General features: G+C 42.3%; 2 protein-coding genes and 2 pseudogenes across 2 annotated transcripts; 3 read left to right on the top strand and 1 right to left on the bottom strand.

Moving 5' to 3' along the window:
* The first annotated feature begins 33,604 nt into the window (after positions 1 to 33,604).
* On the top strand, positions 33,605 to 63,660 carry ZNF131 (zinc finger protein 131). The gene is given in 8 exon segments (XM_043599076.1): positions 33,605 to 34,164; positions 35,203 to 35,304; positions 41,914 to 42,058; positions 53,084 to 53,138; positions 53,140 to 53,445; positions 53,548 to 53,770; positions 60,908 to 61,038; positions 61,751 to 63,660. Coding segments are annotated over 8 exon segments (1,773 nt in total). The 5' UTR covers positions 33,605 to 34,040; the 3' UTR covers positions 62,438 to 63,660.
* A 9,870-nt stretch (positions 63,661 to 73,530) lies between these two features.
* NIM1K (NIM1 serine/threonine protein kinase) lies at positions 73,531 to 139,722 on the top strand. Its single transcript, XM_043599056.1, has 4 exons — positions 73,531 to 73,758; positions 121,494 to 122,520; positions 136,615 to 136,883; positions 138,844 to 139,722. The coding sequence occupies exons 2-4, from the start codon at positions 122,229 to 122,231 to the stop codon at positions 139,591 to 139,593; spliced, it is 1,311 nt and encodes a 436-aa protein (XP_043454991.1). The 5' UTR covers positions 73,531 to 73,758; positions 121,494 to 122,228; the 3' UTR covers positions 139,594 to 139,722.
* LOC122494123 lies at positions 77,695 to 78,868 on the bottom strand (annotated as a pseudogene).
* LOC122496954 lies at positions 128,622 to 128,702 on the top strand (annotated as a pseudogene).
* Positions 139,723 to 141,999: the final 2,277 nt, after the last annotated feature.

Raw genomic sequence — 141,999 nt, 5'->3', positions numbered from 1 at the left:
TGTTGAAAATCTAGTTTGTCTTATATAAATATGGATATTTTGGCTTTCTTTGATATCCATTATACAAAATGATATAATGGATAATGATATCCATTATAATGGATATCCTTGATATCCATTAACATGATAGATGGTTCTCCATCTCCTCACTTCCAATCTGCAGGTGTCTGTATTTCTAAAATGAGTCTCTTGCAGGCAGCATACAGACAGATGTTGTTTTTTTATCCATTCTGATACCCTATGTCTTTTGATTGGAACATTTAGTTCATTTACATTCAGAGTAATTATTAAAAGATATGAATTTAGTGCCATTGTGTTACCTGTAGATTTGGTGCTTCTGGTGATGTTCTCTGTTCCTTTCTTGTCCTTATTGCTTTTGGTCTTTTTTTCTCCCCTCAAGGAGTCCTCTTAAGATTTCTTGCAGGGCTGGTTGAGTGGTCACTCACTCCTTCAGTTTTTGTTTGTCTGGAAAACTGTTTATCTCTTCTTCTATTCTGAATGACAGCCTTGCTGGATAAAGAATTCTTGGCTGCATATTTTTCCCATTCAGTACATTGAATATATCCTGCCACTCCTGTCTGGCCTGCCAAGTTTCTGTGGACAGATCTCCTGTAAACCTGATCTGTCTTCCCTTGTAGCTTAAGGACTTTTTTCCCTTGCTGCTTTCAAGATTCTTTCCTTGTCTGTGTATTTTGTGAATTTGACTATGATATGCCTTGGTGATGGTCAACTTTTATTGAATCTAATGGGAGTTCTCTGTGCTTTTTTTAATTTGATATCTGTGTCCTTCCCCAAATTAGGGAAGTTTTCAACTATACTTTGTTTGAATAAACCTTCTGCCCCTTTTTCTCTCTCATCTCTTCTGAGACTCCTATGATAGGAATGTTATTCCATTTTAATAAGTCACTTAGTTCCATAAGTCTGCCTTGGGGATTTATTACCTTTCTTTCTTTCTTTTTTTTTTTTCAGCTTCACCTCCCCGCCCCCCATAATTGTATCTTCTTTTTTACTGATTCTCTCCTATGCAAATCTTCTTATCTGTCCTCTTTTGTATGACCTCCATTTGGGTTTACATCTCAGTTTTAGTATTTTTAATTTCAACCTGACTAGATTTTAGTTCTTTTATCTCTGCATAAAGGGATTCTCTAGTGTCTTCTATGCTTTTTTCAAGCCCAGCTAGTATCTTCACAATCATTGTTTTCTATTCTAGTTCAGACCTCATACTTATATCTGTACTGATTAAATCCCTGGCTGTGAGATTAACTTCCTGTTCTTTCTTTTGAGGTGAATTTGTACGTCTCCTCATTTTGTCCAGAAAAGAAGAAGGGAAAAAAACAAAAAGGAAAAAAGAAAAATTTTTAAAAACCTGGATCTTGGATGTGTGTGGTCTGTGTGTTAAATGAATCTAGATCTGAAATAAAATAAAAATATATATATAAGAATTAAAAATAATAAAGAAAATAAAAAAGGGATTGAAAAAAGAAACGAAATAAAAAACCCATAATAAAAAATCACAGAATAAAAGTGAAAAGGAAGCTAGATCCTATTTACCCTAGAGCGAAGGTTTTGCAGCACTCTGTGATCAGTAGACTCGGTGCCAGCACGTTGTTTGTGCTGGTCTCTAGAGGAGGGGCCTGTTGCACTGATTCTCAGGTGGACTTGCCCTAGTGGAGATTCACCTGTGGGGTGGGGAGTTTGGTGTAAGCGGCTCTGGCCTCCACTAGGTGCCGCTCTTTTGCTTCCTGAAGGTTTCAGCGCCGAGGGGTGGGATGAACGTGGCGGACCGCTCTCTAGCCCCAGAGCTCAAAGTTTCCGCACCCCCAACGTTTCGGGGAACCCTCACAGAAGAGCAACCAATCACCCCTCTTGTGTCCCTGATTTCGGTCAGAACCCTGCATTCACCCTGCCTATGTTCTGAGCTTTTTTTTTATCTCAGGCGCGGGACTGGGTTTCAAAACACCCCATCTTAGGGACGGCCCAGCCTCGACCTGTGTGACCTGCGTTGTTCCCCTGGAGGACGGTATCACCCTGTTTTTGCTGCTTGCCGGGTGTGCAAGGAAGACGGTCCCACGACCAAGCAGCAGTTCGGAACTTACGGCAAAACAGAACAGAGAGCAGACACCCCAGCTCACTGCTCTCCCTGCTCCGATGCCTTGGAACAGTGCCGCACACTGGAGCCACCCTTTCTTCTTGCGACCCAGGGGATCCTCAGGCCATGCTGGCACTCCTGGGACTCCATGCCGCTTTGCCACCTGAGCACGTTTGAGCCAGGCATGTCCTCACGGGAACCGACTTCCCAAAGTTGAGATTTTGTGTTCCACTGCTTGTGATGGTTGGCGATGGCTTCCCTCCTTTCCTGCGGCCACACCCACTGCTCTGTCTCCACCAAGCAACCCTCTCCACCTCGTCCCTTCCAAACCAAGGACCCTTTTCTACTGGTAGACTTGCAGTTTTTGTTCTCTCAGACCTCTGGTTGGTTTCTTGGGTCTTCTGAATGATTTGATAACCATCCAGCTGTCTTCAAGGAAGGAGACAAGCTTAGGGTCCCCCTCCACCATCTTTTTTTTTTTTTTAATTTTTTTCAACGTTTATTTATTTTTGGGACAGAGAGAGACAGAGCATGAACGGGCGAGAGGCAGAGAGAGAGGGAGACACAGAATCGGAAACAGGCTCCAGGCTCTGAGCAGTCAGCACAGAGCCCGACGCAGGGCTCGAACTCACGGACCGTGAGATCATGACCTGAGCCGAAGTCGGACGCTCAACCGACAAGCCACCCAGGCGCCCCCCCCCCCCCACCTTAACTCCTCCAGCAGGCTTGTCTTTATAATTTCTTGCTTGTAAGAAGTAGAATTTCTGGGCCCAATTAATGCTCATTGAGATGTTTAATACAAATTTGCCAGATTGCCTTCCCAAAGAGCTTTTCAAATTCATTCCCAAAGTGAGTAACTGAGAATTACTTCTTTCTGTATGTTTACCAACATTGGATAAATTCTACACATTACTCAGTGCTCCTCGCTATAAATGAACTCAATCTCCTTCACCTATTTCACCCATTATCCCTCCTCCCCTCTGGTATTCATTGTTTTAATTTGCATTTCTTTGATTTTAATGAGCTCCCACCAGCCTTTCAGCCCCGAACCCACCACTCCCTTCCGGTCCTGACCACACCCGCCCAAAATTAAATCCACAGGCTGAGAATAAGGAGAAAAGGCTTTAATTGTCGTGTGGAACTCGAGTAAGATTAGAATTCGTGTCGATTCTCGATGGTTCTAGAAGAAGTTTTTCAAGATACTGATTCCATGAAGAATGTTTTCTAATGTAAAAACCTGTAGGTAATTGAGGACAGGTAAAGTAAATAAGGAAGGTTCTCCACCAGAGACCTCAAGGTTCATCTCGGTCCGGCCAGTCCAGCGAGGAGAAGTCCGCACAGACAGAATGAGGGCCCCATAGGGTGTCTCGGGCTCCTTCCAGCGCATCGGTTGAAGGGGCGCTGTGGGCCCCGGCGACGATGCTGGAATTCTTTCCCTCTCCGGCTTCCACCTTGCCTTGAGCCACGGTTTTCAGCAGCTTCCGGGGACGGCCTGGGCTCCTGGAGGCGGTCTGGCCGTGGGTCTGTACACCTCCGCTGGCGCTGGCATCTCCTGGCCGGTTCAGGGTCCATCGGGCAACACGGTCTGTCGCATGTGCCTCTCGTGGAGGTGACTGTAGCTCCATCGCGGTCTCAGCCGGGACGTGAGGGTCTCGACAGCGTTTCTGGCCCCTCTCAAGCCGGAGACCATCTCCGTGCCAAGAGCCAGCGTGGCGCAGCCTCCTGCACGCACCGGGGTTCCAGTCCCCGCACAACTGGGGGCGTTGGCAGGAGGGGCGGCTCAGCGCCGGGAAGTTATCCAGCGCCCAGGCCCAGGCCTGTTCTCGGTTCAGGCCCGGGGGCATGAGGGGCTCCGGACGTGCCCACCTGCAAGACGGCCCTTCCAGCGTGGGCAGATGGGGGTCCATGGCTTCAGCCTCTGACCGGGGCGAGACGTGCAGCCAGTCTGGGAGAAAGAAGATGCATCCAGCGCTGGGTGTGCCCTTTTATAGCGCTCGGTCGTGTGTAGGATCTCAGAAAGGACTGTCCTGATACTTGGGGCTGACCCTCATTAGCCTTGCAAATTACCTCGGAGCCGGATAAGATTAAGGAGAAAACTGCATCATTGTGGGCGGCGCTTTTGAGAGTTTGAAGGGTTTCAGTGATGGACTTAAGGGAGGAGCAGGGAGAAGGAAGGTCTTTGGGGAGAGAAGTCAAGTTCCTGGCTGTTTACCGTCGCTGTAGAAAGCCTCTCTCCTTGTCAGGCACACGTAGACAAATCACACTTCTCATGTCCCTTCTTTTAGAGTATCAGAGACGATTGCCTGGTGTTAGAGATGAGACCCTGAGCGTTAGATGAAAACAAGATCATAAACGTAGTTTATGCTGGAGCTGAACTGAGAGTATATGTAGGTCAACAAGTAAAGAAGTAATTCGTAGAGGTGGGAAAAGGAAAGTCCCATGCCTTCCTTAAAATTGTAATTTTTTAGTATTTTCCATTCACTTGCAAGTTTATAAAATTGTGACATGTACATTTCTGCCTTATTTTTTCTTTGTAAGTAGGCTTCACGCACAGAGCAGAGCCCAGTGCAGGGCTTGAAACCACACCGTCAAGATCTAGACCTGAGCCTAGATCAAGAGTTGGACACACGTAACCGACTGAGCCACCCAGGTGCCCTACATTTCTCTTTTTAAAAATGTTTTTAGGGGCACCTGAGTGGCTTAGTCGGTTAAGTGTCCGACTTCGGCTCAGGTCATGATCTCGTGGTTCACAAGTTCGATCCCCGTGTAGGGCTCTGTGCTGACAGCTCGGAGCCTGCTTCCGATTCTGTGTCTCCCTCTCTCTCTGACCCTCCCCCCATTCATGCTCTGTCTCTGTCTCAAAAATAAATAAACGTTAAAAAAATTTTTTAAATAAAAATGTTTTTAAGTTTATTTATTTATTTATTTATTTATTTTTAGTAATCTCTACACCCAGCATGGGGCTTGAACTCATTACCCCAGGATCAAGAGTCACATGCTCTTTGGACTGACCCAGCTAGACACCTCTGTTACATGTACATTTCATCTGTGGTTTCCATTGCTGACACACTAACCTCCCATGAGCCCCTGCCACATTTTACCTATCTGCTGCCCCACAGTAGACACTCAGAACGTCAATTACCCAACTTCACCACATATAATAGTCCTTGTGAGAGAATTTCTCTAAAATATATACCCAGGAACAGAGTTATGCCATGAAAAAGTTGAGTAACCTAAATTCGTTGAGTAATGTCATATTCTTCAGGAGACAGGCAACACGTACCCTCCAACAATAATGCCTGAGGATTACTCCATGCATACATTCCGCACAAACACTTGGAATGACCCAGTATGCTAACACTTGCCAGGGATTTGGTTATTCTGAACAGATCAACAGTGGTAGTAGTTGTGGATTCGTGTTTTCTGATTACTCTTTGGGACCCACTTTGCTCTGTGGTTCTAAAAGCCATTACTGTTGTTCAGTCTAAACTATGTCCTCATTGTTCCATTAAATTAAAAAAAAATTATCCCCTAATAAGTTATTTGATGCTTCAACTATTTGAGCATATTTCATTTCTGTTCCTAAAAAGCATAAAAAGAATACAACAGTGATACCACATTCAACATTATTTTTACTTATTATAATCTTTTCCTTTTAACCATCTTAGAAGAATGATTTAGACTTCCTTAATAACGTGTAAATATTGGAAGTTTTTCTTTCTGTTTTCAGGATATTTTAAGAATGTTTGTTTTATATTGATCGTGATTTTTTAGATGAAACCATAAACTTTAAAGAAGAAAAATTTCTCTCAATATTTCATCTTGAAACCTGACATCTTTCCTTTCTTACACATCCTTCCATCAAGAATGAAATAAGCCATTTCAGGGGTGCCTGGGTGGCTCAGTTGGTTAAGCATCCGACCTCACCTGAGGTGATGATCTCCTGGTTCGTGAGTTCGAGCCCCTCATTGGGATCTGCACTGACAGCTTGGAGCCTGCTTCAGAATGTGTCTCCCTCTCTCTCTCCCTCCCTCCCCAGCTTGTGCACGAACGCTCTCTCTCTCTTTCTCTCAAAAATAAATAAACATTAAAAAAAAAGAAATAAGTCATTTTAATCAAGAATTTGAATCCCTTCTTTATGTGTTAATTTTCTTAGCATAGGGGTCCTGGGACAGGAACAAGGAGCTTCTCCAATCCCCGTTGGCACAAAGTAGTCCAAAGATGGAATCATGCAGAGTCTGATGTGGTTAGGAGCTGAGACTGGTGCTGCTGGTAAGGGTGGAGGGTTGAGAGGACCCTGAAACTAAAGACCAAAGTGTAGCTCCCTAGCTAGAGCAAGCAAGAAAATTATCCAGGAGAAAGACTCCATGCTTAACCTGACTCCTGCCTCAGCCTGCTCACACAGCCTCTCCTGGACTTCTCTCTGGGGCTTGCTCTGCTGGGGCAGGATCTCTTGTGACCAGCTGACCTCTGCAGGAGCCCACTTGGCAAGGAACTCAGGGCAGTTTCCAGCCAATATCGCTCAGGGAACTTAAACTTCATCTCAAACAAGTAAAATTTAGTTCCTCGGTTTTGTTGAAAGCAAAATACCATTCATATTACATAATTTTCTTATTTTAAAAAAAGTTTATTAAACCAGGTTCAAACTCCTAAAAACAAAAAACACAGACATTGAAACAAGAGCACGTATCTTTTGCCTACCAAATTGAAAAGATATTTATTACCCATTGATATTACCAATGACTGTCACATTGTAGGGTAATACATATTTCTTACACTGCAGTTAGGACTGTATTTGGTAGAGTAACACAGTGATGAAATTTACAAAGCACATATTCTCACACATATTCTCGAAAAACAAAACTTAAGTGGCAGTCTGTTACACACAGTGCACGAACAAGCACACATCTCCCCCCAGCACACACACAATCCACCCACAAGATCGGCTTGTTTATAGTCAAAACTAAGAACTGGGAAAAGCAATAGGAAGTACGAATTAAGTCGTTGTAAACCGCCAAAGAAATGTATCTAGGGTAAATGAAATTGAGAAAGTTCATTTTGTAGGCAAAGCTGGCTACATAAAGGTATGTATATTATTGTTCAATTTCTGTGCTACATACTTACATACAGATATACTGTAACTAGAAAATTGACAGGTTCACAATAGCTTCTCAGAAACCTTGGGGGTGGGGCAGATGCGTGTTAGAATTCATCTAGTTGGGGAATTCTAAAGTGGCCGCACCTGCTGAGCCCGACACTCTTGCCTTATTGTTCGGTATTGTTCTCAAGGGAGAGTTCCCTCCCACCTCCAGGATGGAGTCCCTTCGGTGTTGGGAGTTAAGGCACCTTGAGAAAGTCACCTCGCAGAGATGCAGATTGCAAATGAGCACGTCCGCTCCACGACCTCAAACCCTCCGCGACCTCAAACCCTCCGCTCTCAGCAGGGGGGCCGGTTTCTCAGGTCACGTGTCCAGGTCACGACGTCCCTCACCTTGCACCTCATTGACCTTGAGGCAGGTCAGCTCGGGGGACGCTGGCAGGCGCTGGGCCAAAAGGCCGCAGAGAGTCGAGGGATAAGGGGCACTCGTTGGGCTCTGGCCGGCGCCTGAGGGTCCCTGAACTTCTGGGGGAGTTTGGAGAGGGGGGTGGGGGAGTGCGGTGGTGGCGGGGGCAGAGACACTTGCCGATGCCCCGAGGGCTTCTGAGACAGATCCCAGCTCGGAGCGGCCAGGGCCCTGCGGCGGGGGCGTTTCCCCGCCGAGCGGAGTCCTGGAGGCCGCCGGCCGCCAGTCTGCTGTTCCAGGAGCCATCGTCTGCTGGACCCACCAAGTGCCACGCTGTACTCCTGGCCGCCCCCACTGCACCCTAATGCACCGCAGACCCCACCGCCTTCCCCGCGCGCAGCAGAGCCCGCCGGCCGAGGGTCCGGCGCGGGAACCGTCACCGGCCACCCGCACCCCTGCGCCTCGTCGCTCCCTGGCAGACGAACCGGGGACACGCGGGAGAAATAAAGACTTTGGCGTTGTTCTTGGTCAGTGAGTAGCGGAAAGAAAATTGTCTGCGGACTCCGAAGACAAGACTGCTTCCGTGGTTATCCTGCAAACGCACAGGTGTCACCGTAACGCCTTCCGTGCGCGAAGGATGGTGAGCGGGGAAGGGTCTCGGCAGAAATCTCAGGGCTCCTTGGTGGCCAGGGGCGTCTGGGCCACAGCGCTTCGGATCCAGTGCCTTGGGACGTGCGGTGGTGGCTCCTGGGGTCAGGAACAGGGCGACCCTCTGAAGGGTCCCCACCGTCAGAGGCCTCGGGCTCCTCTCGTGGGTCCCGGAGAGAGGCGACCGCGCCGCGGGAGGCTGTGGGGGCGGGCGGCGGCCTGGCTCCTGGCTGGCGTCCGGCTGACGCGGGGCGCCTCTGGCTCCTAGGGGGTTTCCTGGTGGGGGGGCGGACGTCCTGGGTCATGTCTTCCAGGCTCTCCAAGTGTCGGTTACCGGAGCAGCGCCAGCGCAGAAGCCCACGGGGACTGGAAAGCGTTTTTCCCAGGGGAAGTCTTGGCGGTCCCATGAGAGCCCTCCCAGGTCCCGAGAGAAGGGAGCGGCTGAGCTCAGGGTGGTGGTGCACTCAGCTCACACCAGATAATTGCATCAAAAGACCTGATGATATTCATACAAAACCCAATCACCTTGGATGAAATTATCCAGGGTCAAATTCTCTTCATGATAGATTGAATTGGGTTTGACAATAAAAAGGACTAGTGCACCTGAGAAAAGAAAACTGGGGGGGACATTGGTTTGTAGTGTTGGAATGGACACAGAAACCTGGGTTTCCAGGCTGAACACTCTGAATGGGGGGAGCGACAAGGGAATTTGTGACGTGAAGGAGGTTGCAAGGGTGGTGAGCCAGTTCTTACATTGGACTTTCACTTCCCAGTGTTGCCTTCTCCTGGTGATTGCTCAATTCCAAGGACCTCAGACTGTGTTTGGACCAGTGTTTCTCCCAGAAGCTGCAGAAACTGGACGGCTTGGGTGAAGGGGAAGTTCTCCTCAGCAGATTATCTCACCTCTCTAGGCCTCCTTTTGTCATCTGTGAAATGGGGACAAATCACCTCTCCTTACAAGGTAGCTGGAGCAGTGCAAGCGTGCACGTCCATGAATTTAATTTGCTGAATTATTACTGTGATTATCATCATTCTCAATATTATCATGGGAAGAATTATAATCTTAATGAGAACAAATGTTAAATACTGCCTCTGGGGGAATTTTTTTCTCTAAATGGATTATGTTTTTCCTTAGTATATCATGTCTATGGTGTATTGCATTGTAATACATTCCTCTTCATCTGTGTCTAACAACCTGTTGACAAAAGCATCTGTGAATACATTATAGGTTTCCTCAACTAGATATTCATCTTACTGTAATAAAGTCTAGTTATCCCCAACACTTAGGAAGCAAATTTTGATATCCTTCTGTGCTGTAAGGGTGCTGTAAGGGGAGCCACCCAACACAAAGACAATTGGCTGTAGCTTTCAGACCCTACCTTCTAGGGAGAGAGCAAAGACACAGTCAAGAGAACACAGCCAATGCTGTGAGCATCGCCAGACGTATATTCCAAACATGATACCTCCCTTTAAAGTGAGACTTGTATTGTTTGTTTAATTGCAGGGGGAAAAAAATAGGCTACAGTAGAATAATAAATGAGAAATAACAAAACAGAAAAATCGAACAATAAACAGTGAAGATGGCAGATTGAAAGCTGTAGCTAGTTGAAAGGTTTATGGGAGCAATTTCGGATTCTCATAGCTGAGGTGAAGATCAGAACAAAGATACACAGAATAGGAGAGCTCAGCCTGGGTTCTTAGAAGGGGGAGGCCAAGTCAGAATTGTCTGAACCCAGTGACTGCTGAAATCCAAGGGAGAAGGAAGGCATAGCTGGCCCGTGTTACGGGTGCACCAGAAAGAAGTCACTACAGAGAGAACCAGCAATGGCGTCCGTCTGCTCTGCATCCATTACCAACAAGGTACAATGGCAAAATGCATGATAATATTTCAGGGCCGGAACAAAGAGGTATCTGGGCTCTCATACTGGGTTGTAAACATTGACCTCCCTTTCGAATTCAGATGAATAGTACGTGCATATCATGTTAGAGATTTGCTGAATCTGACATTGGGAGGTCAACCAATTTTTAAACATATTTGGAATGTATCTTTTACATACACACAGATAAACTGTGTCATCAAGTTTTGAATTACTTATATTTATATATCTTGGACACCTTTTGATATGGTTCTAAGTTTAAAAATTTCATTTCAAATGTTTATTATGGAGAAATCCAAATATACCCATGGAGAAAAATAGTTTAATGAACCTTAATGTATCCGTCAACCAAGTTTTAACTATTTTTCAACGTTTGGCAATCTTATTTCACCTGTCCCTCACATTTTTCCCCCAGAGTATTCTAAAGCAAATAATAGACATCATGTCATTCACTCTGTCACTACTACAGCATCTATCTAAAATACACCAGGACTTTCTTCATAATCGTGTTGCTGCTATTACATTTTATAGTTCTAACAATAATTTTAGTATTATATAATCAGTATGTGTTCAAATTGCCCCCAGTCTTAAAAATGTCCTTTTTTCACCTGATTTCTTTAAATCGGGATTCAAAGAAGATCCACACATTACAACACATGTAGTTGATTTGCCTCATAAATATTTTTTATTTGTGGCAATTTACCAAGGCCTTTTTTCTAGCCTTTTATCGTTGAAAATGTAGGTAATTTATCCTGTAGAATTTTCCACTTCCTGGATTTGACTGATCTCTTCCGGTGTTAATTGTTCTTTTATTATTCATAACTATAAGAACATAAGATCTTGATATTTGTTAGATTTAGTTTGAATTTTATAGGCAAAAATACTTCATAAGTGATGCCATTTACCTGTTAATGAAAAGGTACATAATATCTTACAGTGAGGTTAAGAATTATAGCTGGATTTAGGCGATATATGTTTGATGCCTCAGTTACATATTCTCCCATTAATGTGTTAATTAGTGGCATTAGCATCTGTTAATGATTATTACCTAGATCCATTATATCATGGGGGTTGGGGACGTGTTACAAAATGATGATTACTTCATCCTATCTTTCACCTTCATGTATTAATAGATGTCTACTATAAATATGTACTTTCTCTTACTAATTGTTTTCTTAGACTAAGATGCAATTCATATGGCAATGACTGAATAAATGCTTAATTCTTTTCCTTTATCAATTTGCAGAGAAAAGGTATGTCATAGCAACATCCAATGGTGATTAATAAATATTCTGTTAGTTTATATATAGTTTATATAGTTTATAGTTCTGTTAGTTTTTAATGTTTTTATTTATTTTTGAGACAGAGAAAGAGCATGAGCAGGGGAGAGGCAGAGAGAGAGGGAGACACAGAATCCGAAGCAGGTTCCAGGCTGTGAGCTGTCAGCACAGAGCCCGACACGGGGCTCGAACTCACGGAGTGTGAGATCATGACCTGAGTTAAAGTCGAATGCTTAACTGACTGAGCCACCAGGGCGCCCAGTTTGGTTAGTTTTAAGTATCAGTATGAACACTGGTTTTCTGGTATATTTGATGAGTTTGATACTTACTGTTCAGTTCTCCCCTGAATAAAAAGACTCGATGCCCAGCTGTGAGGAGCATAGCTATCTGACAAACCTCCAGCTCTCAGCTTCAGCAGAGACTGACTCAGCTTTTGAATCTACCCAGCTATATTTGGAAGAAAATCACCAGGTCCAGCCCACCTCAACAGAAGATGAAAAGACAGACATGAATACTAGCAGATAGTGATCATTAAGGCCTGGCTTAAAGGCTACCTGCCCACTGGGAGAGGTTCTGAGCTCAAGTGGTGTGAAAAGAACATCCATTCATGAAAGCAATCAGGGTGTGAAGGTGGGGGGGGGCGGGCGGGTAGGAACTGGGAGGGACTGGGAGTGCCATAGATTAGGCATTGATTATATGCAGAGGAACTCTAAAATTTTTCTTATTTTAACATATTGGGAATCAGGATATGTCGCACAAATAGTGCTGTTTCTAGTCTATGAGACATGTGGTGTCCAGATTGTGCAGAGCTGTTTTTAGGCTCCATATTATGTTCCATTGGTCTGTTGGTCATGTCTCTCCATTTACATCACTGTAAATGGCATTTATATCATGGAATCTATTCTTTTCCATAACAGTGGACTCAGGTGTATCTGTGAGGGGCAGAGAGAAATGATAAAGAGAACAGGGAAGAATATGGGCTCATTTTATTATTTTTTTAAAATATTTAAAGTTTATTTTGAGAGAGAGGAAGTGTGCATGCACAAGTGGGGCAGGAGCGAGCGAGCGAGAGAGAGAGAGAGAGAGAGAGAATCCTAAGCAGGTTTTGTGCTGTTAGCATGGAGCATGATGGGGGCGGGGGGGGGGGGGATGAGGGGGGGCTCCATAAGATAGATCATGACCTGAGCCAAAATCAAGAGTCAGACACTTAACTGACTGAGCCACCCAGGCGCCTCCATGGGCTCATCTTGAATACACCTGCATTTATGCCACAACCCTTCAAGGCTGCACGAGTCTTGGTTCTAGACTTGGAAAAGAAGATGACACCGAGGCTTAGAGCTATCAGAGCAGGTGAATCGAGGGAGAAAAATAAGGTGAAAAAAAAAATGGGAGAGAAGGAAACCGTAAGCGGGGTACAGGGGTGCAAGAGCACCTGGCTCGGGGGCCCCAAACAGACCAGGTTTGGCCACACTGACAAAATCCAAAGGCAGAGAGACCAGCGGTGGTGAAACAAGAAAGGAATGTATTTCAGTGAGGCCAGCACTGGGACAACAGTGGACTAATGTCACACAGCCTGTCCAAAGTGCTGGAAATACTTCTAGGTTTATATAAGGAAAATGTGAGACAAAGTTGCTGGGTATGTGCAGGTGGGCAGTAAAGGTCAGATCGGTCATCATCTTGGGATCGATCACAGGGTCTTGCTGGCACAGGGCAGTGCTTATTGCTTGAAGGGGTAATTTCGGTTCCCATCACAGGATGCTCTGTCCACAGGGTCTTTTGTCTAAGTTAAGAGATACGCTGGAAAGAAGAACTTAATCAATTAGAAAGTACAGACTGGGGTCAAAATGGGGGTAGTGGAAGTCCTCTTTCAAAACCTAGGGCTGGGAAGCAAAAACAAACAAACAACCCCAAACTAAAACAACCAAAACACCTGTAGAATTGAAAGGCGAACTAGAGTGTGACACAGTGTCACTTTTGATCCATTAGAGACACCCGCCCCCGCAAACCAACAGTCACCTGAATTCATTTGGAAAAAAAAGAAAAAGACCATTTGGCCCTGGGTCACTGCGAGCAGATGCGCTCCGTCCTCTTTCCGAGTCGTGTTCATTTTGCATACACACAAGTAGGGGAATGGCACCGACAGATCCTGCAGCTCCACCAAAGAACCACATCTCAGCCCTCTTCCCAGTGCAGGCCCTGACGATTCCTCCTGCCTGACTCCAACATCTCCCGAGGCTTGAAGGGAGGATGGTGGACTGTGGCTGGTTTCAATAGCCCAGCCAATTTCAACGTTTGCTAACTTTCTGCCTGGAAGTTTCGCATCCCCTCCAGCCTTAGAGAAAAGCTGTGAGGCCTGTGCCTGCTCACTCACCACTAGGGGGCAGCAGCACGCAGGGCTTCAAGCAGGACCTCCTGGTTCCCTGGAGAACCTGGGACTTGCAGGGGCCTGATGCTACGCAGTCCTGAAGATTGATCAATGTTGCCATTCTTGATACAGCCACTAGGAGGCGATGCTGCCTTTCCCCCCCAAAAAAGTGGAATTGAAAACTCATTTTGTTTTGGTTTTTCCAGCTTTACTGAGCTGTAATTGACATATAACATTGTGTCAGTTTAAGGTGTACAAGGTATTGATTTGACATACATTGCAAAATGATTATTACCATAGCCTCAATTAACAGTTCCATTACCTTGTATGATTACCATTTCTTTTTCGTGGTGAGAACATTTAAGATTTACTCTCTTAGCAACTTTCAATACACAATGTAGTGTTGTTAACTATAGTCACCATGCTGTAGATTAGATTCCCAGAACTTTTTCATGTCTAACTGGACACTTGTACCTTTTCACTGACATCTCTGTATTTCTCCCTGCACACCCCCCCTCCCCCCACCAGGCCCTAGCAACCACCATTCTACTCTGTGTCTATCTTTTTTAGATTCTACATGTAGAATCTACCAAACAATATTTATCTTCTCCACCTGACTTATTTCTCTTATATAATGTCCTCATGGGGCTCCTGAGTGGCTCAGTCGGTTAAGTGTCCAACTTTGGCTCAAGTCATGATCTCACGGTTCAGGAGTTTGGGCCCAGCATTGGGCTGTCTGCTTCCTGTTGACTGGGAACCTACTTCTCATATTCTCTCTCTCTCTCCCTCCCTCTCTCCCTTCCCTTCCCCCACTTGCGCCCTCTCTGTCTCAAAAATAAACATTAAAAAATACTTTAGAAATAATATAATGCCCTTAAGTTCCATCTATGTTGTTGCAAATGGCAGGATTTCCTTCTTTTTCATGGCTGATTCATATATGACACGCACACACCGTATCTTATCCACTCACCTTTTGAAGGACACTTAAGTTATTTCCATATGTTGGCTATTGTGAACAATGCTGCAATGAACATGGGAGTGCGGATATCTTTTTGAGGTCCTGATTTCATTTGCTTTGGATGTATACCCGGAAGTGAGATTGATAAATCATATGATAGTTCTAGTTCTAAGTTTTTTAGAAATCTCCATACCATTTTTTATAATGGCTGTTACTAATTTACATTCCCACCACGAGTGCACATCCACATCCTTAGTAACACTTATCTCTTGTTTTCTGATGACAGCCACTCTAAGAGCTGTAAGGCAGTATCTCATTGTGGTTTGGTTTGCATTTCCCTGACGATTAATAATGGAGTATCTTTTCGTGCACCTATTGGCCATTTGTATGTCTTGTTCAGTTCCTATGAACATTTTTTAATGAGTTTTTTTTTCCATTGTGTTGTAAGAGTTCTTTATATATTTGGATATTATCCCCTTATAAGACCTATAATTTGCTAATATTTTCTTAGATTCTGTAGGTTACCTTTCATTTTGTTGGTTGTTTCCTTGGCTATGCAGAAGCCTTTTATCAGATATACTCCTACTTACTAATTTTTGCTTTTGTTACTTGTGCTTCTGGTGCCATATCCAAAAAATCATTGACAAGACCAAAGTTAAGATTTTCCCCTATAGCTTTTCCTATTTTCTTCTGGAAGTTTTAAGGTTTCAGGTCTTATGTTTAAGTCTTTCATCCATTTCGAGTTAATTTTTGTGAGGGGTGTAAGATAGGGATCCCATTTCATTCTTCTGAACGTGCTTTTCTTTAGACATAACACATATATAATATTTATATATTTATTTTATATTATATATGTTTATAACATTACATATATATGTATATACACACACACACATATATATATAATCATCTGTAAACAAAGACAGTTTTATTCTTCCTTTCATATTTAGATGCCCTTTATTTCTTTCTCTTGCTGATTATTCTGGCTAGGACTTCCACTACTATGTTAATATGAGTGGTAGGAGTGAGCACCCTGTCTTCTCCCTGATCTTACAGTAAAAGGTTTCAAACTTTCACCATTATCATATTGGCATGGGCTTGTCATATGTGGCCTTTATTATGTTGAGGTATGTTCCTTCTACACCCAATTTGTTAGCAGTTTTTATCATGAAAGTATTTTTCTCACATGCTTTTTCTGAATCTACTAAGATTATCATAATTTTTACCTTCCATTCAATTAATGTGGTATATTACATTTATTAATTTGTGTATATTGAGCCATCCTTGTATCCCAGGGATAAATCCCACTTGATCATGGTGTATGATCCTCTTAATGTGCTGTTGAATTCCGTTTGCTAGAATTTTGTTGAGAATTTTTGCATCCGATTTATCAGGAATATTGGCCTGTAGTTTTCTCATATTGTTCTTATCTGGCTTTGGTGTCAGGGTAATACTGACCTCTTAAAGTGAGTTTGGGAATGTTCCCTCCTTTTCAAATTTTTTTTTTTTTTTTGAAAGAGTGAGAAAGATTTATGTTAAATCTTCTTAAACATTTGGTAGAATTCACCAGTGAACCATCTGGTCTTGGGCTTTTCTTTGTTGAGAGGTTTTTGATTACTGATTCCATTTCCCTACTCATTATTTGTTCAAATTTTTAACTTCCTAATTCAGTCTTGGTAAACTTTATGTGTCTAGGAATTTATCCATTTCTTCTAGTTTATCCACTATATTGGCGTACAACTCTTCACAGTAATTTTTTATGATCCTTTGTATTTCTGTGGTATTCATTATAATGTTTCCTTTTCATTTCTGGTTTTATTTATTTGAGTGTTCTTTTTTTCTTGGTTAATCTAGCTAAAAGTTTGTCAATTTTGTTTAACTTTAAAAACAAAATCTGCTCTCATCGGGCACCTGGGTGGCTCATTCGGTTGGGCATCCGACTTAGGCTCAGGTCATGATTCAGAGCTCGTGGGTTTGAGCCCAGTGTCAGGCTCTGTGCTGACAGTGCAGAGCCTGGAGTCTGCTTCAGGTTCTGTGTCTCCCTCTCTCTCTGCCCCTCTCCTATTCATGCTGTCTCTCAAAAATAAATAAAAAGTTAAAAACAAAATCTGCTCTCAATTTCGTTGATTCCTTTTGTTGTTTTTCTGGTCTCTATTTCATTCTTTCTGCTCTGTTTGTTACTTCCTTCCTTTGCTAGCATGGGCTTAGTTTGTTCTTTGAGTTCCTTAAGATATGAGTTAGATTGCTTATTTGATAGATTTATTTTTTCTTAATGTATAAGTTTATTTGTCACTGTAAACTTCCCCTAGTATGGGATGTCTGGGTGGCTCAGTTGGTTAACTGACTCTTGATTTCGGCTCAGGTGGTTCCTGGGATTGAGCCCCGCACCAGGCTCTGCACTGAGTATGGAGTCTGCTTAGGATTCTCTCTCTCCCTCCCTCTGCTCCTTCCCAGCTTGCACTCAGGCATGCGCAATCTCTCTCTCTCAGAATAAATAAATAAACTTAACAAAAAGAGAGAGTCTGTTTCTTGGTTTCCATCTCTTTATAAATTAAAAAAAAAAAAAAAAAGAAAAAAAACTTCCCTCAGAACTGCTTTTGCTGCATCCTACAAATTTTGGTGTGCTGTGTTTAATTTTTGTTTCAAGATTTTTTTTTAAATTTCCCTTTTAATATCTTCTTTGACGTGTTGGTTGTTTAGCTGTGGAATGTTTAATTTCCACATATTTGGTAAGTTTCCCGTTTTCATCCTGTTATTGATTTCTAGTTTCATAGCATGTGGTTGGGAAAGATATTTAGTATGACTTCAATCTTCTTAAATTTGCTAAGACTTGTTTTGTAACCTATCATATGGTCTATGCTTGGTATAGATCTTGTATTTTGGTGTATCCAAAATACATCACATGTGCTTGAGAAGAATGTGTTGGATTGAATATTCTGCATATGTCAATAAGGTCTATTTGGTCTACAATGTAGTTCAAGTCTAATGTTTCTGTAGTGATTTTCAGTATGGATGATCTATCCATTGTTAAAAATGGAGTATTTAAGTCCCCTACTCTCACTGAATTGCTGTCTATCTCTCTTCAGATCTGTTAGTACTTGATTAATATATTTAGGTGCTTGATGTTGGAGTTATATATATATATATATATATATATATAATACAATTGTTGTATCTTCCTGATGAATTGACCCTTTATGATTATATATTGACCCTCTTTGTCTCTTGTTACCACTTAGCTCAAAGTCTATTTCATCTGATGTAAGCATAGCTAGTCCTGCTCTCTTCTGGTTCCACTTGCATGGAGTATCTTTTTCTAGCCTGCACTTTGAGCTTATGTGTGTCTTTTTAAAAAATTTTTTTTTCAACATTTATTTATTTTTGGGACAGAGAGAGACAGAGCATGAACGGCGGAGGGGCAGAGAGAGAGGGAGACACAGAATCGGAAACAGGCTCCAGGCTCTGAGCCATCAGCCCAGAGCCCGACGCAGGGCTCGAACTCACGCACTGTGAGATCGTGACCTGGCTGAAGTCGGACGCTTAACCGACTGCGCCACCCAGGCACCCCTGTGTGTCTTTAAAGTTGAAGAGACTCTTTGGCAGGCAGTATAGAGTTAGGTCTTATATTTTTATTCATCCAACCTCTCTATACCTTTTTTTTTTTTAATGTATATTTATTTTTGAGAGAGAGTGAAAGCGCGTGCACACTAGTGGTGGAGGGTCAGAGAGAGGAGGAGACAGAAAATCTGAAGCAAGCTCTGTGCTGACAGCAAAGAGTCCCTATGTGGGGCTCAAACTCAGGAGCCTCGAGATGATTTGCTGAGCCGACATCAGATGCTTAACAGATTGAGCCACCCAGGTACCCCTCTATACCTTTTGATTGGAGAATTTAATCCATTTACATAAGTAATTATTGATAGGGAAGGACTTACTAAAGCAATCTTATTCATTGCTTTCTGGCTTTCTTGTATTTCCCTTGTTCCCATCTTTCTTGCTTGCTGCCTTCCTTCATGAATTGATGACCTTCTGTAGTGGTATGCTTTGATTCCTTTTTCTTCCTCTTTTGTGAAATCTACTATGGATTTTTGCTTTCTGGTTACCATGAGACTTATGTAAGACATCTTATAGCTATATCCGTATTTTATGCTGAGAACAAGTGAACTTTATTCACATACAAAAACCCTACCCACTTACTTCCCTGTTTTATGTTTTTGAGGTCACAACTTACCACTTTGTATGCTGTGTATTCATTAACAAATTACAGCCATGCCTCATTTTGTTGCACTTCACTTTACTGTACTTCACGGATACTGTGTTTTTTACAAATTGAAGATTTGTGGCAACCCTGCCTTGAGCGAGTCTAATTGGTGCCATTTTTCAAACAACATTTGCCCCTGTCATATTTTGGTAATCTTCACAATATTCCAAACTTTTTCATTATTATTTGTTATGGTGACCTATGATCAGTTATTATGACTTGCTGAAAGTTCAGATGATGGTTAGCATTTTTTAACAATGAAGTTTTTTTTTTTTTGTTTTTTTTAGTTTGAGATAGAGCACAAGTGGGGGAAGGACAGAGAGAGAGAGAGAGAGAGACAGACAGACAGACAGAATCCAAAGCAGGTTCCACACTGTCAGTGCAGAGCCCAACGCAGGGCTCTATCCCATGAACCAAGAGATCATAACCTGAGCTGAAATCAAGAGTCAGATGCTTAACTGACTGAGCCACCCAGGCACACTAATAAAGTATTTTTTAAGTCTATTTATTTATTTTGAGGGAAGGGGAGGGGCTGAGAGAGAGGGAGAGAGAGAATCCTAAACAGGCTCCTCACCACCAGGGTGGAGCCCAATGTGGAGCTTGAACTCAGGAACCATGAGATCATGACCTGAGCTTAAGTTGGACACTTAACCAACTGAGCCATCCTGGTTCCCCCTCCAATAAAGTATTTTTAAATTAAGATATATATATTAGAATGCTATTGCATAGTTTAAATAGACTACAGTATAGTGTAAACATAAGTTTATATATGCACTGGGAAACCAAAAAATTCATTTGAGTCACTTTGTGATATTTGCCTTATCAAGGTGGTCTGGACCTAAACCTGCAATATCTCTGAGGCACACCTGTATCGTAGCTATAGCTATTTTTAATATGCTTAGCCTTTATACTAGAGTAAGGGGTTAACATACCACCATATTACAGTTTTAGAGTATTCTGAATTTGACCATGTATTTGTGTATATTTTCATATTTTTCATTATTCATTAGTGCCCTTGCATTTCAGTTTACAGAACTCCTTTCAGCATTTCTTGTAAAGCAGGTCTTATGGCAATGAACTGCCATGAGTCTGGTCTCAGCTTTTGTTTATCTGGGAATATCTTTATCTCTCATTTCTGAAGGTTAACTTTACCAGATGGAGTATTCTTGATTGGCAGATTTTTCTTTCAGAACCTTGAATAGTATCATTCCACTCTCTCCTAACCTCTAACATTTCTGCTGGGAAATCTGCTGATAGCCTACCAGGCTTCTCTTGTAAGTGATGTTTTATTTCCCTTACTACTTTTATGATTCTCTCTTTGTCTTTGATTTTTGACATCTTTATTCAAATGCATCTTGGAGAAAAACTTTGTAGGTTGAATTTGTTTGGGGTCCTATGAACTTCCTGAACTTGGATGGACAAATCCCTCCTTCAGATTTGGGAGTCCAGTCATTATTTCTTTCAATTAACTTTCTTCCCCTTCTGATTCTCCAATAATTTGCAGATTGCTTCTCTTCTATCAAGAGAAAGCTTTCTTCACACCTTCATTCTTCCTTTGTTCTTTTTTGTTCTCCTCTGAATTTCTCCTCCTGTTTTCTACCTCACAGATTCTTTATTCTGCTTGATTCATTCTGCTGTTGGTGCTGCTCTCTGTTGCATTTTTTAAAATTTTATTCCCTGTACTCTTTACCTCCAGAATTTGTTTTGTTCCATTTTATGTTTTTTATCTCTTTATTAAACTTCTCATTTGATAACACACTGTTTTCCTGATTTCCTTGAATTGTCTATTTTCTTATAGCTCAGTGACCTTCCTTAAAATTTTGAGTTCTTAATCAGGTAAATCACAGATTTCCATGCCTATGGGATTTGTTACTGGAAGATTAGTGTGATCCTTTGGTGGTGTCATGTTTTCTTGATTTTTCATGTTCCTTGAAGTTTTGCATTGCTGTCTTCCCAATTGAAATGGCAATCACTTTCTCCAGTCTTTACTAACTGTTTTTGGGAGAGAAGTGCCTTGTCAGCTGTGCTAGAGATTCTTAATCTCTCTTAGACCTGCTAAAGGTACACCTGCTTCATGCTTTTTGCTCCCTATTGTGGCAGAATTCTTAAGTTAGTATGCCTTCTCTGGATCCTACAGTGAACCTCGCCTAGTGCTGACCTAGTGCTGAGAGTTTCTCTTTTGTTTTCCCAAAGGTGGCACTAAAGCTCAAGTTTATGGTCTCTGGCTTGCTGATTTGAACTGGCTTTCTGTGCATGCTCACTAGCCACCAGCCAAAACTTGTTCTTGCTGCCACAGTAGGGAGAGTGCCTCCTTCTGGGCATCCTGCATAGCTGGGGTGGTGTGGCAGGCAGGGCTCACTCACATGCGCATTCCCTGCCCCCACTCCAGAGAAATCACAGGCCAAGATCTTGGCCCCAAGCTGTGCTCGCTTAGGGGAGGGATGATGAAGATAAAATCAAGCTGTTTTCTTACTCTCTCCAATGCATCCAAACTTTTTTTTTTCTTCTCCAACGTCATGGTAGAACTTCTTCAGAAACCTAGATTTCCACAAAAGCTCTTTTTGTCTGTTGGTGATTGTGTAAGACAGTGTTCTCCAGGGTCTCCAGGACCACAGCTGAGAGGGGCTGGAGCTGGTTCATGGACCATTGCAGGGTCCACAGTCAGGACCAAGGTATGTATGCTTATTACCTCACATATAGGTGGGCAAGACTTCGCCTGGGTCCCTTGGTGTATGGTGCTGCCTTCCACAGCTCCCACAAACCACTTTTGTCTGTGGATGGATGTTGAATCAACGTTGTTGAGAGGGCAGCCAAAAAACAAAGGAAAATCTCTTATTCCACCATGATGCTAATGTCACTTCTCTGAAAACTCATTTTGGACCAATCTGCTTAGCAATGCCTGCAGAAGAACTTGAAAGGAAAGAATAGAGGGCAAATACTTGTAAGGTTGGGCAGAAAAAAAAAAAAAAAACAAAAACCAAGAGCCAGGAACCACTTCTGCAGGCATGGCCACTGCTGACCATTTCAGCCACAGGTGATCTAAAGGAAAGGATGAATAATTTATTAAAATAAGATACAATCCAAGAAGAGGATGAAATGGAATTTTAGTACATTTAATAATTTTCATATGACTTTTTACATGATAAAGATACATTCATTCGGGGCATCTGGGTGGCTCAGTCAGTTAAAGCATCTGACTTCGGCTCAGGTAATGATCTCGCGGTCTGTGAGTTCGATCCCCATGTCAGGCTCTGTGCTGACACTTCAGAGCCTGAGGTCTGCTTCAGATTCTGTCTCCCTTTCTCTCTGCTCCTCCCTGCTCACATTCTGTCTGTCTGTCTCTCTCAATAGCAATCATGAACACATAGACTGAGAAACATAAAAAAAAAAGATTCATTCATTCAACAAACATTTATTAAGCACCTGCCATATATAAGATACTGTTCCAGAACTTCAAATACGTAAGTGAACAAAAAAATTGTATCTGACTTCATGGGACTCACATTGAATAACACATACTTGGTGTAAAACATTTAGAAAATACTGAACCTTATAGAAAGAAAAATATTCTCTTATTCTACCATCAAAAGACAGCCAGTATTTTTTTTTCAATTTTTTTTTAACATTTATTTATTTTTGAGACAGAGAGAGAGAGAGCATGAACAAGGGAGGGTCAGAAAAAGAGGGAGACACAGAATCTGAAACAGGCTCCAGGCTCTGAGCTGTCAGCACAGAGCCCAACGCAGGGCTCAAACCCATGGACCGTGAGATCATGACCTGAGCCGAAGTCGGACGCTTAACTGACTGAGCCACCCAGGCGCCCCAAAAGACAGCCAGTATTGATATATTGTTGCATTTTCTTAATGCCCACTCTTGCCATGCCCATACTCACATCTATATACTTTAAAATTGGGGATTTTACTGTACCCTTGACTTACATAACACTGTACAAATTGTGGGGCACCTGGATGGCTCAGTCAGTTAAGCATCTGACTCTGGATTTTGACACAAGTCACGATCTCACAGGTTCGTGGATTGGAGCACTGCATTGGGCTCTGTGCTGACAATAGAGCCTACTTAGGATTCTCTCTCTCTCTCCCCACCTCTCCCATGTGCTCACAGGTGCTCTCTCTCTCAAAATAAATAAAATTTTAAAAAATATTATACAACTTGTGGAAGGATATGAAACTGTCAAACTTCCTCCATAAAAATGGCCACACATCTTTCCAGAAATACCGTTAATCAGTTGCCTGAGAGTTATTAAGGTTTAAAATAAACAGGACTGGGTAATATATCAATTAGATGTTTGTGTGGGAGAGAAGTAGGGAAAAAAAGAAAGTTTCAGGTTTCTGAATTATTCTACTAATGGGTAGATGTAGGTATCAATAACCAAGTATATAATTTTAATGAGGGTAATGAATCTTAATGTACATCAGATGTGGTTTTGAGGTACCCTAGGGGCATCCCAACAGAGCCACCAGCCTGGGGCTGAATATTAATGTCGAAGCTGGAGATATAGGTGTGGATTATATATTCAGCAAGACCAAGAATGAGCTTACCAGGCAAAAGTGTATGGAATAAGATGATAGAAGCTGAGTTTCAGGGAATTCCCACTGTCCCAAAGACTTGGTGTTGGTCTTCCTAGTCTGGGGGAGCCTGGGATGGCTAGGATGTATCTAGTACATTCCAGAGTCTTTATCTACCCTAACATACACATAAGATGGCTCTAGAGTTCCCTGATTCAGTCATCCCTTGGATTTATCCATAATAACATGGGCTCATGGGGTCAAAGGTTGAGGTAGAGATTTTCTGTGTTTATTTGTTCCCCTGCCCCTTTCTCATTACACATACAATCCTTGAATTCAGCTTAGATTTTTCCAAAGGAGAATTATGAATCATGCTAGGAAAGCCTGAGGGAAAGTCATGCACTGGAACTATAGTAAAAGCACTTCAAAGTCTCAAAATCATGTGTAAAATGGAATTTTAAGAGTCCTAATAGAAAACTCATATTCTGGTACCTTGACTTTCAGAAGTCAAATGAATTGAATCATTCTTGAAAGATTTGGTTTCAGAAAAAATGTCAACAAACATTTGTTAAATGTCTGCTATGAACCAACCACTATCCTAGGCTTGAGAGTTGGTGCCAGAGGAGGCGGGAGGCCCCTCTGAAGCAAGGCTTCATCTACCTGAAAGGCCTCAACCACAGAGCTGCAGTGACAAGAATGATATATGGTAATTCTACAACTTTACATTTTCGTGCCTGTTTGGCACTATGAATTAATATCTTCTTTCCGAAAATCCTGTCATTTATCTTTTGAAAAGCATAACTACATTGTATTATATTTTGATTTGTGAAAAAGTAGAAATCTGTTAAATATTTTAAACAGGTCACAGTTTTTAGAAAGTTGTTTTGAGATTTCTTAATTTTTTTAATATACCTGGAACCTCCAAAGGTGAAAGTGGTCATGCCCTGTTGACTTCTGAGAGACCACAGATCAGACATATTATCAATCCTCAAGAAAATTCCAATCTCGGGGACAGACATATCAATGGGTCATTTCGGTATTGTGTGAACCCTATGCACAAATACGGTTCCTTCTTAAGCCCTATGCACAAATCTTTCAAGAAAAACCAATAGCAACAACAATGATGAGTGGGTCAGAAACAGATCTTAAATTGCAGTGTTGAAGGCTGCTCACCAACTTCTACTGATCCTATCAATGCTACTGTGATATTACTATGCCCAAGATCCATTTCAAATCTTTTCCATTTTGTTCTGTGATAGGCAGCTTCAAAGATTGCTTACAATGATTGTATCTCCCAGAATGTGCCTTCCTTTGGCTATGGGCTGCACACAGTGACTTGCTTTTAACAAAAAAGATACAGCAACAGTCGTGGAATGCCACTTCTCAGATTAGGTTACAAAAAGACTTTGGCTTCTGTCTTGCTCACTTTCTCTTGCTCTTTGATGGAATCTAGCTGTCATTCCCTATGGTGAGCCCCACATGGAGGGAGGCCTTGCAAAGAAAACTGAAGTCTTCAGTCTAATAGCCCAGGAGAAACTGAATTCTGTCAATAACCACTTGTTGTTCCAAGTGACCTTGGAAGCAGATCCTCCCCTAGCCAACCCTTGGGGTCACAGCAGCTGACATCTTGACTGGAACCTTGTTAAGAGACCCTGAAAACCCACCTTAGTAACATCCACACTCCTGACTCACAGAAACTGTGAAATAATAATGTTTTAAGCCACTACATTTGGGGTCAATTTGTTACACAGTCTTAAATAACTAAAACATCTTCCAATCTCAAACTTCTTCTCCCCAGCACATGCGCACTAGTGTGCGTATGCGCGCACACACACACACACACACACACACACTCACACACACACACCTCCTAATCTTGGCTTTTAGTAGATAACAGCCACCTATTTCATGGAAAAAGTAAATGTTTTCAGTTATAGAGGAATCTCAATCTCTTGAAAGCAAATCTACACTCCTAAGAGCATTCACTCTATTAATCTTTTCAATGATAAAACATGTCCTTCCTTCTGTCTAAGGCTGATTCGTTCACATATCCTCTCAACATCACTTTCTCTAGTTTCTTCTTCTCTTACACAATTAGCCCTTTTCCTTATGTATTTTCATCATCTTCCTCTACTGGATCCTTTTCCATCAGCTTTTAAATTGCTTAAGTTTCTCCCATCCCCAAACACAAAACTAGCTTGACCCACATGTACCCCTCTCTGTCCTCCCTCATTTTTTAATGAGAATTCTATCATTATCCTTTCATTTTATTTTTCTAGTTATTCCTTAACCTACTTGGATACAGGCTTCTCACCACCACTACCACCTTCCAGAGAAGTTAACTAAAAACTGTTCTTGCTAAGGTCTTCTACCAAACACATCATGATACTAAATCTAATGGACCAACCCTTGCTAATCTTTATTTAGTTAGCTTGACCACTTGGCAGCATCTGGCACTGCTGACCACAACCTCTCTTTTGAAACATTGACCTGTTCTTCCTCCTTTCTCCAGCTGCCATATTATCCTTTGAAGTTCTTCTTTTGTACTCAACCCATAAACATCGATACTTAGCAAGGATAAAATTCTACACCCTCTTCCATTGTGATCGTGTGTACCAAGAGTCCAAACTCATATGCTCTAAAAACATAGCAAGTAAAAATGAATGATATGAACTAGATTTAAGACCTTAGAAAGTGATGAAGACTGTGAACTAGATAGTTCGAATCCCAAATAGAGAGAGTTTCTATTTATCCTAACCCAATTGTTGTATAGGAAAGTAGTCCTATAGACTAGAATTTTCAAAAGCCTATTTCTGTGTGCAGTTTCTTCGCCTTGAAAAACACCATGTGAATAATGATGATAATTTTAAACAACAGCCAAGAATACTCTTTCCAGCAAGGCTGTTATTCAGAATAGGAGAGATAAAGAGTTTTTCAGACAAACAAAAACTAAAGGAGTTCATGACCACTAAACTATCCCTGCAAGAAATATGAAAGACTCTGTGCTGGAAACTAAAGGCCATACTTTCCAGTAAGAAAAGAGAGTATATAAAAAAGGAAACACAAAAGCAGTAAAAATAAGTATTTCTGTAAAAACTCAAAGGATTCACAAAATAAAAGGATGTAAAATATGAAATACAAATACATAAAATATTGGGGAAAGAGTAGTAAAGAATGTGTTCAAACTTAAGCGACCATCAACTTAATATAGACTGCTATATGCAGAAGAGGTTATATACAAACTTAATGGTAACCACAAATCAAAAATCACTAACAGATATGCAAAGAATAAAGAGAAAGGAATCAAAGTATATCACTAAAGAAAAAGAGCAAACCAAAAGGATCAGAGAAAAACTACAAAACAACCACATAACAAGTAACAAAATAGCAATAAATACATATCTATCAATAATTACTTTGAATGTAAATAGACTAAATGTTCCAATCAAAAGACATAGGATAAAAAAAAAAAAAACAAGACCTATCTATATGCTGCCTACGAGAGACACATTTCACACCTAAAGACACCTGCAGATTGAAAGTGAGGCTATGGAAAAATATTTATAATGCAAATGGATGTCAAAAGAAAGCCCGAGTAGCAATACTTACATCAGACAAAATAGATTTTAAGACAAAAATTGCAAGAAGAGACAAAGAAGGACTATATAATAATAAAGGTGACAATCCAACAAGAAGATATAACAATTGTAAAAATTTATTCACCCAACATGGGAGCACCCAACATAAAACAGTTAATAACAAACATAATGAGACTAATTGATAGTAATACAATAATAGCAGGGGACTTTAACACCCCACTTACATTGATGCATAGATCATCCAAACAGAAGACCATCAAAGAAACTGGGGCTTTGAATGGCACACTCAAATGGATTTAACAGATATATTCAGAATGTTTGATCCTAAAACAGCAGAATACACATTCTTTTCAAGTGTACATGGAACGTTCTCCAGAACAGATCACATATTAGGCCACAAAACAAGCCACAACAGATTCAAAAAGATCAAAGTCATACCTGCATTTTTTCTGACCACAATGCTATGAAACTAGAAATCAACCACAAGAAAAAGTCTGGAAAGACCACAAATACATGGAGATTAAGTAACATGCTACTAAATAATGAATGGGTCAACCAATATATCAAAGAAATCAAAAAGTACATACAAATAAATGAAAATGAAAACACATGAAATGGTCCAAAATCTCTGGGATGCAGCAAAGGTGGTTCTGAGAGGGAAGTTCATAGCAATATAGGCCTACCTGAAGAAGCAAGAAAAATCTCAAATAAACACCTTAACTTTACACCTAAAGGAGCTAGAAAAAGAACAAAAAAAAAAACAAAACCAGCAGAAGAAAGGAAATAATAAAGATTAGAACAGAAATAAATGATATAGAAACTAAAAAAAACCATAGAACAGATCGATGAAACCAGGAGCTGTTTCTTTCAAAACATCAGCAAAACTGATAAACCTCTAGCCAGATTCAGAGAGAGAGAGAGAGAGAGAGAGAGAGAGAGAGAGAGAGAGGATTCAAACAAAATCACAAATGAGGGAGGAGAAGTAACAACCAACACCACAGGAATACAAACAATTGTAAGAAAATAGTATGAAAACCTATATGCCAACAAACTGGACAACCTAGAAGAAATGGATAAATTCCTAGAAATATATAACCTACTGAAAGTGAAGCAGGAACAAATAGAAAGTCTGAACAGACTGATTACCAGTAAGAATATTGAACCAGTAATCAAAAAACTCCCAACAAACAAAAGTCCAGGACCAGATGGCTTCACAGGCAAATTCTACCAAACACATTTAAAGAAGAGTTAATACCTATTCTCAAACTATTCCAAAAAATAGAAGGAAAACTTCTAAATTCATTCTATGAGGTCAGTATCATCTTGACACCCAAACCAGATAAAGATACCACAGGAAAAAATAACTACAGGCCAATATCTCTGATGAACATAGATGCAAAAATCCTCAACAAAATACTAGCAAACTGAATCCAACAATACATTAAAAAAAAAATCATTCACCATGATCAAGTGGGATTTATTCCCAGATTGCCAGGGTAGTTTAATATTCTCAAATCAATCAACATAATACATCATCTCAATAAGAAAAAAGGGTTAAAACCACATGATCATTTCAATAGACACAGAAAAAGCATTTGACAAAGTACAACATCCATTCATGATAAATGCCTTTAATAAGTAAGTTTAGAGGGAACATACCTCAACATAATAAAAGCCATCTGTGAAAAACCCACAACAAACATCATACTCAGTGGGGAAAAACTGAGAGCTCTTCCCTTACGGTTAGGAAGAAGACAAGGATGCCCACTGTCACCACTTTTATTCAATATAGTACTGGAAATCCTAGCCACAGCAATCAGACAAGAAAAACAGTACACATTCAAATTGGTAAGGAAGAAGTAAAACTGCTACTATTTGCAGATGGCATGATACTCTATATATAGAAAACCCAAAAGACTCCACCAAAAAACTACTAGAACTGATAAATGCATTCAGTAAAGTTTCAGGATACAAAATCACTGGACAGAAATCTGTTGAATTCTATACACCAATAATGAAGCAGCAGAAAGAGAGATTAAGAAAACAATCCCATTTACAACTGCACCAAAAATAATAACATACCTAGAAATAAACTTACGAAAGAGGTGAAAGACTTATACTTCGAAAACTACAAAATATTGATAAAAGATACTGAAGATAACACAAAGAAATGGAAAGACATTCCACGCTCATGGATTGGAAGAACAAGTATTGTTAAAATGTCTATACTACCCAGGGCACCTGGGTGGCTCAGTCGGTTGTGTCCAGCTCTTGGTTTCGGCTCAGGGCATGATCTCATGCTTTGTGAGTTCAAGCCCTGCATCAGGCTCTGTGCTGGCAGTGCGCAGCCAGCTTGGAATTCTCTCTCTGCCCCTCCCCACCTCACACACACACCTCTCTCTCAAATAAATAAATGAAAACTTAAAAAAAAAAAGTCTATACTACCCAAAGCAGTCTACAGATTTAATGTAATCTCTATCAAAATACCAACAGCATTCTTCACAGAAAGATAACAAACAATCCTAAAATTTATATGGAACCACAAAAGACCCCAATATTCAAAATAATTTTGAAAAAGAAAGTTGGAGATTTCATGATTCTGGACTTCAAGTTATATTACAAAGCTGTAGTAATCAAAACAGTATTGTACTGGCACAAAAATAGACATATAGACCAATGGAACAGAATAGGAAACCCAATTATATGGTCAATTAACCTTTGACAAAGCAGGGCAGAGTACCTAATGGGAAAAGGACAGTCTCTTCAACAAATGGTTTTGGGAAAACTGGTCAGATAAATGCAAAAGAATAACACAGGACCACTTTCACACATCATAGACAAAAATAAACTCAAAATGGATTAAAGACCTAAATGGGAGTCCTGAAACCATAAAAATCCTACAGAGAGCACAGGCAGTACTGTCTCTGACATTGGCCATAGTAACATTTTTCTAGATATGTCTCTTGAAACAAGGGAAATAAACGTAAAAATAAACTATTGGAACTACATCAAAATAAAAACTTCTGCACAGTGAAGGAAACATCAACAAAACTAAAAGGCAACTTACTGAATGGAAGAAGATATTTGCAAATGACATATCCCATAAAGGGTTAGTATCCAAAATATATAAAGAACTTACATAACTCAACACCAAAAAACCCCAAATAATCCAATTTAAAAATGGGCAGAAGACATGAAGAGACATTTCTTCAAAGAAGACACATAGATGGCCAACAGACACATGAAAATATGCTCAACATCACCCATCATCAGGGAAGTGCAAAGTAAAACCACAATGAATTATCACCTCACACCTGTCAGGATGGCTAAAATCAAAAACACAAGAAACAACAAATATTGGTGAGGATGTGGAGAAAAAGGAACCCTTCTGCACTGTTGGTAGGAGTGCAAACTGGTACAGCCACTATAGAAAATGATATGGAGATTCCTCAAAAAATTAAAAATAGAACTACCCTGCAATCCAGTCATTGCACTAGTGAGTACCCACAGAATACAAAAACACTAATTCAAAGGGATACATGCAGGACAACCGCATGGCTCAATCAGTTGAGTAACTTCAGCTCAAGTTATAATTTCATGGCTTCTTGAGTTGAAGCCCCACATTGGGCTCTTTGCTGTCAGTGCAGGGCCTGCTTCTGATCCTCTGTCCCGCCTCCCCCCGCCGTCCCTCCCCCACTTGTTTACTCATTCTCCCCAAAATAAAGAAACATTTTTTTAAAAAGGGATACAGGGGCGCCTGGGTGGCGCAGTCGGTTAAGCGTCCGACTTCAGCCAGGTCACGATCTCGCGGTCCGTGAGTTCGAGCCCCGCGTCAGGCTCTGGGCTGATGGCTCGGAGCCTGGAGCCTGTTTCCGATTCTGTGTCTCCCTCTCTCTCTGCCCCTCGCCCGTTCATGCTCTGTCTCTCTCTGTCCCAAAAATAAATAAACGTTGAAAAAAAAAATTAAAAAAAAATAAAATAAAATAAAAAGGGATACATACACCTCTAAGTTTATAGCAGCATTATTTACAATAGCCAAATTATGAAAGTGGCTCAAGTATCCATTGATAGATGAAAGGATAAAGAAGTGACACACACACACACTGGAATATTATTCAACCCTAAAAAGAATGAAATCTTGCCATTTGCAATGACATGGATAGAGCTACAGAGTATAATGCTAAGTGAAATAAGTGAGAGAAAGACAAACACCAGATGATTTCCCTCATGTAGAATTTAAGAAACAAAACAAATGAGCAAAGGAAAAGAGACAAACCAAAGAACAGCCTCTTAACTATAACTATACAGAACAAACTGATGGTTACCAGGGGTAGGTGGGTGGAGAATCAGGTGAAATAAGGGATGCGTATTAAGAAGTGCACTTGTCTGATGAGCACTGGGGGATGTATGGAATTATTGAATTACTATGTTGCACACCTGAAACTAATACACTGTGTGTTAACCATATTGGAACTAAAGAATGAATGAATGAATAAATAAACAAAGTTTGCATTAGGATAGATGAAAAAAAAAATCTTATGTTTCCATGGCTTTAATATCCACTTTATGCTAAAAATTTCCAAATCCCTATGGCTAGCTCTCTCCCCTAAATTCTATACAGGTCCATATATAAAATGCCTTGTTGACATCATCTGTATTTAGTTGTCTCCTTAAAATCATCTCTCCCCTTCCCATCCTTTCTCCCCATTTTTTCCAGTTATATTCTCTATTTTGGTAAATTGTACCAACAATCCATCCACTCAAGCCAGAAATCTAGGAGCCATCCTTGAGTGTTTTTTCTCTTACCATAAATATATCCAACATTATTTATTTAGTACCCATGACATGTTTCCAGTCAATGTTGATTCTATTTCTAGATTCCATCCAATTCTCTAATCCCACTTGCCACCATGATATAATCCAGATTACTAACAGCTTCCCTCTGGTCTCTACTTGCATCTTCACCTATTAGACTATTCTCCATATTGGGGCTGGAACTACCTCTTTAAAAAGTAAATTTTCGTATGTCACTATCCTGCTCAACCTTCAAGGTTTCCCTTTGTGATTATAATAAAATCTATCATCTTTAACACTGTTTACCAGGCCCCGGTGTGTCTGCCCCACCAACATTCTTTTTTAGTTCTTCGAATGCTATAATCTCGCTGTCTCTGAATGCGCTGTGTACCCTTGCGTAAAAACACTCAGACTTCATATTGCTTCTTACAGGTCACTAGTTTTCCTCAAGGAGCCTTACTCCCCGCCCCAGATTACCTTGTTCTTCACATCTCATATAACACTCAGAAAGCTGCATCCAGGCAATTAACTGTACAAAAGATCTATCTACTCCATCAGACTAAGATTAGAAAGGAACAAACTACATACGCCTTATTCACCACTTAATTTCTCAGTCCCTTAAACAGTGCCTAGCACAGCGCTGGCTCTCAATAAATGTCTGTTGAAACAATGATTACACTCACCCTTGCATACAGCCAGGTATTTTGAGTCTTTCCCTAATCCTCACTCTATTTTCTTCTGAGAGAAAAAAGTAAATCTCGACTGTTACCCTCCAAAAGCATTTTTTTCGGATGAATGAATGAATGACCCAGGGAAGAGAGGCTGATTGTAGGTCACTGGTCTCTTTAAGCGCAGGGGTTGGGAGTGGAGAGCTGTAGTAATAGCATCATGTGTAAATAATCCGAGCAGATCCAGGTCCCAAGCCTAGCAAGCACGTGCCGCCTGCAGAGCGCGGAGAGGGCGGGCACCGGGGAGGAAGGTCCCAGGCGGCCGGAACGTGCTCGCGCCCGTGGCCGCCGCCCGCGCCGCGGCCGCCCGGGTCTCGGAGCGAGCGCACGTGTGCCGGTCGGACCCAGCAGAGGCAGTGCCCGGGCAATCGTGAGGAAATGGAGGGCGAGGCGCTATTTAGGGGTAGGGAACAGTGTGGGTTGAGTTTCGCCCAGAGAGGTGAGAGCGGGGAAGATCCGAGGGCCAGAGAGGAGAGAGGGAGGATCAAGAGCTAGGTAAGGCGGGCCCACCCAAGGCTTGGGAGGGAAGGGGGCGGGGCGGGAGGAGCCGCGGAATAAAAGCGCACCGGGGACGAGTTGTGAGTTTATTCCGAGGTCCGGGTCGGAAGCGCTCACACCTGGAGTCCTGCGAAGGTGGGTGGAAGGGCGGGGTTTAGGATTTATGATTTAGGATCCCTGCCCCGGGTACAGCCTGGCCCACAACTGGCTCTACCCTAGCACAGCCCGACTTCCTCCTCCCAGCGTTGGCCGCCTCACCCTCGCCGAGCGCCAAATCCGCCACTAGCCGGGCGGTGGAGGTGTGGCCTCTTCGCTCCGTGGTCGGCGCTTGGTCGGCGTCCGCGTCAGCCGGAGCCCAGCGCGGTGACGCAGTACGTCGACGTAAGTGACGCGCAGGCCCGGGCCGCTCCTCCTTCGCTGAGTGAGTGCCGGCCCGGTCGGGGCGGGGGAGAAGAGGGAGGGCGGGGGAGGGAGAGGCGACCCGGGAGTCGTTGTGGGCCGCGGGCCGGACCGGGTCCGGGGCCGCAGGAGCCAGGGCCGGGCAGAGGGGCTTGGCGGGCCGTTAGGGCGCCGCCACGGCTGTCGGGTCCCTTCCCCTGCCGGACTTGCGCGCCCCAGCGCCCGGAGCCTCCGGCGCTCTGCCCACCCCGCTTCAGCTCGCGTCTCCCGACTCCAATTAGGTCAGGCTCGGAGTCCCGCGGCCGTGGCTCCGGCCCCCAACGCGCGGCGGCCACCCGGCTCGCCTTTCTTTCTTCCCTCGCCTTCCTCTCCTCTTGCCTCACCCTCCCCCCACCCTTCTTTTCACGTAGCTGGGGTTTTGGGTTTTGTTGTTTTATGCTTTAGGGGTTTTGTGCCTCGGCCCGAGCTCATGGGTGTACATTATCATGCTCCTCTTTTGTAGAGCAGCCCGACGGCCATGGAGGCCGAAGAGACGATGGAATGCCTTCAGGAGTTCCCGGAACATCATAAAATGATCCTGGACCGATTGAATGAACAGCGAGAGCAAGATCGGTTTACTGACATCACCCTGATTGTCGATGGTGGGTAGGGTGGTGGGCAGAGCAGTGAATTTGTGGCTACCGTTCTTCTCCCCCCTTCCCCCGCCCGCCTTTTATACCCAACCCTCTGTGGACTGTGCCTATTGAGTGTGCGCTGGGACGAGGGGGGACTTGTCAGTGGCCACTCACATAGACCGTGTTGCAGAAGGCTAGTTGGCTAGTCATGCTTTCAACATAATCATCACATCTTAACTTGTTGCAGCCTCTTGAAGTTTCCCTATTGCACACATTAGTGTAAGATGATGGCGTGGAGATAGAGAGGATGTCTCTAAATGTTTGGTTAATAGCTTTCTTCTCATAAACTTCTTTGAGGAGCCTTTCACAACAATCATTTGAGAAGTGTTGATTGTTTCTACCTTCCCAAATGGTCTTGGAGGGAGAACGTGAGACATACCTTTGCAGCATTTGTACCCTCTTTGGGTACAAATCAAATGGGGTCTTTACCAGTGTTAGGAGTTGTCATTATAATGGAGACAAACGTAGCTTGGGTATCTTTTCTATTTAGTGAAAATAGACTCCTCAAGGCAAGGTATTTATTATAGATCTGCTTACTGTAGATCTGCTGCTTCCAAATATTAGGCATATTAACATGTTTTCCGTAGCAGATACATCCAGCATTATGTTTATTCTGTTTTGGTTTTTTTTTTTTTTTTTTTTGTCTCTTTCCAAGTGATGTATAACTTTTTGGGTTGTGTTTATATTTAGCAGTTTAAACTGAATCCGATATGTCTTTCACTCTTTAGTAAGAAGCTTCTCTTATCTCTTTTAGTTTTATAAACTGCCTTTTATAAATTGACTTTATGAGGTCTTTGAGGTAAAGATTTGGGTTCATGTCTAATTGAAATTGAAATTTATCAAGATAGCTGCTTAGAATATTCTGACTTTAGTTTCGTAATTTATATAGTCTTATGATAGTATTATGAAGAAAGATCTTTATATAATTTACTACTTTGTTTTATGGTTTTACTTTTGATTTTTGAATACATATGATACTCTTTTTTTTTTTTTTTTTTAATCTAGGACACCATTTTAAGGCCCACAAAGCTGTTTTGGCTGCTTGCAGTAAGTTCTTCTACAAATTCTTTCAGGAGTTTACTCAGGAACCTTTGGTGGAGATTGAAGGTAAATGCTTGTTTTTGTTTGTTTGTTTTTTAATTAATTTACTTATTTGGAGAGAGGGCCCATGCGTGTGCACACATGCAAGTGGGGGAGGGAGAGGCAGAGAAAGGGGAGGGAGAGAATCCCTGGTAGCCTCCTTGCTGGCAATGCAAGCCCGACACAGGGGACAGGGGACACAGGGCTTGGGACTGGATCTCACAAACCCATGAGGTCATGACCTGAAGATGCTTAACCAACCGAGCTACCCAGGTGCCCTGGTAAATGCTTGTTATAAATACAATATTTAGCAAACATTATAATTAATGAAGAAGTGTTAATTTAGCAAGATACTGTAGGAAATAGGTATCAGTGGTTCCTATTACTTGACTGGATAAATTGTTCTTTTGACACTTGAGAATTCTTGCTTTCCGTAAAGTGCATGGTAAAATGATCCGCCAGGGAAAACCCTTACTTTAGATGGTAGATGTTGATCTCATAAAAGAGTCTTTTTTAACTTCTGAGACCAGTGCTCACTCTTTTGAAAACGTGTATTAGAAGTGAATTCCCATTTTTGTTCAGTGGGCTTATGTTTCAGATTGGTGGGGATGCCGCAGGTTATAGTAGAGCTGCTTTACTAGCAGAGGTACTTACGACATGCGCAAGATGAAGTGTGCTGCCACGATATGGAAAAGGCTAGGAAAGATGAACCGAAGCACCATTCAGAAGTTGTAGTGGATATAGAGTCTGGGATGGAAGGAATCATTCAGTAGATACACCCTTAAAGTAGAAAGTGATTTTTGTACTTGTTTGACTTTTGTGATAATAGCTTCCCAAGTGCTAGCTATAGTGCTATTTAGGTGCATTTTCTGAGGTTTAAAGCAATCCTTTGAAGTAAGTGGTATTATTTCCAATTTATACATCAGGGAACAGGCTCCAAATGGTTACTTGCTCAATGTTGCCCAGCTAGTAAGGGATTCACTTTGTGTATTAATTACCATGCTTTTGTCTTTTGATATGACATTACTTACCCCTCCCCACCATCCAAAACTGTAGGAAATACTTGTCTACATAAATACAGAACTTTAGCTTTTCCAGTGTTCTTGAGCTTTGGTTTTGTATCTTCTTCACTGTGTGTGTGTGTGTGTGTGTGTGTGTGTGTGTATTTGTTATGAATGGGTTGCCTAGAAACACTGTTCCCTTGGGAAAATTTGGTGCCCTGGGGAGTAAAGAAAATGTGAAAACTTAAACATATTCCTTTTGGGGAGGTGGCTTTACATTCCAGTTTACTGGCTGATACATCCATAGATAATCTTTTCATTATCTGTGATGGACAGCCACAGGCATAATGGAAATCCACAAAGCTTACTAAAGTGAGAATCTAGCTGCCTATACGGTCTGTTACAGGGCAAGATTTCATCCATTTATATACCTGAGGTACTTTGTGATGCCAGGCAGGTTACTTTACCTTAGTTGCATAGACAGCTCGCCTTGAGGCAGGGCTGAGAGGAATAAAATTTTCATCTGAAAATTCCTCATTTCTTTATAGGCTTGTCACAATTACTTGAAATAACATGTGCAGAGCGCTGAGCATAGTGTTTGGTACATTGTCAAAGTTTAATAAATTGGGACTGTTTGTCAGAATTAATACTTGTTATGTGTCATGTACTGTACTGGACCCAGGAAGTAAAAAAATTGATGAATGAGACAGACTCTTTAAAGAATTTGCAAATTTAATCACAGATGAGCGACAGATGCAGAAAAGAGAGCAAAGAGTGTTGCAGAGACTTTTATTGTGGAATGGTGTCGCCGAGGAGGGAGGACGAGTGGTTTAGTCTACCTTGGTGAGGTAAAGATTTCAAAGAGGAGCTGACTTCTGCTTTTTAAACAAATAAGTGGCCTAGTCTAGAATATGCATTGCTTTTGGAACAAGGAATATACCTGGAGAAGTAGGGTCTTTTCTTCTGGAGACTAATCACCTTGAGATTCTCTTGCACTTCTTAGCACCTCTGACCTACCGCCTTCATTATAGGATAGCACATACGAGCCTTCAGTACTTACTTAACATGACAAATGAGAAAGTGTAAGAGCATTTTCTGTTTTTGTTATTTGCCAGGTTCAGGTTTAAAGAATCAATTTGGCTCAGTGTGTTTTTGTTTTTCTTTTGGTATTTTTTTTTTATTAAAAAATTGTTTTTAATGTTTTTATTCATCTTTGAGAGAGAGCACATGCACACGCGCATGTGAGCAGGGGAGGGGCAGAGAGAAAAGCAGAGAGAGAATCTCAAGCATGCTCCACACTGTCAGTGAGGAGCCTGAAGTGGGGCTCAAACTCATGGGCCACAAGATCATGACCCAAGCCGAAATCAAGAGTTGGACGCTTAACTGAGCCACCCAGGAACCCCTTGGCTTAGTGTTTTCTTTCTTTTTTTTTTTTTATTTTTTTAACATTTATTTATTATTGAGAGACAGAGCATGAGCATGGGAGGGGCAGAGAGAGGAGACACAGAATACGAAGCAGGCTCCAGGTTCTGAGCTGTCAACACAGAACCCAAAGTGGGGCTTGAACTCATAAACTGCGAGATCATGACCTGAGTCGAAGTTGGACACTCAACTGACTGACCCACCCATGCACCCCTTGGCTCAATGTTTTCTTAAGCCCTTAACTTCAGGATCACTGTACAATCTGTCTAGGTCACTTGGCTATAAAGAAAGCCCTGGACATGTCATTAGACAACCTGCCTTGTAGTCCTGGCTTCACTGTTTTGTCAGTTATATAACCTTGGACATGTTGGCTTTTCTTTTTCTTATCTGCGAGATATGTCAAGTAAGTTTTCACTATGTCACGGACATTTTAATGTTATGACATGCTGTGCTGTTAAAATCCTCCGGAGAATGCTGCTGTTGTTGTTTTGATTTGGTTTTGTTTTTAGCAGGCAGTCAGCCTGGTTTAGGTTCAGTCTGGGCTTATGTGGGCTGTGGATGCAATGCCAGTTTATTTTTCAAAACCTTTGTTGTGCTGCTCGGGTGCCAGGTGTGCCAGCCTGGGTCCACATCATAGTGCAGGTCTCAGACCCTTTACTGTGCTGCCTCAGGTCAGTTCCACATGTGTACCTCAGTGGCTAGTGCTAGGCTGCATTCACAAGGACCTTTCTCTAGCTCCCTCTTCTGACTTCTGTACTTTAGCTCCTCGGGGCAACTTTTCCTGATCCTCTGGCTGGAAAACTGGGATTTTTAGCTTCCCTGTGCTGACATAGACTTCCCGTAGTGGGACCCATTTTCTAGACAAAGCGATGAAAGGGGGGAAAAAAATTCTCTCCATGTTCTTGGAGATCATTGCTAGTTTTCTGTCAGAAAGAAGAACCTTTTCTAAGAATTAGTGTCTGCTTGGCGGCCACCAGCCACAGGTGTGCAGCATCAGAACTGGGACTTGCCTTGAGGCAGGGCTGAGAGGAATAAATCCAAGTATCCCCTGCCCCCCCCCCCCCCCCCAATGTACTCTTTGTTCCCTTTCCTGATTCTCTAGCCAGAGTTTTCTTCTGTACCTGCTACACAGTTACAGGATTTGGGCTGTCTTCAAGTGTAAGCTGGGATATGTGAGAGGAAAAATAAAAACCAGGAAACTCACTGGTTTTTCTGTCCCCAGCCTGCTTGTTTCTATTTATGTTTCAGAGTCCTTATGTATTCTGCCCAGGATTTTTAATTGTAATCAGTGGACAAGATAGGGTGGAGTGTGCTTTCTCCATCTTAGTTATAATTTTAACCTCTCTCCGTAAAATATGAATAATGACCTCTATATGTCTAGAATGCTGCCCTGTTTTGCTTCTTCCTAAGGGAAAAAAAGAAGATTCAGGCTAAGGTGTTCATATTAACAGTTTCCTTAGATAACTCAGAAAGACTATATTCTCTTGCCCACTTCTGTTATGAAAGGAGCAAGGGATTAGTGAAGTAGACTGAGATTTGGAAGTTACCAAAGTAGTCCTGATAGAGAACCAAGTGTTTTCGCTGCTGTGCATCATCTGTCACCACATTACTTCCCTGGGCACATGTTAGCCGTTTGGTCCATGTTAGCTAATTAGGTCAGTAGTTTATTCCTAGGACTAGTGCTGGACTGGCGACTTAAGCACCTAAGGTGCTTATAAAAAAAAAAAGTTTCCTATCCCGGTTTTGATTCTAAGGATCGGAGACCCATGCTTTAAGTCTGCGATGATTCTAATTAACCAAAATTGGGAACTAAGTCTGTAATTCCTTATTCAAATCCTTGGAGGCCAGATGTTTCTTGAAATTACAAATTTTCTAAAGATAATGCAGTCTGTGTAGTACATTATACTCCCAGTGGGGTCTAGGGGGGTGACATTCTATAACCAAATAATACTTCAGCAGAGTAGCATATTAATATTTACTCTAAGTGGGATAAAGACTAAAAATAGCCTAATGTCCATTCAGATCAAATATTGCTGCCAAATTAATGGGAAAACTTCTGGTCTTAAGAGATTTGGGGGATTTTGGAATTGTGAATAAGAGATTGTGGGCCTGTAGTGAATTAAGCTGTGGATATTCAAACTCTTCCAAGCAGGAGTGTTTCCTGCCATCATCTTATTTAAAAATCTTATGTTGGGGGCGCGTGGGTGGCTCAGTTGGTTAAGCATCTGACTTCGGCTCAGGTCATGATGTCACGGTTTGTGAGTTTGAGCCCTGCGTGGGGCTCTGTGCTGACAGCTCAGAGCCTGGAGCCTGCTTCAGATTCTTTGTCTCCCTCTCTCTCTGCCTCTGCTTTCTCTCCCAAAAATAAATAAACATTATTTAAAAAAAAATCTTATGTTGGGCTTAAGAGTAGAGCCATCTGTGTTTGATTCTAGTTTCATCTCTTCAGTAACTTGCCAAAGTCACAGTTATTAACTTCTGTGTGCCTCAGTTTTCCTGTCTGTGAAATGGGGATTATTATAGTAAGTTCTCCATAGGATTGATATGAGGATGGAGTTAATACTTGTGACGTGTTTAGAGTCATGCCTGGTATTTGTAGTATTATATGTGTCATTCCATTTTGAGAAAAATACACATTTAAAAAAGTTTTTTTAATGTTTATTTTTGTGAAGGGGAGGGACAGAGAGAGAGGGAGACACAGAATCCAAAGCAGGTTCCAGGCTCTGACCTGTCAGCACATAGCCCAGCATGAGGCTCAAACTCATGAACAGTGAGATCATATCCTGAGCTGAGATCAAGAGTCAGACACTTAAACGACTGAGCTACCCAGGCACCCCAACAAAGGTGTTTTGTTATACTTTTAAACATTTGATCAAAACTCCGTAAATTTAGTTATCTGTACCTCAGGCTACTCTCATATAATAATGAATACCATGGTGAAAAGACAACAGGAAAACAAAGATTTAGGGGAGACCCAAATAAAAGCAACCTGAAAAGAATCCAGTCATTTTTAGATTGCTTATTCAGGTATATAAAGTGCATAGGAAGAAAATAAAAGTATTTTTGTATTTGCAGTTATGCAAATTGTGTGCAGTTTAGACTTGGGCATTTCTTAGTGTAAAAATTCAGTGTTGAAAGTAGCTTTCTCTTGGAGTGCCTGGCTGGCTCAGTCGGTTGAGCATGTGACTTTTGATCTTGGGGTTATAGGTTCAACCCCCCACTTTGAGTGTAGAGATTACTTAAAATCCTTAAATAAAAGTGGTTTTCTATTTGTTTCTTTCAATAGATTTTTGTAGTCTTGCATTAGCAGACTGAAACAATAATATATAGCATTGAAAAGAACAAAGAAATAGAGTATCCTTTTGGGCCAAAATCTAACCATAAAACTTGTAAAGAAAAGTTGGAATCATGGAAATTTAATTTTGGAAGTGACTTTAGCCCTTATTCACTCCTACTTTGTGTGTCTGCATTTTAGGGAGCATTGTTTTAGATACTGGGAGGTGAGTGTACAGAGACAAAAATCATTTCCCTCGTGTAACTTAGAGTCCAGAGATGCCCATGGGTTTTAATTACCAGAACAGGTACAGAGTTCAGCCTGGGGGAAGTATTAGAAAGTTTCATTAAGGGTGTGGCATTAGAATTGGGCCTTCAAGGGTGATAGGACTTATACAAATACAAACTGAGCATTCATTAAGGAAGGTGAGTGTTAAGGCAAGGAAACTTTTAGAAGTGAAGGGTTTGTTTAAAGATCAGTATAGTATGGGATTGATACAGTTTAAAATTTGGAAGGGAAAATAGTGGTAAATAGAAAAATAACGTGAAGTACCTTGAAATAAAGGCAGACTGGTTTGGAACTTTTTTGCTGAGCTGTGGAAAGCCCTTGAAGATTTGGAGCTGAGTTGATGTAGTGATCCCTGGCAAGAAACATAGCATGTCTGACATGTAATAGTTAGCCAATTCATGTATTTAAGTGATAGATTTTACTATTCATAAGAGTATTAGGAAACCTTTGGGAAAGATCTTAAAATAGTTTGGTAGGAACTTTGGCTATAGTATTACTGTACTGTTAATGAGAATTCCACCAGGAAATAATTTTCTGAAATTCAGATACTAATCAGGTTTTGAACACTGAGCTTTTTTTTTTTTTCTTTACTAAATGTTAGAAGTTTTGAATCAATGGGCAAACGTGCTAATGCACATCTTTGTTTTACAGGTGTTAGTAAAATGGCCTTCCGTCATTTAATTGAGTTCACATACACAGCAAAATTAATGATACAGGGAGAAGAAGAAGCCAATGATGTATGGAAAGCAGCAGAGTTTCTACAAATGCTAGAAGCTATCAAAGCCCTTGAAGTCAGGTAATTACTTATTTTCTTAGTGATGCACAGATAGTTCTGTTCAGTCATGTACATCCTATTAGTCAAGAATTTATTGTATGTGTTCTGCCATAAAGGATTGACATTTTGAAATTAAGAATATTTAAGGATCTATAAAATTCTGGATACTGATTGCTCTTTCTCTCACACTTGATTTCTTGTCCTTCTATAAAAACTGCTAAGGGTAATTAAAGTAGCATCTTTTGTATCTAATAAAATCGGGAAGACTAGGCAGCTTTTAAGGAGTTGTTTTGTTGGGTTTGAGTTGTTAATTGTACCAAGCTTTATTCTAAAAAGAATTTGGCTTACAAAGATTAACATAGTCCTGTTTAAAAATAGTGAGGAAATGGATGAAGATGAATAGGCCACATGAGGTGATAATCAGTGAAGTTAGAAATACAGTAGCCAATATGCATGGCATTCAAGTCTATATACTTGCTAGGTGGGCTAAATCTAGCTCTGAATTCTGAAGCACCTAATGGAAAGAAAAAGGAAAGAAAAACCTTAAGTTACATTACTCATGGCTATGAGAACAAATCAGTTGCTTCGGAGCCATTCCTGGCATTAAGACACAAAATTTCTCAGAAAGTATTAAGAAAACATTAAATGACATAACAAAGACTCAACATCTTGCATAACAAACAGTGGCAACATAACAGTGACCAGGGTGCCTGAGTGGCTTAGACGGTTATGCATCCGACTCTTGATACTGGTCAGGTTGTGATCTCGCATTTGTGAGATCAAACCCCTCTTGGGACTCCGTGCTGAGCGTGGAATCTGCTTAGGATGTTCTCTGCCCCACCCCTGCTCATGCACATGTGTACACACAGTCTCTTTTTAAAATAAAGATAATGCATATGTTAACAAAATAAAAATAAATACAGTGACTGAGAGCAAGAGTTCTGGAGTCAGGCTGCTTGGGTAATAGCCTAGCTCTCTACCACGTAATGAAGTTACTCAACTTGTCAGCACCTCAGTTTCCTCATCTGTCAAAGGGGGTAATAGTGGTACTTTCTACACAGGATTATTTATGGGCATTAAATGAATTAATGCATGTAAAATGCTCAGCACAGTGTCTGGTATAAGGTACTCCGAATGTGAACTGGCATTGTTATTAATATCTCCCGGCTGTGTTTCTTGTGATGTCATTGGCGTAACACTAAAGTGCAGTTTGGTAAAATCCATTTGCACGTGGGACAAAATAATTTAGTCCAACTTACTGGTATGGTTTAGTCAAAAGATGCAAATTAGAATAATTCTAAGAAATAATTGAATTATAATTATCCATAAGTACCATTTCTCCTAATGAACTTGTAATTAGTTTGATGACAGAGTTCAAGATTAAACCATGAGCTTGGTATGTATGTATTCTCTAATGCCTAGTGCCTGGCACATAGTATGTGTGTGCACATTTGTGAATGGATGGGTGGGTGCATACCGGTTAAAACCAGGTCAGTACTCCTGCAGAGAGAGCTGAGACCTGGGTAGCAAAATATAGGTATGTTGAAGATAGTACCTGATGTCATACCTTTTCAGAATGAAAGTAGAAAGGGAATATAATATGGATAGGGCAACATCAGATGTGGTTAAATCCTGGCTGAGAATCTACTGAAAAAGTGTTCTATCTGTGTAGTTCTCCTTGCTGCTCATACTAGTAAGTTAGTATCCAGCTGTGGGGAAAGTCCTTGGCAGCAGAACAGTGGAACACATTCTGACAGCCTGGGTTGGATTCGGGAGAGTTAGGACTTGAGTTCATTGTGTATAGTCACTGTGAGATGAAGGTAAGAACAACTGGGCATGGCTCTTTTCCCAGGCCTATTTAGAAACTTTGGGAAGATTTATTATTATAAGAGTGGGATCCTTATAAGTAATTACAACTATCAGTGAATGCTTTTCAATGTAAATACAGTAACATACTGAATTGTTTCTTGAAGCAGTTAGGCATGCAGCGTCCTCTGAAGAGTTCTTTAAAGACAAGACAGCAAGCAGCATTACATGTTGGCTGTTACGATAATGCAATTAAGGAATAAAAATTAATTTAGTTGTGGTTAAATTGACTGGTTAAGGCAATTCTATACTGAGAAGATTATTGTATAATTGTTTTGTGGATACAGAAGGTGAAATAAGTGCTCTTCTCACATTCGCATTATGCAAGTATTTTTGGCATACGGTGTTGGGGCGCCTGGGTGGCGCAGTCGGTTAAGCATCCGACTTCAGCCAGGTCACGATCTCGCGGTTCGTGAGTTCGAGCCCCGCGTCGGGCTCTGGGCTGATGGCTCAGAGCCTGGAGCCTGTTTCTGATTCTGTGTCTCCCTCTCTCTCTGCCCCTCCCCCGTTCATGCTCTGTCTCTCTCTGTCCCAAAAATAAATAAACGTTGAAAAAAAAAATTAAAAAAAAAAAAAAAGCTGTGTATGAGAAGCTTCCTGATACTTGTTAGGGAGCAGCAGTTGCCTTATAGGTTTTTCCTCGCCAGCCTATTGAAGTGTAATTTACATGTCAAACAATTCACCCAGTTAGGATAGAGTTTGAATTTTGGCGTTTGTATACAGTGGTGTAATCACCACCATAATCAAGACATAGGAACGTTTCCATCATTCTGAGTTTCTCATGACTCTCTAGTCAGCCCTAATCCCCAGCTTCAGTTATCCACTGCTTTTGATTTTTATCACTGTAGTTTTATCTGGGATGTCATATAAATGGATTCCTACAGTGTAGTTTCTGGTTGACTTTTTTCACTTAGCATTATGTTTTAGAGATTTGTCAGTGTTGTCGTGGGTATTACTATTTCATTACCTTTTATTGCTGAGTAGTGTTCCCTTGTATGGCTATACCACCTGTTGATGGACATTTAGGGTTCCACCTTTTACAAATAAAGTGGCTATGCTTTTATTTCTCAGTAAATACCTAGGAGTGGAATAGCTGGGTTGTATGATAGATGTTTTTAATTTTTTTTAAGAAACCGCTAAACTGCTTTCCAAATTGCTGTGCCATTTTGTATTCCAAATTGAAGTGTATGAGAGTTCCTGTTGCTCCACAGCCCTGCTGATACTTGACATGATCAGGCCTTTTCATTTTAGCTGTGCTGATGTAGGTGTGTAGTGGTTTTAGTTGGCATTTCCCTTACGACTAATGATGAACATTACTTCATGTGCTTACCTTCTTTGGCAAGGTGTCTGTTCAGATCTTTTGCCCATTTTTAAATTGGGTTTATTGTCAAGAACTGTGAAGGGTCTGGGATTTTATCCTATTTGCAAACTAATAAATTGTCCTGCCACTGTTTTTTGAATGCTGGCAGAAGACAGGAGACTCCTGAGTCAGAGAAAAAAGGACTTCATTTCTCTCACAGCATAAGGAGCAGCATGAACTCTCACGTTCACATCAATTTTTCTTATCCTCCTTAGCCCACCTGCAAGTCCCATGGGGGTGGCAGGGTGGCCTAGGTGTGTGCTGTACTCACAGTGGTTTGCATCACATTTGAGGAACACTGAGCTGTAGGAAACCCAAATCTTTTAAAATGAGCTATAGATGCACCTGTCCCCCACTTGGGAAGAGCAGTTCTCTCTTCTAAGGCTATTTGCTATACAGGCAGCATTGAAAAGATCCAGAACAAAAGGCTATCAGTGTCTGTTTACAAGACATGCAGAAACATGAGGGATCCATAACTATCTTCCAACAATATCCTTGTTTCTATATTATTTTAGCTTCTGGTAAATTGTTCCATGAGTACACTACTCTGACCACTCTGATTAATCTGACCAATAGGGACTGGGTCCTAATCCATTGAATTTTTTTCACACTGGATTTAATGAAGGCAACTATAAACAGAACTTGAAGCAGCAGGATGTGGCCACCCTGCACCACTGAGCCTACCCATCCACCCATTTTCCTAAGGTCCTAGACTCAGCCAGCTGAACAAATTCCTAGAAAGCCAGGTAGCTTTATTCTTTAGCCCTAAGTGAAAAGTGACCTTTTTCACTTAGCCCTAAGCATTAATCCAAGTATAGCAAGATCTTTTAGCACTTGCACAGTCCCTCATTGGCCCACAGGGAGGAGGTCTAGGGCAAGTCTATCCATAATAACCCTGGCCAGTGATTTGAAGCTGACATGAATGCCTTCCAGGGCCCAAGTGGTGTCCTTGATTACATAGGCTTACGTCAGGCACAAATTTTGTGTCACTTTTTTATTTAGATGGTTCGCGTTGTTGAGAAAACTATGCGTGGAGCACACATAAATAACAAGTCAGTTATTCCTCCAGGAAGCTCCCCCAAATAACCAAAAGTTGCCTCATTTTGGGGAGATCTGTGCAGTCATCTGAGAACTAAACTGATCTACTGGTGGTGTTTTGTTTAAACAGGATGATCTCTTCTACCCACTCCTAAAGTGCAGGTCATCATACTTTAGAGAGGGAAAGAAGTTAGTACCTGGCTTGCATATGAGAAGTATGGTCCTCATTATAGGGATTATAGGTAGGTTGGAAAGGGATTATAGGTAGGTTGGAAAGAAAGTGGTGTTTACAGTTGTTTGTGCCCAGTAGGACCTTCATCAGTTAGGGGCACAGGCCTCAAATGTGGCTTTCCCCTTTCCGTGATTGAATCTGGTCCTTGTTTTTAGAAGGGATTGTCTAAAGGTGGTCAACACCTGAGTTAATTACCTGAGTGGTAATTAATTATCCATCTCACGAACTGAGCCTTAGCTTTGGGAATGGTAGTGGGGCAAATACTTGTTTTTGCATGGAACATGCAGAAACTTGGCCATCCCCTGCTGTTTGCAGAAGACTTCTTGGTAAAGTTAAGAGAGATGATCGTCAAATCATGGTCCGAGTCATTTGGCAGGGGAGGGCAGATCTAGCAGTCAGTTTAAACGTTGGCTTGCAACAGATGGGGAGAACTGCATCAGAGGATTTTCCTACCCAAGGAAGGCTGTGGGGGCAGTTTGGAAGGATAAGAGAAGGACAAGTCTCCTCAGGTGCCAGGATTGTTGCTCTCTCTTCACCTCCACAGAATCATTGTGTTACATTCTGGTAGCTATAACCTCATTCTTTTCCAGTCATCCATTCCTCTTACCCAGACCTTTCATCCAGAAAGGTCAGGGACACAAGGGCATTTTCATAAAGCTTCTAGACCCATTGTGTCTTCCACTTTGGCTCACAAGGGCAGTCTTAAGTGTACTTGGCAACCGGTATATTCAGCCAAGTGGTCATTATTTTAGGATGTAAGATGATGTCGGGTCAAAAAGAGACTCTAGATGGCTGAACTAGAATTAAGTTTGAATCTCCTAAGCCCACTTTTGACTGGGCTGTCACCTGGAAGAGATACCAACCAGGCTGTGCCGGGGTTGCCATTGTGGTGGGAAAGAAAAGGATTGTGTCTAAGAATGGTCAGGGCAGAATTCAAATTTCCAATTAGGCTTCTATAACTTTCCACCCATTTTTGTCTTGATCATTACCCAGGAAGCAGATGAGAAGAGATAATCCCTTTCTGGAGACAGCTGAGTCTGGTCATCACAAAGTGCCTTACTCAGATTTTTGGACAAAGGATGGGAGGGAAGTAGAGTTAGAAATCTTCCTGAGTCAGTGTTTGAGGAGGCTTTGCAATGCTGTCTGTATTACAAGTGTCTGTGGATGGTGGGGAGCTTAAAGCGTTCCTCAATACCTTGACTGTTAGCCAATTATTGAGTAGGTTTTGGCACAAAATTATCAGACTGCAAATGATCTAGAAAGCTAAACAAGACACAGATTAGTCTCAGGGGCCACAGTGGGGTGGCCAGAACCAACAGATCAGTCTGGAACCGCAGCATTATGACCTTAAAAAGTGTCAACACTGGTGAGGCAGTACTGATGGCTCTAAAGTGGGGTCAGAGGTCCAGTGGCCTCCTTCACGGTGAGACAAACAGGCCAGCTTTCGGTGGGTGTCACAAGTCTGGCATCCAGTGGCAACTTCCACATTGGAAACATAGGCTACTTTATGCTTAAAATATGATGGTGGATATGTCACCATGTTCAGGATAATATTGGATCCTAGGAGTCCGTGATGGAAGTCTAGGCAGTGCAGCCTTGATCAGCCTCTTCCTTCTGGTTGGTATCTGGTTGGTAGAGAACGGGCCCTTACCATGGGCATGAATCAGTGATCCAGATAGTTTTGATCAGCAGCTGCTATTTGTTTCCACAGTTGTGGTCCTGAAGATAGAGGTCTTTAATCTGCCAAGATTTCTGTGTCTTCCAAACAGCTAGGCCACTGGCAGCAGCCCAGGAGTCAATACAGTATAACATGGTTCATTGTGGAGAATGTTGTCTAGAGCTATGAAGAAAGCTTTTGAGTTCTGCCCCCTCTGAGCACAGCAACCGCATCCACTTTTGGTTTTGTGTAGTTGGTGCTAAAGCTGAGCATTTGCAGCAGCCCAGGGAATACCATCAGTCGTGAGTTTAGCCAAACCATTAGTGAATCAAAAACCCCATTGATCTAGTGGCTTTCTTTGGGCATCAGAGTGAGGGAGCAACCTTTTTTTTCCCCCCCCATGTAGAGCCAAGAGGTCAATTGCTTTCTTGAGTATCTTATTTTGAGAAATGAGACTTAGTGGGCTTGTTTTACCTTGCTATTCGTTAAAGTCCTAGTTGACGTGCTCCCAAATGGCAATATCAGGCTAGAGAGAGCCTCAAAGCCTCACTGAATCAGGCATCAGTTTCAACAAGAGCCCAACAGCACACTGATCCTTTCTTTTCAAAGGGAGTGTGCCGTGCAGATGTGTCAGGGAATTGACCAGTACAAAACTACAAGGTCTACCTTGTGGGTGGAGCCTGCCTCCCTTGGTCAGAAGCTCTACTCTGCAAAAGCATCAGTGTCAGACTTGTAGTTCAGAGGGGTCATTAAGAGTTATAGGACGGGGCGCCTGGGTGGCTCAGTCGGTTAAGCGTCCGACTTCGGCTCAGGTCACGATCTCGCGGTCCGTGAGTTCGAGCCCCCGCATCAGGCTCTGGGCTGATGGCTCAGAGCCTGGAGCCTGTTTCTGATTCTGTGTCTCCCTCTCTCTCTGCCCCTTCCCCGTTCATGCTCTGTCTCTCTCTGTCTCAAAAATAAATAAAACGTTTAAAAAAAAAAAAGTTATAGGACCTCCGAAGTAGAGAATGTACCACAGCTTGATGGACAACTTCCAGTGCAGCCTTTTGATTAGAGCCTCACTTAGAAGATGCTGATTTGCAGATGAGCCGATACAAAGGAGTAGGATGCCCGAGTGAGGTACATGCTGTCTCCAGTAACCCCAAAAAGTACAATAAGATGCTGATCATAATTTTTAGTAGGGAAAGGAAGGAGGTGAAGGAACAGTTTTTCTTTTACTGCTGGAGGGATTGGGTGTTGTGAATCTACTCACTTAGTCCCAAGAAACGTCACTCGGTGAATAGGCCTCTGAATTTTGTTGGGGGTTTATCAGCAACACCTACTGATGGAGGTGTGCTAACACTGAAATCAGGGCCTTTGAGACAGACTTATAGCTTATAAGTCAACAGGACATCCGTATAGTGTAAACTTTAGGCATCACAAGATAGAGACACTTGTGCTAAACCTTGACCAGCTGTTGGTGGCATCTGTCAGGGGAGTTTCTTCCAATAGCTCCTCTCTACCTGTGGCTCTTTTCCGTTTGGGACAGTCTATCTCTGGTACTTACAGAATAGAGCAATGTAAATACCATACCAATTCCTGCTATACATTCAGATGTCAAGGTAACACCAGTATGTAGAATCGGCTCTACCCACAGGGTTAAGACAGCCTCCCTTTCCTGCTGTGAACTTTGCCTAAACCCCTAAACCTTGAATGTAAGTGCCTCCTCTCCCTGTGATAGGATGGTCAGTTGGACACCTGAATCTAATGGAGCCATTAAAGTTTGAATCTCTTCCATTCCTGAGTTTCCCTCAGCATACTTGGATACGTATATGGCGGTCTTCACTATACCCTTGGAAACAGGGAGACCTTGTTATCTTCCTCCAAGCTGGTGAAGTCAAGGCATCAGGCGAGGGGAGGTAGAAGAGAAAGAGATATGGAGGGAGAAAGTAACTCCATGCCAGTGAGCTTTAAAGTGTGTACGTTCAGGGTGCCTGGCTGGCTCAGTCGGTTGAGTGTTGGACTCTTGATTTTAGCTCAGGTCATGGGGCCAAGCCTCACATCAGGCTCTGTGCTGAGCATGGAGCCTGCTTAGGATTCTTTCCCTCCCCAACTCGTACTCTGTTTCTTAAAAAAAAAAAGTATACCTTAATCCTAGACATTTGCTGCCCTGTTGTTATAAAACATCTCTTATGTTTTTACCTGGTTTAACCTAAAAGTTGGGATTTTCAGGAGGCTTGACCACAGGAATTTATATTATTTTGGATTCTTATTCCCCAGTGACTCATCTTCATGAGCATTGTAAAATCCAGTTGGCAAGAAGGCTTACTAGACAGTGCTTCATCACGGGAGTTTGTCTCTGAGAAATCTCCCCAAGAGCACCATGGCACCTTTATGGCAGCCAGGACACACTGCAGGAAAAAACCCGAGACCTTTTACTGTCCTCTCCAAATGAATCTAAGGTAGATGTGACACTGCAGGAGAGAGAGCCCTGCCCAGGTGTTGCCATTCTTCCTTGGCAAGCATCGTGTTGCCCTTCGTCTCTCATGTGGACCAGCCAAAGTTCTAATGACTCAACTTGTTTTTGTTAGTAGCAGTTGCAAATTTCTCTCTTGTCACCCTTGGTTTAGATAACTTGTCTGTAAAGGGGTGGAACCTTCTGTCTCCACCCCTGGTCCCACCTGTGGATCTTAGTTGTTTTGATGGATTGCACTTATAACAGACCACTAGGTTGGCAGAGAGGTCCTCTTCCAATACTGGGAGAGTTTGCAACAACCAGGAACCGTTCTAGCAGCTGTCCTTGAACTTACTCTCTAGTATTCATCCTGCAACCACCCTCCTAGTTTTTCCTCATTAATAGATGTTTTAGTTTTCTGAGGCTGCCCTAACAAAGTACCACAAACTGGGTATAACAGAAATTTATTGTCTCACAGTTCTGAAGGCTAGAAATTTTAAACCATGGTATTGGCAGGGCCATGTTCCTTCAAAAGCCTATAGGGGAAGATCCTTCCTTGCCTGTTCTAGCTTCTGTGAGCCCCAGGTGTTCTTGGCTTGTGGCAGTATGACTGCAGTCTTTGCCCACATCTTCATTCACGTTGCTGTCTTCTGTCTCTTTGTATGGCTTTCTCGTGTGTGTGCCCAAATGAACCTCTACTTACAAGGACGGAGTTGTATTAGAGGAGGCCCACTCTAATGACCTCATCCTTGATTACATCTACAAAGACTGATTCCCAAATAAGGTTACATTCACAGGTATGAGGGGTCAGGACTTCAGTGTATCTTTTTGAGGGACACAGTTTAACTCAAAGCAGTCGGCAACTAAATGGAAGATGACGCATTGCCCACTTGATTGTGCAGTTTGGTCAACATGTTTATTGCCAGCTCCAATGCACTTCCTCAGATCCCATTAATTGCTCTGTGAGGCCTGATTCTTTGTCTTCTGGTAAACCTGCTCTTTTTCAGCATCTTGTCCTTGTTGAAGAACTGTGACAGATCTGAGATGTTACCCTGTTTGCAAGCCAACAGTTTATCCTGCACAGTTTTCATAGATACTGATAGAGGGTATGAGACTTTTAGGTTAGAAAGATTTTCTTTTTTGCACAGCAAGCAGCATGAGTTTTGTATTTGTGCCAGTTTTTCCTTCTCCCTCACAGGGGTGACATAGAGTGGCCCAGGTGAAAGCTGTGCATGTGGTTGGTTTACATCACAGCCGAAGAAACTCCAGCTTAAGAAGCCCAATCTTAGATAATGGGCTGCAAGCAAACCTGACTGACGTTGCCCAAAGGGGGATATTATTATATGGACAGTAAACACAGCTGCCCTCTGCTCTAGAGGGAGCCATACTCTCTGTCTTTCCAGATTGCTGGCTCTACTGCAGACATCTTTGAAAAGAGTCCAGAACAAAAGCTGTCAGTTCAGAAGATGTGCAGAAACATGAGACTCATGGATAATTGTCACCTAATAGTTATCTTCTTTGTGTTTATTGGATTGTGGCAGTTCTTTTTATACTGTCTATATAAGGCCTTTGGCAGATATACGTGTGCCCATGTTCTGGTCTGTGGTTTGCCATTTGTTTGGTTTGTGGCTTGCCTTTTTGTTAACTATTTCAAAGGGCAGAAGTTTTTAATTTTGATGAAATCTCTTTTGTTAATTTTTGCTATTAAGGTTTCTGTTTTTGTGTGCTATTTAAGAAATCTTTTTTTTTTTAATTTTTTTTTTTAAACATTTATTTATTTTTGAGACAGAGAGAGACAGAGCATGAACGAGGGAGGGGCAGAGAGAGAGGGAGACACAGAATCGGAAACAGGCTCCAGGCTCTGAGCCATCAGCCCAGAGCCCGATGCGGGGCTCGAACTCACGGACCGCGAGATCATGACCTGAGCTGAAGTCGGACGCCCAACCGACTGAGCCACCCAGGCGCCTCTAAGAAATCTTTTAGTAACCCAATGTTACAAAGATTTTCTCCTATTTTTTCTAGAAGTTTGTTTTAGTTCTTCCATTAAAGTCTGTGATCCATTTTAATTAATTTTGGGGGGTATGATTTGAAAGTGATGGTTGAGATTTATTTTCTCCATTTAAAGACCAGTTCCAGTACCACTGTTAAAACATTCTTTCCTCCATTAAATTACCTTGGAGCCTTTTTTTCAAAAATCAGTTAACTGAATAAGTGTGGGTCTATTGATGAACTTCATTCTGTCCCACGAATCTTCACGCCTTGTCTGTCCTTTCACCAGTGTCGCATCTTAACTCACTGCATTCTACATTAAGTCTTGAAATCAGGTAGTATAAGTCGTCCAAGCTGGTGTTTTGCCTTTCCATATAAATTTTACTTTGAGCTTACCAGTTCTTCCCAAAAGCGTGCTAGGAATTTGATTGACCTTACAGATTTTTAAATTCATACATTATGTATTTCAGGAACAAAGAAAACTCAGCTCCACTAGAGGAAAATACCACAGGAAAAAGCGAGGCAAAAAAAAAGAAAGATTGCAGAAACTTCAAATGTTATCACTGAGTCATTGCCATCTGCAGAGTCAGAACCTGTTGAGATTGAGGTGGAGATTGCCGAAGGCACCATCGAAGTGGAAGATGAAGGCATCGAAACGTTGGAGGAAGTGGCTTCTGCCAAACAGTCCATAAAGTACATTCAGAGCACAGGTTCTTCTGATGATTCCGCCCTGGCACTGTTGGCAGATATTACCAGCAAGTACCGTCAAGGTGATAGGAAAGGGCAGATTAAGGAAGAAGATGGTTGTGCATCTGACCCCACAAGCAAACAGGTAGAAGGTATTGAAATTGTGGAACTTCAGCTGTCACATGTGAAGGACTTGTTCCATTGTGAGAAATGTAACCGTTCATTTAAATTGTTTTACCATTTTAAGGAACATATGAAATCACACTCCACTGAGAGTTTCAAGTGTGAAATATGCAATAAAAGGTATCTTCGGGAGAGCGCATGGAAACAGCACCTCAACTGTTACCACCTCGAAGAAGGTGGAGTCAGTAAGAAGCAAAGAACTGGGAAAAAAATTCACATATGTCAATACTGTGAAAAACAGTTTGACCACTTTGGACATTTTAAAGAGCATCTTCGAAAACATACAGGTAATTAGCAAATACTTTATGTTAAAAGTATATTTTTCCACATTCACTTCAGGTCTCAATGTCTAAATCCTTTTTTTTTTTTTTTAATTTTTTTATTTTTTTTATTACCACAGAAACCATCTACTGTTTTTTCTAATATGCAGGTTGAGTTCACATTGTTCTTTTGGTATTAGTTTGTTGAAATATTGATACTTTAAAAGCAAAATCAGTATCAACTTTGAAAGTAGTTGTCACTCTTGCACCTTGCCAATTTTTATATATATATATATATATTTTTTTTTTTCCTGGTCCATTTTTATTTTTTTATTTTTTAAATACAATTTATTGTCAAATTGGCTTACATACAACACCCAGTGCTCATCCCAAAAGGTACCCACCTCGATGCCCATCACCCACTTTCCCCTCTTCCCCACCCCCCATCAACCCTGTTCTCTGTATTTGAGAGTCTCTTATGGTTTGCCTCCCTCCCTCTCTGTTTGTAACTATTTTTCCCCTCTTCCTTTCCCCCATGGTCTTCTGTTCAGTTTCTCAGGATCCACATATGAGTGAAAACATACAGTATCTGCACTCAGCAGACTGACTGCACTTAGCATAATACCCTCCGGTTCCATCCACGTTGCTGCAAATGGCCAGATTTCATTCTTTCGCACTGCCAAGTAGTAGTCCATTGTGTATATAAACCACATCTTCCTTATCCATTCGTCAGTTGATGGACATTTAGGCTCTTTCCATAATTCGGCTATTGTTGAAAGTGCTGCTATAAACACTGGGGTACAGGTGCCCCTATGCTTCAGCACTCCTGTATCCCTTGGGTAAATTCCTAGCAGTGCTATTGCTGGGTCATAGGGTAGGTCTATTTTTAATTTTTTGAGGAACCTCCACACTGTTTTCCAGACCAGCTGCACCAGTTTGCATTCCCACCAGCAGTGCAGGAGGGTTCCCGTTTCTCCACATCCTCTCCAGCATCTATAGTTTCCTGATTTGTTCATTTTAGCCACTCTAACCGGCATGAGGTGGTATCTCAGTGTGGTTTGGATTTGTATTTCCCTGATGAGGAGTGACATTGAGCATCTTTTCATGTGCCTGTTGGCCATCTGGATGTCTTCTTTGGAAAGTGTCTCTTCATGTCTTCTGCCCATTTCTTCACTGGATTATTTGTTTTACAGGACCAGTTTTTATATTTTTTAAAGAAATACATATAACACAGCTTGTGATTACTTACCAAGGATGATAAATTATGAAATCCTAATTATAGGGAAACTTCACTGTTCCTGTTTTTACATTTCCTATCTCATTTATATGTTACATAGATCAATATGTTTACAAAAATCCCTGGCATGTTTATCCATTTGTGTACACTTGGTCACCTGTTATGACCTGGTGGTGAAGTAGTCAGCATATGTTCATCTTCCCACCCCTCTCCGAGGGCACACAGTGTTGGCACTGATGGACAGCAAAGGGGATGAGAAAGGTAAAGTCTTTTACTGCCTTCCTCGTGGGAGCCATCTCAGGCATGCAGGAGTGATTCCAGGGAGTGTCCCACTCAGCCTCTGGTCCTTATAGCTCTGCATCCATCTCCTGTGCCTGTTTTTGTCCTGTCAGACACCCCGTCCTTCTGCCTGCCACACACAGGAGTTTCTGCCAATGCTTTGAATCTCGGGTGTGGGGAGAGCAGTGGATAAGATGTGCCAAGTGTCAGACTCTGGACACGCGTTCCCAAGTTCTCTGTGGTGGCTAATGCTGTCTAGATTGTTTAATACAGTGAAGACAACACAGGGGTTCCATACTATTCAAAATCTTTCTCTTTGCTGGAGTTTGGAGAATTTTGAAGGAATTTTTTCATAGATTTCCTTGCTGTCCTGAGTTGCTTGCTGTATACTACTTGAAATTGAGGAAGCGGATAGATTCAGATAAATGTGGCATCCCTCACTTAAATGTTTAGTATCCATACTCGGGGACTGAATAAATGCCTAAGATCAATACTTAGTGGTTACATGAGTAACAAGAGAATCTCATACTTTAATTTCATTTAGTATAGATGTAAAAAGCTTTAGGGTACTGGTTTGGGTAACTAATAGGTGTTTATGAAACCTTTTGGGAAAATGCTTTCTGATTTTCAAACATAGAGGTATATTGTATATTTAGAAACTGCCTATAGTAATAGTTTTTAATCCTTAAAACAAATATTCATCTGTTTTAATGTAGTTTTGCAAAAACGATCGCTATACCATTAAACTAGTAAATAAATGTTAATTGGTAACTAGTGTGTTTTAATAAGGGTTTCCTGTGTCCCAACAGATAATCAGTCACTTTCATATTATTTTCTAGCATTGTAAAAGTAGAAGCAATTGTCTCTTTTACCTAAAACATAACCTGATAACTTGCCTGTTGAAAACAGGTGACACAAACTATTTTGGAAGTTAAAATGTGCCTTTCAAGTCCTATACGTTGTGTTTTGGATTAAACACAGAATATAGAGCTAAAGTATATTATGTTGTATGTCTTTATCTTTAAAATTATGTGAGATAATTACATTGTTACAAATTATAGAACTAGATGTCAATTTGAAGAACAGTTTAACACATAAAGCAAACTGAACTTTTGTTGGCATTTAACCTCAATTAACTGTATTAGTAATTAGTAACAAGATAGTTGCAGATGTGATCAGTGACTTGGTGAATTCAAGAGGAGCATAAGTAAACAGCTTTAAATTGTGCTTATGTTAATGAAGGATGGATCGTTTTTTGCTTATAACAAACTAAGTGTAAAGATAAGGAACAATCCCATTCCTGTTTTCCTACCCTCAAAATATATATAAATTCCCCTCAGTTTCACATTTTGCATACTTTTATTAGTTTAGTGGTTTGATTTCTTCAGTGTTCTTAAAGCATGCGCTATAATCTATGACTTGAATTGCAAAATTTTGGCTGTTACTTGTCCTCTGAATTATTTTGTTTCCATTTGGAAAATAGTAATGGTAATGCCAACCTGCTAGGTCGTGGAGATAAGGAATTTTTAGAGTCTCTGCCTTCAAGGAGCTCACAGTTATGTTGGGAGAGACAAGCAGGCACAGTCACATGTGACGGGCTAAGTGCTAATAGAGGTAAGCACACAGTCTTATGGGAATGCCTGCCTGTACTGTTTGTTTATGATGGAAGAGACCAGGATGGTTTCCTGGAGTAGTCACCCTATAATGACACACAAAGGAAAAGGAGTTTGCCAGGAGATGGGCATTCCAGGCAAAAGAAATGAAGCATGCACAGGAATGAAGCATGCACAGGCATAGAGGAAAGAGCGTAAGCAACTTGTTTGGAATGCTGCTGGTAGGTTGAGGCTGGGGGATTGGGTCCAAGTTGAGGAATGCCAGCATGTGTAGCTGTTAGGAAGGGCTGCCCACATGGCATGCACTTAGGCATCATGGACGATCTACCAGTGGTTCAAGGGCAAGAGATGAGAAAGTGATGGGAGATAAAGCCAAGATCATATAGTTATTTTTCATAAGTGCTGTAAATGAATTCAGATTTTATTTTGGAAAACTGTGTCATTTTAAAGAAGTTTAAGCCAGGATCACATTTCTGTTTTAGAGTGATGACTGGCAGGATATAGTGGAGCGAGATGAAACCTACAAGGTCTAATTAAGAAGCTGTTGGAGCAATCTAAGCAAGAAGGAGGGGCTGAGTAAAGGCAGTAATAGTGGAAGAGGGTTGGAAATGTGAAGAACATTAAGGAGGCAGAGTCAACAGGATTTGGTGACCATTGAGATATGGGGGTAAATCCTAGCTCTTTGGTTTGGGTGGCTACATAGTTGGAGGTTTATTATTAATTTAGAAAAATATAGAAGGGTAAGCACTTTAGCGGTGGGAGGAGATACCAGAACTTTTGACAGATTTACCAGTGGGACACCTCATATGAAAGAGAACCTAAAGGTGACCTTTAATCATGTCTTTAAATGATAGTACCTCGTTTGCCAGAGAGGTAATGTGGAATTAATAGAAACAATGTGGGTCTGGAAATCCTGACCTGACCCGAAGTCAGACGCTTAACTGACTGAGCCACTCAGGGGCCCTGGGTGGGTCTGAAAATCAGATTGGATTGCAGCTCCAATTCCAACATTTGACAGTATGATGAACTTAAATGGTCGCTTTATCTCTGGGCCTCTTTCCTTGTTTGTGTAAATAAGGGCAATAACTTACTTTACAGGGAAAAGCACTTTGCAGGCTACTGTCCACACATCTAAAGTATAATTAATCTGTTGCTATTTCTAGACTTCATCGGACTTACTGTTTTTAAAATGCAAAAGCTCAAATGACATAAAAGCTGAAATGACAATGAAAAATGAATCTCTTTTCTACTTCAGTAGATCTCTCCAAAAGCAGTTACTGCCATCATTTTCTTACTTATCCTTCCATATCTATTCTTTGCGTTTTTGAGTAACCATACACAGGCATGCACACAGAGGTTTTTTTGGGAAAAAAAATAGAGGCATGTAGTAGTGTGATGCCATTTTACACTACTTAAATTTTTTTTTTTTAACATTTTTGAGAGAGAGGGACAGAGAAAGGAGAGAGAATCCCAAACAGGCTCCACACCCAGTACAGAGTCTGACATGGGCCTTGAACCCACAAACCGTGAGATTATGACCTGATCTAACCAACTGAACCACCCAGGTGCCCCTGAAGTCTTTTAATACATGAAAATTCAGGAATCTACTTTTTTTTTTTTTTTTCACTGTGGCTGCATGGTGTTTCAGTGTATGGGTGTACCATAATTTATTTATATTGATACACATTTAGGTTGTTACTAGTCTTTTACTGTTACAGGCTATGCCTCAGTAAACTTTTGCATATATCTTTGTGTACATGTTCAAGAGCAGAATTGCCAAGTCAAAGAATATGTACATTTTAAATCTTGGCATTGTTATGAAATTGCTATTTAAAGGAGCTATACCAATTTATATTTGTAGGTTTTATTTATTTTTTAAAAAAAAAATTTTTTTTTCAACGTTTTTATTTATTTTTGGGACAGAGAGAGACAGAGCATGAACGGGGGAGGGGCAGAGAGAGAGGGAGACACAGAATCAGAAACAGGCTCCAGGCTCCGAGCCATCAGCCCAGAGCCTGACGCGGGGCTCGAACTCCCGGACCGCGAGATCGTGACCTGGCTGAAGTCGGACGCCCAACCGACTGCGCCACCCAGGCGCCCCTGTAGGTTTTATTTATAGTGAAAAATTATGTACTACTGAAACCACAAAACGTAACCATTGTATTTAGCAGTATCTTGCAACATTGGGGGATATGATAAGGAATTTCTGTACCAGCACTAATTCTAGGTGATTAGGTCTTTCTCATTTTCCCATCTCATGAACATTACACAAAAAATAGAGGGTTTTTTTTGTCAGGGAAAAACTATAGCTCGAAGTAACTTGACTAGTATGAAGGTCACAACTAGGATCTCATCACTGGAGCCTGTTTCTCTGCAAGCGTCATGCTGTCCCTTGAATCCTCTCTCTTCTTGCCTTACTCCAGACTGCTGGAGTCTACCTGTTAGCCTGCCAGTCCTTTCATATTTCTTTCCATCTAGCTTATTGCCCTATTTCTGACTTCTCTATCTTACCTTGTCCTCCTTGTATACAACTTGAATCACTTTTTCTTGTACTCTAAGCACATTCCCTTAGCTTTTGAACCCACTTGCTCTAAAAAGGCCTCTAAAAAATCCTGGAATTATTGCAGTCAATTACCCCTACTCCCTGCTGAGCACTGTTGGAAAAAAATTCATATCAGACCTTAAATTAGGCCTTTTTGGTGTCTGATTTAAAGCTTTCTTTGCCAGATTGCTATTTTGGGCCTTCAGTCCGATACTCAAGACTCTGCCCACACCTCACCCCAGCAGATGACATACCTGTCATCTTTCAAAACCCTCCATCCCCTTTACTGTACTGTTTTCATGGGCTTGCCTCTCATCCCACTGTAGTCTGGCTTCTAACCCCACCATATTACTTACACTATTCCTACTAGAGTTAGTACAATCCCCTGTTGTTATTCTATCTGACATCTCTGTTCAGTTTAGCACTGTTTACTGCCCTCATCTTCCTGAAATTTCTTAATTTCCGCAGTGTTCTTTCCTTCTGCTTCTGGCTGTTCTGTTTCTGTTCTCTTTGCTGCTTCATTTACCTGGTGTTTTAACTTGGTGTTTCATTGAGTTCTGTCCTTGATTCTGTTATCACATAACATACTTAGAGTTTTCACCACATCAAAGGTTTTTATTACTATCTAAAGTAACTCCTGATCTGTATATCAGTCCACCCTCTATTTGACTTCAGAGGAGTCTGTTCAACTATTTACCAGACTTTTCCACCTTGAGTACCTTCAAATCAACAGATACAAAACTAAATCTATAATCTTTCTCAATACACTGCATTCCAAACCTACTTGGATTTCTGTGTTCTTGATTCTGATTGGCATTCTAAGCTAGAGGTCTGAGAATCATTATTGATACCTTCTCCCTCTTACTCCTCACCCATGTTGTTCTGTACCTCTGTGTCTCTGCCTAGAATACATTTCCTTCTTTCCTTCACTTATTCCATTCCAGGCAGAATTAATCCCTCTCCTTTTGTGCTGCTGCCTTACATTTTCCATTGCCCATTATTCTGAAACAGGTTTTCTACAGTACATTGCAGGTGTTTATTTGTATATATTTCACGTTCATAAGATACTGTGGCCTGTGATACGAAGTTTTTAAAGAAGGGCAATTTATCTTCATCACCTAGCACGTGGTCTGGCACATAGTAAGTGCTCAAAAAATACTTGTGGAATGGATAGTGATGCATTTCCCCAAAATAGAGACTGAGCTTGATTTTTACCTAAGGGAAAATGTGCACTTTTAAGACATGCTAAAACATAGAACTCAGATCCAATTTTTATTTCTTCCTCAGAGTACAGATTCAATTATAATAATCACTGGAAACTTATTATTTTCACCTCTAGAAGAGTCTTTTGGATGTGATAGAAAACATCTGAATTACAAATTCAGACCTTCCTCTCAAGAAAGTGCTATTAGAATTAACCAAAAAGAAAAAAATTTATTTGCTTTTTCTGTTTTTCTTGATTTGCCAATAGAATTTTTTTTCTATTCGAATAGGTGAAAAACCTTTTGAATGTCCAAATTGTCATGAAAGATTTGCTAGAAATAGCACCCTCAAATGTCACCTGACTGCGTGCCAAACTGGAGTGGGGGCAAAAAAGGGAAGAAAGAAGCTTTATGAATGTCAGGTACGTGTGGGTGTATTCTGTCCTTAGCAAAGGAGTTGGGTGTTTGAAATCATTAAAAGTGAAGGGTAGCAGAGTCTAGAGTAAAAGTATAGAGCTGGCAGTTTGGAAAGAATGAGTAAAGAACATCATCCATCGTTTTGATTTTATTTATTTATTTATTTATTTTCCCATCGTTTTGATTTTAGAAGGGAGATTAGAATAGGGTTTTTTGGGTTGTTGCCTTTTTTTTTTTTTTTTTTCCATCAATGTCAATAAAATTATGTCCTAAATAACAGGTAACCTGAAACTATTCTTCACCGTTGAGCAAACAATAGAATTAGGGAGTGGAGCAGTGGAAGGCTCACTGGCTGTGATCAGCTCTTTTTCCATGATTAGTGTATATGTATCCCAAATAATGTAATGGTTCTAAATGCTAATGATATTATGTAGGAAATTATAATATTGGTACTTTATATCCCTTGAATTTATATGACATTTAAGCAATGAAGGCAGTATTATGTTTCCTACATTTCATCTAAGTTGTTAGCTACATCAGCTAAAAGACCAAATAAACAACATAATTATGAACTCTCTTAGATCACATTATAAATGTCATATTCATAACATTTTTCAGAAAAATCTTCAAATTTTTCCTTAACAGAGAATAAATGCATTCATGCTTTCTTCGGCTTGAATATTAGTAGTGTTAAAACCATATGTTTGGTTATTTCAGGTCTGTAACAGTGTGTTTAACAGCTGGGACCAGTTCAAAGATCATTTGGTAATACACACTGGTGATAAACCCAACCATTGTACTTTATGTGACTTGTGGTTTATGCAAGGAAATGAATTAAGGAGGCATCTCAGTGATACTCACAATATTTCAGAGCGTCTAGTAACCGAAGAAGTTCTTTCAGTAGAAACACGTGTGCAAACTGAACCTGTGACATCAATGACTATTATAGAACAAGTTGGGAAAGTGCATGTGTTACCATTGCTTCAGGTTCAAGTGGATTCAGCACAAGTGACTGTGGAACAGGTCCATCCAGATCTGCTCCAGGACAGCCAAGTGCATGATTCACATATGAGCGAGCTTCCAGAGCAGGTTCAGGTGAGTTATCTAGAAGTGGGTCGGATTCAGACTGAAGAAGGTACTGAAGTACATGTGGAGGAGCTGCACGTTGAACGGGTAAATCAGATGCCAGTGGAAGTACAAACTGAACTTCTGGAAGCTGACTTGGAACAAGTGACCCCTGAAATCATGAACCAGGAGGAGAGCGAGACCACCCAAGCAGATGCTGCTGAAGCTGCCAGAGAAGATCATGAAGATGCTGAGGGTTTAGAGACCAAAACAACAGTGGATTCCCAAGCTGAAAGGGCAGGGAGTGAAAACAGAACACCTATGCCTGTTTTAGAGTGAAATAACAAATGAATATATTTTTAAATTAATGTGTTGGGTTTTTGAACTGATCATGGGCAGTGTGACTGTCCTTAAGCTAACAGACAAGTGGACCAAAGTTAAAGTCTTTCCTGTTGTGAACTGTTTCTATTGAAACAAACTGATTCCAATGCCCACCCCCCCCCCCCACACACTTAATGCCACACAGGAGGGATCTTTCCCGTAAGTAATGGGAAGCTTTGAGAAGTATTATTTCTGGAAACTTAAATGGATTATATTCTTATAATATAGTTGGGTACGAATGTATCTATTTTCATTGTGATAAGGGTTCTCCCTTCTCTCTTTCCCAGGTCACGTCCTTTCTCAGATTTTTTCCATGTTGTAAAATCAAAAGTAAAATCATTAGAATACAAATTCGTGTATTCTAATGCATGTTAGAAAATTGAATATATAGGAAACACAAGGCTGCATGAAGAAAAGTACATTGTTACTGTGCAGTTAAATTTTGGCTTCTGGCTTTCTTTAGTTTGAACAAACTTCTTGTCTATACTGATAGTCACAAATGTCATCTCTGCAACGGAAACAGTGGTGGTGGCAAAATTTGTAGAATGTAAAACAAAAAAAAAAAACAAAAAAAAACCCACACACACCCATGTGCCTTTTCAAAGCCAACTAAACTTCTATAAAACATCTCTGGTTCTTTCAAAGTTTGTGTTGTAAGGAGCGATGTAGGTGATGCTGTAGTACTTTGTTTTTGCTTATAATGGCAACTAGCAATTCTTTTTCTTGGTAACTTAAGGTAGGGTGAGAAATAGCATTTAATGGCAACTGAAGGGCCATTTCCGATTGGGAAAATTCATTTATATCTGTGGTAAACTTTTTTTTTTTTTTAATGAAAAGTTGCACTAATATTTTACCACCAGATGAAAAAAAGGAGCATCGTTTAAAAATTAATGTATTTAAAGTAAAGTACAGAGAAAAACATGTATATAATATATCAGGCTTTGTTTTGAATGAATCTTTTTCCCCGATCCTTAATGTAAAGATCTTGTGCTATAACTTTTAAAGCCATACAAATAAGAGTGCTAAACTGTGGACTTAAAAGTAGGTGTGTAAATATTTTTAATCAGTATTACTTGGAAAATAAAATATAACAACCACATAAAATAAACCAATATGCTATTTTCTTTACCTGTTAAATATTGGGAGATATTTACATTTTTAAAGTAAAGTTTAAAATTATGTGTTCATGACTCGTTTTTCTCTTTACTAATATAGAAGTGGTTTCATGGTCCAAGATCTTCACTCGTTTGTATTAACATGACTGATACGTGAATTAAGATATGCCGTTCTCAGTATGCACCTCTAATCCCCAAAAATCAGTTCAGAAGAACGGGAGGAGGAAGAGGTTGGCATTTGTGGTTCTTCCACGGTGGGGCACAACAGCCAATGGAATTTTTTAGGAAGAGCCTATTTTTAATACACTTTCTCCTCTTACCTAGTGTGTTTAGTTTAAAAGATCAGTTCGGCTTCTCCTTTGGTAATCCTAGTGGTTCAGTGGTATCACATTTATGACCTGTCTCAAAGGGAATGGCTTCCCACAAGTGGAGAGGTCACAGATTTAGAGAATGCAGGAAGAGGAGATTGAGTTTTTATTTTAAGGTTAAAAAAGTATATGAATATTTCCAAGTCTGTTCTGTTTGGCAATTGGACACTTACACAAAGCTTACATAGGTGTTTTCTTTCTTCAAAGTCAGAAAATGATAGAATTATATTACATGGAATTTTCAGTTTGCCTTAAGATATCCAGGTTCCTGAGTTAGTTGTAACTTAAAAAGAAAAAAAAAAATTCCTGACAGATAGTGGTTTCAGGTATGTAAGTTACTAGTTAGTATCTAGTGAATTTTGAATGCTGAAAATAGCTCATGATGTCCCCTTTAAGCCAAGATATGAAGCGAGGTTTATTTTTAAACATAATCTTAAAAAGGCTCTGACCACAACGTCGAGATCATGGACAAAGGCACAACAAAGTATTGAAAAGCACAACAAAATACTAAAAATTTAACATTTGAGCGTTCAGATTTGGCAAGGCCTTTCAAAACAGGTTTGAGGGTCAGATACAGTTCCTTTTACTTTTCCCAAAAGGTATATAGGCTTTATCAGTGTATCCTGAATGCCGGTAAATTTGATTGCAGAAGGAGAGGAAAACTACCCACTGGTGGTAAACCATATGTTGATTAGGCTTTGCAGTTTGCAAAGCATTTTACATATAATAAAACAACTATGAAAACCCATGATGTGTATTTAAGAACTGAACTGAATATTTTGTTCCTCTCATTTTACTCCTAGTGGGGTTTTTAGGTCTACAGTGGCAGCTGGTCCTTAGAGTGCCAGACACTGATCAGCAAAGGAATCCCACGTGCACGGCAGAATGATAGGTAGGAGAGCCTCTTCTGTCTCCCCTATTCCACCGATCTAACACACAGCAGTGCTCGGATTCTCTAACACCAACTGGGTGTCCAACAAGTCACTTTTGACAACAGCCAGAGTTAGCGTAGACTCCACAAGTTAAGTGATCAGTAGTAGTAGCACAAGACTGCCCTTGCTTCAGACGGTAGCCAAAAATGGGGTACCAAGGATACCTGCACTTCTGCCCTGCCGACTACAAATCAGGGGTCCCCGCCCCCTTGTCAGATTCAGTACACTAGAACAACTCAGTACTGAGGAAGGCACCACACTTCTGAGTATAGTTTTATCATAAAGGATACAACCCAGGGGCTCCTGGCTGGCTCAGCTGATTAAGAGTATGTGTGCGACTCTTGATCTCTGATTTGTAAGTTTGAGCCCCACGTTGGGTGTAGAGATTACTTAAAATCTCTTAAAAAAGAAAAAAGGAGGGGGGGGGGGGAATCCAGGAACAGCCAAATGGTTGCAAAGGGCAAAGGGGTTTGGGGGAGTGGAGTGGGTAGAGCTTCCAGGCCCTCCTGGTGCTCCACCCTCCCTGCACATGGATGTGTTCACCAACCTGGGAGCTCTCGTAACCCCTTAATCTTTTTCTTTTTCTTTACTAAGGTTTCATTACCTAGATGTGATTGATTAAATCATTAGCCCTTGATTACTGAATTCCCTGTCCAGCCCTTCCATCCTGGATATCTTGGGGTGTGGCTGGTAGTTCTAGCCCTCTAATCATGTGGTTAGTTCCTCTGGCGACCACTGCCAAGATCACCTCGTTAGCATAAACTCAGGGATGAGCGAAAGGGAGCTTATGATAAAAGACATCAGGAAATTCCAAGGGTTTTAAGAGCTCTGTGCCAAGAACCAGGGTCAAAGACTGGATACATATTTTTTATTATACCACACCTACCATCTGAGATTCAAAGGAACACTAAACAGAACTCTAATAATACATGTAAAACCCAGAAGTTTTTTGAATATGTACAAAAAGAGAAGGTTCTTATAGTCTTACTAGTTTAAAAATGCTACCATCCCCATACACTATTGAAAGTAGGAATATTTTCATGGAAATGTAAATGCTTCTGTTTCTGCTACATTCAACTTGGAATTAAAGATTTCAAGATTGAAAGGGTTTTTGAAGGTATAGACTACCCACTTGATAATTGGAATAAGCCAACAGTACTGAGGCCTAAATATAGATAAAAGTCTACACCAGAATATCAAGTGTGTCTTAATGAACATCTTCAATTTAGCATGGGTTGTTTTATTTTTTATTAAAAAATTTTTTAACATTTATTATTGAGAGAGAGAGAGACACAGAGCATGAGCAGGGGAGGGGTCGAGAGAGGGGGAGACATAGAATCTGAAGCAGGCTCCAGGCCCTGAGTTGTCAGCACAGAGCCCGACATGGGGCTCGAACCCACAAACTGAGATCATGACCTGAGCCGAAGTCGGTTGCCTAGCCAACTGAGCCACCCAGGCACTCCTAGCATGGGTTGTTTTAAACCCATGATCAGATGACCATTAAGGTGTTCACGTGGAAATAATGTTTTATAACTACATCATGCAAAATTAAAAGGAAATGCCTGACCCTAAAAGTTTAGCCTGATTCTGTTGGAGAAAATAGCTTTGCTTTCATTAGGTTAACACTGTTGGCTGCATCAGGAGAGGGGAGAACCTAAGCTCAATGTTTATCAGATATAATGTTCTGAGCTGTGCTATGGCTCTTACAGAATTTGTCATAAGAGATCTAAATGAGAAGCAGCAGGAATTAAAACTATTAAACCCTCACCACCAACAACAATCAATAGGATCCTCTGTAGTTAACTAGAGGCCCAGAAGTGTATTGCTTTAAAATGGTAAATGCAGAGGCTGTCATTATAAATGTATTCTGACCTTATGGGGATATCTTAAAACTACTCCGTGTTGTATAAACATTGCTTCGTTAATCCTGTTGACACGGTAAATAGGAAGGTAGGCCGTGAATGCAGTGTTTTCTTCTTCTCACCTTTCCTAAAACCTAATATCACACATAATTATTCACCCACCTTGTTGGGCATTGCACCAAAATATAGGCCAGGATAGAAAAATCTTGTAACCTATAAGCATCATTTATGAATCACTTACTATATGTCAAACACTTAATCATCTCAATGACTTCATGAGGTAAATATAAATGGAGGAAATTAAGAGAAGGAGGAGATGAGAAACAGCTGGTAAAGAATGGAGCCAGTATTTGAAACCAAGGAAATTGACTCCATAGGCACAGTCTTGATCACTAAAATACAGTTACCTTTGTATGAGATCTCTTTGTGGTTGACAACATGGGATTGCACAGAGCAAAAGCTAAATACCCATTTTCTTTTTGGAATCCACATCAGCCCTTGATAGGTTTTGGGGTGGAGGGAGCAGGAGATCAGAAAAGCTGGCAAGATACGTGCAGCAAGTTGTCTTTTTTTTTTTTTTTTTTTTTTTTTAATTTTTTTTTTTTTTTAACGTTTATTTATTTTTGGGACAGAGAGAGACAGAGCATGAATGGGGGAGGGGCAGAGAGAGAGGGAGACACAGAATTGGAAACAGGCTCCAGGCTCTGAGCCATCAGCCCAGAGCCCGACGCGGGGCTCGAACTCACGGACCGCGAGATCGTGACCTGGCTGAAGTCGGACGCTCAACCGACTGCGCCACCCAGGCGCCCCTACAAGTTGTCTTTTTTTTTAATATTTTTTTACATTTTATTTATTTTTGATAGAGACAGAGCACAAGTGGGGGAGGGGCAGAGAGAGAGGGAGACACAGAATCCGAAGCAGGCTCCAAGCTCTGAGCTGTCAGCACAGAGCCCGACGCAGGGCTCGAACTCACAAACCGCGAGATCATGACCTGAGCCGAAGTGGAATGCCCAACCGACTGAGCCACGCAGGCGCCCTGCGAATTGTCTTTTGACGTCTCATTGCTGACTCCTTGCCCTGAGACCATACTGTCTAGGTAATTGTTCTCCAACTTAGTGTGCGTCAGAATCTTGCTAAAACACACATTGATAGATCCCACACCCGGAGTTGCGGATTCATTTGGTCTGGGTTAGGGCCCAAGAAATTGCATGTGTAACAAGTTCCTGGGTGCTACTAATACCCTCAGTCCTGGAACCACTATCAGTTGAACAGCAGACATAGGACACTTCAAGAAAGCACAGATGAGTAGCCAGTGGAATGGACCTTTTTGACAGTCTTCTTTTTTTTATGGTGTAGTCAGGTGCTACTCTAAAAATATCCTGTTAACTATTGTTCATGTTTATCATTCATGTAATGGACTGGACTAAGGCAGTTGTCTTAGGTTTTATAATTTCAAGCAAGAACATTGTGCTTATTTTCAATAAATCATTGCTTTTCTGTTTCTAAAGTGAAAATGCCACAAAGACAAGAAATGTTAGAGAATAATAAGAAATTAAAAGCCAGAAAGTCAGAATAATGGACTAGGAATACTTTGCTTCTGGGTAACTCAAATACACTTTAGACACAAAATCTTAGCTAATATCTGTTGAGAAGTAAATGCCAATATATGAATTCACTTAAGAGAATAGCTGATCATTAGCTGTGGTTTTGCGGTCTGGTAAACTGCCTATATGAGGACAGAAACTGTCCTGTAAAATAATAGTTATCTATTAGACACAGCTAGGAAACACTATGGAGGGAATACTATGGGTTCAGAACCCTGGCCCAATTAAAATGGGGCTTATTTAAAACTAAAGACTCAAAGGTAATGGTTCAAATTTGATTTTTATAAATTTTCATAAAAAATAATTTTGCTCAAGTATCAATGGGCCCGGGGCTCTTAAACTATTCTTCCTTGCCCAATAGTAAGTAATACCCAAGTGCCAATTATAAGAACATATTACACTAATTGCTGTATGTGGTTACACGGTCAAGAAAAGTGTGGAGTAAAATTGCTACAACCGTGAGAATCTCAGCGACTCAAATTTCATGGTGAAAATTACATTTTAATGAAAATTTCTCAAGATCACAGGTTTTTTTTTCTTTCTTTTTCTTCTCTATTTGTTGTATTTTACCTATGGAAGAAAGTTCAATATTGAACATGAGACTAAATGACGAGGCAGGAAGATCTCAAGTGAATTAAATAAAGTACCAAGAATATCGATAGAATTTAAGCTGACTGGCAGAGGCAGGGGCAGTGGCCCCTCATTCAGCCACTGAAATTTGTGACCTCTTTCTTTTTTCATTTTGTTATTAATATTAAATTACACCTATACAAGTAATAGATTCACATATTTTAGGAAATAAGAAAGTAAAAAAATCTACTCTAAGACCCATTAACCAGAAATAACTGTTAACATTACATGAATATATTAATATCTATCTCTACACACACACACACACACACACACACACACACACACACACACACGTGAGAGCAAGAGAGAGAGAGAGAGAAGGAAAAGGAGAAGAAGAAGAAAAAGAAGGAAAAGGAAGAGGAGAGAGGGAGATGCAGAGAGGACTTTTTAAAGCAGGATTACCATGCTAGTTTTAATTCTTTCAGTTTTATTTTGCTTAATTTAACAAATAAGCAGAATAAAATGGCAAAGCTCAGAAAAATCTTTCTTTATTGCAAGAAATATTAGTTCCTTTTTTAAAAATTTTTTTTAACGTTTATTTTTGAGACAGAGAGAGACAGAGCATGAACGGGGGAGGGTCAGAGAGAGGGGGAGACACAGAATCTGAAACAGGCTCCAGGCTCTGAGCGGTCAGCACAGAGCCCAACATGGGGCTTGAGCTCACGGGCCGTGAGCTCATGACCTGAGCCAAAGTCGGCCACTTAACCGACTGCGCCACCCAGGCGCCCCAAGAAATATTAGTTCTTAAAAGATTCTTATAAAGTTAAGGACAAAGGATTTCAATAAATACTGATTGTGATTCATTTTTAAACTGTCAGTTGACCCCCTGCTGTGATATGATGAAACTGGCATTCTCATGCTTCCGCCTTGTGATCTTGTTGTATTTGCACTGACAAGGCTTATAAAATCAGTGTGCAGGTTCAACAGCTAATCAATTACAGCCAAGAGAGAATTCGTGAAATATCAGATCTGAAGAAATTACCAGAGTGTAAAAGAAGTTAAATAGAAGGTAAAAATCTGGAAAACATGAAAAAGGACATGAGATAGAATGAGCTCTGACATACATAATGTCCAACTCGAAATCCTAAAAGAAAGGTAAAACATGGGAGAGGAGTCATATTCAAAGAGATTGGGAATTTTTCTGAATTGTGGAAAGACATGAATTATCAGATTTAGGTAGCACACAGATCCTAAACAGGATAAAGACATTTTTTTTTTTTCTGGAACCACATATGCCTTTTGAGTTGCAGATCCAGCTCTACAGTGCGATGCAGTCTTAGAAAAGTTTTGTTTTATCTCCTCTCCCAAGATTTGTCAAATATCCCTATCAGAGGAAAGGAGGAAGGAGAGTAGGAATAGTCCAACCCCAGGAATAGCCCAAGTTCACATTCAGCAGGGATGCAGTGTACCAGGGAACAATATCCAGAAAATGAGTAGAATGTCCCCATACGCCCTAGAATAGTACCAAATGTGGAACGATCCCTCAGAACTTGAAATAGCAAAAGTAGCTACCACTTATTAAGCAGTTATTAGAAGAAGCGCTGACCTGGTTGGGGCCCCAACTACTTAGAGATTGTGATGAAAGGAACATACTTTAAACACTTTCAGTGGGGGATCCTCCCGCCAACCACTCCAAGCCCATGGACTCCAGGTTAAGACAACCTAGTTAAGCTGTTCGCCAGTAACTTTATCTCATTAATTCTCACAATTCCCAGAGGACAGATGAAAAAATTGAGGTTAGAAGATGCTTGCAACTAAAGAGTTCATACAGCCAATGAGTGGCAGAGCTGGGAGTCAAGGTGTAACTTTATGACTCAAAGGTCTAAACTTTTAGCCACTGCCAGGAGGCTCTCAAAGCACAGAACAAGTACCTCCTGGGTTAGAATCATGCAGGACTACTTTCTGCCAACACAATGGAGCAGGGTTTAGAAAACCGAGACTAAATGGACTTTATAGGTTTTTTCTTTTGGAAAGTAATATTTTTCTGACATTAAAATATTTTTTTCTGACATTAAAATATTTTTTTCTGACATATACGTCCATTGTAGAAAAAAGAAAAAAATGCTGAAAATATTAAGGTTATTTAAACCACCTGCAATTCCACCAGTTCACAAAAAACATTACCAATATCTAGTGTATTTCCTTCTGCTCAAACATATCACAAATTTGTATCATTCTGCTTTGTAACTTTTGCTTTCACTTAATATGTTGAAAATATTTCCCCATACTCTTCAAAACAACAATTTTTAACTTCTATATGCTGTTACATTGTAATCAACCTACTGAATGGCCCTTTCTAGGAGAAAACAACACTTCTTTCAAGTGGAGGGAAATGAATGAACAGTCAGTCCTATATGACTGGGGTCCCAGGACTTTCAAGGGAAAGGAAAGCGTGAAGGAACAGTTCTGATTTGAAAGGGAGTAGACCCCAGCAGAATAGCTGCAGGAGAAATAGGGGTGCAGGAGGCTTCTGGAATGGAATCTGGCCAATGGACTTTAGAAGTCGTCTCTGTTGCTGAAGTTTTCCTTTTCTGTGATAGCCTCAGGTCTTCAGTAACCTTCCAAGCCACTAGAATCTAGTATCTATGATACTCCATGGGGGCATGATGTAAGGGTCTATGAGAGAGTCCATGTTCGGTTGTGAGTTTGAAGTTCTTGGCTTCCAGGCAGTTTCCTTATGAACTCCTATCCTGTGTATTGTCCTGTTATAGGATTCAAGGAGTATTTTATATGACATTTTTAAACATGTAAACTCTTACCCTGCTTTAGAAAGAAAACAAGGGGCGCCTGGCTGGCTCATTCAGTGGAGCATGTGACTTTTGATCTCTGAGTTCTGGGTTCCAGACCACAGATTACTTAAAAATAAAATCTTTCAAAAAAGAAAAAGAAAACAAACTGATGGCATGTGCTATCTTAGAGACTGCTCTTTGATAAGTTTATTTTTGAGAGAGAACGAGAGTGTGAGTGCATATGAGTTGGGGAGGGGCAGAGAGAGAGGAAGAGAGAGAATCGCAAGCAGGCTCCACACTCAGCACGGAGCCCAATGCCGGGCTGGAACTCACAAATGGGGAGATCATGACCTGAGCCAAAATCAGGAGTTGGATGCTTAACCAACTAAGCCATCCAACTAAAGACTGCTCTTAAAAGAAAAAAAAAAAAAAATGCCTCTTATCTTTTAAGGAAAGGGCCTCCCTTTAAAGACAAACCTTTCTCACAGAGAACTTTTATCCTGTAAAGTAGATAACCACTCTCATCAAACAAGGAAGCAAACATTCCAGGTTGTTTTGGTTTCTCGCCAATCTCAGTGGCCAGTCCCTGGAGCTGTCCAAGGTTTTCTTTCTTCCTCTTCCTGTTCCTGGCCCCTTCAATCACACAAAGAGGCATCAGAGTGAGGAAGAAAAGCACTGACTCTGGAGTCAGACTGCCTAGGTTTGAATTCCAGCACCAGCATTGGACAGCTGAGCAGTCAAATAACCTTTCTGAGCTGTTTCCTCATCTGTCCAAAGAGATGGTAGTAATACCTAAAATAAGGTTATTGTGAGGATTTAATCAGTTACTCTTTTGAAAATATTTATAATAAGGCCTGGCAAATAGCAAAACAAGGAATCTTTGGCTTCCCTAATTTCTACCATAAATAGATTTAAAACTCACTCATCTACACTTTTGCTTTCGTAAATATTGCCCTGGCAATCAGGAAGACAGAATCTGGGAGCATGAGGAGGTGGAAAGAGTGCTTCCTGAGCTGGGACTTAGGGTGCTGGTCTTGGCTTTGCCATTAACCAAGCTGTGTGATCCTTGTTCACTGACCTCTCTGATCTCACTTTCCTCCTCTGTAAAATGAAGGACTTGAACTTCAGTGGATAACCTCTGGTTATCCTACGGGTTTTGCTAGTCTGTGAATCGCATTCTCCGCTCAACACTCAATTCAGTGACTTGGCTTCCTTGTTTGTAAACTGTAAAAATATTTGGCACCTACCATTAGCCGGAGGGTTATAGCTGGGGAGTAGGCAAGAGATTAGGGACTCACAGTCTAAATGACACCATAGGAACTGGATATATTGTATGGGAGGGATCCGGGCAGAGGGTGGCATTAGCACTTCTTTCTGCAGAGCCTAAACCCTGCCAGACTCACCCGAAGGAGCTGTCACGGTGGGTTTGCTGGAAACCCCGTTCTGTTGGTAAGCTTGCTGGGTCCCGGTCTACCAAAGACACGGGAAACCTTTGATCAAGAGGCTCGAGAGGCTCAGTACGAGGCGTGAGCAGACCAGAGCTGTGTCAACCCTCTTTTGGCTGTGTCGCCCGTTCTCATCCATCCCGTAGGAGGGACTCTCTCTGTGAGAGGGCCAACCCCCCCCCCCTCCTCCAGTGTCTGCGATGGGTGTCCCCGCGCCGCGCACCCCCCTCCCTCCTGCCCCTCCTTCCTGGCTGCCATAGAAACCGGCCTACGAGGTCCGGGCCCGAGTCCCGGAGCCTGACCGGCCCCTGGCCCCCTCCCCCGGGCCAGCCCCCCGCTCCCTATTGGTCCTCCGGGGAAACGCTGCGGGGCGCCTCTGTCCCCGCTGCAGAGCCCGGGCCGGGGCCAGCGGGCGGGGTTTGCCGGGGCCGCTGTCGGTCAGGTCCGCGGTCCCTGACAGCTCAGGGAGCCTCCCGCGCGGCCGCGGCGCCCGCCACCCACGCACCTCCCGCGCCGCGCCCGCTTCAGCTCCAACCGCCCCCAGCTTCTGGCCCCGCGCAGCCGAGTCCGTGAGCCGGGCTCGCCACGAAGGTAAGCGAGGGCCGCGGGGCTCGCAGCCAGCACCTCCACCCCTCCCGCCCCTCCTCCCCCAGGCTGCTGACCTGGTGGCGGGGGGCGGGGGGGTGGCTGCGAGCAGCGCCCGTCCCCGGCAAGCCGAGGGGGAAAAGGGGGCACGGCTCCCGGAGGGGCGAGGGCGTGAGCTGGGCGCGGGAGAAAGGCAGGCGCTCCCGGGGGCGAGCGCGAGCAGAGGGCGTTGTAGCCGGAGGCGCAGGCGAGCCGGTGCCCGTGCAGTGTGCGGCGCCCCTGGGTCTGCGCGCGCGTGTGTCCCCGCGTCCCGGCACCGTGCGGGACCCCGCGTCGGAGTGCGCGCCCGCACGGGAGCCCGGGAGGGCGGCTTCGCGCCCGCCCCGGCGCGCACCTGGCGCGGGGACCCGAGCCCCAGGACGTGAGCCCAGGTGGGGACCTGCGTGACCCGGACTGGCAGAGAGGGCGCTGACAGCGAACGGCTGTGGCCCACCACACCCCACACCACGACGCTCCCTAAAGAATCGTGCTTTCTTAAAGACTAAGGAGGAACCTCGTCTCTTCCCGGATGTCCCTTCGGGAGTATTAGGAGCTCCAGGATGACCAGGAAAGAATGGCAACGGGGTCTGTAAAATGACATTTCTGATCAGCTTTTGTGTTCCCGACACAACACCTGGGCAGATGGAGAGGTCAAAGTAACAGATAAAGGTGCTCTTGGGGCAGCAAAGATTCAGCCTTCCGCATTTTTTCCTTCCCTTCCTTCCCTCCCTCTTCTTTCCTCCCTCCTTGCCTCTCCTCCCCCTACCCCCTACCCCCGTTTCACCCCCCCCACCCGCGTTTTCGTCCTCCAGAGTTTAGTAGACAAGAGGTCTCTCTGTTAGACCCACCCTCCCCCACCCCACTTCTCATCCCGTTTCAAAATGGGAGCAAATGAACCACATTCTTAGCTCTTACCCGTGCAATTCAGACAAGTTTGGAAATTAAACAAATCGCGTTTGCACTCGAGTCCGCGGGAATCCAAAAGGGAAACAAACAAAACCAGACCGAAAAATCTATCCCAAGTTAAGTCAAGATTTCAACGCGGGATCTAAAAGGAGTATTTGTGTATGGCAATACGTTGTGTGTGTGTGTTTTAATGTTTGAAAAATATGTATCACTCAAGCTTGCATCATCAGTATTCAATGTGATTCACAGAAGCGCTTCAAAAGATGGTTTCTGTTAGTGTTGCAAAAAGCACTTCTAATTTTGGTTGCCATGGTAACCGAAGAAGTTGCCCCGCGCCGTTGATGCGCAGCCTGGCTGGAACCAGGAACTGTTCGTGAGATCTCCTCACGTCCCCTCATGTCACCATGGTAATAACAAAAGAGCTTATAAGATACTTGTTTCTTTTCCTTAAAATACTAGAGCCCAAGCATGTTGTTTTCAAATTTTATCTTTCCAGAGTTTGCAATTTGTGACACAGACCTTCCTTCTTAGACAACTGAGTGTAAACACTGCCCTCCAGCCAATCAGCCCCGCTGGCCCAGCTCTCTTCCCACAGCTGCTGCAATAAGGGGGGGGGGGGGGGGGGGTGGGGGGGGGAGAAGCATGAAGGAGGAGAGTGTCTGGTGTTAAAGGAATCCCGGTCTTGCACCACATCCCCCTCCCCATTTAGCGTTTTATAATTTGGAGTCCTAATCAGCTCTCTAATTAGGAGATGGGGAATGTGGGTGGGGGTCCCAGAAAGAGGTGAATGGAGGAAAAGCTAAGTCCTGCTCTCCATGGACTCCTGTTTTGTGCGCTGTTGAATTTGCCTCATGGGTTTATTTTTGGCTTGACCACTGTTAAGTGGTGAGCTTGGAAAAACCTTTAGAGAGGCCTTCTTCTGTGTTAGGAAAAAATGTGGATTGGATATTTAGTTTGAGGTGTGCGTTTTTTTCTAGTAACTACATTGCATTTAAAATAAAGGCAGGTTTGTATGAAATCTACATTTCCCAGTAATAACTACATGTAGGCCATAGAGCCCTCTATGCTCTTGATTTAGCCTGAGGTTTTCAATTAAGATGGATTAATTTGGGGGAAGCAGTAGCATCATTCAGATACTTTTCAGTAGCAAATGTTGGTGTCTTCAAAGAACTATAATCCTTTATACAGTACATCCACAATTTCTGAGCAGTGAATTCTATAAAATCAATTTTGTACATTGATGGCACATGATTGGGAAATTTGGAAGCCCCTAGACTTACAGTTTTAAAAGAAGAAAAAAAAATACTTCGTCTTAGTAGGTTAATGTTTATAGCCAAATACGTAGTTTCATTTTGAAGAATTTAAAAATTAAAATATAGCGTGAAATCCACCTTCATTTTTTGAGTCTCATTATGGTGTTTCTCTAAGGACTAAAAAAACCTCAATTCATTGGCTGATTTTCTTTCGGTTGCTGAAAGGACCAGCTGTTTACAAAACTAGTCTCATTCTATTGTTGCCATCTCCTATTATCATTCTTTAAAAAGTTTTTGTGGTGGGGGGCCTGGGTGGCGCAGTCGGTTAAGCGTCCGACTTCAGCCAGGTCACGATCTCGCGGTCCGTGAGTTTGAGCCCCGCGTCAGGCTCTGGGCTGATGGCTCGGAGCCTGGAGCCTGTTTCCAATTCTGTGTCTCCCTCTCTCTCTGCCTCTCCCCCGTTCATGCTCTGTCTCTTTCTGTCCCAAAAATAAATAAACGTTGAAAAAAAAATAAAATAAAAAAATAAAAAGTTTTTGTGGAGAAAATAATTGTTTTTTACTTGCTTAATTTTTAAGAACCTCTGGCTCTTTCTTATCAAATATTCTAATGGCTCTGTAAAACACCTCTCCTTGGTATTTTCTATACAACGAAATGCATCAGACAGTCCTTAGATCCTTCTAGGCCCCCCAACCCCCACCCAGCTCTTCAAAATGGAGCCCCAGTCTGAACCAGTTCTTTCCTAGTCCTGACATACACCAGCATTCTGAGATTTCCCTTCACGTCCTTTTTGTCCCCATTCTCTGTTCTCTGGTTTTCCTCTGTGTTAGTTTACTGCTTCATTTTCTGAAGCACCCACTTTGGTAGCTTCTTAAGAAAGAGTTATGGGCAATAAAATTTTGAGACCTTGCATGTCTGAAAATGTCCTTATTTTACCCTTGCACTTAATTGATGGTTTGCTTGGGTGTAGGATTGACTGGAAATTAATTCCTGCCAATTTTGGAAGGTATCAGTTAATTGTTTTCAGCTTTCAATGTGGCTGAAAGTTCAATGCTATTCTGATTCTTGATTCTTGTCATGATATCTATTTTTTTTCTGTCTGGAACCTTGTAGGATTCTCTCATTGTTTTGTGAAGTTTCACTAAATATGAACTTGCTTTCTACAGATTATGTTCATCTACCTACTGGTCCTGAGGAACTTGTATCCTGCTCTTCTGGGGAATTAATGATATAGACATACTTGGAAAACCATTCCATTTTATTGGTTACTTTTCATTGTCACATATTGATTATTCTTGATTGCATCAACTCAAGATATTTAGTTTTGAATACTTGGTTGCTGCTCTTTGGAATCATGCATGCTGCCAGACCATCCTGCATTCCATTTCTGTTTTCTTACCACTTTTTGTCTTTTAACAATGATCAGTGCTCTCATTCGTTAGGGTCCTACCCTTAGCTCTACAAATAGTTTTTATATTCTTTGTGTATTTGCTTTATGGGGCATGTTGGTTTTACAATTAAATTAGAGCACAGCGACAGTACATTTGCTGTGGACTAATCAATGCTGTGATGGCCAAGTCTAAAATAATGAGGCATCCTCCATGCCAGCCATTGGTGACCTGCAAGGTAAATATTTCTCTAGAACGTAGACTTGTTCACCCTCTTGTTTTGCATGTGAGGCAACAAATCCAGAGATATTACGTGTGCGGTCATTTCTCCGGAGTCCCTTTTATTTATTTATTTATTTTAGGGTCAACAATGCATTTTATTATACATCTTAGATTTGTACATTTCACATATGCTTTTAAAGCTTCAATTAACAGACAATATAAAACATATATATATATATATATATATATATATATATATATATATATATATATATATATGTAGCAGTGGTTCTCAGGCACAGAATGTAGGAGGAGACTGGAGCATGTTTTTCCCCTTAATACAGAGTGAATATTCTGAACCCAAATAGTGAAATGTTTCCATCTGACCTAGCTGCCTTTTTGATTGAATTTTATTACACTGAACTGCTTTAGTAGGCACGATGTTGCTAACAGGAAACAATGAGACTCAAATTTGTAACCTGTATTTTCTTGAAGTAAGACCTAAATGATTACTTTTCTCCCGATAGAGTTCCAGGATCATCCAGTGAAAATAATATTGCCCCTAACATATCTGGAACATCAGCCTCAGAACCACTGCCCATGGTTATTCAACGTCTTCAGGCCTCACAGGATGAGGTAATGGTATGATGGATTTCTTCTCAGTGTTTCTGGAAGGTGCTTTCCTCATATCATAAACGTCCTCATCACGTTCCCTGTTGCTGGCCAAATAGTACTCTATGACTGTCCCGTACACACTGTAGCCCGACTGCTTGCACATGTTGACTGCAACTTGGTTAGATACTCTTACAAAGAGATCAACAAAAAGTCCACCCTTTCTTTCTGAAGTCTCCTCTAATAACTCCATAAATTTAGCAGCCAAACCAAGGCGTCGAAATTCGGGGGGGGGGGGGGGGGGGACAGAGAGAGCCGTGACATGCCCGTGCCATTCTTCCTTCCCTAGCTTCGGAGCCTTCTGCTTTACCCATGATCTAACCCATTAACTCTCCACCAGGTGTCTCTGCAATGATGAAATACCCTGGCCAGTGGGCGAGGTGCTGTAAGTAAAAAGGAATCCGTTACATTTCTGTAGGTGGATCCAAGTTAATGTTGTCGAAGCGGAACAGGTCGTTGCACGTGAAGGCCCAGAGTGTGGTCATTGGCCGCCTCCTAGGCCAGCTCGCCGGGATCCCCACCTGCCCTGCCTGAAGTCGTTCTGCCCTGACTCCCTTTTAAACATTCTTTTACCCAGCCTCCTCTCTCTCCTTGGTTACTTTGTCATATATTCTTTTTTCATTTTTAAAGTTTACCTATATATCTTGAGAGAGAGAAAGAGGTAGAGGGAGGGAGGGGCAGAGAGAGAAGGAGAGAGAGAGAACCCCAAGCAGGCTGTGCACCGTGAGCACGGAGCCCTTATGTGGGTCTCAAACCTACCAACCATGAGATCATGACCTGAACCAAAATCAAGAGTCAGAGGCTTAGCTCATTGAGCAAACCAGGCTCTCCTCTGTTCCTTTCTTTAAACCTTTTTTCTTTATTATAAAGAAATAATCTACTTCTTTGTTAAAAACTATGTATTATAAAACAATATATATTCCACAGGTAGCAAGAAGTAGTGGTTAAGTCTTATTTAGTTTTAAAAATAAATTTTATAGTTAACATCCAGTGTAATATTAGTTTCAGGGGTACAGTATAGTGATTCAGTAATTCTGTGCGTTACCTAGTGCTCACCACAAGTGCTCTCTCTAATCTCCATCACCTATTTCACCCATCCCCCTGCCCACCTCCCCTCTGGTAACCATCAGTTTGTTCTCTATGCCAAGGCTGTTTCCTGGTTTCTCTCTCTCTCTTTTCTTTGCTCATTTGTTTCCTAAATTCTACATGAGTGAAATCATATGGTATTTGTCTTTCTCTGACTGACTTACTTCACTTAGCAGTATATTATCTAGCTCTATCCATGTCATTGCAAATGACAAGATTTCGTTCTTTTTATGGTTGAATAATATTCCATTGTATATACATATGCCATTTCTTTATCCATTCATCTATTGATGGACACTTGAGCTGCTTCCATAATTCGGCTATTGTAAATAATGCTGCTACAAACATACAGGAGCATGTATCCCTTTGAATTAATGTTTTTGTATTTTTGGCATAAACACCCAGTAGGGTGATTTCTGGACTGTAGAGTAGTTCTATTTTTAACTTCTTGAAGAACCTTCATACTGTTTTCCACAGTGGTTGTACTGGTTTGCATTCCCACCAACAGTACATGAGGGTTCCTTTTTCTCCACATCCTCACCCACACGTGTTGTTTCTTGTGTTTTACTTTAGCCATTCTGATAGGTGTGAGGTGATATCTCATTGTAGTTTTGATTTGCATTTCCCTGATGATGAGTGATGCTGAGCATCTTTTCATGTGTTTGTTGGCTATCTGGATGTCTTCTTTGGAGAAATGCCTATTCATGTCTTCTGTCCATTTTTTAATCAGATTATTTGTGTTTTTTTGAGTTGTATAAGTTCTTTATATATTTTGGGTATTAACCCCTTATTGAACGTGTCATATGCAAGTATCTTTTCCCATTCAGTGAGTTACCTTTTAGTTTTGTTGATTATTTCCTTCACTGTGTAGACGCTCTTTATTTTGATGTAGTCCTAATAGTTATACATTTGCATAGGGGTTAAGTCTTAATTCTGGAAATAGCTTTGCTGCATTTGAATCCTGGCTCTGTGACTTACTTACTATAAATGTGACCTTGGGCACATAGTTTGATCTCTTTGTGCCTCCCTTTTTTGGGCATAATAACAGCAGGTACCTTCTAGGATTGTTGTAAGACTTAAATGAGTTGGCTCATGTAAAGCTCTTAGAATGGTGCCCGGCACAAAATAAATGTCATTGTTGCTAGTATTTCATTGTCAAAAATACAGAAATAAATGTTAAAATGAAAGAAATAATCATGTATAAATCTCTCTCTAATCCTGTGTATAATCCCAGCTAGAGAGATTATCATGGTTAACATTTCAGAGGGTTGTTTTTGGTAGTTAAAAACAAAGAAAAAAAATTGAGATACCATACATACAATTTTATTTGTTGCTCTTTCCATTTATCTTTATGTTTTGAGCTTTTTTCCTTGTTGTTGGATAGTCAGTATTCTCTGTATGACATATTTGTTTTCTTTTCTGTATTGATGCTAACACAGAGCCTTACAAATTAGGCCCTCAATAAGTACTAATTGTCTGGGAAGCCAGCCCTTTCTTCTGGACCCTTTGGGTTTGGGGCAGGTGTAAAGAGAGTTCCTCCCATCATGAATTTGAGAAGTCCCCCTGCAACTAAGACAGGTCTTATCTTTTCCTACGCAATAAAAGCATTCTGGAGATGGCACCTGAAAAGTGTGGATTCAGCAGAATGAGGGAATACTCGTGTGAAAATATGATGGAGGAGTGGGGGGTGGCATGGACAAGAACCTGAATGGAAGTAGCGAGGCATGACTCAGTAGGGCCACGAAGCTGGGAGGTGTGGATCTTGGCACATGCACAGCAAAGGCCAAGAGAAATGGCCTGATGTTTTGGTTTTTCCTTGCAGCCTCAGTGATTAGTTGAGGCTAGGAAGCCAGTGAGAAAGCTTCTGTGTATAGACACTTCCAGAAGTCCGGCCTGCTTTGATCTCCCCCATCTCCTTCTGAGAGATCTGACCCAGTTTGGCTCTTCCACAGTACATGACAGTCGCCTGCCTGCTTTCCTCACACAGGACACGTGTGGCCAGAAACAGTCACTTAGCAACTCTTTCACGGTTTTGAAATTAAGCCTTGAGCAGCCCCAGTGAGGATTCGTGTCTCCTCAGAGCACTGCATGTAGCATGGAGGCAAATTTATGTTGGCGTTTTTGTGTTCTGTCATTTGCACATGCCAGAGAGTTACTATATCCCAGGAAGCAAAGATGTTATTCAGAAGAGTGTGGACTGGGTAGCTGGCTGTGGCCGGAGACATTTAATAGTTCATTTAGAGGAGTGCTTCTGTCTTGCTTAAACTCAGGCTTCCTTAAGAATCACCCTTTTTGGGGGCACCTGGGTGGCTCAGTCAGTTAAGTGTCGACTTCAGCTCAGGTCATGATCTCGCGGTTCGTGGGTTCGAGCCCCGCGTCGGGCTCTGTGCTGACAGCTCAGAGCCTGGAGCCTGCTTCAGATTCTGGGTGTCTGTCTCTCCCTCTCTCTGCCCTCCTCCACTTTCTCTCTCTCGCTCTCTCTCTAAAAAATAAATAATCATTAAAAAAATTAAAAAAAAAAAAGAATCACTCTGTGTAGCACATAACACCCATGTGAGAACCATTCTGTGTGGTCTGGTGGCTACTGTCTGGCAAGGAAGGTCAAAAAGATTTACTAAAGCTCTAAAACAATTGCATTGGTTAATATCTATAGAAAACAGGACATGACACTTTCAAAGGTTACTATACAGCAATGCTAAGTAAGGATGCTCTTGGCTTAAACCTGTTTGTCACACTGCTAGAATATTCAGTGAGTTGCAGATCAGTGACTTAAAATTCTTTTGTTCGAGATTTTGTGCAAAATGCTAGATTATTTTGCGAACATTGCCCACAGAGACAACGATTCAAATACAGACTATTAGTTCCATTCTTGGTTAACAAAATACACTCTGATCATATTTATTGAATCATGAGGATTTCTTTTAAAGCCTTTTAAACTTGGGGTGCCTAGATGGCTCAGCCGGTTAAGCATCTGACTCATGATTTCAGCTCAGGTCATGATCTCACGGTTTGTGAAATTGAGCTCCGCATCAGGCTCTGTGCTACAGTGTGGAGCCTGCTTGGGGTTCTCTCCCCCCTTCCCCCCCAGCTCATGCACTCACACACACTCTCTCTCAAAATAAATAAATATTTAAAAAATAATAAAGCCTTTTAAACTTTTCTGAGCTTTTTGTTTAGACAAATACTCTTTGGACATAATCAACACCACCAGTTCGTGAGCTGGTGTAGAAAGCGAAGAGGTACAGATTTGCTCACCCTTTATATAAATGCCTCAAATTCAACAAGACATTTTAATTTTTTTTAACATTTATTCAATTTTGAGAGAGACAGAGCACAAGCGGGGGAGGGGCAGAGAGACAGGGAGACACAGAATCTGAAACAGGCTCCAGGCTCTGAGCAGTCAGCACAGAGCCCGATGTGGGGCTCGAACCCACAAACCATGAGATCATGACCTGAGCCGAAGTCCGTTGGTTAACCGAGCCACCCAGGCGCCCCAACAATACATTTTTAGATGCCGCGTTTCCCTGTTTTCCTCACCTATGTTTCCTTACCTTAGTACTTGCTTGCCTTCAGGCCTCATCTGCTTCAGGAAGTTTTCCCTACACATTCACGACACGCTAGCTGTTCTCTGAGCACCCACTCTCCTGTGCGCATCTCTAGCCAACTGCTTGGTCCATTATATTTAACTGGTCTGTTTATGTATCTACTTTGTCCCGCCAGCGGATGACTTATTCACATCCACATGGCTCTTGGCGAGCACCTCAGACGGTTGGCATAAAGTAGGCAGGCACTTAAAAATAATGTTTGCTCAACTGAACATTTCATTGATGTTGACAGAATCTTCCATAATAGAGTGTGAAGGTAGCGACCTCACATTGCTTAGGGTGGCAAGAAGGTCAGGGAGAATCATCTCGCTTTCATCCTTCTTCTTTCTAGCAACATCTTTTCGGGGGATTGCCTGCGACACTCACGGCTCCTGCTCGTGAGACCAGGTAACGCAGCAGCATCTGTTGTGTGTGAGGCACAGGCTCTGAGGTCAGAGAGGCCTGAGCTGGAAATCCAACTGATATTTCTTGCCTGTACAACTTTGGACAAGTTATCAAGTCCTTCTTGCGTTCAGTTTCTTCATCGTAAAAATGAGGGTAAATTGCAGGCACCTTTCAGGGCGGTTGTAAGGATTAAAGAAAATCTGTATCAACTAATTGGAACCAAATAATAGTAGCTATTCTAAGTTAAGGATGCTTTTGGCTGCAAGGAATAAAAAGAGGTCTATTAGCTTGGCTAAAAGAGGTTTATTTTCACGTAGAAAAAGAGATCTAGATAGGTGTCTTGGTCTGCTCAGGCTGCCATAACAAAATACCATAAAATGGGAGCCTTGAACAACAGAAACTGATTTTCTCACAGTTCTGGAGGTAGGAAGTCCGATACCACGGTGCCAGCAAGCTCGGGTTCTGATGAGCACTGTCTCTGGCTTTCAGATGGCCACGTTCTTGCTGTGTCCTCACATGGCAGAGAGAGGGAACTCCCTGATCTCCTAAGGACACGAATCCCATCGTGGGGGCCCTACCCTTGTGGCCTTATCTAAACCTAAATCCTGTCTCCAAATACCAACACACCGGGGCTTCGGGCATCAACGTGTGAATTCTGGGGAAGACACAATTCATATATAGCAAGAAGCCATTGATAGCTTTGTTTTAGTTGCCATCAGAGACCTAGTTTATTGCTATCTTTCTGCTCGGCCATTCTTCCGAAGTCTTGCTGTCATGGTTATCATTTCAGTGTGCTTAGCTGGCCACGAAACCTCCAGACAAGGTCCACACAGGAAGAAAGGGAAAGGAGCTGGGCCACTTACAACTATGCCATTTTATCGGGAAGCATAAGATATCAAAAATCCCTTACTAAGGTCCCATTTGCCAGAACTGTGTCTCCGGGCCAGCCCTAGCTGTCGGGGAGAAAGAGCACGGGGGCCTTCCAGCTTCTATAGCAGAAGTCGAGAAAGGGAGAAAAGAGTTAGTAAAGATGTTGACTGAGCCAGCCAGCAGTGGCTCGTCACTTATTGATAGGGTGCTCATATGTCCCACTTTGCCAGCGACAGCCCTGGTTTGCACCTGTTGTCCCAGTGTGATTATTAATAGCAACCCCTTCTATGCTCAAAAGTGTCTTGGTTTGAATGACAAATGCTATGTTCATTCCACTTATTGAGGGCTTGCTATTTACTGTAGGCTCTTATTAAATGGTAGTTGGAGATAGAAGGCAACCATACGATAAATAATAAGGCAAGATTACATGTGGCGAATGCCTGTGATGCCACTTCATAATATGGGATACAATACTACGATATTGATTTGGCCTAGGAGTGTTTTGAGGACTGATGACACAGACTAGAAAGCCACTTACATATTAAGGGAGATATACTTTTCTGCCGTCACAAAATTTATCAGAGAAATTTTGCACATGAGAAGAAACGTTATTTTATCTTCTAGATTATTCTCTTGTGGAGAATGTAGTAGAGTGTGGCCTTGGGCTATTTAGTAATAAAGCCCTCCTTAATCAGGAGGAAATATTTGTATCTTCCAAATATTCTTTCGAGTTGATTTAAAATAAAACTATTTACTAAACTGTTTATTTTTTTCCCCTTAGCCCCGTTTTAAAATCCTAACAATTTGTTTTACAAATGCATATATTCTGTTGGGCTGACACAGTGGAAACAAACAAATTAAAGAAATTTGGTTCTTGTTTTGTCCCTGGCCACCAGTTAGTAAGTCTCTTTCCTCTCTGGATCTGTTTCTCATATACAAAGTGAGAGATGAAATAATCGTGGGGGGGTCCTCTACTTTGTGTTCCTAAGAGTCCATGAGTGTGTTTGGGTCATCAAGGGAAGGAAACCAGGAAACAGCCAATCTGCTTGTGGCCTCAGGTCACTTTGGTCTGAGGATGTGTTAAGAAGTAAGACTGCAGAGGAAAACTGACATGAGGTCACAAAGTGCATGCATATCCATCCAGCCAAGCAACTTGCCGTTCATTTTTGGCAGAAGGAAGGCATTTCCTAAACAGCATGGAAGGTCAGTGGTACTTGATGGGCTGGAGGGAAGAAAGACACGGGAGGAAAAGACTTGTTTTATTCCGGGTTCTGAATTCTTTACACGTTCAATGACCTAACATCTCTGGTCCAAGGAGCAGAGTGGCCGTGAAGCGTAACTCACCTGTCCCTGGGTTTGTGTTCTGAGAAATTCTAGCAGCACGTCACAGGTTAATAGTTTTGACACAGTGTGCTGTTGGTGGTTCAACTCCAGCCCTCCCACTCCCATTCTGCTCTTATAGGTATCCCCCGCTTTTGTAAGTTCACATTACACCATCCCGCTTTTACCAAAAAACCTACATCGGTACCTGTTTTCACTCACCGAGAGAAATCTGCAGAAGATTTTGGCTTTTATGAAAAAAGGCAAAAAGTGAACATGGATTCAGCATCGGCTTTGCCGTGAGCCTCTATGGGGGCAGTACACCCGGAACAGTGGCAGAGGCCACACCGAGCTCCTTCCTCGGGAACTACACTGGGCACACGAGCCTCACAGAGCTTTGAGCTGTTGTCTGTGAGCATCTGTGCTTTGTCGCAATTTATTTTGAGCATCTGCTAGCAAAACGTGTCCCAAAGGATTAGAAAAGCCCAAGAAGGGTATTTTGGGGGTCTGGGAATGCTAAAAAAAAAAGTCCCATAAAAATGAATGGTAATGGCTCCTTCACTTTTCTGCCATTTCAGCTTATGAAAGGTTTCATACGAACCCTCTACTTTTGGAAAGTGGGGGAAAGCTGTATCTCCATTCTAAATGACACCACCAATGTTCTACAACCTTAGTTCCTTATTACTTTTATTTTTGAAATGAAAGATTTAGAATCTAGATCATTTGCCTGCTCAGTCAACCCAACCAATTTTTGTTTAGATTTTCTCATGGGAAATAATGTTATCAAATAGCTGAAGAGCTTAAGCATTCCAATGTCTTTCTGCCACTTTTAGGAGTCACTGCACCCTGGATTTTGATATCTAGGTTGCTTGTTGAAACAGCGATGCCTGATTGATATCTTCAAAGTTCTAAGGACTGCTGTTCCAAGGTCATTCCACGCTCCCCATCCCTGACCACCTTCAGTGTGGTTGGCAATTATTTTCGAGTTTTTTTTCTCCTTATAAGACCTCATTGGCACTTCCTTTCCTACCTTATCTTCCCCCTTCCTAAAAGCTCATTTACTTTTATGAAATCTTCCTTAGGTATATTTTGATTTTCTCAACTTTTTTTTTCTTTAGTTTTTTTAAAATGTTTATTTATTCTGACAGAGAGACAGAGTGTGAGTGGGGGAAGGGTTGAGAAAGAGGCAGACACAGAATCTGAAGCAGGCTCCAGGCTCTGAGCTGTCAGCACAGAGCCCAGCATGGGGCTCAAACCCACAAACCGAGATCATGACCTGAGCCAAAGTCGGATGCTTAACTGACTGAGCCACCCAGACACCCCATCTCAACTTTTCAACTTGTCGGGTTTACAATCATCTGCTGAACATTTCCTGCTTTAGCTAATTCATGGAAATGCTGAAAAAGATTCCCCCCAGTTCCATGCCCAGTACAACTCATTGCCTTGTCCCAAATTGCTCAAAACTCTGGGTTTCTGCAGCTCTTCTGAACCACCCATATGTAATAGTTTTGCTCATACCTCTTTTAGAAGGTTTAGATGTTTGCAGTACCAGTCTGTGTTGTGAAATTCAAACAGGTCTGTTTGCACGTGGGTGCCATGGAACAAAAGACCAAATATACCGTTTTAAGCATACCACCACGCAAAAACAGAGAACAGTAGAGATTTCAGCTGAAATCCCTTAGGCTTATAGGTTCGTTTGGGGGAGAGTTTACATCTTTATGATGTTGAGCATTCCTTTACTAAACATGGTGTCTTTCCATTTATTAGAACTTCTTCTATGTTCTCCCATAAGCTTTCATAATTTTCCTAATTTATGTCTCTCTCAGCTCCTTTATTGGATTTATGCTTAGGTTTCTCAGGAATTTTATTGCTACTCTTGTCAATGGAATATATATTATTTCTTTATTGTTACCAGAGTATTAATGGTGAATACGAATGTTACTGGATTTACACTAATCTTGTGTCTAGAAACACTGTTAAACCTACTTATTAGTTCTAACGGTTTCTGAGTAGGGACTCTGGGATTTTCTATGTTTAAAATATGTGTCTGAAAATAAGAATAATTTTATTTCTTTCTTTTCAATATTTAGTTATCGTCTTCTTTCATTGGCTAGAGGTTCCAATAAACATTGAATAGAAGCAGTATTGGAAGGCATCCTTGTTTTCTTCCTGACTTTGTAGGAAGAGACAGCTTGTTGTTTTTTTTTTTTAAGTTTATTTATTTTGAGAGAGACAGAGATAGCACGAGTGGGGGAAGAGCAGAGAAAGAGAGGGAGAGAGAGAGATAGAATCCCAAGCAGGTTCCATGCCGCCAGAGCAGAGCCTGGTGTGGGGCTTGAGCCCACAAAGCCGTGAGATCATGACCTGAGCCAAAACCAAGAGTTGGACATTCAACTGACTGAGCCACCCAGGCACCCCAAGACTGCTTCTAATATTGAGCCACTTAAAAAGATATTTGCTATAGGTCTTTGGTAGATAGACTTAACTTGTTTGAGCAAGTTCCCCTCTGCACCTAGTTTGCTGATATTTTATTAATAATGAGTGTACAGTTTTAACAAATGCTTTTTCTGCACCTGCTGAGATACCCTTTTGCTTTTCTCCTTTGATTAATTTATGTGCTTAATAAAATTCGTACATCTTCTATTGTTAAGCAAGGCTTATATTCTTGGGAGACATTTTATTGAGAGATGCCTTTATAAATATATTGTTGGATTTGATTTAGCACTACTATTTTATTTTACATTTTTGATATCTATGGTTAGGGAGTGAAATTGGCTTATAATTTCACTTTCTTGTAGAGGCTGCCAAACTTTCAATCGGTATTCTATTCCAAAATGACCTGAGTTGTGGTTGTAGCTTAAAGTATAGCTTGTTTTTTCTATGGTGTGTACATGTATAGCAAGGATTGCTCTTATTTATTTATAACCTTTGAGGCATTTGGACTCATTTAGCAATAATGATAATAATCATGACCCATTTTGAACTTTCTCACTATAGGTTGTCATTCAAAAGCACAGAGTTATCTAGAGTTTCATCAAGTCAATTTGGCTACTTTGCAGTGGTGATAAGCCCATTACGAAGCTGGGAATGAAGAAAAAATTAATTTGTGTATTAACTGTTACTGATGTTGATCGGGCCCAGTGGTTTATCCAAAAACAAAGAATACGCCTTTCTGATTCTCCTGCCTGCCCTCGCTACTATGGCTGATTCATGTCATGCCCAAGTCTGGACTTCGTGGTGGTTGCTGGTTCCCTAGAGCATTAAGTTCCACAGTAATATACAGCAAAGAGAGGCAGCAAATGGAGTCAGGTAGGCTTGGGTCCCTTGTCCTCCCTGCTACTTGCCAGCTCTTTGAGTTTGGACAAATTCTTTCACCTCTCTAAAATGTTAGTTATTCATCAGTGCAATGGGAATTTTAATATCATCAAACAGAGTTTGTTATAATGATTAAATCCATAACAGAGTGCAGTATCTGGTATAGTGTAAACGCTTAAAAGAAGTACCTTTATTTTTTCACTGTTAGAATGAATAAAATGCTAACAATACTATGCTAACACCAACTGAAAGTGTGGCTTCTGTCAAATGTCCTTCAAAATGTGCTATTAGTTTGCAGTTTACAAGTTTCTGTTACAGTGCCTTTCATATATTATGTCTTAATCCTTTTTCTTTTAAAAAATAGTTATTTGGTGCCTCTCATATCCTAGGGTTAGATGCTGGGGAATATTGAAGATATGAGATAAATAAGCAGCAGAGATCAGTCTAGAGAGACAAAATACAATTAGAATATGAACTGATAGAACGTAAGATGTGGGATATCAAGATGACATAAGATATGGGAATATCAAGATTGAACTCAGTGGGACTGAGGAAGAAGCAACTAATTGTCTAGGTAAGTAGAGCAAAGAAAACATGAAGAAGGTCATATTTCAGTAGGGTCTTAAAGGCTGAAAGAGGTAAGGAGCAAATGTGTTCCAGTCCTAGCAAGCTAGGTAGGTAAAACTACCCTGGCAGGAAAAAGATATTTTATGATAGGAAAGATAAAACTTTAGGAATAAATTGCATAATTGATTCTGATCTCAGAACTTCCCTTCAGGGCTGGATATTTAACTGTGAGTCTGAGCCTGTGGGAAGGAGAGCAGGGATGCCTTGGAACCCTGGGTAAACACTGACCCTCTGGTGTCCTGGAGGTAAGATTTAATTCACTGCTAATTAGTGTTGGCTTTGGCTCCCCTGGGGAAGTATAAACATAAAGAAGGAAAGGAGTAGGGAGAAGGGCAAAAGGCAAGTGCATGGATGTGTATTTTGCAGAACTGCTCTGGAGGAATTGAGACGTGCAGAGAAGGTCTTGAAAATAGAGCAGGGATTATTTCGCATGCTTTAAAATAAAACAAAATCTGCTGGAGGCTGCTCACATATCACACCCTAAAAATAAAAACAAAGGAATATGGAGCCTTTTTTATTCTTACTGTGATCATTTTAACCTTCCAAAAGGAAGCCATAATTGGGCTGTTTTTATTGTCTGTGGGCTGGAGCAAATGCTGGTCTGTAAACATTCTGATGCTTCCAACTCAAATAGCCTTCTTAGGAATGTCTACCCACATTTGAGGTGTGCTTCACTGGGAACCTTAGAATGTTCTAGAAAAACAACAGGGCATCTCACCAAACCCACAATGTTTCAGAAATTTTCCAGCCAGAGTTATTCCGGCTGGGGGCACATGTAACAAATGTGCCCTTGTTTCAAGAGAAGATACTTCAAAGAGTTTTGGGATTTTGTTTGGTTGTTTTCAATTTTTTTTTTTTTGCCTTTATATTTTCTTTATCATAGAACAGTTGTTTTAGTGTTGTGGTTGCTGTTGCTGTTGTTTTTCCACCAGAGAAGTATATGAAAGAAATATCTATTTCTGTATCTTCTGGGATCCACACTACCCTTTAAAATAGCTGCACAACTCAGATCAATTCACGTGGCATTTATGAACTCCTCCTGGGTACTCGGTGTCCAGAATCCTGAAGTTAATAAGATTGAGGACTTGCCCCATAGAACCCCACATTCCAGTAGGGAGGACAAATATGTACACAAGTAGCACAAACACTAGACAGAATGTGAAGATGTTCAAGGAAAACACAGGGTTCGTGCGGGAAATACCAGAGGAAGAGCTGTGTTCTGCCTGAAGTATCGAGAAGAGAAGAGACGTTTGAATAATAAGTAGAATTTTAACCATTAGATGATTGAAATAAGAAAAAGGATGGAATTAATCTCTTGTAAAACAAGAATTTAAAATAATTGTTGTGCTTACCAACAAAATAACTCTGTTTTAATTTGTTTACTCATTCATCTATTCCATAAACAAGTATTGAGTACCCATGATGTGCCAGGCACTATTTAGAGAGAGAGGTGAATAGAACATCCTCCCTGCCCTCAGTACCCTTATTGTCTAGACAGATAGAGATGTTCACACAAGAGACAGATGTGCACAGACAGGCACATGAAATACTCTGAGAGTACCGTAGACTTAAAGGAGTCGAGGAAGACTGCACAGTGGGGTAGAGTTTGGAAGGTTCGAGGGGGAACAGGTTAAAGAAAACAGTCCCTGTAGAAGGAACGTCATGTACCAAGGCGTGGAGGCGTGAAGCAGCATGGGATGCTTGTGGGCCCTCAAGTATTTTGATGTTCTCAAATATAGGGCTGTAGGGGAGGAAAAGTGCTCCTGGACCGTCCTAGAGTCCTTGGCTGGGTCTGAAAAGTAAATTGACAAAGATTAACAGGAGAAGAATGTACACAAGTGTTTAACCTAAGTTTGATGCAACATGGGAGCCTTTACAAGGAAATGAAGACCTACAGAAACAGAGCTGAGTATTTTATGCTGGGTTTGATGAGGAGTGGAGAGTCGTGGAGGAACACTATGATAAGTCAAGGAGTACAGTGGTCCCCCCTTATCCGCGGGTTTGCTTTCCACGATTTCAGTTACCTGACGTCAAGTGGGGCCCCGAAGTAGAAGATTCTCCTTCTGTCTTATCTGCAGAAGGTCAAGGGTAGCCTAACGCTAGGTCACCACGCCTATGTCATTCACCTCATCTCACCACACAGGCGTTTTATCATTTCACATCTTCACAAGAAAGGTGAGTACAGTCCAAAAAGATATTTTGGCAGACCACATTCACATGGCTTTTATGACAGCATATTGTTGTAATTGTTCTATTTTATTATGAGCTATTGCTGTTAATCTCTTATAAGTTCCTAACTTATAAATTAAACCTTATCATAGATATATACATATAAGAAATATCATAGTATCCACAGAGCTCAGTAGTCTCTGTGGTTTCAGACATCCACTCAGGGTCTTGGGACACATCCCCCAAGGATAAGGAGGGACCACTGTATGAGGTAAGTGTATAAATTGGGGGAAGCTTAGCAAGGCCTAATTGTTAGGATTCTAACTGGTGCCCCTTGTCTTCAGAGATAAGGATGCTCCTTTTCTTCAGGTACAGGGAGGGCACCCCTCACCTGAAGATTTTATAGCATGTTTCAGGGGAGAAGGAAGTCAAACGGACTCTCCTGCTTAAAATACTCAATATATCAAGGTGCCATATTTGGGGTAGCATGCCCCTGAATCCTATCAGGGCATATGGAGTGGGGCAAGTGGGAGCAGGGGACATGAGAAATAAGACTAGAAATAAAATCAAAAGCCATATCTTGAAGAGCTTTCTAGACCATGCAATGGAGATTGAATTCCACCCAATATTCATTTTAAATTTTGTTTAAAAGTTTACTTATTTCTTTTGAGAAAGACAGAGTCAGCACGAGTAGGGGAGGGGCAGAGAGCAAGGGAAACAGAGAATCCCAAGCAGGATCCGCACTGCCAGCACAGATCCCAATGTGGGGCTCGAACCCACGAAGCCGTGAGATCATGACCTGATCCGAAACCAAGAGTTGGATGCTTAATCAACTGAGCCATCCAGGCACCCCTGTTCCATATTCATTTGAGTGAAGTTCGTTTAAGCAGAGCAGTAATACCTAAATTTTAGAAAGCTCCTGCAGATGGTTTCCTGGAGGATAGAGTGGAGCTGGGAAAGACAGCATGCAGGAAAGGCTGTCAGGAGGCTGTTTCAGTCAGCTAGGTCCAGGGCAGGATTTAGACCATTAGGGGGCAATTGCCCTCATCAGCCTAACATGCAATTTAGAATTTAGGCAAAGATAACCATAAAATGCCTAATAAAGTGCATGTTCTGATTTTTCTTATGATGATTGTTGAGATGCCTTGAAAAAGATAGATCAAATTTCAAAATATTTTAAGACTTTTATTGGCTCGTCCCTGCATGTGCCTCTCCGTCTGCTGTGGGATCCAGTCGTGCAGGAGTCAGGCTGATGGGTGAAAGGACTGGGGTGGTATTGAAGTGGGGGGGCTCACAGGACTAGGTGAAGGGAAGAGAGAAACCTGGGATGGCGCTTAGATTCTGACCCGGCCCACAGGGTACTGGCCAAGCTCTGCCTTTGGAGTGCTACTGCCCGAGGCAGGCACACCTCTCACATCTGTTCCCCCTGCAGAGTCCCTCCATGTTTTGCACTTCGTCCAGGCTCCAAAGAGTGTTTTAAAATGCCCTCCTCTGGGGACCCTCACAGACTTTAAAATCCTCAGGACCAGATTCAGCCTCCGACACGACCACCATTTCAGCACAGCTCTGTCATGAGGCTCCTGACTCAAGTTGGCTCAGGAGAGGAGGGCTCAGCAGGACCTCCCAATCCTCTCACCCATCGCTTGTCCTCCCCTGGCAAGTGCTCCTCCACGCAGAGGTAACCTGGTCCCCTTACTCTGGGACTCCTGCTCAGTGGCACAAAAGAGAAGATGCCGCCTGACAGAGACTCGTCTTTCTCCCAGCGTCATGCACCACCCACTCCCAGCCCCCAAATCTGTCTGGGAACAAAGTCCCAGGCAACAGCTAAATATATCTCTGGGATTGTTCCTGAATATTCCAAAGCATCAGGGACTGAGAAGAGAATTTTTCCCCATGATCCTGGGCCCAGGGCTCATTGCACTGTTTTCTTCAGGATTCCCAAAGCCCCAGCTTCAAGAGAAACAAACAACAAAATATTTACAGATGCCTTCTCGAAAAGAGGCTTAGCTCCCTCTCCATGGTCTTCCAGGCCCAGTGCAGGATACTGGCTCCCTAAGTGTCATGTATGTTCATCACCAATATTTGAGTGTCTACTTCTGTTTGGGAATCTATTCTGTATAAGCAATGTCACCATTTCAACCACTTGATTTAATGTGGTGCCAGGTTTCATTTCTTTCTAAGCCATCTTATTTCTGAATTGCAAACTTTTAAAAATCGCGACTTTGGAGTACTGGACTAGACCATCTCAGTCCGGGGTGGGGGGAGTGGTTTACCATATCGGGGAGGAGTCACTTTTACATCCATGGTCATCAGAGACAGGCCACAACCTCCAGATATTGGTGGAGATAAACGTATATTTTTAGCCCCTAGGCCAAGAAAATCTCTGTGGTGATCATAGTAAAAATGGCACACGCAGAAGTATACAGAGTAAAATATGATAGAGCTCCTCGGATTCTCCACCTTCAGCCCAATTTCATTTCACTGTCAACGGTTGGGAACTCGTGGGTCCAGAACTTTTCCTGCACTTGGCAGATATCTTTCCTTATGTAGGACTAGATCCCTGCTTCAGTGAATAGTGAGTGACTATTTTCATGAAGCTCTCAGAAATGTGCCCTTTCGTGGACCTTATGGCTGTTCGCCTATACACGCCTTATCTTTACAATTATAAATAATTCACAAAATTATTCCAACTAAGGTAGTACAGGGCCGGGAGAGCGGAGTGTGGGCTGAGAATCACAGTGGAAACCTTGATGCACCTACCGAATCATTTCGTGTTCAATCGGTGATCTTCTTGCCATTTGATGCACTGAAATAATATCTAGTCTCCAGAGCTCAAACTCTGCCTCTGAACTGCTCTGTGAGATGAGAGATCCTCATTATCTACTTTAACACCACTCCTTGGGGAAATTTTTTCATCCAGAAATACCGGGTCAATTAGCAAGCACTATGGAACAGTATGTCATTCTCAGAACTGGCTTCCAAAGCCTCCTGGCTCCCTGGTGGGCAGCACTTAACCTGCCTCTTCAGCATTGTGTAATCACTCCCTCAATCAGCCCCCAAACGGTGCCGCTCTAGGGAACAAAGTGTCTCTAATTACACTTGCCTTTCTCTTCCTCAATCGCGAAGGTCCTCTGTGCAGAAGCCTGTGCCAAGCAGTTCTTGGAGGAGGAGGGGCACAGTCAGACGTGGGAAGGCCCTGACTCTCCTTTTTCTTTTTTTAGTATTTAAATTTTTAATTATTTTTAATTTATTATTATTTTTTAATTTACATTCAAGTTAGTCCGCATATAGTGCAACAATGATTTCAGGAGTAGATTCCTTAGTGCCCCTTATTCATTTAGCCCACCCCCCCTCCCACAACCCCTCCAGTAACCTTTAGTTTGTTCTCCATATTTATGAGTCTCTTGTATTTTGTCCCCCTCCCTGTTTTTATATCATTTTTGCTTCCTTTCCCTTGTGTTCACCTGTTTTGTATCTTAAAGTCCTCATATGAGTGAAGTCATATGATATTTGTCTTTCTCTGACTGACTAATTTCGCTTAGCATAATACCCTCCGGTTCCATCCACATAGTTGCAAATGGCAAGATTTCATTCTTTTTGATTGGTGAGTAATCCTCCATTGTGTATATATACCACATCTTCTTTATCCATTCCTCCATCGATGGACATTCGGGCTCTTTCCATACTTTGGCTATTGTTGATAGTGCTGCTATGAACATTGGGGTGCATGTGCCCCTTCGAAACAGCATACCTGTGTCCCTTGGGTAAATACCTAGTAGTGCAATTGCTGGGTCATAGGGTAATTCTATTTTTAATTTTTTGAGGAACCTCCATACTGTTTTTCAGAGCAGTTTATTTTGCTTTTCCAAGCCAGGTAGGCCTGTGTGATTTTTGACTCCACAACTCATGTTCATTAATGGATTTACATCATTATATATCAGGCTCCCTTCAGATGAAAGGCCAGTGGGGTTTTGATGTATTTTCTCTTCATGTAAAGTCCAGAATGACTGCATGATTTATGAATTTCCTGCCCCCCTAGAAGCTTTTCTGTTTCCCATCAAGATGAATACTTATTTGTTTTTTAAAAAGCAACTTAGTCTTTGATCCTGGTATACTTCTAGGTATAAATGGATAAAGAAATGTAAATGCCCTTTGTTACCATTTTCTTTCCTGAGAGCATTTAAAAATGTAGAGATGCCATATTTTATATGCACTAAAGTGCTCTTTTATGAAGACCTTAGGAATGGTTCTCTGTGAGGTGAGTTGAGGGGGTGTCCTTTATGGAAACCAGGCAGGGAATTGATCCCTATGTCTTCTCCAGGCTGTCCAAGCCAGGAGTCAACTTGGAGCTCATAGGAGCCAGCCTCCCGTGAATTTTGAATTGTTCCTCGTAACAACAAATGAAAAGCTGCAGCAGCTGAGAGCAGATGTAGTGGCTACAGAGATCAAAGAATTGCTTTTATCCTCTGGTATGCAAGATTTGAGTTTAAATGTGAATGATGTCTTGTAATCAATGCATTTGATACCTGTGAGTAATGCGGTAAAGAAAAGTATCAGAGGTTGGGTAGAAAGATAAGGAAACATTTGCTTAATTAAAGAGGGCTTTTGGGGGAAGGAGAGCAAGGACAAAGTATTTTGGAGACCATGGAGAAGTCATATAACCTCTCTGGGCCTTTGTCCTCTCATCTCTGAAATGAAGAGGTGGGAGAGAAGAGCATGGAGATGTCTTCCATTTCTAACATTCCAGGATTGCATAATTCTTTATTCTATGCATTTAGACAGTCTGGGCAAAGACCTGTAGGCAAGAAAGGGGAGATAGCTATTAAGAATGTGAACAGGAATGGAAGTTACAGGTAGAGATATAAATGGCCGAAAAGAGAACATGAATCGTCTGGGAGCAGAAGGATATTTAATCCAAAACATGGTCGAGGTAGTTATGGAAAAAGATTTGGAGGCAGCTGGCTGGGTAGTCTGCATTAAGTGAATATTTTCTAGTGTAACATTTTAATTCCTCTCATTATTTTAAGTGTATTTTAGTAGCTTTATTGAGATATATTTTAAATTTTTTTTTCAACGTTTATTTATTTTTGGGACAGAGAGAGACAGAGCATGAACGGGGGAGGGGCAGAGAGAGAGGGAGACACAGAATCGGAAACAGGCTCCAGGCTCTGAGCCATCAGCCCAGAGCCTGACGCGGGGCTCGAACTCACGGACCGCGAGACGGTGACCTGGCTGAGGTCGGACGCTTAACCGACTGCGCCATCCAGGCGCCCCGAGATATATTTTAAATATACAATTTACTCATTTAAAGTATATGATTCAATGGCTTTTCATACATTCACAGAGTTGTGCATCCATCACCACAATCAATCTTAGGACATTTTCATTACCCTAAAAAGAAACACTGCTGTGCCTAACAGCATTCCCAACCCCTCCCGAAACCCCAGTCAACTACTAATCTGCTTTCTCTTTTTAAAGATTTGCCTATTTTGAACAGTTTATGTACATCGTATCATACAATATATAGTCCTTTGTGACTGGTTTCTTTCACTTAGCACGATGTTTTCAAGGTTTGTCTATGTCACAGCATATGTCAGTACTTCAATTCTTTTTATTGATGGCATAATAATATTCTATCATCTGGGTGTACCACATTTTATTGATCCCTTCATCAGCTGATGGATATTTGGGTGTTTCTACTTTTTAGCTATTATGAATTATGTTGCTAGGAACACTTGTATAAAAGTTTGTGTGTCAACATATGTTTTCATTTCTTACAGGTATATACAGAGGAGTGAAATTGCTGATAACTATATTCAGCTGTTTTTAAAAACTGACCAATTGTTTTTCAAAGGGCTGAACCATTTTACATTCCCCTCAGCAGGATACAAGGGTTCTAGTTTCTCCACATCCTTGCTAACACTTGTTAGTATGTCTTTTTGATTCTAGCCATCCTAGTGGGTGTGAAGAGGTCTTACTATGATTTTGCATTCCCTGGTGACTAATGATGTTGAGCATCTTTTCATATGTTTATTGACCATTTATGTATCTTCTTAGATAAATGTCTATTCAGGTCCTTTGCAGGTTTTTAATTGGATTATTTATCTTTTTATTATTGTGTTCTATTTCTAGACTCTAGATACAAGTCCCTTACCAGATACATGATTTGCAAAAAATTTTTTTCCTCCATTCTGCAGGTTGTATTTCACTTTCTCGATGGCATCCTTTGAAGCATTACAGTTTTTAATCAATGAGACCAGTTTCTATTTTTGTTTTTGTTGCTTGTGCTTTTGTCACAGGCTGACAAATGATTGCCTAACCCACAGTTGTGAAGATTTATGCCCATGCTTTCTTCTAAGAGCTTTATAGTGTTAGCTCTTAATTTGGGTCTTTGATGCATTTTGAGACAACTTTTGTTTACGGCGTGAGGTAGAGGTCTAACTTCATTCTTCTGCATATTCTTCTGCCTTTTAATGATTTTTAACTATATATTTCTAGTTATTTTCTGAAAGGTTACTCTAGGGCTTAAAATATATTTTTAACTTATCAGAACCTATTTTAAATTTATACTAACATAATTGCAGTGAGGTCTAGAAATTGTACTCCTTTAGAGCTCCATTCCCATCTCCCCTTTGTTTTGCTATTATTGTTATAATTGTTACATCTGTATGTGTTAAAAATGCAACATACTGTTGTAATTGTTACTTTATGTAATTTTATGTTCTTTAAGGAAACTGAAAGAATGAAGGATAGTTTTGAATGAATAGTCTTGGAGGTTATTATGAACCCCGTTAGTACAGAAGTGCTTTCCACGTTGCTCATTATCATATCCCCTACACCTAGAACAGTCTTTGTCACATAGTAGGTGCTCACCTAATACATAAATGAATGAATAATGATCTCCATGCAGGTACTAAGTGGAGAGAGAGAGAGAGAGTATCCCGAAAAGATGTGGAGATCAATAATGAAGAGATTAAGAGAATAAGATTACATGATTGTGGAGCTGTTGTGGGAGAGGTAGTGATCACAGTAAAAAGTAAGACAATGTCTTTCTCATTCAATGTCTTATGTGTCTGATGTGTCTGATGTCGGGCACAGTTGACATTTGGGAGAGGCTCAGTAAATGTTGGATAAATAAGTGAAGCATCCTATGGCTGGTGCAGATCTTGGGGGATGAGGCAAGAGAGTTTCAGTCTTAGAAGTCCCTGTGCTCCCCAAATGGACAATCTCTGCTTCTTCTCAGTGACCCTGGTGCTTCTTCTGGGCTGACAGACCCCCCTGGATTGTCAGCTGCCTTTGTGTGTTCTCAGCAGGATGTCCGATCACTGAAAGATGAGAAGTACAAGCCTGTTGGTTAGGACTTAGCAGAGGGAAGACAGGATAAATTTATCATTAACCAAGTTGGTAGGGTGGAGGGTGGGCAATAAGAAGAGGAAGAAGGAAACTATTGGTAATAGACAGTGAGGTAACTAAGAGGAAGCCTATGATAATTCTAAACTTAATTAACTCATTCATTCACCCACAACACCTATTGAAAGCCTGCTTTGTACTAGACTAGAGATGGATATAACAACGTATTCAACTTTCCTTATGCCAAATGTTAAACCCTAAACAAAAAAATGTACTTCACTGTTGTAAGAACATTCTGGAAATAACTATATAGCCCTTTATAGTGGTTAAGATGCCCAAGTTGAAGCCTCACTGACTGGGTTTGAATCCCAGATGGGTAGAGTTGCCTGATGACCTCCCTATGCTGATTAAACCTCTCTTTTCTGTAAAGTAGAGATATTAATACTTACCTCCCAGACTTCTAGATTAAATCGTTAGTACACATAAAGCACATAAGATATTGCCTACCATGTAATATGTAATATATAAGAGCTAGCTATTATTATTGCTGTAACAATTATTATTAAACAAAGGCCACAATAGTTAATTGAGATCATCTAGTAAATTTCAATGCAATTTTAAAGTTCCCATTATCCATAGTACCTAGCTACCTACCTAGAAATTTTCTTAGTAGCAGCCATTTATGTATATATGAATTGATTTTGAAGCTTGAGCTGTTAAGAAGAAACAACCCTCTTCTTATGTATTCATTTTGTTAAATGATTACTATGGCAAAGAGCTGTTTTCTACCTTTAAAAACCAACTCCATTCCAGAGGTTACCAGAACAGAGAGGAGCCCTCATAATTCAGAGGGCTGGAAAGCAGTTGATTTATTTTCAAATTAGGTTAATATGAATGGATTGCTGTCTGAGATTTCAAAGCTGTGGCAGATCAATTGGCTCAGGAATCAAAGACACCAAAGGTGATGCTGTTAATGTAAATGTATGAGCCATTCAAAATACTAATTAAAGACTGTAGTTGGTTTTATCATGTAAAAGAGCAGCATCATGAAACATTCTTTTTTAAATTTTATGTATTTATTTTAAGAGAGAGAAAGGGAGAGAGAGAGAGAGAGAGCTGCCAAGAGCCAGGGAGGGGGCAGAGAGAGAGGGAGAGAGAATCCCAAGTTCCATGCTCTTAGCGCAGAGCCTAATATGGGGCTCGAACTCACGAACTGTGAGACCATGACCTGAGCGGAAACCAAGAGTCAGATGTTTACCCGACTGAGCCACCCAGGTGCCCCTGAAGGATTCTTTTTGAGACTTACAAAAGATATTTAGATTAGAAAGATACAGTAGAAAGGTTGAATGTTATTTCCATCACTGGATGTAAGAACCTCTTCCCTCTGCCCATCAAAGTGCTCCATAACCCACTATTGCTTGAACCCTTAAAGTACAAATTGGGAGTACAAGTAAGATTTGTCTTACTGCAGGGGCACCGGGGTGGCTCAGTCGGCCAAGTGTCCAACTCTTGATCTCAGCTCAAGTCATGATCTCACAGTTCATGAGTTCAAGCCCTGCATTGGCTCTGCACTGATGGTGCGGAAACTGCTTGGGATTCCGTCTCTCCTTCTCTCTGCCCCTCACCTGCTTGTGCTCTCTCTCTCTCACTCTCTCCAAAATTAAATAAATAAACTTGAAAAAAAAAAGATTTGTTTTACTGTAAAACTGCAGGTTTTAAAAAAATTCTGGTCAATTTTTTTTTTTTTTAAGTAGAAGCATGGAACTTACTTCAAACATTGAACATTAGCACCTGACATTCTTTTCTCAGCAACAGATTGCCTATGTTAGACCATGCGTATGCAGTGACTATCCAGGACTTAGGGTCCTGAATAACGCATCGTGTGGAGAGGACATTGATGGCACATAATAGGTGTTTCATACGTGTTTGTTGAATGAATGATGGTGGTGAGGGTGAACTGAAAATAAATTGATCATAAATAGGAGTCTCATCTGATAATTTTACCCCAGATTATGATCCCAAACAAGTCATTTAACTAGATCATTCCATGCCTCAGTTTCCATGTCTTTAAAAGAGAGTCCCGATGAATAATATATTGTGGTTTAAATTAAATTGTGGGTTAAAATATTGATTAAAAAGTTGGTGCTTTTCGGAATAAAATAGAACTATATAATAACACTGAAGACTCCCCCTGCCCAGCTCACCTGTTTAGAGTAGGGAGCAAGGAAGCAATTTAAACACCAGCTTGTATAGTTGCTCAACCCAGTCTTACACTGGTCATCAGAATGAACACTCACTCTCATTTGGCCTGAGGTTCCTTCCAGAGAGTGATGCTAACAGGTAAAACAAATAATACAACCGATATGCAACTACATGATTATTCTTATCCTCAGTGACTACCCAAATAAGAGGAAGAAGAAAACAAACAAAGTAAGAGGAAGGAATGCCACATATAAGTAGGATGATCATATTATATATGGAAACAAGGACACTTTTGAGAGTGAAAAAGCAGCTACTGTTAATTGCATCAGGACACGCTTAGACAGTCTTATGCAAACCAGAATGTATGTTTAGCCTCGGTCTATGCCATGCCCAGAAGCAGTTTTTTAAGCATATAGGATCAATTTAACCCTTTTTACCCAATGAAATTTTTTTTCCTTCCTGACCCCTTGTTTTGTTGATAAAACTCCTCCCACTTCCTCTAGGTAGAACATTGGTAGCTTCACCATCATGTGCTAGTTTCAGTGTCTCTAGTTCTCATTATAACATCATTGGCATTACTGAGGCAATGAGGAAGGAGGTATATGCTTCCTGCTCCATTTGGTGAAATTCCACCTGTATTTTTAGCTAATTTACTCATGTGAATGTTCTGCAGTTACCGACTCCTTATTTTGTGTGATTCACTACAGGTCCTTGTAACCTGTAGACAAGCTCTTGAGTTTGCTGACTTGACACATTTTATCTCAACTGATAAATAGCCTTGATAACTTTTCTTTCCCTCCAGTAGGATAGATTTTCCCTCTAACCGGCACTGCCCACTCAACAGTCAGAGTGTTGACATCTCTTGCACCTGTCAGGATAGCTGTATGTTGTGACAAGAAGGAGCCAGGTCTTTTATACATGTGTTCAACAAATACTTAATTGAGCATGTATTGTGTGCCAGATGCTGTTTAGAGCCCTAGATTTTTAGTGTAGTCTGTGATTTCTCTATTGGTTTTCTTAATGGTGTCTTTCGATAACCCAGAAAATTTTAAGTCTGATGATGTCGAACTAACCAAATTTTTTCTTTTCTATGGTTTGTGCTTTTTGTATCTAGTCCAAAAAGCTTGCCCTGCTTCAGCGTCATGGATTTATTATCCTGTGTATGCTTCCGGAAACTTTTTGGTCCTAGGTTTTAAGTCAATGATCCATCTCAAATTCATTTTTGTGTATAGTATAGGATAAAAGTCAAGGTTCAACTTTTATTTACACAGACATCTAGTTGATTCAGCACCATTTGTTAAAAAAAGACTTCCTTCTCTCCATTAAATTGGCTTGGTGCCTTGGTGGAAAAACAACTGACCATGTATGTGTAGGTCAATTTCTGGACTCTTTATTGTGATCTATTGGTCTATCCTTACACACCATCTTGATTACTGTAGCTCTTATGAATATAGTTTAAATAAGTCAAACACAATTACTACCCTTAATGGGCTTACAATCTGATGAGATGAACAGTCTGATGTAGAAGTCATAATAGTACAAAAAGATGGAGAAAATCACAGTACTAGCCACAGATGTTGGAAGTACAAACGAGAACTCCACCAGGTTTAAGGTGGGCGGATGGGGAAGATTCCTGAAAGAGGTAATACTTAAAGTGATCCTTAAAGGGTAAGGAGGAGTTTGCAGAAGGTAGGAGCAGGCCTGATCCCCTCAAGGAAGAGCGAGAAGGCCAGTGTGGCTGCAGTGGAGTAGGTGAAAGGGAGACTGGAGATGATGCCGGAGGGAGGACCACCTTGGACAGAGCTTTGAAGGCCATTTTAAGGGTCTTGGCTTTTATTCTGAGGAAGAAGGGAAGCCACCAAAAGGGTTTGAATGGAGAAGTGATTGAGCATCCTTTATTTATTTACTTGTAAGTTGATTTATTTTGAGAAAGAGAGAGAGAGCATGTGCATGCCAGTGGGGAGCAAGGTAGAGAGAGAGGGAGAGAGAATCCCAAGCAGGCTCTGAGCTGTCAGCACAGAGCCCAACATGGGGCGGCTCAATCTCACGAACCATGAGGTCACGACTTGAGCTGAGATCAAGAGTCAGACGTTTAACTGACTGAGCCACCCAGGCGTCCCTGATCTGACATCTTTTAGAAGCATCTTCCCAGATGTTGTGTTCAAGACAGACCATGTTGGGGGTCGGCAGGGGGCAGGTAAAGACAGAAGCTCTGAAACCAGCTGTAAAGACCACAACTGTAATCCAATTAAACCCGGCTGTGGCTTGGACTCTGGTAATAATGGGATGACTGTGATTTGGGTAATAATGGGATAAAATGATCCCGTTCTGAATATATTTTGAAGGTAGAGCCAAGAAGATTTGCTGACAAATTGAACACAAGACATAAGGTAAAAAGAAGAATCAAGGGTTTTGGCTTCAGCTATAAAGATGTGTTGCAATTTATCAAGATGTGAAAGAAGCACATTTGGAGAAGAAAATCAGAAGCTTGATTTTTCTACTTTAGAGTAAATATGAGCGATTGCTACCCAAAGTACAAGCAATTTCCTCTACAGAGGAAGTAGTTGGAGGATGCAGTAGAGATAGTCATCTTGTGAGTCAAGCCCCATGCGAGCAGCACTGTTCTAGGTGATGGGGAATGGGAGAGGGTGGACGTGATGCCCTGCACATGGACCCTGCTCTCAAGGAGAGTTTGTGGGAAGGCTTGACTTCCACGAGATGGAAAAATCATGAAGTCAAGGACCAGATTATGAGATGCAGGTCTCAAGTGCTCCAGGATAGTAGTGGGGCCGTATGAAGTAGTCAAGAATGCTTCTAGAAGGAAATAAGAAAGGAACCATCTTCATAGGATGGGAAAGACTTAGAGGAAAAAGGGCATAATTGTGGGAATAATCAGGAGCTGCTCAGGACACAGATGTTCTTGGCTTGGCTGGAAGAATTGTTGGAAGGATTTTTTTAATCGGTTAAAAAATTGGTTTTTGGCACATAGTAGGCATTTGATAAAGATCAGCCAATACCACTTATTATATTGGGAGAAGAGATGGAGATAACTACTGTGTCCTGAGTCCACCCTCACCACCATATCAACACCTGCAGCTGCTTGCTCCTTTAATGCTTTTTGCCCTCTTTCCTGGCTCGTCTTCTATTACTTCTATTGGAAAATACTCAAACTGGGTTTTCTAAATTGTTTGTGAGGGGGAAGGAGTTGGACTAAAATATATTCAGCATCATCATGTAAGCTTATGGGTTTTTAATAATCTCATTCAGGTGAATGTTACAAAGGTCCAGAAGGGGGCAATGTGACACTTGGACTTCAGGAGGGCTTTTTTCCTATGTTAAAATCAAGAATCTCAGGACAGGGAAGGATTCTGTAGACATCATGGGGTCCATCACTCTCACTTGCCAGTAGAGAAACTGAAGCCCAGAGAGGGGAAGGGACTTGCTTAAGGTCACACAGGCATTTAGTGGGAAGGTCTAGACCCTAATCTCTTTCTAACCCTAAGTCTTTTTCCTTATAGCTTATATACAGCTGTGAAGCAAAACAAATTTTATCAAGTTAAATACAAACAAAACTTCAAGCCAATGAAATTTAGATTAACAATATTACTTGAAAAGTATAGATGGTATTGTTTTGTTGAAATTAATTTGTTACTCATAAGTAAATTAAGTAAATGTGGTGCTTTTAAAAACAGCAACATAGTTATTCATATAACCTTAGTTTCTTTCATATGACCAGTCCTCCATAAATATTTGTCAATTTTCTGTGTATGAAAGTATAAATAATTTGGAATATTTTGGGATACCAGAAAACCAGTATCTGACGTCTGCAGTTCTTATTCTCTCCTTGACCCAGGTACTTTCTATCTATAGATATGTACATTTCTAATTTTTAAAGTAATTATACATGTTCTAAAACATTCAAACAATACAGAAACCCAGGAAGTAAGAAATGAAACAAGTTCATTTTGTAAACATTATAAACATTATATAACATTAGGTTGTGTAAACATTAAGTTGCTTTAGCAAAGGTCAAAACAACGGAGACTTAAAGAAGGTAGAATCTTAATTCTCTCACAACCAAATCTACTAGTAAGCAATCCAGGGCTGATATGGTGGCTGTGTAGTGTTGCGGGCCCAGGTTCCTCCTGTCTTGTGGCTCTGCCATTCTCAATTCATGGCTTCCATCTTGGTCTAAGATGGCTATTTCCATTTACACTGTCATATCCATATTCCAACCTACAAGAAGAAGGGAAAAATGAAGAGGAGAATGACATGTTTCTTCCCTTTTAAAGGCACAACCTGGGGGCGCTTGAGTGGCTCAGTCAGTTAAATGTTCAAATCTTGATTATGGTCGCGAGTGTTGGGCTCCATGCCAGGCCTGCTTGGGATTCTCTCCCTCCCTCGCTCTCAGCCCCTCCCCTGCTTGCACTCTCTCAATAAATAGAGACGAAAGAAAGAAAGAAAGAAAGAAAGAAAGAAAGAAAGAAAGAGAGAGAAAGAGAGAAAGAAAGATGATAGATAGATAGAAACTTAAAGGCACAACCTGGTATTGCATTTATCACTTTTGCTCACAGCTCATGATCAGAACTCAGACACGTGGCCAAGCCAAACTAGAAGGGAGACTGGGAAATATATCAGTTGGATAGCAGTGTTCCTAGACAGAACTTTGTCATAGAATAGTGTTTTTCAAAGCTGGCTATGCAATAGAATCACCTGAGAAACTTAAAAACAGACAAAAAACCATGCCCTCTCTCAAGATCAATGAAGTCTGCATCTTTGGGAGCAGGGCTTGGGATTACCCATTTGAAAAAAGCTCTATGGTGACTTTGATGTGGGTCAGAGCTAAGAATCAGTGCCATAACAAAGAACCAATAGAGATGGGACAACTCACAGCCTCTACCATACCCTCCCTTCATTACTCTGCCCCTTAGGGTTGTCATCCACTAGTTCAGTCCAGATCTTTTACTGTGAATATGCAAATACTTTTTCTGTGGACACATACATACATACATACATATGTGCATGTCTAAACACCCAACAGTGACTTTAGAATTTCTATATGTATGGGTCTTAGGGTAGTAATATTACTGGAAAAGATGTGAGCCTCTGTGTTAGTCAGCATGGCACTTTATATTAATTTAAGAAAATATGAATATCAAAGAATGGAGACATCTGATGGAGAATTTTGGGTGTTGGATGAACTAACGCCTACCTGAGCCACCTTTTGGGTCAGTCTCCACAAGCATCATGTACTGAATCATTTATCTTTTGCCAGCGGTTTGGAATGCCATGTCAATTACATAGGAAATTTCCATGTCTATGAGATGGTTTTTTAATTCTCTATTCTGTTAGTGCAGATTGCTATTGTACACCATCCCAGGTCTTTTTTTTTTTTTTTTTAAGTTTTTAAAGTGTATTTATTTTGAGAGAGAGAGCAGGATTCGAGAAGAGGCAGATAGAGGTGGAGAGAGAGAATTCCAAGCAGGCTCCATGCTCTCAGTGCAGAGCCCAACACGGGGCTCAAACTCTCAAACCGTGAGATCGTGACCTGAGCCAAAATCAAAAATCTAACACTTAACCGACTGAGCCACCCAAGCACCCCCGGTTCACTTTTTTATATTCAATAACTTCTCTCCTGTTTACTGTCATCACTACCCCTCATTTACTTCCACTACTGGGTATATTTATGAATATTTAAGAATTTATTTATTTATTAAATATTTAAGAATTTATTTAAGAATTCCTTGTTTCGGATTCTGTCTCCCTCTCTCTCTGACCCTCCCCCGTTCATGCTCTGTCTCTCCCTGTCTCAAAAATAAATAAACATTAAAAAAAAAAAAAGAATTCTTGGATTTGTTGTTTATACTGTGTGAAGGGATCACTTATGAGGTATGGGAGGCTTGTGATAAAGGTTTCAAATCCACCTGAACTTTTTACATGGTAAAAGTAAGAGCTTTTCTTCTGGAACACTATTCTCTCCCTCCCTGACCATAGCCCTTCAGCCTCCTGTCATGACAGATCTTCTTGAGTTCTGCTCAGATAGAGAAGAACAATGTTTTCCTATCACCTCCTAAGGCCATCCTTCAAATGTTATTCCCTGCTTCTCAGTGAACATACTACATCAGAGTTGAAGGAAGTTCTAAGGCAGAAAAGAGCAATGTCTGCTTTGACTTGCAAATATTTTTAGACCCCTAAAAATAAACGATAAGCTGCAAATAGGCATGAATGTTCGCACACTGTTTCCTAAATTCATTATTTCTGAGGAAACGAAGACTACATTTTGTTTTTCTGGTGTGATTCAATCCATGATTCCATTCTGTACCTTAATGCTATGCCTTACTCAACCCTGTGCCTTAATGTCCTTCCTTATTTCTTTAGAGGCTGGCATATTCCCTCAGAGGAGATGGGAAGATTTGTGTTTTGGAAATGAATTATGTATGAGATTGAAGTCTTTATGGGGAAGGCCCTGGGTTTCTGCTATGTCCTGATTGGAGCATGACAATGTTCTCTTCCCTATGTGTTTGAAATTCCTGGTTCCACATGTTATAAGGTTTACTTACAGAGCCTCCACTCTTATGGAGTTAATAATCAGGACATCAAAGGCAACTTTCTTTCTCTCTCTCTCTCTTTTTACTTAAGTGCATATTTCCATTTTTTTAATCATTTTATTTTTTTCATCACAATAAGTGTACTCTTTAATCCTTTCCCTATTTCCCTCATCCACCCCACTCCTCCCCCTGGTTACCATGAGTTTGTTCTCTATAGATAACAATCTATTTCTTGGGTTTTTTTCCTCTCTTTTTTTCCCCTTTGTTTTATTTCTTAAATTCTACATATGAGTGAAATTATATGGCATTTGTCTTTCTCTGACTTATTTCACTTACCATTATACTCTCTAACTCTATCCATTTCATTGAAAATGGCAAGATTTCATTCTTTTTTATGGCTGAGTAATATTCCATTGTATTTATATACCATATCTTCTTCCTTATCCATTCATCTATTGATGGACACTTGGGCTGCTGCCGTAATTTGGCTGTTGTAAATTATGCTGCGACAAACATACAGGTGCATGTATCCCTTTGAATTAGTGTTTTTGTGTTTTGGGGGTAAATGCCCAGTAGTGTGATTCTTGGATTGTAGGGTAATTCTATTTTTAACTCTCTGAGGAACCTCCATACTGTTTTCTACACTGGCTGCCCCGCTCTACATTCCCACCAACAGTGTACAAGGGTTCCTTTTTCCCCACGTCCTCGCCAACATTCGTTGTTTCTTGTGCTTTTGATTTTAGCCATCCTGACAGATGTGAGGTGACATCTCATTGTACTTGTGGTTTGTGGTTCCCTGATGGGCGATGCTGAGCACCTTGTGATGTGTCTGTTTGCACAATTAGCTTTTTTAACTTTCCTAGGGCTTCGTTTTGTTTTTTGTTTTTGCTTCAATATATGAAAAGAGAATGACAACCCCCCACATCGTAGGACCCACATTGTAGGACTGTCGTGTTACGCATCCATCCATCCGTTTGGCACTGTCACCTGTTGTAAAATACCTAACGTTTTAAAACTACGAATGTATTTTTGACCTAGTGGATTGTAGCAATCTTCTTCTGAAGCGCATTATAGAAAAGTTTAAACAGATGCAGAAACGGTGCAAAGCATGTGGTAAGTCTCTGGGTGCTCGTCATGCAGCTTTGAAAGTGATCAATTCATGACCCGTCTTGTTTCATTTAAATTGCCATCATTCCCTTCACTCCTGATTATTTTGAAGGAAATTCCAGGCGTATCATTTCACCTAACAACGCTTTTTCCCAGAACTTTGATTTTTTTAAATTGACTTATAGCTGACACACAATGTTACGTTAGTTTCAGGTGTAGCACATAGGGATTCAACAAGTCTATACCTTATGTTATGTTCACCACAGATGTTGCAACCACCTGTCACCACACATTTTTACAACACTATTGGCTATATCCCCTATGCTGTACCTTTTATTCCTGTGACGTACTTGTTCTATAACTGGACACCGTATCTCCCACTGCCTTTCACCCATTTTGCCCATCCCTCTCACCACCTCGGTCTGGCAACCATCCATTTGTTCTCTGTATTTATGGATCTGTTTCTGCTTTTTGCTTGTCTACTTGTTTTGTTTTGTTAGATTCCCTATGTAAGTGAAATTATAAGGTATCTGTCTTTCTCTGTCAGACTGATTTCACTTCACATTCTACACTCTAGGTCCATCCATGTTGTTGCAAATGGTAAGATCTCATTCTTTTTTATGGCTTAGTAATTTTTATGGCTTATTGCTTGTATATATGTACCACATCTTCTTTATCCATTCATCTATCAATGGACACTTGGATTGCTTCCAATCTTGGCTAACATAAATAATGCTGCAATAAACATTGGGGGCGCATATATCCTTTTGAATCGATGTTTTTGTTCTCCTTACGTAAATACCCAATAGTAGAATCACTGGGTCATATGGTATTTCTGTTTTTGTAGGAACTCCATACTGTTTTCCACGGTGGCTGCACCAATTTACACTCCTACCCATAGTGTGTGAGAGTTCCTGTTTCTCCACATCCTCGCCAACACTTATTATTTTTGTCCTTTTGATTGTAGCCATTCTGACAGGTGTAAGGTGATACCTCATTGTGGTTTTCATTTGCATTTCCCTGATGATTAACAATGTTGGGCATCTTTTCATATGTCTGCTTTCCAGCTGTATGTCTTCTTTGGAAAAATGTCTGTTTAGGTCCTCTGCCCATTTTTTAAAAATTTTTTGAATGTGTATTTATTTCTGAGACAGAGACAGACAGAGCATGAGCGGCGAGGGGCAGAGAGAGAGAGGGAGACACAGAATCTGAAGCAGGCTCCAGGCTCTGAGCTGTCAGCACAGAGCCTGATGCAGGGCTCGAGCTCACAAACCGTGAGATCATGACCTGAGCCGAAGTTGGTCGCTCAACCGACTGAGCCACCCAGAAGCCCCGATTCTCTGCCCATTTTTAATGAGATTATTCGTGTTTTTATTGGTGTTGAATTGTATAAGTTCTTTATATATTTTGGATCTTAAACCCTTATCATTTATATCATTTGTGAGTACTTTCTCCCATTCAGTCGGTTGACTTTTTGTTTTGTTGGTGGTTTCCTATGCTGTGCAAAAGCTTTTTCTTTTGGTGTAGTCCCAACAGTTTATTTCTGCTTTTGTTTCCCTTGCCTCAGGAGTCATATTTAGAAAAATGTCGCTAAGGCCAATGTCAAAGAAATTACTCCTTATATTTTCTTCTAGGAGTTTTATGGTTTCTGGTCTCACATTTAGGCCTTTAATCCATTTTGAGTTTATTTCTGTGCAAGGTCTAAGAAAGTGGTCCAACTTCTCATCTAACAATTATTTTTAAAGATTTATGTTTGATCCCACTTAAAACTTTAAACCTTTTTTTAAACAAATTTTTTTAATGTTTCTTTATTTTTGAGAGAGACAGAGACAGAATGCGAGTAGGTTAGGGGCAGAGAGAGAGGGAGACACAGAATCCGAAGCAGGCTCCAGGCTCTGAGCTGTCAGCACAGAGCCTGATTGTGGGGCTTGAACTCACAAGCTGTGAGATCATGACCTGAGCCGAAGTCGGTCGCTCAACCGACTGAGCCACCCAGGCGCCCCTAAACCTTTTAAACATTTTAAACTGCATTTATAATTTATTTCATTTCCTTTTAAATAAAGCATTTTATATGATTAACAAAAAACTTCCAAAATACTAATAATTTTTTTAGTATAGATGACTTAAACATCTAAACAGGGTAAACCTTATGTTTTCTTAAGTACAGTCCAATGCTATTTATAAACAATAAAATTCCAACTCAAAACCACAAATCTAAACCAATTATTCAATTCTTCATTGAAAATTAGCATCACAAAACTTTTTTTACTTTATTCTGCTAAATTTTCTTCACAAGTACATAAAATACCAGTTTTATACATCATCAAAACGAAAGTACTAATACTATGGGATTGAGTCTCTTAAACATTTCTGTTTTTAATGATAAATCTTCCCAGAGTTAAAAGATACTCGATCACTGAGGAACTACTATGTCATTCTAGATGTCACAGAGACAGGCATTTCCCAAGCCAGTCTGCTATGTGGATTAAACTCAACAAATTTGTTTTCTGTTTTGTTCCATACTGAATAGTTTTACTAATCTTCTTGGGACCCAAATTCCTACAGATATTTTAACCGACAGTTGAGCATTTTATAGCTTTGTCTAACTCTGAGGTCAGAGTTATAAGAAAAATGCCCATGACAAAAAGATATTCTGGGAGAACAAATTACATGGCTAAATAAACTTCAAGGACATTGCATTAAACACACAAATAAATAAAAGACTGATTGTGTGTGTGTGTGTGTGTGTGTGTGTGTGTTAAATATTACAAGACTATGAGGTACTAATGCAGATATCTGTGCCACTCCCAGGTGACCTTGACTGTGGACCTCTGGATGACCCTCCCCTTTTCTTCTGGTGATGTCCCTAGAAAACCTAGAGCAGACTGCAAATTGGCAACCTGAATGCCAAATCTGGCCTGATGGTTCAGTTTCACTTGGCCACACAGTATTTTAAAAATATTTAATACACACACACACACACACACACACACACACAAACTCACACACTTAATCTACCATTTAAAAATTGAGAGAGTTCACCAAAGATTTCTTGATTTCCAGCTGCTTTTAACAAAAGACCAAGCAAAAGTAAGCCTGCATTCTAGCATGGCCTCTCTGGCTTAAACTGAGTATGGACTTCCTTGTCATGCCGAGATGGGCACTGTGGAAGGCATGGGCCTTGCGCTAAGCCCCATAGAACACCTGCATGGCCCTCTAGGTGTTTGAGTCTGTGACCTTGGTGGCTGAGGTTGACCTTGATGGCTGAGGGAACCTCAAGTGTGGTAGAATTCTGTGGGAGAAGAGCTGATGTCATAAGCTCGTCAGACTGGGTGGATTGGCCATGGACGGTGGGTGTCCGTGGAATGGAGGAGACCTGGGCTGAGTGGCTGGCAAAGTAGCCTGGGATGTCAAGCAGGGCAAGGGGTAGTATTAAGAACAGCTCTGCTATTCATCAGTAGGGCACACCCAGTTCATACTGATTTTCCATTTGCTTCAAAATTTCCCAACTGCTCCCCATGGAGATCTTGACATGTGTGTTGAGAAATAAAGAGCTAAGAGCAAAAGCTAAGACAGTGCAAATGATTTTTAAGTTGTAAAATATATTTTTTAAATGAAGCCTATTTGGGGCGCCTGAGTGGCTCAGTCAGTTGAGCCTCTGACTTTGGCTCAGTTCATGGTCTCACGGTTCCTGGGTTCGAGCCACACATCTGGCTCTGTGCTGACAGCTCAGAGCCTGGAGCCTGCTTCAGAGTCTGTATCTCCCTCTCTCCTGCCCCTCACTGCTCGTGCTCTATCAAAAATAAATAAACATTAAGAATAATACTAGTAAGTGAAGCAAACTATTTGCTAAAGGTTCTCCCAGGAATGCACCATGCCTGAGAAGGATTACGTGGGATTCGGCTATCAGTGCAGCCAGTTGCCGCACAGAAAACCCAGCTTTACTTCTAAGCAAACCAGTGCCTGCCCTTGCCAGCCAGGGGAAAAGGTCCTCAGAAACCCTTGCCTAGTTTTGCAATTTAAACTCAGACAAAGAGAACAAAGGCCAGATGGTTTTCTTTGATTTACTCTTCGCAGTGGGTTGCAAGTCAAGAGCATGAATTACTAAGTAAGTTCAGTTTTCTTTAATCTTAATGCATTGCTATGCAACAGCAGTAAGCTAATAATTAAGGACCGATCTGCCTCCTCCGGAAGCTTTGAGCTACAGTGATGTGACTTCATGTTTTTGGCTGATTGGGTTTCTAAGCTTTCATAAACATTGGTCAAAATCAAATGGGCAAAAGGGAAAACCCTTAGCAAATGCATCTGAGAAAAGGAAGATTTCATCCACAACTAGATATGTCATCATTTCCATCATTTGCATATTTTTGGCATGATGTAACTTGACATTTTGGGCCACTACTAGAAAGTAATGTAAATGTAAGCTATTTGTAGCAAGCCCACGACCTGCCGTCAGGATTTCTGCTTCCGAACACCTAAGAAAAGTTTTTAGGGGGAAAAAAAAAACATTCTGCAAAATAAAAACGAGTATTCATTATACACATATCCAAGTGGGATTTATGTTTCCGTTAGATTTTTTCTTCTACTTTTTTATTGTATTGGAATATCTGGGAATCTGGAGCTTTCCCTCATTCATTACTATTTTTGAAATTTGTTGGCAATTCGAGTACAATAGGAGTCATATGTCTTACTTTACTGGGGACACGATAGTGTGACTCTGGGAACTCTAATTAGATGTTGGACTTTCTTAAAAAAGTTTTTTTAATATTTATTTATTTTTGAGAGAGACAGAGACAGGATGTGAGTGGGTTAGGGGCAGAGAGAGAGGGAGACACAGAATCCGAAGCAGGCTCCAGGCTCTGAGCGGTCAGCACAGAGCCCGACGTGGGGCTTGAAATCACGAGCTGTGAGATCATGACCTGAGCCGAAGTCGGTCACTCAACCGACTGAGCCACCCAGGCGCCCCAGATGTTGGACTTTCTAAATGGATTGCCAAATTTTCTTTTTTCTCTATTGTTCATCTCTTCTAGATTTTTTTTTTTTTTTTTTTACAAATCTTCAATTGAAATATTTAATTTCCCTTTCCAAAAGAGTTTTCTTGTTCTCTGAGGGCTTGTGTTTGTCTCTTTTAGCATTTCGTCCTGGTTTTATGGATGCAATGTCTTATCTTTGGTCTCCTCCTTCCTGCATTGCTGTTCCCTTCCAGCTCCTTTTGGTTGTTGTCGTTTTAGTTGAGCATGGTTTCTTTCTTTCATTTCGGAGCCTTTCTTCAGGTGCCTGGTCCTTCTTGGCTGGACATGCATTGTAAGCAGAAGGCCCTAAAATCTGACTGGAAGATCCCTGCCTGCCAGGGAACCTGGCATCTGGGGGACTGCATGGCAGGTGGTCAGGCGGCTTTTGTGTTGAAGAATTTGCGTATATTGGTTTCAGGAGGTCTTTTCTCTTGAGCTGTTTGGTTTATCCAAGAGAGGAATCCAGGGCACCTGGCTGGCTCAGTCAGTAGTACAGTGACTCTTGATCTCAGAGTTGTCAATTTGAGCCCCACGATGGGGGTAGAGTTTACTTAATCAACAAACAAACAACAAGGGGGGGCGGTGAGAGGAATCCCCTGCCTGGAAGAGTATATGCTTGTTTCCCTCCATTCTGGGAGCTCAGAGTGCAGGGGTGCAGAGAGAAGAAAGGGCCGGTGTATCCCACAAAGCAGAGTCTGACTGAACCCTCTGTCCTGCCTGGGCCTTGCATTCCTGAGCTGGGCTGGGGGTAGGAGGAGAAAGTAACAATCTGGCTTTGAAAAGGGAAAGGGCGGGGCGCCTGGGTGGCTCAGTCGGTTAAGCGTCTGACTTCGGCTCAGGTCATGATCTCACGGTCCGTGAGTTCGCACGGTCCGTGAGTTCGAGCCCCACGTCGGGCTCTGTGCTGACAGCTCAGAGCCTGGAGCCTGCTTCTGATTCTGTGTCTCCCTCTCTCTCTGACCCTCCCCCGTTCATGCTCTGTCTCTCTCTGTCTCAAAAATAAATAAACATTAAAAAAAAAAAAAAAAAGAAAAGGGAAAGGGCTGGGGCTCTAATTGCACCACATTTCAAACAATCCCCATCATGTTTTTGTCTGCTTCATGCCCCCAAACGTGGAGGCACTCGGTCTATCCTGGTCTGAAATCTTCTGAGCATTCAGAAAGGTGACTCTCAAATCTCACCGGCATGCCAACGAGATGGAGGTTGCGGGTTTTGTCACTGTCTTCGCCAAATCACTCCCGGCTCCTCAGTTTGCTTTCCTACCCCGCAAAAACACGTTGACATCTCACATTGGCTGCTCTCCTCTCTCTTACTCTCTTTGTCCTTGTGAGTTTATACCCTTTTCCCTCCTATTCCTATTGTGGGTGTTTGGAAGGAAATAGAAATACATGGAAGGGGAAAATTTCCTGTATTTAACCAGAATTCCTAATTATGTTTTGATTTTTTTTTTTAATTTTTTTTTTCCAACGTTTATTTATTTTTGGGACAGAGAGAGACAGAGCATGAACGGGGGAGGGGCAGAGAGAGAGGGAGACACAGAATCGGAAACAGGCTCCAGGCTCTGAGCCATCAGCCCAGAGCCCGACGTGGGGCTCGAACTCCCGGTCCGCGAGATCGTGACCTGGCTGAAGTCGGACGCTTAACCGACTGCGCCACCCAGGCGCCCCTATGTTTTGATTTTAAAAGCAATCCATTAGATATTAAGAGAATTAGGTATAATGATTTCCCTGCATAACCAAAAGAAAGCAAACCTATTGTGTAAGATGGCAACACATCACATTTTTTAAACTGTTTCCTTTTTTAAGTGTAAATACATGCACATGGAAAAAATGTAAATCATATAAAAGAGTAAATAGTAAAAAGTACACCTTTCTCTCCCTCCAGCTGTCCATCCAGTTCTTTTCCCCAGATGCAGAACTTCCTGCCAGTTCCTTAGATATTGTCTCCTCTCTCTTACATTCTTTTTATTTTTTTTTTTAATGTTTTAATGTTTATTTATTTTTGAGAGACAGGGAGAGACAGAGCACGAGCAGGTGAGGGGTAGAGACAGAGGGGAAGACACAGAACCTGAAGCAGGCTCCGGGCTCCGAGCCGTCAGCACAGAGCCCGACGTGAGGCTTGAACCCACGAGCTGTGAGATCATGGCCTGAGCCAAAGCCAGACGCTTAACTGCCTCAGCCACCCAGGCGCCCCTCTTACATTCTTGCTATCCCATTTACATACACTTTTCTGTCTTCTTAACAGGACATTTTGCAGATTGCAACACATTCTTTTTCACAAGTGCATAGCAATCCATTATATACGTATTATCATTGATTTAACCTGTTCCCTATTGATGGCCACGTAAACAATTTCCAGCTTTTGCCGCAAAACAACCCGGTAGTGAGTATCAGTCTCTCAATCCTCATATTAGAAACAGGCATATTTTTGTGCGGCGTGCATAAGATAAACTCCAGAAGGGGACTCCCCGAAGTGAAGGGTATGTGCACGTGTGCTTTCAGAGCTAGAGCCCAGTCGCCCTCCAGGCACGTGGACTCACAGTAGTAATGAATGTAATGGATGAGAGTCCCTGTGTCCCCAAACCCTATCTTGCCGGGACATTACCAAAAATGTTTTTGTAGTTTCCAAATTTCTTTGTAAAAAAATCTAATTTCCGTGCAGTTTCATGTGTATTTCTCGGTTGTAAGTGAGGTTGAGCATCTTCTATATTTTAGAGCCATTTGTATTTTCTATGCAGTGTCTGCTCATGTTCTTTATCATTTTCTTTGGGGATATCGGCATTTTTCTGATCAATTTGTAAAATTTCTTTATCTAAAAATTAGGCCTTTGTCTGTCATACTTGCTGGAAAGCTTTTCCTATCAGTTTATCATTTAATTTGCCTTATTGGTTTATGTTACCTTTTGGCAAACAGGAAGTAAGCATTTGATGTAGTCAAATTTAATGTTTTCTTTTCTGACCATCTCTGAGATCATAAAAAATTTTTTTTTCTAGTCTTTTATGGTTTCATTTTTTTACATTTACTCGGGTGGTCTGTTTGGAATTTATTTTGGAGTAGGATGAGTTAGGGGTTCAGTTTTTTCCAGTCAGCTTGCAACTTGTTTCAACAGGTTGCAATCCATCCTCAATACAAACCCATGGCAACATTTTTAAAATTGCAAAATTTCTTTATCTGATATAAACAGAAGACTAACTGTCTCCCTCGCCATTGTGGAAAGACAATTGGTCTTAAGGTCATTGCGCAAGAGATTTAATTTGCAGGTAGAGTGTGTGTTATGCAAGATAACGCCTGACACCTGACAACTGAGTCTGACCTTCTTTTGTCGAATTAGGGAGAGAAAGAGGAGCAATTCCTGGGGGCACCTGAAACTAATCAGGGTAGCAAGCCCAAAAGCCAATTGTAAATCCCAGGCCTGAATGGGGTTCAAGATACGGAGCCCAAATCAGGAGACGGGAGAACCAGCAGAGATGGCCGAGCTTGGGGAGTCAGAGCGTAGGTTCCAGGAGGCCTGGGTGGCGTGGGTGCCTGGGGAGAGCTGATCCTTTGGAAGGGGCAAGGAGGAGGAAGATTTTGCATTTCTAAGCAGCCCTATGGTAATTCTCCGTGGGATGTCGGAATTCCCATTAAACTCTCACCTACACTAGGTTGGGCCCAGAATCCTAACAGCTGGGAGAGGTTAGCTCTGGCCTCGGAAGTATGGACTGAAATAAGCTTTCTGAATAATTCAAGTAAATCTTGGGATAGCGTTATTAGTTTATAAATAAAAATCTTTACCTCTACTAAATCATATCCAAATGTAATGGTTGATAAATTGGTAAATTAATGCATTCCCTCTTCGTCTACATTTATCAGATACGTGCCAGGCAATGTGCTGAGCTCTGGGAAATAGAATAAGGTGCAGGTCCTTTCCCTCCAGGTGCGTATCTAGTTGGGGTATGAGGAGGTCAGCAGCAGAGACTGCAGAGCGGTGAGGTGCTCTGGAGTTGCATGAAAGGCCCAGGAAGGACACCAAGCCAAGTTCTTCATCGAGTTTGCTGGAACAGGAGGTGATCAAGCACTGCTTCCTGTCTAAAATCCCTACTCTCTTTATGTAGGTAAAGCTAGAGTTATAATTTCAGAATTATAATTCATGTTACTCCACTTGTCATCTGTGTGGTAACTTTCTGCCAGGGATCGGGGGAGATCTAGTGCCACTCCATCTGCATTGAGATTCTTAGTCTGAGCATGGATTTCAGGGGGTCTGTTAACCCCTTAAAATTGGATGCAAATTATACGTGCGTGCTGTTTATTTCTGGGGATAGGACCATAGATTCCATGAGAATCTCAAAGGAGAGTGTGATCCCAGAAAGCTTAAGAACCAGTGACTAGGGGCACCCGGGTGGCTCAGTCGGTTAAGTGTCTGGCTGGTGATTTCAACTCAGGTCGTGATTTCAGGGTCATGGGATTGAGCACTATGTTGGGTTCCATGCTGAGTGTGGAATCTGTTTTGGATTCTCTCTCTTTCACCCTCTGTCCCTCTCCCCTGCTTGTGCTCTCATTCTCTCTCTCTCTCTCTCTCTGAAAAAAAAAAAAAAAAAAAAGAAACAGTGGCTAGATTTTCTTAAACCTAATTAAGGATCTCTTGTCTTAACGTTTTAAAAACATTGTAATCAGACCCTAATCTAGAGATGTGTGTGGTTCCTAACACCTGGCCCCTTTTAAACCTCTATCCCTTATCCTTTTTCCAGCTTCCTCTCTCCCTGTGCAAAAAGAGGAACAGAGCTGGGTGGCACTTGACTCTTTTCCTGTCTTTAGCTTATTTGGCAACCCCATACTTAACGACAGTAATAATGTAAGCAACTCCGTACTTAATTGTAATAATGTGATATTATCAAACAGAATTGGAAATTCACATTCCCAAGACAATCTCTTATGTTCACTCAGGCTTTTGGTTCAGAATGCTCAAGTTCAAAAATCATGTTCAACACACATTGGGCAAAGACTTTGTTTTTTTAGTTTTTTTTAATTTAATTTAATTTGTTTTAATTTACATCCAAATTAGTTAGCATATAGTGCAACAATGATTTCAGGGGTAGATTCCTTAATGCCCCTTACCCATTTAGCCCATCCCCCCTCCCACAAACCCTCCATAACCCTCAGTTTGTTCTCCATATTTATGAGTCTCTTGTGTTTTGTCCCCCTCCCTGTTTATATTATTTTTGTTTCCCTTCCCTTAAGTGTATCTGTTTTGTCTCTTAAAGTCCTCATATGAGTGAAGTCATATAATATTTGTCTTTCTCTGACTAATTTCACTCAGCATAAATATCCTCTGGTTCCATCCACGTAGTTGCAAATGGCAAGATTTCATTCTTTTTGATTGCCGAGTAATACTCCATTATATATATATACCACATTTTCTTTTTTTTTTTTTAATTTTTTTAATGCTTATTTATTTCTGAGACAGAGAGAGACAGAGCATGAGTGAGGGAGGGGCAGAGAGAGAAGAAGACACAGAATCTGAAGCAGGCTCCAGCCTCTGAGCTGTCAGCCCAGAGCCCGATGCAGGGCTCCAACTCACAGACCACGAGATCATGACCTGAGCCGCAGTCGGACACTCAACCGACTGAGCCACCCAGGCACCCCTATACCACATTTTCTTTATCCATTACATCCATCGATAGACATTTGGGCTCCTTCCATACTTTGGCTATTGTTGATAGTGCTGCTATAAACATGGGGGTGCATGTGTCCCTTCAAAACAGCACACCTGTATCCCTTGGATAAATACCTAGTAGTACAATTGCTGGGTCGTAGGGTAGTTCTATTTTTAGTTTTTTTAGGAACCTCCATACTGTTTTTCAGAGTGGCTGTACCAGTTTGCATTCCCACCAGCAGTGCAAAAGAGATCCTCTTTCTCCACATCCTCGCCAACATCTGTTGTTGCCTGAGTTGTTAACCTTAGCCATTCTGACAGGTGTAAGGTGGTATCTCATTGTGGTTTTGATTTGTATTTCCCTGATGATGAGTGATGTTGAGCATTTTTTAGTATACGTGCTGCCGAAGCGAGCACATGTTGAGCATTTTTTCATGTGTCGGTTGGCCATCTGGCTGTCTTCTTTAGAGAAGTGTCTATTCATGTCTTTTGCCTATTTGTTCACTGGATTATTTATCTTTTGGGTGTTGAGTTTGATAAGTTCTTTATAGATTTTGGATACTAACCCTTTATCTGATATGTCATTTGCAAATATTTTCTCCCATTCTGTCGGTTGCCTTTTAGTTTTGCTGATTGTTTCCTTTGCTGTGTGGAGGCTTTTTATTTTGATGAGGTCCCAGTAGTTCATTTTTGCTTTTGTTTCCCTTGCCTCTGGAGGCATGTTGAGTAGGAAGTTGCTGCGGCCAAGATCAAAGAGGTTTTTGCCTGCTTTCTCCCCAAGGATTTTGATGGCTTCCTGTCTTACATTGAGGTCTTTCATCCATTTTGAGTTTATTTTTGTGTATGGTGTAAGAAAGTGGTCCAGGTTCATTCTTCTGCATGTCGCTGTCCAGTTTTCCCAGCACAATGTTGCTGAAGAGACTGTCTTTATTCCATTGGATGTTCTTTCCTGCTTTGTCAAAGATGAGTTTGTGGGTCCATTTCTGGGTTCTTTATTCTGTTCCATTGATCTGAGTGTCTGTTCTTGTGCCAGTAGCATACTGTCTTGATGACTACAGCTTTGTAGTATAGCTTGAAGTCTGGGATTGTGATGCCTCCTGCTTTGGTTTACTTTTTCAAGGTTGCTTTGGCTATTCAGGGTCTTTTCTGGTTCCGTACAAATTTTAGGATTATTTGTTCTAGCTCTGTGAAGAATGCTAGTGTTATTTTGGTAGGGAAAGACTTTCTTTATGTAAGACATTGTGCTCCATGCTGAGGGAGAGAGGAGGGGAGCAGGGAATACAGATGAATTAAACCCAGTGCCCACTTTCATGGCGATAAGACATTTTGGAAAAAAGCACAAAGCACAGTAGGGATTCAGAAAGTGATTATTTCTTACTAGAAGATGCAGGAGAAAAAGTCATGAAGATATTCACACTGGACAGTATTTCTTATCACTGAGGATGCCATGGACTTTTACCCTCCAGTAACATTATCCTCTGTTTCTGCACCTTCAGAATGAGCTGTTGGGCCTGGAGGCTAATACCTGATTAGAAATACCCAGAAAATAAGCTTGGAGACAAATTAGCCTTTGTCATCAAATGGCACAGAAAAAAAGTGGGAACCACCAATATAGGAAAAATTGTAAAGAACATTGTTCTTTGAATCAATGTAAGAATTTTTGAAAACTGATATTAATAGGAAACCTTTATCATCATTAATGCCATATCATTATTTTAAAAGTCTGGCTTTAAAGCAATTTAAGGCAACATGCATATTTCCTAAACATCAAGAAACAGAAAAATAGTTTTGCTAAAACTATTTACAGGCTGTGAGCGCTTTTCTAAAGTGTAGATTGAGGAGTGTGTGTATACATTTTCTTCTTACTAAATCATCTATAATCAAGCATTTACTACTGACAGTCATAACTGAAATTTGTACAGTGCTTTTTTTTTTTCTTTTTAGGTCAATGCTTACAAGGCAGTTTCACATTCATTATAAATCCTGTACAGTACATTGGCATAGGCTAATAAATTTTCTTATTCTCTGTTCTTAGGGTGAATCCGCACCTGCCAAACTTTTGAGACAGCTCACGGCTTAGAGGAAGCCTCATCTAAATAAAGGCCGGCTAAAGTGACATTGCAGGGATTTAATCCTTCTCTGGCAGCCCGTGTGACCAGAAGGCTGATTTGCAAGTTTCCACTCTCCTAGGGTCCAGATCACTGGGTCTCGGGGGCCCTGAGGCTGGCCAGCAGGAGAAGTGCAAAATGAAGCAGGTCAGAAGGGAACGTCAGCAGCAGGGACCCGGGGGCCTCCACGGGGCTCTTACACACCACAATGAAAGATTCTCCGGCCATCAAAGGAAATAGCAAACTGGAGGCTTTGTCTTGGGACGCAGCCACCTTCCACAGAGCATCAGACCACATGGTGGGCCAGAAAGTTCCTGGAGCCTGAGCAGGAGAGTGGTTATGGTAACTGGTTGTGCGGGCCTAGACAGTGAGAGCTGGGCAGTGCCACGTGAGGGAAGGTGGGAAATGTCTTGAGTGAGGTGGGTGGCTCCTGGCCTGGCTGGGCAGACTCTGCTGGCCCGTGTGCCTCTGCCCCCCTCAGACCAAGAAGGGGTCTGCTCATCAAGGAGCCTACCCGGATCTGCAGGCCAGCTGTCACAGACACGGGGCTCTGGCAGGCCCTAACTCCCATCTCCCATCCCCCAGGCCCTTGACACTGCTCCCCAAGCCTGCCTTCGATTGGTGCCCTTGGCCGAGATGGAGATGTGAGCCTGGGGTGGACGATGACTGCAGTGTACGTGAATGGAGGCGGCCTGGTAACCCCCCACTATGCCAGGTGGGAGCGGCGGGATAGCGTGGAAAGTGGCTGTCAGACGGAGTGCAGCAAGGAGGATGAGGAGGGGCAGCCCCGCCAGCTGACACCCTTCGAGAAGCTGACCCAGGACATGTCCCAAGATGAGAAGGTGGTGAGAGAGATCACGCTGGGGAAACGTATTGGCTTCTACAGAATCCGAGGGGAAATTGGAAGTGGGAACTTTTCCCAAGTCAAGCTCGGGATTCACTCCCTAACTAAAGGTAGGATCTGACCTTCCTGGATTGTCTCCTGTGGTATCAGGACCTAGTGCGGGGACAGGGGTAGGAAGCCAGAGCCGGGGAAGCAGGTGAAGCGACATCACGGTGGCCCTGCTGGGCGCAAGCCCTGTGCCACACGCCTTCCATTGTTACCTCAGTTGGTTTCCACAGTAATGGTGTGAGGTCAGGATTTGTATTTCCATTTGGAGATATGGAAACTAAGATCCAAAGAAGTCAAATGTGGTTTTTGGCAGTTCAATCTCAGAGGATTTTGACTCTAAAACCTCTCCCACTGTACCGTGTGGATGAGCTCACTCAACATTGAGGGGACTGTGTCCAGTCAGGCCATGGAGAAGTGGGGTGGGGTAGGGCTTGGTTCCCAGGCAACTCATATTCCAAGTCCTTATTTATCACTTCTGTTTGTGTTTGTGTGTCAATGCAAATGGCACAGGAGGCCTCCCAGGTCACCACTGCCAGTAGCTAGCAGGGTTCAGTCTCCCCTCCTCACCTGAAGCTGCTACTTCTGTTATCTTTGGGGAAAAGGCTTTTGATCTCGGGACCTTCTCTGCTTCAGTCTACTCTGTGCTAGTTCTCGTTGTTGCTTGGCTCCTTGCCGTCTAGCAAAGACCCATGTTTCCTTGGATCCAGACACTCAGGACCCCAGACCAGCAGTGCCCATGACTCTGGCTTCAAGGAAGAACTCTGCAGAGAGCCCGGCAGACCTTTGTTGGCCCAGCCCAGTGTGGACTCTCCCCCATGCCACGTGTAACTTAGCTGAAGCCTAGAGATTATCATAAGGGAGTTGTAGGGCAGGAAAATAACATTTGTGACTTGATATAATTTACCAACTTCCTAAAGCCCATGGACTCTATCCTGTTCCTGAGAGTACTGTACTGACCTGTTCTCACCATAGGCCCAGCCTGCTACCCTATCTCCAGTGTCACTCTTCTCTCATATTAGAGTTGACTCTTATTTTCTTCTCTGCTCCAACCTTCAATTCCATCTCTATGTTTGGCCCCTATATAAAAGTCACCCCTGCCCCCCAACACATATACACACATATGCACACATGCATAGTCCCAAGTCACTGGAGCTCCAAGTCTCCTGCTGTCTTGCTCAGAGCCCAAGCATTTGGGTTTACATCCTCACATCTTGGCTACTCACCTTGCTTCCCTGGGTAAATGACAGTACTTCAGCAGACAGTGACAGTGCTGACTTTATCCACAAAAGTAGGTCTAGTGCTGTAACTTGAATCTAATTGGGACATGTGTTGCTTTTCAGTGGTCTGGAGCAAGAATGAGAGACAAAGGGGACACAGGGAGACGAGGGGCCAGAAACTGGGAGAGAAGACATGATTAGGAAGGAGAGAAGAGAAGTTGGGTAAAGGCAAAACAGGGGAGGAACTCAGAAAGGAGAGCATGTCCAGCGCATCAGAAAGGCCACGGGGCAAAGGCTGAGCAAAGGCTACCAGATGTGGCCAACTTGGAGCTTTTTCCTGGGTGTGAGTTCAGGTGTTAGATTCCAGTGGTGAGGAAGCAGCGTGGGGCAGTGGAAAGAACAGGGATTCAGAATCAGATGAATTTGTTTCAGGTCCTGGTTCAGTCCCTTCCTAGGCACTTACTCTTTGGTCCCTAGTTAGTTGCCTCAGCCATAATATAGAGACAATGATTCTTACCTTAGAATTGTTGGGAAAATGAGAAAAAACGTATACAAAGTATATGGCACATAGTAGCCACTCAATAAAGGGTAGCTATCATTGGTGCAACTCGATTTTTTTACTTAAATAAACTTACTTCGGAAGGAAATGTAATGTTATTTAAATAATGAAAAACCAACGTCACTTGCTATGAATAGAAGGTAATGGCAAAAACAGATATGATGCAAACAAATTTAAAAGATTTGTTATTTATTTATGTATTTGCCCAGCTTTATTGAGACATAATTGACATATAACATTGGGTAGGTTTAAAATATGCACCACAGTGATTTTATTATGTCTGTATGTATTGAAAAATGATTACCTCAGTAAGGTTATTTAAAACATCTGTCACCTCACGTAGTTAGGATTTTTTTGTGTATGGTGAGAACTTTTAAAATTTAGTCTCTTAGGAACTTCCACAAAGTTTTAAAGGAAAACCGCCAAGTAACAAAAAAGTAAAACATTCCAAAAACCGATCTGAGACTTTCTCTTTGCCTTAATTAGGAGAAGTCAAGAATAACTGAAGCAGGAATAGTGTTTTTATGCTGTGCATCAGTGCCATTTAAGGCGGTTTCCGTGCACAAAAATCATTTTGCGCCCCGTGAGTGTTACCGGCTCCACTTTGGGAAACACGGACCTCATCTAGCCCTCCCGCGTGTCCCAGAAGTGACACGGGTTCTTCCTGCAGCCTGCTTTCTGCCAGCCCTTCTCCCTGTTCAGACGGTGCCTAAGTGAGAGCCGTGTCATTAAGTAGCAGAAGGGCATGGAGTGAATATTGTGGAAAGACACTGGCTTTGGAATCAGTGAGACCTGGGTGGGATTATTATTCTTTTTACTTCTGTGTGACCCAGAACAAGTTACTTTATCATTCTGTGCAATTTTTTTTAATGTTTACCTATTTATTTTGAGGGGGCAGGGAGCATGAGCTGGGGAGAGGCAGAGAGAGAGGGAGAGAATCCCAAGCAGGCTTCTCGCTGTCAGTGCAGAGCCCGATGTGGGGCTCAGTCTCACAAACCGTGAGATCATGACCTGAACCGAAGTCGTGTGGGACACTTAACTGACCGAGCCACCCGGGCACCCCTGCGCCTCAATTTCTTCATGAGTAAAATTTAAAAATCTAACACACTGAATATCTACCATGTGCCTAGACAGAGCCACACTAACCATTCATCAGATGCTATTATTAGTCTGATTTCAAAAAAGTCTCTGTTCTTTAGGCCTGCCGAGTCACACATAGCTGGGTTCGTGGAACAGAAGCCTACTCAGATTAGTTCATGTGGGAATTCTGTGGGCCCACAGCAGGGAAGCAGAGCCGGGTCTCAAGATATCACACTCTCCATCTCTTCTTTCTCTGGGGCTCGTGGTTGCTCATTTCTGCTTCCCTTGATGAAAGTTGTGCCCCTCTATACTTCCTCCTGCAGAGTGGCTTTCTCTGCATGATTATCGGAAGACGCACGGCCACGAATGGTTGTTGCCAGTTCCACGTCTACACGATGTCCCAGCTTTATGACCCATCTCCATACCGCTAGTTTCATTCTATGACAGCTCAAATTTTGAGGAGAGAGAATGTGACTGCTCAGCCACCAACCGATGACAGGCCACCACTGGGTTCAAGGGCACGCCTGCATCGGGTCAGCTGCAGCCTCTAGGGCCACAGGTCCCACGGCTCTCTCAGCAGAGCCTGAGGTCCAAAGTAGTGTCTCTGAGAGGGGAGAGTAGAGAGCACAGCAAATCAACGGACACATCCGCCAGAGCCGATAAGCAGCTAAGCACAGAAATCAGCGCAAGCCCTTAGCAAGCAAGTGTCTAAGTCTGCAGACAGGCTGTTAAGTAAGGAGGGCAGAAGAAGACGCATGACAGCAACAACTGGCATTTACACGGTGACTTCCTGCTCAAATGCCGAAGGCTTCTCGTCTGTTGTATTACAAAATTAACTGAATTCTAGTTCCTTGAGTTTCAGAGAACACGGCATTTTTCTGCTGTGCAAGTTGGGTGCCTCAGTGGCCTCACTGACATGCTCTCCTCAGTGCTGACCCACCACCGAGTAGCCCTGTTGTCAAAGGTTCAGTGTCACCCTCCGGCTATGGGACATATGTGCAAAAGAGGGGGACGAAGGCCAAAAGCACAGGGAGTGGAAAAATCAGTTCAACAAGCAAGTTTGAACAACAGAAAACGTAATGGCAGGTAATTGAGCGACAGAAAAGGAAATCCTGGGCCTCACTGGTAGGCCCATCCTGTAACGGGCTCGTCCTGGCTCTGCGCCCGGCCTCTCTTGGGTGGTTCTGCCTTCGGTGGGCCCCCAGTCAGGAAGGAGCAGGAAGGTGAGAATGAAGGGAGCTGAGAGGTTGGGCGGGGTAGCAGGGGGAGCCCCCAGATGCAACGACAGGGAAGGCTCAGGAAAGAGGAGGGTGGTTCCAGTACTGGGAAGTGGAGTCTCAGGGATCCGAAGAACTGGCCTGAGGAAAGGAGGAGGGACATTTGGCCACCCTGAGCTGACTGGAAAAGAAAGAGAGAAGCAACGTTCCTTCCAAATCTTTACCTCTGAGAGAGGAAGGAGATTTACCAGCAAGTGGCTTAGAAAGCTTCGCTGGGAATTTCAAACAGCTGTCCCATTGCCCAGCCACATCAGATTGTACAATGTGGACAGTGATTGTGTAAGTATGGTCCCCATCAAAGCCAGCTGGCCTGGAATTGTTATCAGGCTTTCTAGGCAATGGGGACAGCCTGGACAAGACAATGGAGGAGATTCCCGGGAAAGCAGAGAGTTTCGGTGCTGGGGGAGGGCGGGGGGTGGGGCAGCTCCTAGGACAGTCGTTTTCAAAGGGCACCAGCTGTTTTGGATCTCTAGAAGGAAGGCTCCAGTGGAGGCCCCTGTTGGCTGGAGTTTATTTTTATAGCTAACAGCTTAGATTCCCTTGGGCCTTGCAAGCTGATAGGGCAGAGCTATGAGTCCCCTTTTAAGCTGATTAGAAATTTCTCAAAAGAGATGATGCACTCAGCCTCTGAATATTTTATGTTCCATCTGTTGTCACAAACAAAAGTAAATGAGGCCACGGGTGCCTGTCCCTTTCTCTGTTGCTGCCCCTCCTGACCTCTTCTTCCCTGGTCTTCCTGTGTGTTGCTCTAGTCTCATGTTTCTAGAACCCTTTCTTCTTTTCTCTCAATTTACGTATTCATCAGTTTATTCATGCCCCCTCGCCTTCCTTTTTAAAAATATAATAAACACTCCCGTACCGATATTTTGTTCTGGGCCTTACAGAGTCGAGTACAATATGGTGGTAGCCTATTAGGAACTCACGGTAGGTACTGGAGATGGGATATGACTGGAAGGTGTGGCCGCAGAGTAAGGTAAATGGGTGTGTTCAGCTGTGCTCAAGGGGAGCAGGAAAGGGTCATTGACCGGGACAGGCTTGCAGTAGGCCTAGAGGTTTATGAAGCGCATGGAGGTATGAGCTAGTGAGGGGAGTATTTGGAAATTTAAAAGGAATTCGGCAAGGGGGATGCCGAAGGTGACACAGGCAGGGACTAGATCATGGAGAGTCTTCCTGTGCATTTGGGTTTTGTCATTTAGGTGTTGGGGAGCCACCGGAGAGCTTTAAGCAAGCAATTAATACAAAGTGATTAATATGATCAACTTTCAGTGAGGAAAGCAAATTGAAGTTGGGGCATGACAAGAGTCAGGGAAGTCAGAAAAAGTATTAGTCTAATAGTCCAGATGAATGATGATGTCCTCTCAACTAAAGAAGTGACAGGAAGGATGGAGAGAAGGAGATGCATTTGAGAAATATTTCAGCATATTGGAAAACCCTGTGGTCAGTTGCATGGGTGAGAGCAGGAAGGGAGAAGAGGTATTGAAAGTGATCCCCAGGGTCCCATTTATTTAGCAACTCAGAAGTGGGTAGTGACTATAGAAAAAGAAGCAGATTTGAGGGGGAAGATTCGGAAGCACTGATTTGGGGGAACATGAAGGTCACGGAGTCTAACAGCCACCCTGGAGCCCGAGGGAAAGTAGGAGTGGGAAATAAAGAGTTGGGGCTTAACACATCCAGGGGGTAGCGAAAATCTTGGGTGTTCTGGTTACAGGCTCCTTGGTGTCATTGTATCATTTTGATCCTTAGAATTTCCCCACATGGGTTATAAATAGTAAACATTTGACTAAACATTCAACGAATATTTGGTAACTTAAGTTAGTATAAAACTCCTCATGAGAACCCAGTGGGGGCAGGGAAGAGATTTTAGAGGGAGCAATGCATGGCAGTACTCTCTGGTAAGTCCTCTCTGTTGTCACCTCCTGGCGGACAGGACTGGGGACTAACTCAGTCTAGAGTAAAGCTTCACAGAGAAGGCTCATGGATTTTAAAGAAATGATACCTCCCCTTGAACACATTCATTAAAACAGCAATTAATCGCTTCTCGGCCTTTTGGCTAAGATCAAGTGTAAAACAGCAATTAAAGCTTGTTTTCTTATTTTTTTTTTTCAACGTTTATTTATTTTTGGGACAGAGAGAGACAGAGCATGAACGGGGGAGGGGCAGAGAGAGAGGGAGACACAGAATCGGAAACAGGCTCCAGGCTCCGAGCCATCAGCCCAGAGCCTGACGCGGGGCTCGAACTCACGGACCGCGAGATCGTGACCTGGCTGAAGTCGGACGCTTAACCGACTGTGCCACCCAGGCGCCCCATTATTTTAAAAACGGTTTAAAGCGGTTTTGGTGAATCCATCCTAAATAGGTCCAATATTGGAAATACTGTAACCAAAAAATGCTCATTGCGGGTGTTATTTATCATGCAAAGGACTAGAAATCCCTTATGTGATCCAATGATATAAGAATTGCCAGGTAAATGAAAGCATATACACTGGATAGAAGGTTACACAGCCATTAAAAATCAGGATTAATGAAGAGTCTACAGTAACGTGGAAGGTGCATGGAACAGAATAGTCAATGAAAAAGCAAAGTGCCAAATTGAGTTTACTCTGTGATGATATTCCTCACCCTGGGTTCTTGTGAGGTTAGATCAGAGCATTCATTCCACAAATATTTGTTGAGCACCTGCTGTGTAACAGGTACTCTTCTAGGGACTGGGAATACAGCAGGGAACAAAATAGACAACAACATGGTGCTATGAAGCTTACATTCTACTGGGGAGAGACAGACAAAAATAAGTCAGGAAAATATTCATTATGTTACATAGTGGTGAGTGATAAAAAGAAAATCAAACAAAGGGGATAGGGAACAGAGAAGGCCACATTTTGGATACGTTGGCAGGGACAGCCTTACTGAGGGGGTGATCCCTGACCTGAAAGAAGGTCACCGCCCACAGATGTGGGGGAGAAGTGGTCATGCAGAGGGGGTAGCAAGCCTAAGGAGGGGGTGTGACTGTAGTACTCCGGAACGGCCAGAGGGATGAGGCCATGGGACAGCAGTGACCAGATCATGTGGGCTCATTATGTCATAGGAAGGACTCCGGCTTTTCCTCTGAGTGAAACTGGAGCCAAGCATAGAAGTGACACGATCTGGCTTATGCTTTAATAGGATCACCCTGGCTGCTCTGTTGAAAATAGACTGCGAGGGGTCAAAGGCAGAAAAGGAGAGATCAGGTAGGTGTCTGTGCCAGTTATCCAGGCAAGAGATTAGTGGTGGCTTGGAGCAGGAAGTTAGCAGTGGAATGCTGAGAAGTGGCTGGATTCCGGCTGTATCTAGTAGGGATCTGCTGACAGATTCAAAGTGGGGTGTAAGAGAAGAGTCAGATCCTCAAAGGTTTTGGTCCTGACAAGTGTAAGAATAGAGTTTCCGTTTACTGAAACTGGGGAGACTGTAGGAGGAGCGCGTCTGGGGGTGGGGGGAGGAGACCCAGAGTACGGAACATGTTGTGTCGTACGTACTTTTACACATCCATTACGCACACGTGTCGGGGCCTCACCCACGTCTCCAGGCACCTTACCACCTTGGTGCATGCAAGCCTAACCTTCACATGCCAGTCTCTCTATCTCTCTGCCTCTGGACTTTCTCTGGGTTCTGGAGCCTGCTCTTCCCGCAGGCATGGGAGGCCAGAAGGAGAGGGGAATTTACATCCCCCAGGAATGGGCAAAAACCAATTACTGGCAGTGGTTGATCCATAAATACACCAGCTCTTCTTGTGTTATCGAGGCACAGTAACTCAGCAGGATGACCGATAACTTGCTTAGTAACACATCATTTACTGGCCATCTTTCCTTTCCCATCTCGGTTCCTCATTCTTCTATCTGTATTTCCTGGGGTTATCTCCTTCGTAAACTACTTGCACCTGCATCCCTGCCTCGGACTCTGCTTCAGGCAGAATCCAAACTAAGACAACTAAGTGGAGAGGTCATGCAGGCAGACATGCTTCTGCATCTGGAATCACCAAGGAAATGGTTGTAGGGAGGGAGTCCAAGGACTGTGCCTCCAGGTAGCCAACACTCAGAGGCCACCGAGATGAAAAGGACACAGCAAAAGAGGCTTAGAAGTAGAAGAGGCAGGAGAAAAGACACATACCATGTGCATTCACTAATATGTGGAATCTAAAAAAAAAAACCAACAGACAGACTCTTAAATATAGAGAATAAGCTGGTGATTACCGGAGGCAGGGAGGGTGGGGGGAGGGTGGGTGAAATAGACAAAGGGGACTAAGAGGCACAAGCTTCCAGTTATAAAATAAATAAGTCACAGAGATGGAAAGCACAGCACAGGCGATATAGTCAATAATAGTGCAATAACGTTGCATGGTGACGGGTGGGGAGTACGTACCGAGGTGAGCGTTATGTGTGGAACTTGAATCACTATATGGTACACCAGAAACTAATATACCATCGTATGTCAGCTTCAATAAGAAAAAAAACAAACACAAGAAAGAGGGAAGAGAAATGCCATAGAAACCAAGTGATAAAGGTGTTTCAAGGAGAAGGGATAAAGCCTAAGAAATAACAATTGGTCTTAGCAAATTGGGAGTCATTGCTGACCCCGAGAGACCTCCAAAGTAAGGTGCACATTCCCTAGGGGATGCCCAAGATGATCACTGGATAAGGGAAGGCAATATTAGAATTTCCGGGGGCACCTGGGTGGCTCAGTCAGTTCAGCGGCTCACTCTTAATTTTGGCTCAGGTCATGGCCTCTCAGTTCGTGGGTTCAGGCTCCACACCGGGCTCTGTGTTGACAGCTCGGAGTCTGCTTGGGATTCTCTCTCTCCCTCTCTCTCTCTCTGCCCTTCCCCCATGCTCTCTCTCTCTCTCTCTCAAAACAAATAAATAAACTTGGAAAAAAGAATTTCCATTTATATTTATTTGTCATGATATCTTTTGAATTTCCATGATTATATATACATTCAAAATGTGTATATTAGTACACGTATATTATATATATATATATACACACATATATGTGCCCTCTCTGTGTATATATATATATATATATACACACACACACATATATATGTGCCCTCTCTGTGTGTATATATATATATACACACACATATATATGTGCCCTCTCTGTGTATATATATATATATATATATATACACAGAGAGGGCCACATTTATTTGAGATAAGTTGGCAGTGACAGCCTTCCTGAGGGGGTGATCACTGATCTGAAAGAAATAAGGTTGCTGCCCACAGATGGGGGGGGGGGGGAAGCAGTCATGCAGAGAGGGTAGCAAGCCTAAGGAGGGAGTGTAGTACTGTAGTTCCTGTAGTAGTCCAGGAACGGCCAGAGGGATGAGGCCAGGGGACAGCAGCCACCAGATCATGCGGGGTCATTATGTCATAGGAAGGACTCTGGCTTTTCCTCTGAGTGAAACTGGAGTAGTGCTCAAAAATATTTCATGGGTAAAGAAAGCCAATCAAAAGGTGTGTGGACCAATACCCCAAGGTATCAGGGCCTTTCCTGCTTCGAGATCTTCTTTCCTGTACATCCCACCCACTAGAACCTTCCCTCACTGCCTCTGCACTACCTTCCTCTAGCTGACACTTAGTCAGATTCCAGGGAAAGCACAGCCTCTTGCTTTTCACCCATATCACCTCCCGCACCTTTACCCTGCAAGCCTGCTGTGCCCAGCGTCTTCCACCTGCCTCTCCAGATCCACTCTCCGCCCCCCATTCTGCTCTCTGCCCCAGACTGTGTTATGTCTCCATAGTTCTCTGGGTTCCAGTTGGCTTTGGTCTCTTGCAGGGGATCAAAGGAACGAGAGGGAGGGCCTGATACCTATTCTCCCAGCCCCTGGCTCTGTGTCTGTAAAGACGACCTTAGATCCTCTCGTGGCAAATTTTTTACACCACCCTCTGTGTTCTAATATCGATTTTCTCCCCTTTTCCCTTTGGTCCTCCAGATATATTCTGCCTGGTTCACTTTAGGTTTAAAAATGTGAATTAGTTGCTGTCACTTAGCAATTGGAACGTTTGCATAAAAATTCAGAGGTCTGGCTTCTCTTGAAAAAAATCAGATGTGACAACACCGAGTCTCCGTGGCAAACAGCGACAACTGTCTGGAGTTGAGTTTGCACCAGGGCATGTCCTCCTCAGGACACCGTGGTCCCCACTGTTCCCGGTTGCTTTATGCAAGCTCGCCACCCTATCGCCACCCTGGCCTCTTGAGATATTCAAGTCTGCAAGTCCTAGCTTAAGGAATGTGTTGCCCACTACATGGGACCTGTGTCAGACTCCTGACTAGATTTGGAGAAAGGGGAGGATTACTCGAGTGTGTCCAGTCTCTCTCCCTCCTGCCAGCACCAGGAGAGTCCTCTCTCTGGGATCTCCCAACCCGCCAACCTGCTCCCAGGCCTATTCTTCTATCCGTTTCCCTCAGTGCAGCCCGAGTACTCATTCAGACACAGAAGTCAGATTATCCCTCTCCCGAGAACCGTGGACTGTCTTCCCGCTGTCCCACAGGCAGAGCCTATGTTTCTTAAGGCAGCCTCCAAAGCCCCGGATTTTCTCATCCCGCGTACCCCACTGGGCTCCCTTCATTCTCTGTGTCCAGCACAGTGGGCTCCCGCTCGAGTCCTCGAGCACACATGGTGTCCCTCTGTCCCTCGCCCGGGCCTGGCACACATGTGATCCCACAGCCACGTGCCTGGCCTCCCTCTCACCTCTCGGTCACGGCTCAAATGTCCTTTCCCAGGGAGGCCTTTCCATGCTCCACCCGCACCCCTTCGTCACACGTGCTGCACTTGTAATATGGGCTTTTTAAAAGTCTCTGTCCCTTGCTGAGCTGCAGGGACAGTGTCTTCCTCACTGCCTGGCACGTTGTGTCTGTGCTCACGGAACCCTTGTTGAAAGAGTGGATTTGGAGACCTCGCTCTCCTTGGAAGAGCAGTTTCTTTCACTTAGTGACAATCCAGGATACTGGGGCCTTTTTCATGTTTTCTATGATCATACATTTATGTTAGGAGACATGGCAATAATCTGATTCGACACCAAGTAGAGGAAACAGGTGGACAGGAGTGAGGCCCGGGGGGGATCCAGGGCACAGAGTTTAAGAAAGGCTTCCCTCGGGGCGCCTGGGTGGCTCAGTTGGTTGAGTGACTGACTTCGGCTCAGGTCATGATCTTGCAGTTTGTGAGTTCGAGCCCCGCGTCAGGCTCTGTGCTGACAGCTCGGAGCCTGCCGCCTGCTTCGGGTTCTGTGTCTCCCCCCCTCTCTGCCCCTCCCCTGCTCATGCTCTGTGTCTGTCTCTCAGTAATAAATAAACGTTAAAAAAATAATAATAGGGAGCGCCTGGGTGGCGCAGTCAGTTAAGCGTCCGACTTCAGCCAGGTCACGATCTCGTGGTCCATGAGTTCGAGCCCCGCGTCGGGCTCTGGGCTGATGGCTCGGAGCCTGGAGCCTGTTTCCGATTCTGTGTCTCCCTCTCTCTCTGCCCCTCCCCTGTTCATGCTCTGTCTCTCTCTGTCCCAAAAATAAATAAATGTTGAAAAAAAAATTAAAAAAAAATAATAATAATAAAAAAGGCCTCCCTCTCGCAGCTCCTCTCCTGCCTTATTCTGGTCCAGGCCCTGGGAGGGCAGCCTTTGCCAAGAGCCACTCAAATATAAAATAAAATTAAAAAATGGGGCACCTGGGTGGCTCAGTCAGTTAAACGTCAACTCCTGACTTCCGCTCAGGTCATGATCTCATGGTTCATGGGAATGTGTCGGGCTCTGTGCTGTTAATGCAGAGCCTGCTTTGGGATTCTCTCTCTCTCCCTCTCCCTCTGCCCCTCCCTTGCTTGCTCTCTCTCTCTTAAAATAAATAAATAAACTTTAAGAAATAAAAGAAAACAAAAAATAAAATAAGACTCGAATTGTGCTCAAAGGAGGTTTGTGACAGCAGCCTGACCTCACCGCGACCTGATTCTTGGGTGCCCGCAATGTGGGCGACCACATGCCTCTGCCTGCCACACAGCAAAGAGGATATGCACCCTAACAGGAGTCCGGGTCAGGTTCAGGGTCAGGATCAGGGAAGAGCGGCGGTGGGGGCTCTTCTGCAGCCGATCTGCCAGGTTAAAGGATGGGGCTCATCATTCCAGCTGTTAAAATAGCAACTCTACCTAACAGGCTACCCAAAACCAAGAGTTTCTGCTTCTGGTAAGCAGGTGGAGTGAATCTTACTCCTAAGGACGGAACAGTAGAAAAGACATGATGGGGGAGGCAGAAGGCCCGGACGGCTGGTAGTGGCAGTGCATCCCCAGGGCCGATTGCCCACTGAGGTGACACAAAACCCCAAGGGTTCTGCTCCGTTGTGACTCGCCTCCTTCTTCCCTAGTGTTGCCTCCTCTAGAGCAAGCATGACCTCAGAGACCAGAGAACCCTGCCCCTTTCCATTCCAGAATCCCCGAGGAGCTACTTTAATATACAAACAACACTCCTGTTTTTAACTAGCGGCATCTATTTTTGCGCCCACAGCCACTGTGCCCGACTTCTTCAAAGCAGTTGTGGGTCTCCAGGGACCCTGCAATCCTGTTTTCCCATTTACTTGCCTGGAAACTTCTTTCTTCCTAATACAAAATGTGGTCCAATTCGAACCAAAAAAAAAAAAAAAATGAATTGTTTTACTTTGGAGTAGATTCACTGTGTTCAAACATTAACCATTTTTATTATGCAATATATGTTAATTGTCTGATTAATTGTAGGAAAATTAGAGAATACAGATAAGTTAAAAAAAATTAACGGAAAGCCACCCGTGATCCCCCTATTAATAAAATAAGTATTCTAAACTTTTTGGTGAATAACTTGCCAGACTTTTTTCTATGCAAATGTGTATTTGTATTTTTTTTCTCACTTGTTCTGTATTGAACATCACCTCATGTCAATTAATAAAAATCAGCATCATTAATTTGACAGCTGCATGGTGTACCATTATAGAGATGGATGGACCACACTTCATTTTAGCTGTCTCTCTTGCTGGGTGCTGTTCCCAATGTCACCAAAGTCTTCTGACATAGGGAGTCTTGTGCCCATGTCAGATTATTTCTTTAAGGTTAATCGACCAAAATGGCTGGCTCAAAACATGCAGCCATGCTTAAGGCTCTCAATACATAACAGTAAACTGCAGTCCAGAGCCATCATACCAGCGAACCCTCCCGCCAGCCACATGTCACCCTGCCGGTCAGTCTCGTGCACCCCCTGACCTCTGCACAGACCTCTGTGTGGCCCATACTCTTACATTATATGCTTTGTGCTGCCAAAGTCAGATAAAACGTAGCCACGTGGGAAGAGGGAGGAGGGGGAGACAGACAAGGAATCAGCATCTATAGGCCGGTGTGCTGAGATTATCGTACGGAGAATACATGGAATTGACGTCCTGGGACTGGTTCTGAGGCTAGCCTTGAAGGGTAATCAGGAGTTACCTGAGTACAGAACAGGGAAGCAGTGACGAGCCAAGCAGAGGAAATGATCCAGATGGAGGAAAGGTCCCAGGCATGGATGTTCAGTCCCTTTTCAGGGAAAACAAACAGTTGTGTAACGTTGTGCATGGGGCTGTGGGGACTGTGGATGGGAGCGATGCAGGATGAGGCAGAAGAGGGGGGTTGGGTCTGATGGAGGAGGGGCTTTCTGGGCTAAGCAAAGAAACTTACACTTTACCCAGACAACTAGATAAAGATCATCAAACTGAAACTTCCTTGGAAGACAGGAGTCTTGGAAGTCCGGAAGTCCTAGAAGACAGGAAAACACACAAAAGCTGTGTGAGGAAAACTCACACCGATCCCAGGAATGAGCACTGTTGTGAGCTCAAGGAACTCCCGTCTGTCTGTCATCACCACTGACGAGCTCCAGGAGCTTGAGAACAGCCATTTAACCTCTGTGTCCAGTAAAACAAAGGGGCCCATGTGGGTTCCTCACACTTCTAGCTATCTATGCACCTGTGAACATGGGAGCATCATCTCTTTTTTTTTTTTTTTTTTTTCCAGAAAAGGTGGCCATTAAGATCCTGGACAAGACCAAGCTGGACCAGAAAACCCAAAGGCTACTGTCCCGTGAAATTTCCAGCATGGAAAGATTGCACCATCCCAACATCATCCGTCTGTATGAAGTGGTGGAGACCCTATCCAAGCTCCACTTGGTGATGGAGTATGCAGGGGGTGGGGAACTCTTTGGGAAAATCAGCACTGAAGGGAAACTCTCAGAGCCAGAAAGCAAGCTCATCTTCTCCCAGATTGTGTCTGCCGTGAAGCACATGGTGAGTGGGTGTGAGGGATGGAGTCTTGCCCCCACGCGGCCCACAGTGGGAGCGTGGGCTCCAGTTGGCCACTCTCCAAGCGTCCCCAGAGGCTTTGGGTCCTGCAAAAGGCAGACAGTAGTCCCTTCTGTGAGAGTCTAGACGAGATTACACTCTTTGCCCGCATCTCGTCACTGCCAGACAGCTGGCTCCACGCTGCTTCGGAGCCCTGTCTCCCTGCCTCTGTGTCTCTCTCCCCTCTTACCACGTCTCACATTCCAAATCCTCTCCACCCTTCATGATTCCGCTCAGTTTTGTCTCTCTCTGGAATTTTCTTCAATGTCACGTCAGCTCATACAGACCCTTCTTGCCTTTGGTGAATTCCTTCAGCTCTGGCTCCCTCTGTGCTCAGCTGGTTAGCATTTATTATGTCATTCTTACTTCAGTCCTCTGATCATTTCTTTAGGTAAATGTGGACTCCTAAAACACACACACACACACCGCTAGTTCCTCCCAGAACTGGTTCTGCTGTGCCTCTCCACCGTTGGCTGTTTTGCCCCCACACACTGAGGAGCCTGACACGTGGGCCTGACCACCATCTTTACGGCTCCATTAGTGTAGAAGTCTGGGCTGTCCTCTTTACCTAGTGCAGTCTCAGTACCGTTGGCAGAAAAGAGACACTCGTCTGGGGTCTATGTGAGGCGAGAGGCTATTTCTAGTTCATTCTTCTGACTGGATGCTGTGGAGGGAAGGCTGTCATCAGTGACCTCCTGGACAAATTACTAAGGGAAATTAGTGACCCAGGGACCCGAGATAGGCATTGGGAGGGAGAAGAGAAGGAAAAGGAAGTGAGTGAGAGAGAAAAGCCCAACCGTAATGGGGGTGGGTGCTTCAGATCTTCAGTTCCACCAGGTGTCATTTAAGTGGCCCCATGCTGTGATGAACTGTCCCAGGGCCAGGCAGTAAGCCAGACCGACATTGAGCAATGGAGCAGATGGGCAAAGAGTCTTCCACATCCTACTTGGAAAAGAAATTGAGTGGGAGAGCAGAGGGAACTCAGACTGAGGCCTCTGAAACTCCATGCCCTGACATTTCTCCCATCTGTCCAGTGGTGAGTCATGGACACAGATCCAGATTCCACTGAGCGTGTCCACTCTGGACTGGGACCTTGCTGAGCACTGCAAATACCGTACCACTGGCCACCCTCACAGCAATCTCATGAGGTGGCTCCCGGTATCTCGTTTTACACAGAAAGGAAACACTCATATTACGCTGCTGGGATCATTGAACCTAAAATTAACCCAGCCATCAGGCTCCAAAGCCCAGATTCTTACCCCAGGAAGCCCAGCAAAGTCACATTAAACCATCCCAAGAGCCCTCGGGACTAAGCAGGTCAGGGGTCTTCAAGGTTGTCTGTATGGATCCAGAATGCGAGAGTGGGGGTGGGGTACATGCTCACCACCCACAATGGGACTTGCTAGAACTTGCTGAATATAGCCTCTTTCCTTCTACTGAATTCTGGAGAGGAGCCCCCACAAAGGAGCAGGGTTGAAAAGTTGGGGAGGGCTCTAAGTCTCGTTGGTGTTGGCTCTAGTCAAGAGTTGCTCAGCCAGAAAAACTCATTCATGGCCTCAAACATGAAGGATTACCGTTTCGTTGTGTTTTGGAGCATGTAGTTTCAAAAGATCTAAGTTTCATTTCTGGCACTGATTCCTGAGTCACAAGTGTCAGACAGAGTCCAACCGTTGCCCCACGGAAGAACAGAACCTTTGGTCTGTTTGGGGGATGTGTGGGTGTCACGTCGGCTAAAGGGCATGGCCGGGCGGCCCTTGAGGCTTGCAATCTGAGTTAGGTTGACATCCGCTGAACTGGTTATTACTCCGTCATCTATCACTTCACTGTTTCAGAGCAACTGACACATTCGCTTCTGTTAGTATTATTCCTTGAAAATGATAGCTTTTCCCTGTGTCTTCTTCCACAGCATGAGAAACAAATTATTCATAGAGACCTGAAAGCAGAAAATGTGTTTTATACCAGTAATACTTGTGTGAAGGTGGGTGATTTTGGATTCAGCACAGTAAGTAAAAAAGGCGACATGCTCAACACTTTCTGCGGGTCGCCTCCCTACGCGGCGCCCGAGCTTTTCCGAGACGAGCATTATGTCGGCATTTATGTGGACATCTGGGCCTTGGGGGTGCTTCTGTACTTCATGGTGACCGGCACCATGCCGTTTCGGGCAGAGACCGTGGCCAAGCTGAAGAAGAGCATCCTGGAGGGCGCATACAGCGTGCCTCCGCACGTGTCCGAGCCCTGCCTCCGCCTCATCCGGGGCGTCCTTCAGCCCGTACCCACTGACAGGCACGGCATCGATTCCATCATGAGCAATGAGTGGATGCAAGGGGTGCCGTACCCCACCCCTCTGGAGCCTTTCCAACTGGATCCCAAACATTTGTCTGAAACCAGCACCCTCAAGGAAGAAGAAAACGAGGTCAAAAGCACTTTAGAACACTTGGGTATTACAGAAGAGCACATTCGAAACAACCAAGGGAGAGATGCCCGAAGCTCCATTACAGGGGTCTATCGGATCATTTTACATAGAGTCCAAAGAAAAAAGGCTTTGGAAAGTGTCCCGATAATGATACTACCAGACCCGAAAGAAAGGGACCTGAAGAAAGGGTCCCGTGTCTATAGAGGCATAAGACACACATCTAAGTTTTGTTCAATTTTATAAATTGCGTTAACTGCTGATAATTAACCAAGAGCATTGTTGCTGCTTTTAAATTTTTTCATGGACAACTTGGGTGGAGACATTTTTGTAATTTTTAAATAAATTTAAATTTAAGATCTGCATTTCCCCTCCCGAAAAGCCTAGATTTGCTTTCTTGTTCTTCAACTCTAGCATTCATTCATTTATTTAATCAAGAAATATTTCTGCCAGGAACTGTTTAAGGTGCCGAGGAAAGAGCAAAGAATGACACAGGCCCCGGCCCCTCCCCTCCTGTTCAGGATATTCTAGTGCCGGACAAAGGCACCGACAAAGACATTTTTTACAGAAAATATGTCAGATAGTGATAGATGCTTTAAAGAGAATGCAAATAGGGTGATGTGATATTAGAGGTTTGCTACCTTGGATGGGACCATTAGGAGAGGATACTTGGAGTAGTCTGAGATCTGAATAGGAAGCAGCAGTGACCCTTGGAAAGCAGGCCAAGAGCATTCCAGGCAGCTACGGGTTCAAGACTGGGTTCCTCCCAAACAAAGCCTAGGACAGAGGCTCCATGTAGAATAGTTTCTTTGGGAAATGATCCTGGAGAGGAGAGAGGGGCAGGGGAGAGAAACAGGAAAAGCCAACACAGACTGGCCAGAGCTATGGGTGGTCGGCACTCAGTCCTGCAGGACGCTCTGAGGAGCCTTATGGAACACATCTCAGGTGTCTGCCTAGGGCACAAATGGAGAAACATTTACCCATCACCTCCTGTTCACCACTAGTCAAGAGTGGTCCCATGGTGTCACCTGCCCTGCATCCCCAGAATTTGCTGTGTGTAAGTACCCCTGGAGCATGCTTTGGAAGAACATTTGCAGATTATGATGTGTGAGTGCCAGATGAGTTCCTGGTGCTTCCCATGACATAGTGTCAGAGAAGCCCCGGAGGTGGCCAGGGTCAGGTGACAAGATACGATCAAGTAGGACCTGCGTAAGGTTGTTCAAACTTGCATGGAAACAGTCACAGCCTCAGTGGCTGGAGGGAGAAGCGTGGCTGGAAGGATCTGATGGGCACATAGCTGCTACCTGGCACACACACCACCCCAGGCTCTGCCCCGACCCACCCTCTGTTAAATCCAAGTCACTGCTGGCACTCCATGCAGGAGGAGTTACAACAGTGGTTCTCAGGTCCGGTGCATCAGAATCTCCTGGAGGCTTTGTTAAAACAGACCGTGAGAACCCACCCCCAGAGTTTTGATTCAGCACATCTGGGGCGGGGCCCAAGAACCTGCATTTCTAACAAGTTCCTAGGTGATGCCGATGCCATTAGGGACCACGCTTTGAAGACTATGGAGCCACAGTCACTACCGCAGCTGGTCCCGAAGCTAGGATTGGATTCATCCCTCCCTCCTCTGTCACCCATTCTAAAGGTCCCTCACCTTTGGCCAGCATTTCAGCTGGCCTAGATTGGTCTAGTATGGTGTAAATCTTTATCATCAAAGATTTGAGCCTCTAGGGGTGCCTGGATGGCTAAGTTGGTGGAGCATGTGACTCTCGATCTTGGGGTTGTGAGTTTGAGCCCTACATTTAGTGTAAAGATTCTAAAAAAATCTTAAAAAAAAAAAATGGATTTGAGCCTTGAGTTGCCTTGCCCTTGTCAGGCTGTGGTTGCTGCAATTGCCTGTTCACTGGTATCATGAGGCCCCAAAGGCTCCAGTGAACTTCCTGGGTTCCAGACATTCTCCTCTTTATCCCCTTATGATGATCAGGGTGAATAATCTCCACGAGTATGATAGCTCCTCTCTTTGCTTGTCAACTGGCACAGAGACCTCAAAGTGACCATGAGATAGTCATGGATTCCAGTTCACTGGACCTTTACTGGGTCCCCTGGTGAAAGCATCCCCCTGCCCCTGGGAACCCAAACCTCTAATCTAGCTGAACCTGGGTTGTAGGAAATAGAAGTACAAATTCTGCAAGTGGGTCACTCCCACATCACCGATGTGAGAGAAGGCTATCCTACTTTTACCTGTTGATTCCCAAGCCTATAGTTTTTTGTTTTTTGTTTTTTTTATAAAGATTTTCTTAAGTAATCTCTACCCCCAATGTGGGGCTTGAACTTACAACCCTGAGATCAAGAGTCCCATGTTCCACTGACCAAGCCAGCCAGGCACCCCACCAGGCCTGTGTATTTTAACAACAGGGGACACATATCCATCAGCCATGGTTAAAGTGCTTGTACCCAGTCCTGGAGACGGTCAGGATCCAACCTCAACCCTGCAGGATACTGTCCTATTGAGCCAGTGCCTTGGCTGAACCACTACATTGTCCTATTTATGCTGGCTGTTTCAGGTGTTGAGGTTTATAGTGAGAGGAGTAGATCCCATGGTCAAGTGCCCATTGCCTTTGCCACGAAAGTCTTTGAGGAAATGCCATG

This window comes from Prionailurus bengalensis, chromosome A1 (assembly GCF_016509475.1).
Source record: "Prionailurus bengalensis isolate Pbe53 chromosome A1, Fcat_Pben_1.1_paternal_pri, whole genome shotgun sequence".
Lineage (NCBI taxonomy): Eukaryota > Metazoa > Chordata > Mammalia > Carnivora > Felidae > Prionailurus > Prionailurus bengalensis.
This window is presented reverse-complemented; position numbering and strand designations above follow the sequence as displayed.

Coding starts and splice junctions, on each gene's coding strand:
- NIM1K (XM_043599056.1), top strand. CDS start 122,229: ATGACTGCAGTGTACGTGAATGGAGGCGGCCTGGTAACCCCCCACTAT. Junction 122,521..136,614: donor GATTCACTCCCTAACTAAAG/GTAGGATCTGAC, acceptor TTTTTTTTCCAG/AAAAGGTGGCCATTAAGATC. Junction 136,884..138,843: donor TGTCTGCCGTGAAGCACATG/GTGAGTGGGTGT, acceptor CTTCTTCCACAG/CATGAGAAACAAATTATTCA.